Source organism: Rhea pennata, chromosome 10 (assembly GCF_028389875.1).
Source record: "Rhea pennata isolate bPtePen1 chromosome 10, bPtePen1.pri, whole genome shotgun sequence".
Lineage (NCBI taxonomy): Eukaryota > Metazoa > Chordata > Aves > Rheiformes > Rheidae > Rhea > Rhea pennata.
Window position 1 is genome coordinate 18,398,260 of NC_084672.1, and position 144,179 is coordinate 18,542,438.

Sequence of the window (144,179 nt, forward strand, 5' to 3'; positions counted from 1 at the left end):
TTCCCAACCCCTTTGCTTCTTCCCTTGAAACCCGCAGGAAACCAAATGTCCTATTTGTTACTTCACCAAGTCACTTATATAACTGGGAGTTTACTCAAAATAGATCATCATGCTATTTCAAGAATACTACTGCCACTAGACAGTTCGCGTATTTAGTCAGTTATTTTACTTCTTGACCAGCTAATACGAAGTTAAAAAAAAAAAAAAAAAAAGAAAGAAAAGAAAGGAGATAGAGGACTACTCAAATTCATTCAAAGAAAAGTACATAGAAGCACTGTAAAGACTTTTATGATATATTTTATCACTTATCTTCAGAGCTGAACTTTTCTAGTTTGATGCCCACTGTTGTTAGAGAAGCACCGTCTTGTTTCCAGGAACTGCTGAAAAAGCACAACAGCTAGAAATTTTCCAAACGGCAGCAGAATTTTTATCTGCTTAAGGACTCAAATAAGTAACACATCAAATTCAAAGCTAGTACCAAGAGGGAATGAAAAGGTTAATCATGGACAGTATTTCATCAGCTGGTTATATAAATTAATCAAAATTCAGGACGCCTAAATATAATTGTGACACTATATTTGTGGATTGCTTTTTGAGATTTAAAGTGTGATTGGCTAGATCCTGCTTTTTCCTTCCTTGTGTCTCTGTCTCATGTACATATAGGAGAAAAAAAAAACAAAAACAAAACAAAAAAACCCACACAACTCTACCAATCAGCTCTGCAATACTTAAAAGAGAAAGACTGTAATTTTGGTAGGTAGTAAAGACTGACGACTAGTACACTGTGAAACTCAGACTCATCCAACACAAGGATAGACCCACAGAAAAAGGCTTAAACTTCCTTGAAAATCTGACCACTAACACGTCACTGCACAATAAGTTCTACTAAAGCTAGGATCTGAGGTTACTAGGAAAACTTTAAATATGGCAAACAGGAAAAAATCACATTACTTAAGCCTCAGTTCAATGCCAGAACATACTTTGCAAACATTAAGACAAACGATAGAATTCTACATAAAGCCATTACAAGGACATCAGGAGTAGATGTAAGTATCAACCAAAACGAAGGCATGAAATGAAAACTATGCCAAGTTAAAAAACTGAGAGGGGAGGAGAGGGCATAACCATAAAATAGCCATAGGAACCATCTTTCTAATGTTGTACTGTGAAGAAAGAATATGAAAGGTCATATCAAAATGAACACAGGTAAATATATATTTAAAAAAATACTTTCTAGTTTCCCACAAATCACTCTTCAAAACTGAAGTTTGATTCTGCTATTCTAAAAATACGACTAGCCTGTTTCTGATCTGGAACAGAAATTTCTACGCATCATAACCAGAAAAGTTTCTTTTTGTGGTTGCTAAACACCCGGCAATGAGGGCAAAGTTGTTTGACTATCTAGTATCATAAGCCTTGAAACAACCATTTACCCTCTTCCAAGAGTATTTCCTTTATAAGGTATGTCTTTTAGAACTACATACACTAGGCTGTCAACCTGAAATTAAAAATATCATATAAAAACACCACAACTCTTGAGTAAAAAGGGCTTGGCTCAGCCCTCAGCTTTACATATCTAAAGTCCCTGGGTGGAATTTATCCCCAATCAACGTGCTGTTGGCCCAGTTTGTTTCTGTATCTTCTTTTATACTGTTTTACAAAGTTATGAACACCTCCATGTTCTCCTTCCTTCAAAATGTGAAGTACCGCATTTTATTTTCATTACACCTGTCAGCGATCGTAAAGTTCTTGTATTTTAACAAAACAAATGAAAGCGTAGATACCCACACAGAGTGGAACCTTTTCCACAAGTACAGAGCCAGCATTCTCTACACACAAATACTGTAATACCTGTAACTGATTTTTAAAAAGAGGTTATAAAAAGGATACAAACCATATGATCATTAATTTCAATTATATTGTAGTCCTTGCATGTGGATATTTTTCAAGTATCCTCCAGTTTATTATCACTAACAGAGATTAGCACTCATGACATTTTATCAAGAAAATTAAACATGCAAACAGCATCAGTCTAGCTACTAAAACAGAGCCATGCAGTAAATAAGTAACTGAATTACATGTTAGATTTCCAATAATAAAGTGCAAATAGCAAATTATTGTTATGGCTATAAACCATCTAATAACATTCAGCCAGAGAGTTGGCTTGTGAATAGTTTTTAGAATTACTTCAGAATGAAAAAAGCAGGACCCTGAAAGAAGTCATCTAACTAGAGAAAGCAAGTAAAGAATGCACACAAATTGAGACTCCTCCCTACTCCTCTCTTGGGGGCAACATTTCCTTCTCTTACAATTTTATCTTGAGTCTCACTATTTTTAGGCTTCTCTTAAAGTCTCTGCTGCTTGAATATTAGCATTCATTTAAAAAGAAAAGTTTTCCACTCCCCAGCAACCTGAGGGAAGCTTGAAAGTGTGAAACAAGGGCACCCTATAGGCTGAAAAAAAACTAGGAAGAACACAAGAAAATCAATTTTGTTCTTTTTTAAAAGCTCATGATTTCTGAATCAATTCCTTGAGTGGTATGAGCTAAACAATATATTTATTGCTCATGGCTGACTTTCCACTGGAATCTCTCCAAAACAGATGTAAAGCACACCAGCAGTTTTACACAGAAGAATATACAATGCCACTTTCACTGCTCTATCCAGTAGATACTCTCACTTTTCAGGAACACTAATCCAGCTTCTCTTAAAAAAAAAAAAAAAGTCATACTTTTAAGCAAGTATCTCATCATTTGAAATAAGAATGAATACTATTTTATGCATAAACTTTATTTTACAAAAAAAAATTCTTTCACTTCCCTAAAAAGCCAATATTTCTGTAAATAGGAAAGTGTCTTTTACGTGAAGATAAACAGTTATGTCATCTGCAATAGAGATGTAACAGCATTAAGAAGGAACATAACAGACTTCCTTAGGGAAAAGATGATGTTTTTGTGTTCCCCCTAACATAGCTACTTGCTTTCAATTATACAGGCAACTGAAATTTAAAACAAAGAGGTAATTGTACTGTATCTACCTATACATTATTATATTAGACAGGTTTTTTTTTAAACACACCACTAGATGGTGCAAACACATAAGTAATTTGCAAATGTGCAGTGTTCCATTCCCTGCCCACAAAAGAGCTGCTGCTGCCCCGGGCCTCCTATACACACACACACACTCCCGCTTGACAATAACAGCAGACAACACACAACTGGAGACCCAACAAGCAAACCTTATTTCGTATAATTTATATTTCTCAGAATAGGCTAGTTCATTTGTTCATGAGTGAACAGGAGAGTTCACTCCTCTTCTTGTGGGTCATATATATTACCCTACAGTTTAGGCTTCTTATTCATTAATTGTGCCAGTCCTGGTGACCAAGCATGGCTGGATTTTTATTGCAATAACTATAATTACTTGTCAAGACTTCCAGGAATCATTTATTACAAACTAACTTAAGTAAACAGCTAAATAAGACCAAATGATTTTGCCAGTGCTATAGGAACAGGCTAGGAAATTCTAAGGTTACCAAGCTCAAGTCCAGCAGCACTAGGAGCATGCAGCGTATGTTATTCCAAAATACATTTTCTATGATTATCAGTAAAAAGATTATAACCAAAGTCATGAGTAAAGTGCATTTAAGCCTACAAGTAGTAGTAAAATGTTGGGTAGCTAAAGTTACAAATAGGTCATGTGGACAAGATGAATTTCCTTTCAGCTAGTAAATGTCAAACTTTGATTATTTAATTAACAAGGTATGTGAGATAATGCACAGAAAGCATACACCTTCATTTCAGACAGAAGAAACCTCCACCCAGTCATAACTATCCTCCACAATAGAATAAAAGAAAAAATTGTGGAGTAACACATACACCTACAAAATAGACTAGGAACTGCTGCCATGAACTATGAGAAATTCCCTACAAAACACACAAACTAGGAAGAAAAATGCTAGTTTAGAAGCAGATTTAAAAAAGAAATGTGAGGGTGTCTAATACACTGGTATCTAAGACCTGAAAACCAAAGATACTGAAAAGGTTCTTTCCACTTAAGACACATCCTGGGATGGAATTCCTCCAGGAGACAACAGAGCCTCTCCTAAACTTAGCACAACTTCGGTGAAAATATTGTCAGGGTGCCAGTGTGGGATGCAGGAGAACCTGGCTTGTGTCTTTCCCTACAGGAAAGGGCATTTAGGACACACACAGTGTTAGGCAAATGCCTTTTATTACTCTGAATCAATTTACTGTTTTTAAAAAACAATTATTAGGTCTGTAACTCTGCCAGGTTATCAAAAGGAAACGGAACTGGCAACATCAGAACCACAGGTACCACAGGATTTATTAGCAATTAGGTATTTAAGTAGAAAATAATCTTTCTCATTTAAGGACGTTCAGAAAACAACACAAATATGAAAGGAGGGCACATCTACAATGAAAGGCCTTTGCCAGCATAGCAAGTAGCTTATGTCACTATTATTTTCATATATATATACATATATATATATATGCGTGTGCAGTACACACACAATATACAGACACACACATCTGTATAAATGTGTGTGTATATCACTAAGTCAGAAGAGCTATTAGCTATCACCTGCACTGAGAGGTAATATATCCTGAAATGAACTATTACGCTACCTTCTTTAGTAAGTAGAGCTGATGCAGTCACATACTTTCGTTGGGCAAAATTATGTTTACACTGGAAAATTTGCCAACCTGGGGATTTTGCCAGGCCAAGCCTAAACTTAAATCACCCTGCAGGAAAGGGGGGAAAAAAGTTATTTAAGGTCAACACAAATACAGTCACATTGCTGATGTCATCCACTCTCAGAGCACTGTAAAACACATATAACAAAACACCACCTTCAATATCCTGAAGTACTGCAAGGCTTGCCAAAAACCGCCTCCCCTACTTCAGAACAAGTCACTTCCTCCAAGATGGAGGTAAAGCCATGTCAGCAAAACCTGTCCCTGGCAAGATGTTAGGTACTTTAGATATATGAATAGTTATATGAAAACCCAGTTCTGATTAGGCTCCTTCCTTTCATAACAAAGCTGCTACTGCTTAGTTTCAGGTTGGTCTCCTTCCCTCTTTATTATAGAGTTACCCCACACAGAGGGGCAACCCATTCTTACAGCAGCCATGGCCACAGCGCTGAGAGCAGGAGACCAAGGAAGAGAGAAGGAGCAGGACACTCTAGACCATTCTGGATCCCAGGCTCAAGCTGACCTCTGCAATTTGTTGTGGAAGGTTATCTTTGTTGCACTGTGAGTGCAACTACTGGCAGTTCTTCTCAAAACCCCAATCTGCTGCTGTGAAAATCAGCATCCACTTTATAAAACTTTAGAAAGTGCCCCACAATAGACAGGGTGACACTTGTGGCCATTCCAGGCAGCAGCCCGGAACCATTGGCGACCTAGTCTTGCAACCTAACAGAAACTGTACCAAAGCCTTTTTCATGACCACCTCTATGCCAACTGACAGGAAGCTACTTCCAGCATATCAACTCAGAGGTTGGAGGCCAGAACATAGCACTTGTGCTTCTACCAGACATCCAACCCCGCTCCCTCCCAACACACTCCCCCAAAAATGTGCACATGCAGAGGGTAAGCAGGATAATAATTCTGCTGTCTTTGTTACATGCAGGCCACTGCTGAGAAGCATGGTCTCACAAAAAAACAACCAAGGAAACTTCAGATGAGAGGTAAGTTTCATAGAAATCTGTGCCTTGCAGAAGACAGAAGTGAAGGGAGGAGGAGGGTCACAACAGAGACTACAAGCGGTTCTGAAGGATGCACAGAATTTGAAAACTTGCATTTGTAATGTTCTGATCAAGTTCACAGGCCCCAGTCAGAGAAGTTATTACTGCATGTTTTTCAGGAGGTCTTTTATAGTTGCAGACCTGATGAATCCAGGTACCAGAGAATATTCCATAGCCAAAATGCTGATCAAAATGAGGAAGATTATCTTCATAGCTGAGGCTTAGGTACTCATATGGTATCTTGTACTGTGACATCAGAGAGTATACACCAAAAACGTTTAACTGCAGAAAGGCCCTATGAGATATGGAAGATCAGTTCAACAGAGAGAAGATTAATATAATTCAATTAAATGGCATAACTGTCTGCCATAGCAACGTCTGTGGCAGAATATGAAACTGAATCCTCTCCAAAGTCCCAAGCTAGCACTGTGAACACCCCTGTCTTCTGAGATTGAAAAGAGATTTTTTTTTTCTGATCACTTTATTGCCAGAGAGAGTAACAGTATTTCAGCAATATTAAAATAAATGCACATATTGTACCCATACTACACCTTCTGCCTCAAAATATTAGCCTCCAGATAAGTGTACCACAGATCCCACAGAATACTATACTGGAACTTGGCACGAACAAAATTTATGCCAACAGTTAATCAGACATCACTACAAAAAAGAAATGTGAAAAACATTCCCTATTAATTGAAAAATAGGCAACTTTTAGGCTAACTATTGTTATAAATCGAGACTTCAGCCCAGTGTTTCTGCACATTTATGTTTTGCTGATCATAAGTGTGGAATTTTAGCTGCTATCTAAACAGACATCAGATGAGGCAACTGAAAAGGTCCCTCTACCTCTCTCCCCCAAAATTTAATACAAAAATTGTTCATTTTTAAAATAAAAAAAATCAAAAAAAAAAGAAAAAAAAGAACAAACTGAAGGAGAACGTGATTTTTCTGAAAATAACCTCATTTTAGTTGCTTGGATAACTTTAAAGAGTAAATTTGTAAGCAGATTTAGGCATGAACTGATGAGCTCGCATGAGGAAAAGTATTCCTAGAGCATTCCTTTCTGGAATTCAGAAACACTCTTGTGCAAAACAGCATCTGGAAAGCAGAGAAGGTCCCATGCAAGTCTTTGACTTGCAGGTGACTAAAATAATCTGATGCAGGTAAGTGAATCCATGAAGAATTTAGTCCATAGCTGCTTATTTGTTTCTTTGCTAGGCTGAAATCTTGACTCATTTTCTGGTTGACCTGCCATCATTACAGTCGTTTTTCCACTGCTAGCTTAGTTAAGAGAACAGAGAACTAATAATATTACCAATTTCTTTAATAATCAAGTCAGTGGATTTATTTAATCCAGGTAAGTGCTATTCTAAGAGCCATAGTGTTCTTTAGAAAAACGGACATTAAAGTTGTTATAGCATTGTCTAACAGGCATTTGCCCCAAAACATTGTATTCACATATTTTAAAATGCAAAACTTGTTCTGAAATAATTTATGATTCTGCAAGTTACAAAAACTAATTAACTTTATCTACTCGTTTCATAGAATGAATCAGAAATTGGCAAAACAGAAAATACATTTGGCTTCACTTGAAAAGATTACATCAAAAAACAATGTATTTCCCAACTAGGGGATGCTGTTAAGAATAACAATCAAGTAGATTTATGGACACCAAAGAGCCATCTGTTTACAGATGCCTATTAACTTTTACTTAGAACAAACACAAATTATCTCCTTAATTTTAGGTTTTTTTCAAAAACAGTTCTGCACAAGACAAATTCATCCAGAACCTGCAGAGCTTGAGAAAGTTACTTCTGTCTAGCCAGCAGTACCAGTCTATGGTGATTATAATCAGGAATTATTTGATTTTTTTCCTCCTAAAGAACTAAGAGGGAGTGTGTACAGAAAGCAAAGTCCTGCCTAGCTGAGGAGGAAAATTCAAGGATATGCACAGAATACCAGAAGGCAGCAGACATTACACAGAAGGTCTAACTTCACTGGTATAGGCAGTGTCTAGTTTGTTCCAATATCCATTGACAGCCACAATAAAACTTGATGATTACAGATGAAAGTTGTCTCTTCTAATACTTTTTCACTCATGCTATCAATAGCATATTGAAAACCTTTTATGAACTACAATAGAATGTAGGGAAAAACAGATTACATTTATATTAACTAAACAGATACAGAACTTTTTCACCATGATCAAGTTCAATACTATTGTCTATTTTATCTGGCATTGCTTGAAAGAGGCATATTAGCTCTATATTAAATATATATAAAAAATGTAGGGATTATTTAATTGAAGTTCAAAATCAGCAATTAACAGAAAGCCTCATGCTTATTATTTGAATCATCTACTGGGAAACAATAAAAAAAAGTCTTCAACTACAATTGAACTCTTTACCTATAGAGGAAGAATAGGGCTAGTCTAGGGAAGGTAACCAGCTCCCTGAGCTGTAAATTAACTTCAGTTTAATTAAAAATGAGTTATCAGTGTGATTGACATTAAGAGTTAGATCCTGCAACATGGATTGGATTTGTCTGACTCCCTAACTCAGCTAGCAAACAGAAGTAGTTTGATGATAAAGCCAGTAAAGTGGAAACGCTACCTCTACTTCACAGGCACCTTTGTCCAAGCTCGGCCCAAAATTAAGCCCATTTACTGGGGGTAAGGGGTTGGTGAGATATTCACTGACACTGGAACTCTGCCGGTTCTTCCATGGCTCCTGAAGTTGAAAGAAAATGCAAACCCTTCAGCTTTATTCATCTTGCAATAAGAACACTAAAGAAACAGAAAACAGTTGTACGGTGGGACAAATATACTTTGCAGGTATTTATTTATACTTACATTTATTTATAACCTGGCTTTCCAACTAAAAGTAGTTTTGACCAAATCTGCAGCCTTAGACACAAGCAAAAATTAAGTAGCAAACAAAGCTAATGATGTACAATCCCAGATTAATCACAGTTCATGAATGGAACCTCAAAATATAACTGGAAGCTTGACATCTGGATAAGCAATTTACATTGCTCCCTTAAGGAAGGGGGGGGGGGGGGAAATAAAGGACTTCTCACTACAATCCTCAAGAATCCTTCATGCTCAAATCTTACCAGGAAAACTGTGGATTCCTAACTACTTAATATTTACAGTGCCTTGAGTGAACTCCTTCTCCTCCCCCCCCCCCCAAAGAAAAAAACAACCCTCATTCTTCTAATCTGATATGCAGCTCACCACACCTATAATGGAGATAATAGATGAATAATAGCTAGTCATCTTTCCACATGCAACTCTCTCTTTCCTGTTGCATTGTTTCTCTATAAATGCAATTTATAAATGCCGTATCTTAATTTCTGGATGTGCACAACAGAAGAACTTTGAAGCTTTTCTCATCAATACGAAAACAACTGACTATACCAAAAATAGTCAGATTACTGTTCAGCTCTAAAAATTTTAAGCTGAATTGGTGCATTTATGCAAAGTCCAACATGTTTACCCAGAAAAAATGAGCTTCTGGATACTAACAGAGAACATACAATTGCAGGACATTCAGCCGTATTCTACCTCACTCACATGCTGCTGTGCAAGAAAGCCTCATTGAATTTTTAGTGCAATTTCTTCTCTCCACTACGAAATCCAGGGCTTTCCTGTAATTGCATGATTCACCAGTAGCTAGGGGAAGAAAATATGTGGTAACCTCTACATTCCAGTGCTGCATGCCTGTATGCTATATTTCGCTGTTTCTTCAAAAGGCAAAAGTCACTGAAATCTGAAGAAAAATCTCACATCTGCAGTTGTTATTTACAAATCAGAAGTGAAAGAAGAGAATACGCAGGCCTATACATCTTTTCTCTTGCAGATAACAAACACTCACTCACTTGCTAAAATCATTATATTATTCTCTGTGAATTGACTATCAGTCTGACTGAATTATCAAAGTCGCTACTGTTCATCAGGATCCTTCAAGACACATTATCTTTGTTTGTATTTACAGCCAAAAATTGATTCTTTTGTTTTTCAGATAGATTTTGACACAATGGAACAATGACTACCCATGGCCATGAACAGCAATATAAATTGGCTTGTGCAGTCTTCCCTTAGGAAATGCATGACATAAGAAAAAACAGCATTTTGTGCCAGGAATAGCACAACTATAACAAATCTGATAAGGAACAGCAAGTGCTTGACACTTCCATTTCTTTTCTTGCACTCCATCAGCTTTTTCCAACACCCAGTTTCTCCAAGATAATCCAGCTAAAAGTAAGATTTAAAATAAAAAAAGTCACAGCTGACCACAGATGTCAAGAATATAACGTATTTCAGCGTCTGCTTTGGTAAAAGTTGAATTAATACAACATGCTCAATTTTTCACAGAAACATCATTTATCTGAGAAGCAGCCAAATGCATAATTTTTATTTTGTACTGCTTTCAATAGACATCATGGTGATTACCCTTCACTTCTTTAGCTGCAATCTTCTTGTACATCGAGTATACCTGAAAGCATATGCAGGCTACTTCAGGGTTTTCCACAGTTCATTCACTGAGGACACAAACTTTTTCAGTGAATACATATTTATTGCATGAAAAGAGGCACTTATCAAGTCCAGTGGTAGAATACTAGTGACGCAATTCATTTTAGGAGAAGGGGAGGCAGGGAAGCTTAATGCATATCAGCAAAAAATAGCTTTCTTGCTGTAAGGGGCCAGTAATGAGTTTTCCTTTAGAACTTCTTTCAGAGGCATTACGCTATTGGAATGTATCACAACCAGGAAGATTTAGCTTGGTGTTTAAACAAAAGAGCAGAATTTGCTTCCTCTTCTTCACAAGATTGTGCAATACAAGCAAACACTGATGAAATCACATTACCCACAGAAAAGGCATGAAGAGGGAACAGGGCAAGATCACAGAACTGTTAGAGTATTCCAAACTCATTGTGTGTCCAAGTAATATCCTCTTCTCAAAAGTCCAATTGCTGCATATTGCCCATATTCATCTGATGTTTTTCTGCAATCCCATTTGCAAGGTCTCCTGATAATTGCTTGCCTAGAGACTGATCACTGTCCCTTCCTAAGCAAGGGCAAAGGGTTCTGACATGTAACTAGCAGGTAACAAATTCAAAACTAAGAAAACAGTTTTCCATAACATGTTGCTCCGCTGTGAAACTCTGCCATGTACCAAATAAACGTTCAATGAAAAAAAAAAAGACAAAACCAAAACACACATAAAAACCCAGCTAACTGAATTACTTTAAGAAAAATCAAGCCTGTACTATTAAACACAGAATACCATCTCCATCTCCCAAAGTCCTAGAACTGAAGACTAGGAAAGAACACCACAAAAGAATCACTATATGCATATCTTACACACTTCCCTACACATTTCTTATTGCTGCAGAAAATAAATGGAGCTAGCTAGGCTTGTATTATGAGACCCTACTTCCACTGCCATGGAGGTTCTTTTTTCCTTATGCAAGGGCCATATGAAAGAATCACTGAATTTTAAACACTTTAGAGGAAGATTTTTCTAGTGCAAGTCCTACCTTCAGAGAATTTCCCTCACAGGAACAGGATCCATAATGCATATCTGGGACCAATTCTACCTTGTCATGAAAAACATTTGCTAGCTATTTCCTGGGAAAGGAGCTCTGTGATGGAGAAATCTTTCCAGAGCTGAAGAACTTTACGAAGGACAATTCCCTGAGACTTCTAATCAGACACCAATGTCTAGTTTGAGCAATTAATAGGGGTGGGTATGTGAGCATTAGCCCAAGTTCCTGCTTTTCCAAGATAGCAGCATACTACAATTCACAAAACAAGATAAGAATTGCCTTCCATTCCTCAATTTCCAAGCTTTGCCATGTCCTAAAGCTACATTTACTCACAAATGCTATCTACTGACATTTAAGAATATAAGAATGCTTTAACACATTGTTCTTAGCAATAGCAGATGCTATTCAGGGACAGCACACAACACTGGCTACCTTCCCTTACACTCCCAACATCCACAGTTCTTATAACAGTATAAATACAGCAATCACAAAGGAAAAAGTGCATCACAGTGACCTGCCAATTTGGAGTGAAAACACACAAATACCAAAAACCACATGTGACTCCTTAAAGCCTAGAAGCATCTGCCATAATTCATATTCTATCTAAAATCTGATCATTCAGGTACACAAAATCTTTGAGATTTCCAATCTCACAGTTTTCTGGTTTGAAATATCTTTATTCCAAGCATCTGCTTGTTACATTTGTTACAAATGTTACATTTGGTCACTTCATTTAGTCACAAAAAAGCCCTCCACACATTTAGTTAAATCTTTTAAAAAGTTCAGAAAAAAATAAAAAGAAAAGAAAGAAAAACTCATGCTCTGACAGTTTGGTAACAATTGTGTCATTTTAATTTCTGTTACAATTAAGTACATTTACAACATGCTCCAGGAAGAAAGAGATCATAAAATGGCAAAATTACCCAGATGCTAAGACTACACTTCATCTCCTCTTTTGTATGAAAAGAAGTTTTTTTTCCTTCACCTTTGATAGAGAGAGTAGTCTGCAATGTGTATCTTTATTCAAACCAACAGAAACATATTTACTGATCGAAGTTCCTACCATGTACTCAATATCTATACTAGTAAACAGAAATACGGCTGTCAAGTCTTCATGGTAATATTGCAAGTGTTTCACTAATCAGACTTAGGGCTTCAATTACACTAATACCCTTAAATACCATACAAAAAGGTGCATAAAAACAAAGAGCTGTTAACAGCAGATACCCTCCATCTCTCCCTGTCCACAGCACTACTTTTACAATGCTTCATACTGCGCGTCAGCAGCAGACGGACAGCACTACTAGTACTTTAGCAGCTCTGTCTTGAAGCAGCATGGCAAAAGGCATCACTTCACGGCATTAGTCAGCATTTATACAGTAGTGCTAGGATCCCACCATTTTAAATGCAGTACACAGTAGACATTTTTGCTGTATTATTTTCAAAATAGTTTCTAGAAGATCATGAACCATAACCTTCCTGGAATAAAGGAACATTCATACTCTTAAAGAACACATTGTTTCAATATGTAATCTATTGTTTACTAAAGCATACCCTTGCAAAGTGGAAGTTTTTTTTTTTTTTTTTTTTTAAGTAAATCCAACCACAGCAAAAAAAAAATCAGCATGACAAACTTAAGACCTTGGCTCAAGCCAGCCTTTATTGTCCAATAATTTCTCCATGACTGGTCAAACACACATTTCCCCAAATGTTCTTGTGTCTTAGGTGCTTACATATATTAAAGTTTAGAATAAAAAGGGAATAATTTTCAAATATATGCCTCAAATCTTCAATTACAATCTCTTAGGAAAAAGAAGGGAGATAGGTTCGGTTTAAGTGACTATTTCAGTAGCTCTTCTGAAATAGCCCATAAAGTGTCATTTTAATTATGACAAAGATGTTAATTAGGTAGCCAGCCAGTGTTAACTGGTATGAATTGATTTTTAATTGAAAACACATTTTATGATACCACCTCACTCTTTTGCAAGCTGTCTAGTAATCACAATTCCCAATACTTGTTGAAATTTGTATTTTTACTACATGGCCTCAAAGACTTTGGTACTTCAATCTGACTTGTCATGACACAGTCCAGAGATAAAGTGATTAGTTGCTACTCGCGACAACAGCACAATTGTTTGAACTATGGGTGAAGTGACCTGGAAATACTGTTCATTGCTGACATTAGAAATTATTTAAATGATCTAAAAACAGCAGAAATAACTAGTCATTCCTCTTTCATTTACATTTCAACTATTTCAACAAGAGGAGTTAGGACACTGTATATTGATAAGCTAATTTATGGCTGAGCAAGCTAGAACTTAAGAGATTCAGGCATAAGCCACTGAATTTTGCCCCACTTAAAGCAAAAAGCAAAACACCTCCTCTCCTGCAAGTCTTCAGTGAAAAAGAGCTCAGGTTCACATACCTTAGTAACTTAAAAGCTTCAATTCAGGACTGTAATGAAACCCCAAGCCTTTTCTACAGAGGCTCAGATTTATTGTCATTATTGCACACAGATCTCTTGGCAACAACACTGCTGCTGAACATGGAAGCACAGAAAAGGGCTGCCTTCAAGTTTAGGACAGAAAATAACACGAAGGTGAGGTATGCTAATATCATATTTTTTACAAAATAAACTCCTCTGCTCCTCCCCTTGAATCTGCAATTAAGATGTTTCTCCTAAGCCTACAGTTCACTACTTATATAGTGCTGCCATGCTACCTATTGACACAAATTAATTGCCAAAATCTATTACCATGAAGAAAAGCATTTTCTTATGAGTACAAATATGTCAGAAGTTTTTTTAAAAAAAATCTACTAAATAAAATATATGCTATTCTTTGAGTCTTGAAATACTGACGTCTAGCATGATCAAAAATTGTTTACATAAAGATATGATCAGTGTGCTCACCTGCAAGCACTGACAAACAGTCTTTAGCCATCTTTGAAAAACTGGAATATTAATAGCTGCCAAGTGCTTTCAAATAACTAATTTCACCTTGGGCTCCTTCTGAAGGAGTAAGACAGCACACAGAATACTGACAGATGGCAGAAGCGATATGGAATTGCTATCTGCCTGATTAACATTACTTGTACAGAGGAGTTCCACAATCCAGACCCAGTAGATTCAGGCACTTAACTTCCCATTATTTTAAAGGCAGGTGCTCAAATACCTTAGTAGATCTAGATCTCAGTTGCTTACCTACTATGCAGAAAATTTATCTTTGGATACCCTACCTTTCGTTAATTCACAGCAGTGTGGAGCAATATCCATGGATATAGAACTATTACTGAGAGACACTATGGATGTGGAGGGAATGAAATAATAACCAGTAGGAACCATAAGGATTTTTGCAGGCATGGAAATCCCTGCAGCTGACTTATCTTCTAGCTTTGCATGAGAAGAAGCAAGTGGGCAAAGTGTGTAAGATTTTTAAAAGAGGAATGACAGCTCTATAAGAAACAAGTGTATCAACTGTAATAAGGGGAAAAAATATCAGAATAACTGCCCTACCACCTCTTTTTTCTCCTACAGAGAAGCTTTATATTTGACGGCTGCTGCGTAGTAGTATGTACAGGGGAGGGGGCAAGGGTGACGTGAGGTACTTAGGGTTCTTCACAGAATAGCAGCCAAAACAAGAACAGCACACTGCAGGAACCTCAGATGCAGTTTAGTAGCCTATGACAACTGTTCTAGATTAACAATCACCTTCCCCCTGTGTCTATACTGCATTTTATGAGTGTGAATTTAAGAAGTGCTCTGCATAAATTTGACACACATTCAAAGAAAATTGAAATGACTCACTAAGCCTAGAAGAACACAATGTCATTCATCAATTAGACAAAGTCCCTGGCCAGAGTTTCCTACCCAGCTGTGGAACATTCAAAGGCAACCAGATTAACTGTAGCTCTAACCACATTCAGATTTATTTTTGGGCAGCCACTGAGATATGAAGGAAACAAATTATGCTACACAGAAACTTTGTGCACAATTGGTATATTAACCCTTGCTCTGTACTTCAGCATCATGATGGCAGACATCCATTAGTTACAGCTAAAACAAACTACATAGATCATCAATAAATTAATACAGTTCTACCAAAGACAAGAAACTTTAAAGTTCAAAATATTCTTTATAAAGCTACCAATAGGAACCAAAGAACAAGGCTAACATACTTTTATGGTTATTTTTTGTCCAGACACAAACTCTTTCTCAGGAAGACTATTTCAGGACTATTCTCCTTTATCCTTTAAGAAATAATCTCTGCTAGTTATCATTTGACTTCTTCATTGTAACAAATGGAAAAAGTTAATTTCATTCTTCTGGATGCTTTACTCCTATGGCCCTGAATGCCTTTTTCTGCCCAAAGTAGTTTTGTTTGCTGTTTTGTTTTTATTTCCCATGCTGTATGAAGCAATCCTTTTCTAGAAACAATGGGCCATGAGCTAACGTATTTATTATCCCCAGTATCACTGTGTTTCCTTTGTGTTACATCTTTCAAGAAAAATCAAGTTATTTATTCTCTGCAAGACACCATCAAGTTTCCAGTGTTGGACACTGCAGTAAGAAACAGTACCAGCTAAGAGTGGTTTAAAGGACTTTTACACCTTTATCAGCCCCTTCTCACAATTTGCCTCTCTCTTCAACAAGCTACATAAGGTAAGTAGTTACTTATCCCCCTATTTTTCTGTAATATACAACACCAATTTAGAAAACTAGTTATACCTTATCAGCAGAGTCCTTCCATATAACATTAAATAGTGAATAATACTTTGCTGCCCATATCTTACTACGATTGTTTGCTTAAACTTTCTTCAAAGCCATACCTGCTGTTATTCCTTGCAGTCCAGCTGTTTTGCTTTGGACTAACACTAGATTCCTTCCTTTTTAGCAGGATTTCCACAGAGGTCCGAAAATAGTGGAGCACTGAGCCTGTAATTGTAAGGTGATTAGCATCAGCAGTGCTCAGTTACAATAAACTGCTATACATGCTACAACTTTTTATTTATTTTTTTTTTATTTTTTTATATAAAGAAGACTTATGCTCCCCTTTCATGTTCTTTGTGCCTCATATTCATGGGGGACTCAAAGCTATTGCATATTTGCACTTTCATGCCATTTGCCACAGAACTGCAATAAAGCAAAACTTTAAAACTTTACATCCCATAATTTTCTCAAAGATTTACTTCATCTCTAGTTATTGAAACAACAGCAGGTAATGCTACAGAGGATTTAGTTTTAGTATCTAGTGAAGAGACAGGTGAACTGGTCATGGAATAGAGGACCAAGCCACATAATTCAGTTGAATTTAAATAGAATAAAACCCAAGGTAAGGTCTGTAATTAGTTTTCAGTTCCAAAAAAAATAAACTTGCATGAACCCATCTAGAGTTCATCATGTTAAAGTTTATTATATTTATTTTGAAACCTCAAAGCTTCTTTGTTCACTTTTTCCACTCACAAAAAAAAAAAAAAAAAAAAAAAAAAGGCAACATATGCCAAATGTTCTGTATAAAAAGAATACTGAACTTTTGCTCTCTGATGACAAGGTTATCACACTGTTTTCCAAGTATATGGCAGTAACTCTAAAACTGTAAAGCCATGGAGGTAAACCTGATTCTATGATTATGGAGATAAATATCACAATACCAACATAGTGAGTATTAAAAAAAAAAAAAAAAAAAAAAAAAAAAAAATGTCTGAACATCTGAGAGGATAGAAGTTTGGTTTCTTATCAACACAGCTCAAAGAAAGTATTGATTAAAAACAAAAATAACAGTTCTTTCAGAAAATATGGAAATGTCCATTTCTATTTCACAGAAAGTAAATAAGACAATTCCCTTACATGAAGGCACATGAAGAAAGGGGAATGCAATGCATTACAATACAATGACTACTACATTTTAACAGAAGGCATGTACTTAAGAATAGCAAATTATGCATAGAGTACATTTAGGAACAATTTTGCTTAACCAGCAGTCAGTGAGAGTATAATTATTTTTGTTTAATGATACATTAATGCTTAACCAAAAGTTGTAGCAAGACTAGAGACAATTAGGTATTTTTAGGTGGGCCTGCAAAATAAGTTGTGCAGGTGTTTCCATAAAACCAACTTTGGAGAGAATGAACAAGCCAGTTCTCCACTTTCTAAATTTACAGTTTATTTATGAGCCTAGATAGTTCATGTGTCAGAGACACACAGATGATTATACTGTAAGTTATAACTATATCATAACTTATATCAATAAAATATTCAGGTGCGCACCAATAAGACTAGAACCATCGGCTTCCCTATACAAATATGTAGCCGGTTGACGGTAAGCAGTGGAATAAGGGGAAGACAAAAGCAAAAAAGAAGAAATACACACACTTTTTTCCTTGCAACAGTCATATCCTTATCACTCATTTCCCTTCCCAAAAGCCACTAGCAAAAAAAAAGAATCAATTTATGAACAAAAGTTCTAAAGATCAAGGAGGAAACTAAATTAAGACTGCAAAAACCTTAGAGAGTATCATTCCAGGAACTATTTTAAAACAAAACTATATATTCAAGAATACTATTCCATATGCTTCAAGAATCTAGCGCTGGCTAAAATATATACAGGGAAAGACCTTGTATGAAATACACTATCCTCTCACTAGGGCTTTTGAGAGACATATGGCCGCTGAACTGCTACTCAGGTGCACAAAACAGAGTGATCTCCTGGTATCCCTTACCACACCTTCACTTGCAATAACAAATTGATATTTCTGTGCTCCAGGAAAACCATAAATGCTAACACTCCACTCCTATGCAGACTCCTACACAGACATCCGCAGAATGAAGGTCCTGATCATCTTCCACTGCCAATACAAAAATACATGTATACAAAGCAAAAAATTCAGAGGCTGGCATTTTCCTTTCCTTCAGTCATGTATCTGTTCTCTGGTCCAGTCCATTGCTAGTTTTATAAGAGCCCAAAATAACCACAAGCACTGAGCGCTCCTAAAAGAAGGGGCTGGGGGGAAAAGAGTGTCCAGTTTGTCAACACTGAATGAATTTGTAGACTTGTTTCACAGGAGGTACTGAATTTGCCTCAGCCATAGAGCATATTCAATGGACAAAACTAGTTCAGGAATCTTGGATTTCTCTAGCTTTGAGAACCTCAAGATTGTGAATAACTGCCAAAGGCATACATTCTGACCAAATAACTTCAAAATATCTTGATTAGTCTTAACAGGCTTTCTGTAAGTATCTAAGAGTAACTTTGAACCTCTCTGTTGCATGTTTCAGAGTTTGAAGAGCCTAGGTATCAGTAAGCAGGACTCCACCAGAAGTTTCTCAAGTAAAGGGAGGAAAAAGAGAGCCACACACCCAGAGAGAGAGAGAGAGAGAGAGAGAGAGAGAGAGAGAGAGAGAGAGAGAGAAGACAGCAAACAAGACTTCTCTTTGTCTCAGTGAGCTACACTCAAATAAGCTGCTCTATGAGACACAGTACAACGTAAAAGGAAGTGGAAACCAGCTATATGCCCACTCCTTTCAGGCTATAAGAGTCATACTGCAAAGGAATGGTACTTGAAGGACCATCTGTACAGCCACAACACACAAAACCAAACAGCTATCACCCGTAAGGGCTATATGACCATCTTTGCACTATGAATATCAAATTCCTCCTCTTGACACGAAACTCCCATAGAGCACAAAAGTTACCTGTAAGCTAGCAATGCCTAAAAGCAGTTATCTGTCCTACAGAAACCACACCACGATGCATATTATGCCTCTAGATAGTCATCAGGAAATTAGTTTCTCTTCTGAAAACAAAAAGAACGTAAAATATTAAAACAGTAGAATTAGAAAGACAACAATTCCCTGATAACTTAAAAGAGATGTTTTAGCTTAAGTTAGAGTCCTTCAAAACTCTCCATAGACTAATCAATAGCAGAATGCACATATTCTAGCTATTTTTTTAAAAATATATATATACACATATATATATACACACACATTATCCAGCCACTTATGACCAGAAAGCTAAAAACACAACTTTCAACCCACATAAGCAATAGAATATAACATGAAACAATTTTTCAGTGTTTACAAGCCTCAAATTACTGCTTGATTAAATTAACAAAATTCATTACTTCTACATCAATCATCCTAAACAGGCTGATACTGCATCTAAATATAAAATCCTTTCCTTACACATTTTATTAACTATTGCTTCATACTGACTCCTCCAAGCCACGCTTCCCCTCTTTATTGCTACTGCTTTCCCAGAGCAGTGGGGAACGCCATTCCTTCTACAAGTTAACTGTGTGCAGGTGAACCTGTAGAGATCATGAGGCTTGTTACCACAACCTAAATTTCTACCAGGTGTAGAAATTTCTACCTGCTTCACCAGGTGTGGGACCATCAGCAGTTATATACTTTTTTTTCTTTTCTTATTGTATTAACCATGAAGATTAAGAAGCCTTAAATCTGGCTACACATGTAATCTCTTGAAGCACTGCTCTTTTGCTAGTAAGCTAACAAAAAAGAGGGCAGAATGACGCTGCACAAAACAGAACAGAGGCAGGGCAGTTTTTCTTGTTATACAGAAGGGGTGGAGCACCATATAAAGTTACCTGAGTGACATTTGAGATCATTTACTTCCTGATGTATAAGCTGAGAAACATCCCAATAATTTTCCCCTGTTCAAAAAATTTTCATATACACGGACTTGTGACTAAATTCCCAGAATGTTGACAAAATAATCCAAAATCATTTTTTCCTTACTCACTATCAGGCTTTCCTTGAAAAAATATTTACTGATAGATAAAGTTATCAACAAAGATAACTTGTCCAAAGATAATTTTCCATATGTCTGATATTTGTCCATGGGTATAACAACATTTACAAGCAGTGTGTTACTCCTACAGCCTGTTCTGTATCAGTGCATTCATATGGCCTGTCATTGTCCAGTATGAAATGAAACACTGCAGCAATCAGTGGTTACTTCACAGACTTTTTAGCCCGTGGCACTGTTCAGACACCAAATACACTGTCAGCTTTAAGGGTATGTCTGAGAACACTGAAAATACATTTCAAGTCTCAGGTTAAACCTATTAATTCTTGACTCTAATATATATATATATATATATATATATGTTTGTTTTTTCATCTAAAAAATGTGATCAAAGAGTTAGTTAGTTTCTTTTCAGATTCATGAAAAATACCTCTGATGACTGTAAACTTCCTCAAGACAGGCCAAGCTGAATTATTTGCTGAGGGCTTTATCTTTAGGTTTTAATGGCACGCTGCTATTTTAACAATAGCTGGAGTAGTAATGCTAAATTCACTTTGGTTAAAATGAACTGTTGAGGAAAAACAATCTCTCAGCTACTAAGAGAGCCCTGAGTTACTCTCATGGTCATAAGGCACCTCATGAGGAAACTTACTTTGCTGCATATCAGCACTGAGAACCAGCAATTACTAAATGACTGGGCTGCCAAAAGATCTGACATTTCTTTCAAAAAGTAGATTCCAATGTCCTTGGGATGCAGGCAGGCCAAAAAAGTTTGCAACGGGCAAACTAGATCATTCACAGGGAACATTAGTGCTACCAAAGACTGACGAGGCTGACTCAGAGAGGAGGTAGTCTGCTGAGGGAAAAAGCTGGCATCAGAAAATGAATTACTCCCGTGTTCTTTGCAGGCTTCTTGTATGGAGTGCATAGACACAGATAGGAACTAGGTGCCAAGCAAGGCAAAACTACACACTCAGATGACAATCTATCCTGTCAAGTGTTAACTGACTGCAGTATTTTTAATATAGTAGCCTATCAGCTTACACACAGCAAAAGGAACTCTGTTTTCTAAGTTCCTGCATCCTTTTCTTAACTGATAAGTTCATTATGTGCTACAAATATTTCAGAGGGGATCCCATTCTGTTCCTATGTAACCTGATCAGCACTAATCTCATTTAAAGGAGAAGTTTGTTCAGACATTACTTTCTATAGCATTCATTCCTGAACTAGACCACCATAATTTTTGAAAAATCATATAAAAATGCACATAACAGAAATTAACTATGAAAGACCATTTAAGAGCTCTCATGTGGAGTCACCACTTTCTCAGCATTTCTTCTGAGATTAAGAATTTGAGGATTTCTTGCACCTACCACCCCGTTACAGGGCAAAACACACACAGTGCAACTAGACTCCTAAAGTAGAAAAGATCATTCACAGGGCTATATAGTACGTACAATATGTTCTTGTTTTCCTAGTCCACAAGCAATAGCTGTAAAAAAACCAGGAGAAGATATCTGCATACTGTAATCTGAGCAGAGGATCAGTCAAAGATACTTACTTCAGGAAACAAACAAACAAAAACCCCAGCTATATAAGAACTTGCAATCCCTCCATATAACTTGTCAAGAATACAGTGTAGCAGAGGTAATCTAGAGAAGAATCACTTGGAAGTGCAAAAACTGCATTCAGTGGAGTATTTTTGTCCTATCCCAAGATGTTCTTCAAGGTCATATAACGGGGCATATTTCTTCCTTGACACAAGAAAGCAACTTGAACATCTCAGGTCTAGGTTACATTTTCCAAATCTTATTCCCATGTTCCTCTCAAGCATGTTCACTTTGGTACTTAGCACAGGAAAAATTAGAGCAGCACATAAGGTAAACATTAGGTATATCACATCATTACTTTCCATAATGCCCATTAGAATTTTTGGACCTCAGATATACGAGACAATTATTTACTGAGCTGTGTAAAGCTAATAATTCAACCAAGAATATCAGATTTGAAATTAAGGAAAAATCACCGCTCATTTGGAGAACTCCTGCAGTGAAACTACAGTGCAGTGAACTGCACTGAAATCAATTGTTCTCAGTCTAGCTGCAAGTTCTGTGCGTTTGATTCCTTGATACAACTGCAGCCAAAGAAAATCAAAAAAATACACCTCTGTATGTATCTTAGAAAACCTGTGCCTTTCTCCTTTCTGTTACGAAGGTGAAAATTTAACTAGGTGCTTATTTGTTTAAGGAGCCTTACACAAAGTTTCCAATTCTTTCCTAGTTCTATCTTTGTTAAAATGAAGATATCGACTCACCATTGAAACTACGGACATCAGCACTGCTTTACAAATAAGGTACCAAACGCTGCTGTTTGTTAAATAAAGCTACCTACTTTGCTGTTCAAGATGACTGCAAAACCCAAGGAGTATTATTTTGTTCATCACAACACAAGGTGCATTTTAGCTATTGACAGGTATCCACTTTTTTCCAGTAATTGATAAATTGCTTTCACTTAACCAGGAGGGGCACATAGGCCTTCTAGGAGGTCCTGATACTCTCCAAGGAAATTCTCTCACTAATTCCTTTAAGTGGACATTTTGTGGCAAATTATTTATAAATTATGGCCTCTGCTTTCAACCTCTGCTCCCATTTTAGAAGCAAAAGTTTCACCCCAGTCAGTAATTCCAACACCCTTTTGCAATAGTCCTCAACTAAGGCTCCAAATGCTCCAGACCAGTACAGCTCAGGCTTCCAGACAACAGAGTTATTGCTGTCACTTCCTTGACCTGTAAGATGACATGTTCTGAGCACAGGAAAAAAAATACTAGATACTAAAATCAGCTAGTAAAATCTCTTTTAAAAGTTGTGTTTTAGAGGAATTTTCCTGCTCATTTCCACATTGGACGCGAGTAAGATGAAGTCTTTTTTTTCAACACACCAAGATATACAAGAACTTACAGTACTGATAAAAACCAAAGGCCATTACGCCAAGGGGAGGGAGGAGACTTCCTTTTATTAATCACCTGTGGTTAGGCTGAGATCGCCCTGCTGTGATTTTACTGCTTCCCAAGAACCACGTGTACTGACAGGTTACTCCTTACATAGCACCAGTTGAACAGTGCCTAGGTAAAAGTTCGCTCAGAAGGCACAGGCAGCCAGAGCCAGGACAGGCAGCGCAGGCAGCAGAGCGGCAGCTCCTTGCCGCAATCCACAGGGAGCACAGGCTGCACGTGTCAGGGCACCACAGGCTGCGGCCCTGGCCATGCAGCTGTGCAGCAGGAAGCCATCGCTGGCGGCGCGGCGCCGCTGCGTGCTGCTGCTGGGCTCCCTGCTGCTGGTCGCCGCCGTGGCGCTGCGTGGCACCACCGGGCCCTGCCACGACACCCATCCAGGCACCGACACCCACCCCCGCTGCCGCAACCACCTCTACCAGGCACTCACACTTTCCTCCGACAGCAAGATCAACTGCTCAGGGATCATCCACGGGGATGCAACAGCCATCCAGGAGGCTGCCCTCAGCAGGCTGGAGGTGGCCAACAAAAAGGTCCCTCTGATGCCTGAGGAGTATTTGAACCTGACGAAGGACTGCAGCCGCTTCAAGGCGACGCGGCAGTTCATTGAGATCCCGCTAAGCCAGGAGGAAGCAGAGTTTCCCATTGCCTACTCCATGGTCATCCACGACAAAATTGAGATGTTCGAGCGGCTCCTGCGGTCCATCTACACCCCCCAGAATCTCTACTGCATCCACATCGACAGGAAGTCACCAGCCACCTTCCAGGAGGCTGTGCGAGCCATCACCGCCTGCTTCCCCAATGTCTTTGTGGCCAGCCGCCTGGAGAACGTGGTCTATGCTTCCTGGTCCCGGCTGCAGGCTGACCTGAACTGCATGCAGGACCTGCTCCAGAACCCTGTGCCCTGGCGTTACTTTATCAACACCTGCGGCACTGACTTCCCCATCAAGACTAATGCTGAGATTGTTCGCACTCTGAAGGTCCTGCAGGGGCGGAACAGCATTGAGTCTGAGAGGCCCTCGGCCCTCAAGCAGGAGCGCTGGCGGTACCACCATGAAGTGACGCAGTTCATCTTCAGGACAGCTACAGAGAAACAGCCACCACCGCATGGCTTCCCCATGTTCACAGGCAACGCGTACATTGTGGCCGCACGGGCCTTCGTGGAGCACCTCTTCCAGAGCCCCACAGTGCAGCAGTTCCTCGAGTGGGCCAAGGACACCTACAGCCCCGACGAGCACGTCTGGGCCACCCTCAACCGCATGCCCGGCGTGCCAGGGTCTGTGCCACACAACGACAAGTTCGAGCTCTCAGACATGAACGCCATGGCCCGCCTGGTCAAGTGGCAGTACTTGGAGGGCGACACCAGCAAGGGCGCGCCTTACCCGCCCTGCACCGGCCGGCACCAGCGCGCTGTCTGTGTCTACGGCGCCGGGGACCTGCCCTGGATGCTCCAGCAGCACCATCTCTTGGCCAACAAGTTCGACCCGCTGGTGGACGAGGCCGCTATCCAGTGCCTCGAGGTGCACCTGCGCCACAGGGCCCTCTACGGACGGGGGCTCTGAGGGGCGGCGCGGCACCGCGCTGAGGACACCGAGCCCCGCGCCTGCCTCCTCCCGCCGGCAGCGCCTCGGGGGCGCCGGGAGGCGCCGGAGACCTTTTCCGTGAGGAGGGGCCGGGCGGCGCCAGCCGCGGGGCGCGCGGGAGGGGCGCAGCCCCGGCGGCGCCCTGAGGAGAGGCGGCTGGGCGGGGGCGCCGCGCGCGCCGGGGGGCAGGGCCGCGCGCGAGGGCAACGGCCGTAACGGCCGCCCGCGCGAGGGCAACGGCCGTAACGGCCGCGAGGCGCAGGGCGCTGATGGGCGTCGGCAGTGACAGAGCGCCGGCTCGGGCGGGCACCTGTGTGAAGAAGGTCGAACGGGTTTCCAGGGCGGGCTCGCAGGCAGGTTTCTAAGCAACTGCCTTTGTTTGTTAGAAACTGGGATTTTACTTTTTTCCCATCTTGCATCTACAATCTGTTCTCAGAAATGACCCCAAAGACTTTTTTCTGTTGTAGGCTGGCAAAGGTGGGTTATGGCCCAGGGTGACTCCACACTCTGGTACAAGCAGAGCTGAAACTTCATATAATTAATTTGCTTTCCGAAGAAAGCACCTGCCACATCACCCATGCCTGGCACCTGCTGCCCAGCTCAGCTTGACATTTGGCTGCCTCCTTTGGCCTAGTCACTTCGAAGTTCTTTGTTAATAATTTCCATCGAGTGCTATAAACCATGAAAAATCTCATGCCTCAATAAAAAACAAATATGTGAAATAGATGGTCCCTTGGTATTCTGTATCTTCTACAGCCCTTTGAGGAGAATTGGCCGTGCTCCCAGGCAGAGCAGTTAAGCCATTTAACTGCTCTGACTCCATTTCTCCATCTATAACACAGGGACGGTGGAGTTTACATATTTAATAGTGTGCAAACATAAGTTTTCTAAGATCTCCCTCTCTCTTTCCTTACCTCGGAAGAGATTACTATGAGAGGAATGCTCTCAGAAATATAATTTTCAGTATGTTATTTGGCCTTTTAGATGAAATGTTATTTAATATGTTCTTTTTCTCTACAGCTTTTAGATGAACTTACTTACTTTACCCACCTCCTCACATTAAAGCCAGCTACTTTCTATAGACCCAGCAACTCTTCACTCTCTATAATGCTGAGGGCTTAATTCAGTTGTCTTTGTACTGCCAAAAATTTTTCAAGTCTTCTGATCAGTAAGTACTCGTACTCTTATAGTTTCAAAGTCTCCTGCAGCTAACTAGCGTTATCCAAAGAACATCTGACACAATTCTATAGCACCAGTCTACATTTAGATCAAATTAATTTAAATTATGGCTGAAATCATACAGCTCTAAAACATTTATTTAAATTAGGATTAGGAGATTAAATAACTAAATTGAGAAGGTATTTGTTGCAATTTTGTTAGATATTTTAAAATAAATTTGGTAATAAAAGGCTGACTATTAAAGTGACACATTATTTCACAGCCATTGTTACAGGCAAAAAAAAAAATACCGACAAATAAAGCTCTCATCCTTAATCATAAATGCCCAATTATATTATTATTTGCTCAAAAAGGGCAATTAAAGTAGCATGACAGTGGAAAATTGTTTACAGGTTATGTGAACAAGAAAACCCCAACACTCAGTGAGCCCAAAATAGACTGAAAGGCTCTTGAAGGAAGGACCTCTATTATTTTCCAAATGTACCTGCAAAGAAAGATGTGTACTTACAGATTTGTTACACAATTTTTAACCCCTGTCACTCTGTAAATATCTATAACTTTTTCAGATATTCTTTCACTCAGATATATAAAGTATTCTTTCTATAGGCTATTCGAATAACAATAAGCATTTCATATATTATTGACAGACAGCCCTGACAAAAATGTTACAGATGGAGAGAGACAGAGACAAGTGTGTAGGTCTGAAAAAAAGTAAGAAAGCTACTTCAAATCTGTTCCAAGGTAAGGCAAAATAGTTTAAGCTTGTTGTCACTAAGAGGAATCCAGTTACCTAATTACATAACCTGTACAGCTTTCTCCATATAAAGTGATCACTGATTTCTATGAAAGTGAGCATTCTCATGTTATCATTTGGAGAAGTAAACAATCTGTAAATTCCCACAACCAATTTTCTTTGAGATTCAGAGAGAAAAGTTCAGTTTCTCTGGGTGTTTTTACTCACAATCTATCTAAAAGTATTTGGTTCCAAAATCAAGCCTATCTTGTGCAAACTTATTTTCAATTCACCTTCTCCTCTCAGAAGTGGCTTGATTTCTTCTGAAAGAACATGAGACAACTCCCAAATTCAGAAAGGGAACTGAGACAAAATGATTCTGGCACAGGAATGTTCTCAATGTTTCTACCTCAAAAGATATTATAAATACCACATTTATGAGTTCAGTCACATATGTCAAATCAGTGATTCAGCAATAAAAAAAAAGAGCTTATGTCTCCTTACCCTTACAAATTACAATAATACCACCCAACTCTCACAGATCTTTGTATTCCATAAATCACATGGAATCACAGAATGGTTCAGGTTGGAAGGAACCTTTACAGATCATCTAGTTCAACACCCCTGTTCAAGCAGGGTCACCTAGAGCACATTGTCCAGGATTGTGTCCAGACGGCTTTTTAATATCTTCAATGATGGAGACTCTGCAACCTCTCTGGGCAACCTGTTCCAGTGCTCAGTCACCCTCACAGTCAAAAAGTTTTTCCTCATGTTCAGATGGAACTTCCTGTACTTCAGTTTGTGCCCACTGCCTCTTGTCCTATTGCTGGGCACCACTGAAAAGCATCTGGCCTCATCCTCTTTATATCCCTCCTTCAGATATTTAAATGCATTGACAAGATCCCCCCCTCAGTCTTCTGTCTTCCAGGCAATCTCCTCAAAGCATCCATCTTGGGATAAAATCAATCATCTTAGAAAACTGGCAATAGGACACAAAGAAATGATGCAATTTGCTAAGGTTAGTTGCAGAACTGAAAAAAAAGAATCTTCAAATAGAGTAGAACAAACTTTATCCTAAAGATAGCATTGACATATTTAGATTATAGGATACCCTCCAAAAAATAGGTCTAACCTCATATGATCTTCATTAATAAAATCCTGAGCTATCTAAATTGGAAATGTAGCCAAATCAGAAGTCTTACTGTTAACCTTGTCTAGTCAGAGTATGAAAATTACTTCTGAGACTTTTGTCTACAATCAGTTGTAAACTGATAACCTGAGCTTTAAGTTAACCATCAGTTGTTTAGAAGAAAATATGTTGCAGATTTGCCATTTGTCTTTCAAAATATGCAGAAGAGGAAGGTAAAACTAATTCTGAAATCTGAAATAACAGATCTTTTTTCACTCATTTGTCCCTCAATTTATATTTTATTTCCAAGTGGTTCTCCTTTATTTCTACAAGAAACTAATGTGAGCTGAAACTGGCACAGTATATATTTAAACACAGGATCCATGAACAGCTCTCTAGTCGGTAAGGATTATTTTCTTTTTGTGTTTCATATGATCTTGCCTGAAATGTCCTATAATAAAGAGATGGATCAACTGAAATACAGGTAATAAATTCTGAACAAACTAGAAGCAAGCATGACGTGCAGGAACAAAGGACAGTAAAGTCTTTGAAGTCAGGGGTAGACTTGATTTGGGGGATAGTGTTAGAGTCTCCATTTTCTCCTGATCGCAACAGCATCAACAGCCCCATGACCATTGAACACAAACTGGATTCTTGGTGAACTATTTCTCACTTCCTTGTAGGGTGCAGGTTCTACTAGCACCAGTTGAAACCTCAAAAAGAATCTTGTCCTACTCAAAGCCTTGATACAAAGTTGAAGTTAAGTCCATCTACTTTTTCAGAATAAGCCTAACGGTTTAGTTAACTTCCACACAATTCCAAGTTTTCCTGTAGACCGTTGCATACCACATTTCTGAGGAGACAGTGGCCAACAAGCTTCAATCATGTCCTTGTGAAGAGCATTCACATATTGCCAGTCACTCACTGCAGTATACAGCTGTAAAAACAGGGAGGTTTCCCCCCCTCCCTGCTCTTGTCGGAGGACTCTTTGTATGGAACATTTGAATTCATTGTACTGACAGCAGAAATAGGTTAGGGATAGGCTTTCTTTCAGAAAATAATAAAAGGTATTTTTTTGTGAGCAATAGAATCAGACTCTGATTTCCTGTGGCTTAGGATCTCATGCTTGTGCGAGAAAAAAAAAAAGTTTTTTTTGTTTTTTTTTTTTTTTTGATTTGTAGGAAGGGATACATTTGCACACAACTCTTCTTGGGCATATGTATGTTTGCTTTCTTTCTTTCCTTGTAGTCTATTTCTGGAGAACTCAAGGAACTTTTTAAGATCTCAAAACATCTCAAGAAGTCCAGATCTCTCAATACAGTTTTGTAACCAAAATCATCTTTTTACCTTGCTCATACTTTTTTTTTTTTTCGTCCCAGTAACTTTTAGAATATGGAATAGCAAATCTATGTCACTAATACCTGAATTGAAATACTACTTCCCCTAAGCTATTGAGGATTGGCAAAGCTTTATCTCTGTGTTTACATGAACTCTTACCTACCTCATTTCACCATTTCATTGCGTCAAGCTACCTTTTAATATCCTGGTTAAACAATCTTAGTTCTCTTACTAACATCCCAGTCTTACTTCTGGGAACTCATCATAAATTCTTCCTGCTCTGCACTTACAGTTAAACTCTACTATCTCCTTAAATTTATCTCTCTTGGTAACACTGAAAATGAGATAATCATAACTTATACTGAGCAAACAGCTTGCTTTAGGTAACATCCTGTTTTGTGCACTTAATGAATGCACAAAATCCTTTTTTCTCAGAAGCCGTATTTGAACACAACAGTCACTCACAGCAAAAGTTGACCTTTTGTATCAGGGTTTATTCTCTTCTTCCCTTTCCATTTTTATCTAAGTTCTTTCTAAACACGCACATCCATTGCAGGTCAAGGTGCAAAAGTGTCTTTTACTTTCTCCCTACTACTGAGGTGCCACTATGGCCTTTCTAAGGTAAACCAACAACAACAAAAAAACATCAAATAAGTGAATGAGTCCACGACATTACAAGCAAGGAGAAACCAAATAGGCAGCAACAAGCATGCCGATGCTGTAGCAAGTGAGATAACTTGGCATGCTTGCATGGGGAATATCTTATCTTTACCTGGATGTTAAAATAGCTTTTCCTAACACCTACCATTCACAATTTTAGGTCTTCTCCCAAGATTACGAAGTACATGAATCTTATGAACAAGAAAAGATCAGCTGAAATTCAAATGCAAGAAACAGGAAATGGCAAGAAAGGCACAAGGGGGAGTAAAGCAGTAAAAAGCAGGAAGAATACTGGAACCAGATCCCCTTCCCTCTCCCTCTGGTGAACTTAAACAGCTTCCATAGATGAAGTGACCTGGACAAACAGTTACAGAAACATGGTTAGAGCTGAGAAGAACGTGTGTTGCCTGGCCAATGTCAGAGGAGTTAAGTCCAAACAGGAGTTTTTTTAGTGGTTCCAAACAGGATGGAAGGATGTACAGCATCACCACAGGTACAGTATCCCATCTCCTCTCCTTCCAGAAGACTCATCTACAGAGCTCCAGGACTTCTTTTTCCTTTCTTTTCTTTTTCCAACACGTCAGTAAAATTATCCTGAACTACAAACATTATCAATTCTGGTTTCTGCTCACAGTGATTTGAACTTAACTGAATTCTAAGTTGCAGTCACCTTTGTCACCAAGTGTATTTTTTTCTTCTTTGGTTTGTTATTTTTAAGAGTATATATATTCATTGCATGATTTGCTTTTTTTCCCCAGTTAAATATTTCCTTTCTATTCAATTAACAGCTAAAATAACAGTGAGCCTGGAGTGATAAAATAGTTGTACACAACTGTGGAAACAGAAGAGAAGTCTGATGGGAGACTATCAAGGAAAGGTGAACATAAATTCATCCCTCACAGAGACTATTAGCAAAATCCTGCTCCTCTACTAAATTTTTTCCACAAAGAAGGCTGCAGCAAATATGCTAATGCACACTCAACTAGCATTAGAGCAGATGTATAATTATCTGTATTAGGAGATGGCCAAACGCTACAGACAGCTGGCTACTGAGAAGTTTCTGTCCTGAGACCAGAAGAGACTGCAGACCTGGAGGTAGAAACAACCAAAGTTTACATTTGTAAGGGCTGAAATTCTCAGTTTACCATATGATTATTAGAGAACAAAATATTTAAACTTAGAAGATTGAGTTTGATGTGGGAAAAAGAGAAAAACAAGGGAGGGATATATATATGTATCCTTTGTGATAATGATTTCAACAGATGCATATTGTGCTGTTCAGATGAGAGCAGAAGTCTGTTCTTCTGGTTTTACAAAATTATTTGCCAATTTGCTATTTACAGGAAAATAGATTTAGCTTAGATACAAGATAAAAAAAGAATGGTAAGCAATATTTCAGTAATCTAAGTCTTGCAGGTTAGTGGAATGCTTTCTCAATAGAAAAATCTCTTACCAATGGAAAAGATTTCAGGTTTTTGTAATTAAAGGACTTGCCTGCCCTCACCAGCTAACATCTTTAATGCCTACTCACACTTCTGATTGAGAACACTATTTTTTACCTTTTTAAACACCTTCCAAATACCAGGTCCAGACTGCTACTGCAGCCCTGTGGGGTTGCCTACCATCTCAAAAACTAGCATAGATTATCCTGATTCTATCTCAAGAAAAAATGAATCAGATAAGGCAGTTTTCAGTCAAATGTTTGTTTCTAGTTTGTGTGAATATAAGGGAAAATAGGATAGAATTTAACATTTTCACTTAGCTTAAAAAGGCTATTAACAGGCCATTAGGTAGGCCATTAAGTGAAATTTTAATGGATTCAGAAGACATTAAAAGAAGAGGGATTCAGGAGTTCTCCCAAATATATGTCCTTTGATATCCTAAGGTAGGACTTAGAGATTCAGAACGTTGAGGTATTAAAGGAGGAGAAATTAAAGCTTTATTGGTTTGTTTAATAAAGAGACTGGGGCACTGACAAATACAGCAGGGCATCAGGGTGAGCATTATACTTAGTTTTGGCACAAACTAGAGTTTTAGGCTCATATGGAAAAGCACTTACTCTCTGTTTTTCTTTTGTACAATTTCCAGTTGCTAGTGGTCTGTAAGTAACCTAGTATCAAAGTAAATGAATTTGGCACTGCATCCATACAGGGACAGTCACTTCTGTCAAATCAGATATACAAACTGTAAGTATGTTACATTTATATTTCAATCAGTATCTTTAAAAGTTTCTTTATCAGAAAATATTCAGTAGAATGTTTAAGTCTAAAAATAACAAAGTTATCCATCTGGTATGTTCAAATTCAGTTCTTTTACTTCAATTCTGTTTGGTAGGTGTCCAGTCAAAGGTATTCCACATAAATAAAAAGCTGCTTAAAAACAGGTAAGAACAAGCTGTGCTAGTATTTGCTGAGAACATAGCATAATCTTACAATACTCAGTTTCATTATTTCGGTTTGATTATCTGTGCAATAACATTTTAAATACTCAGATTAGTGTATAATTAGGAGAGGGTACCAAATGGAAAAATAATAGAGAAAAACATGCATTAACAAACAAATATACTGGCAAGCATGAGCTCCTACGCTTTTGCTGATGTACTCTAACATCATTTTGGAACAACTGCCTCTTGTAGTAGTGTAGGTGCAACCATATTCAGATTACAAACTCCAAACTGAAAAGCCCTTCACATTTGCAACATTGCTCTAAACACAGTTCATACAAATCTGGGAGAATGTATTAATGATTGTTTTTAAACAAATCTTTTCAATGATCACTTACTCATTTACAAGTTTTTAAATAAAAGTTTATTAGAGAAATCAGTTTGAACAAAAAAAAGGCAACAGTATCTGCTGTAATTTAAAAAAGTAACATTGTTTTCTTCATGCCCTATAAAGTAAACTGAAGAAACGCTACAGGTATTTCTTCTGCTGTCATTTGGTGATGCTTTCTAGTATGGATTAACTCACATTTGCACCACGAGAATGAAGTATGAACACAGTCCCTTTCCATGCTTCTCTCCAGAAAGTGCTGCATATTAACAGAAAATATTGCAGACAAACCACAGTTTTACTCATTCTGCAGTATTGGACCCAGTGTCTAGGAAAGAAAGAAAAAAAGTATGAATAATACATACCCACGCTACAGAGTTATATATAAGTTAACAAAAAAAGCAGTACTATTCTCAAATATTTTCCCCAAGCTCATAACAGCATTTTGGAAGAGAACACGCCCTGAACCAGCCTAATTCTCTCCACTGTTACCAATGCAAGGCATGAACTGCTTGTGCTGCTTCACTGCATTTAGCAACAATGAAAAGAGCCAAAGCAAAACTTGAAGGTTGGGCACACACATCATTTACTATTAAGGTATTAGAAACATAAGAAGCTTTCCTCTAACTCAGAGTGACACACAAATACTTGACTGCAGCCAACCACACGCAAGTGCTGCTAAATGCTGTGATCTGAAAGAAAGGTTTTTCTCTGTACAGTAGCATAAGCTTCTCTGCAGTCTAGGCTATAGTATATATTTATTATACATTTTGAAATAGATATGAGATAGAGTACGATCTTCATAAAACAACAGAATAAGTCAACTACTTGCTTAAAAAAGGCTAAAATGTTAATAATAACTTTAGTCCATTCAGTTCTTTACATCTCATCTGCATAATTCATCAAAAGTGAAAATTATTAATATTTGGAAAGTAAGGTTTCCTCTGCTAGCTATTTGAGTTAGAACTACAGCTTTAAGCAACCCTGTAATCATGCCAGGAACAGGAAGCCTGGAAGAACCTGTATCACGGTCTAAGGTTTATTTAAATAAAAGCTTTTCCATTCTTCCTTCTTCCCTTTTTATCACCCCCTAAGAATACTAAACAACTGATGCCTTTTTATACATCATTAGTGATATTCTGATACAGTGTTTTTAAAAGCTCTAAGCTATCTTGCTAAAAAAGTCAATAAAAGATTTTTTTCAGTAAACATTTTAAAAGAACACTGAAAACAGTACTCCAGTCAGGTCAACAAAGAACATGAAGTCCTAAAACAAGGTATATACTGTGGACCTGTTAAGTAGCAGATAAATACACATACACACGTGTGTACTTATATAGTACACACACACAAATATATAAAAAACGATGGTTAACACAACTGCTTGCTCAGATGGATGGAAGAGACTTTGAATTTGATAAAACATGACGCTGTTTAACAAACAGGTTAATAAGATAGAAATCACCACAAAAGAATTCAATTAAGATTACTTCTGACTTTGTAATCACTCTACTGGTATGCACTTCAACAACAGGTGTCCAATAATCTCCCACATACTCCTATTTCAGTGCCTGTGATTTAGAAAAGCATTCAGCTTGCTTCTGTTTTGTTTCTTATCATAAAAGCATGTGCACAGTCCTGCTTGTCTGAATAATAGAATCCAGCTTTGATCAGACACATTTTAGTCAGAACATTTCTTACATGCTCAAATCTTGCATCTCTGTCAGCTTGTTTATATCATATTCCATACTTACTTTTTCCATCACACGCTACAATTTTCACTTTATCCACTTTCACAAGTTCAGTGACCTCCCTAAATTCAACATCATTCAGTACAAATGTCCATACGTTGTCACAGAACCTGTATGTATTCAGAGATCCCTTTGAAAAGACAAGAGACATTTTCTATTGGATGCATCCCAGAAGTATGAGAAAATAAGATGTTTAGTAAATTTTACTGAACTGTTTATCTTCTAGAACTATAAATCAGATTTGTCATAAAGCCAACTATGAATCTGAATACATAGATATAAACTTGGCAAACAAACAACTCTGAGGAAAACTGTAGTTTAAACGCCCTTCAGTGGCAGAAGTTTTCAAGCCCATGAAGGGATGTTGTAGTCTATGCAAGGGGGTTCCTTCACAGATAAAATAAAAAAGCTTATAACTTTTCTAATGTGCTTAAAGGACCAATACAACTTACTTCACAATCAGAAAGATTTCATAAAATGTAAGGCAGAATATAAATCAGATACAATAATGATACCAAAATAGGGAATTCTGTGCAAGAGAAAAGTAGTAGCATAAATAAAAAATCACGACAAAAACAACCCATATAATATAAAAGGAGTTATCCCCACACTCCATGTATTATTAAGGACGTTGACAAGTATATCTCTTGGCCTTCATCTTCACAAGTTTTAAATTGATATTCTTAGAAATTAAGCTCGAAGTAAGATTTTAATTCTCCACATGTTCTGAACAAAATTTTTTATATCACATTTGCTTTACACTTGCTTGTATATCTAAGAACAGCTACAAAATGATTTACTGAGTTGCTTGAAAGTAGATCTACAACTCCCCAGACTCTTTCCACATCATAGCTGCAGGTGAACACATAGCTTCATCCTGCTTCTGCAACGTACTACTGAGAGGAACAAAATTCTCCCCATAGTCAAGGTACTGAAGACAGCAATACTACACGTCAAATCATTTCGCACGTCCTCCTCCTTTGTCACGATCCTCCCCCTTCCCTACTGTACCCAGTCTGTTTTTGACTTTTGCACATCTGGAAAAATTCCCTGGCAGAAATACAAGATAACAAACTTCAATGTACACATGCAGAGTCATCAGTGCAGAGTCAAAACAGACCTTTATAAGTTCCTGCTTACATCATATTCTGCACCAGCACTTCCTTCCTGCAGTTCAAGGATAACTCTTATGCCTGGTTATCTTACCCTGAAATTAACTCTGTTCCTGACTCGTTGCGCCAGTGCCGAATTTATAGCTTTATCAAACTGAAGTAGCACCTGAAGGGCCAACTGAGGAGTGATTTGTTGGGACTGGTTAAAAGAAAAAAAAAACATTAGTGTTGTTTGAAAGTATGTTACTAACTCAAGAAAAGCACTAAAAATTAAAAACATCAAAACAAAGTTTACATGAAACAAACCTTTAGAAGAAAAACAGTTAACAGAAATACTGTATTCCTATATTTATTTCCTTTTTTTCATATTAACTCTAGGAGAAGCAGCAACCTGCTAATGTAATTTTTTGAGCTACAGAAAAGAGTCCTTCTGATAAATATTTGCTGGAAACAACTGGAAGAACAGGAAACTAACATGGGCATTCCAGATTTATCTAGCTATTCATTTACTGGGCCATACCACAAGAGGTTACATCACTGATAAAGTTCTTCTTTCATCTAGAACTCTGGAAAAAAAGAACGAGATCCTAACAACCGCAAGCCTCATGCATAAGCTCTCTAAATGCCGACCGGCAACACGCTGGCGGGCCGGCCACGGAGCAGCGCGGGTGCAGCCCCTCGCCGTTGCGCCCCGCGCAGACCCCAGGCCGCACGCACCTGTATGAGCTCGTCCAGGCTCTCCTGGAGGCTGTTGCCCAGCGTGGTGTTTCTGTAGAGCTGATAGGCCATGGCTCACCCCGAGCAGCGCCGGCGCCGCGGAGCACCCGCCGCCCCCGGCGCCGCGGCCTCCCCTCTCGCATTAACAGCGGGAGCAGCAGATCTAGAAAACGCAACGCGGCCGTTAACGGCGCCGCAGAGCCGAGGCAGGCAGGACGCCGACGAGCCAGCGCCGGCGCCGCCGGCCGCGGCGGGACCCGCGCGCACGGCACGGGCGGCGGCCGCGGGCGAGGAGGGGCGGCGCGGCGCCCCCGCCCTCGCGGCCCGGCCGCTACGCGAGCGCCCGCGGCCCGCCCGCGCCGCGCCTTCCCCCCGCGAAGCCGTCGAGGCCGCCGCAGTCGCCCGCGCCCCCGCGAGCCGCCGCCTCACCCGCTCCCGTCGCCCGGAAGAGGTGGGGCCCGGCCGCCCGCGGCCCGGAAGCGGAACCGCCCCCCCCCCCCCCCCCCCCCGCCGGGGGCAGCGGCGGCCCCGGAAGGCGGCTGCGCGCGGGGAGGGGGGTAATGGCGGCGGGAGCCGCGCGGCAGCGGGCGCGAGGCTGCGCCACGTCCCGCGGCCCCGGCCGGCGGCTGCGCGAAGGTGAGAGCTCGAGCAACGCCCTGCCCTCGGCCCGGGCCGCCCGCGGCGGGCAGAGCTTCGACGGCGCAGTGCTGCCCCGGCTTCCCGAACAGAGGGCGGGGGCGGTCTCGAGAGGGTGTCCAAGTTGCGTGCGGCGGTGAAAGACTTGCATCCCACAAAGAGAAACATTCAGACCTTCTCCAAAAGTATTTATTGCATTTAGCATGTATTTTTCCTAATTAAGAAGTTTCCAAGAAGTGTTAAGCATGTGTGTATCACATTACTCCATGACACCTTGAAAAATCAAAGAGAAAACATTAGTTCATTTAAAAGAAAGGGATCACAACCTATTTTTCAGAGGTAGGTGAAAAAGAATCTTTTATTTACAGAATTAAAGGGGCAAAGGAAAATACAGTTCTGTGTGTGAAGACTATGAGTAGTCAATGACCTACGATACATAAATTGCCTTTTCTGCATATGATCATATATCAGTAATGCCTTTTGCAGAATCTTTGTAGAGCCCAGAAACCCCTAAGACTACTGCAACTTCATTTTATTAACACTGCAAGTTTCCCGTATCAGCATTCACACTGACATATACTGATATTAATAGTATTTCAGCCCTTCTATCGAGCATTCAACTGGTACACAGCCCTACAACTTGGGCTTTTAAGTAAAAAGGCTTTGTTCAGATGCTTGAATAAAGAACACTGCAGCATTGCAAAGCCTCTCGAAAAGTATCTGTCTGCCATGAGTACTTTTTCTAAATATTAACCTGGAATTCCACATCAGAAGTATTAGCTAGCAGCTTGCTGAGCAAACTTAGAGTAGGGAGCATGGTAAGATCAGGCCGCCTGTTTTTGAAAACACTGCAGTAGTTTTGCGTCAGATCATTTTCAGTATGGGGGGAGGGAGATGAAAAAGATATTTCAGAGTAACCTGGGCAGCCTGAATCACAGAACTGAAAAGTGAGCTGAAATAGTTCAACAAAATTAAAGCCATTTTTTTGACCATCTCAGTTATACCTGAGGGAAACGAAGAAAACACTAAACACTACTGACTGGACCTTCTTCACTGTGCAGATGCACCACTTTTTCCTACGAGCTCAATATACAGAGCAAGGTATGACACGGGAAACAACATAGTTTAACTTACAATTACGAAGTCAGGACAGCTGCAAGATTTGTCTTTCAAAATATGGACATTTAAATATTCCTTGTATTTCAGAGTGCTACTCTGACTGAAAAGCACGCTTACTCCAAAGTTTCTAGAACCACTATCTGTGAAACAAATCCTTTAGAGAATGACCTGCATCCACCACAGGACTGAAGAAGAATTTTCACCAAAAACTTTATAAAACTTCTGCAGTTATAAAAAGCACAATTTAAAATAATCTCCAAAGACAACAGCTTTTGGTAACAGCTGCATTTAAGCCATCTTTCTACATAATAAATACCAAGTACATTGTCTCATACACAAATGATAATTTGACACTGAAAGAAATCACTCCTTTTACTAAGAATCTTTTCTCTGCAATAGATACTGTTTAGAAGTTTGGTACTTTTTTCTAGTCACTATAGATTTTTCAGTAGGCGACAGTGAATCTCTAACATACAACTAGGCACTGACGCCTTCTTCCCCCAACTTTAAGGTCATTTCGTAAAAGATTCCATTACCTCCAACACTTAATCTAGTTTTAAAATCTGACACAAATCAACTGTTGGGAGATCTTAAGCCGCCATTATAGCATTTATCAAGTGTGCAATGCAGTAAGTTTGCCGAAACACGTTAGCAAATACCAGGCTGTATACTACCTGTGTGCTATTTAGAATATAGCTACTGTATTTGAATACACAATTCCTCACTCCAAGAAGTGCTATTCTCACTTGTTCACTGAAAATAAATAGAAAAACACTTGGCATAGATGCCAAACTGCATTAAGTTATACACAGGGTTACCTATTATTTTAACAAGCTCCAAGCTTTTTGGAAACAAATACTCTCCATTTTAAAATCCCGTTACTTCAAATATTTCAATCTGCTTCAGCGCTGTCTTTTTACATCCTTCTCCAATGCCTTCCAACAGAACATGTCTTTGCCGTACTAGGTAGAAGATCAAGAACATTGAAGCAGTCTAGTCTACTCTCAGTTTTTAATGGCACTTTTGCTCCAAATTATCTTTGACACTTCGGAACATTCCTCCTATGGTAGAAATCAGTTTATAAAACCTCACATCCATACAAGCAGGCCACTGGCCCAAACATCTCCATTTCAGTTGCACAGTATAATAACAAAAAGCTACTAACTTACTACCACATTTTTCATGTAAGAATCATGAAACCTCCAAATCAAAGGTAAATTAGTGGCTTACGAATTCATCTTTTTTTGACAGGGCTTAAACTGTATTCTTGCACCATGAATTTCACTTTTAGCACAAAGTGCCATTCAAATGTGAATTTTCTACAATACTACATCTTACTATAAAGTGATCCAGGTTTTGAAATAATTTCAAGTATGGCATTCCAACTTTTTCTTGTTTTCAGATATTAAAATATATTGTCTTACAGATTTAAAAATATAAATTTGACAAAAAGTTACCTATGTGTGTTCAAGGCAACTTTGGGACCTCTTTGCTTTTTGTAAACATACATCTCACCATTAAATGATAGGCTGGAAAATGTCAGAGAGGAATCATCCATAGCAAACATGTTTCTCAAGCTGTGCATCTTTAGGGGACAGGAAAAGAACTGCTATGCTGTGTATTCATTCACAAAAACTTATACTAAACAATTAGGTAAGCATATATACATTTTCAAAGAAATAGCACTTCTGCAACATGACACTGTAGAACCAGTCAGCCACGAGGAAAGGCAAAGCTAACAATTCTATCATTCATGAATAAGGCCCATACAGCATGCTGGCTACTCTGTACTGCACAATATATATAGAAAGCAACAAGACAAAAAATATGCTTTTACTGAGAAGGGTGTTTAAGGAAAATTTTGAAATAAGATGATCAGAATACTTAATACCTATCTTAGGAGCCACATACAATCAGTAAAAATCAGGAAGATTTCCAGGCTTGCATGTTCATACACATTACACTATGGAAATAGTAGAGTTAAAATAAACAGGACATTAAAGTGTCCAGTTTGCAGACATTTCCATCAACGATACATGAGTATCTGCTCTTGTAGTGTCCATGTATCATTAAAGATAGCAGATTAAGTGTTCATTAGTAACGAATCCTGACCATGGAACTAGCTCTCGACTTCTATGTATCAGTGCCAAGTAGTAATCTAGTTGAATGCCACCTTATTTTTATAAAAGAACTATGTATTATACCAACATTTAAACTAATTAAGAACTTATACTTTTAGTAGTAAGACAAAGTTGTGAGCACAATAGAAAACAAAAAATATTTAATACATTTGCTTCTAATATTAAAACTGTTCAGCTCCTGAATGGATTCATTTGCATATACCACTTCTTACAGGGAAGAAAGAATGATTATCAAACAGATTTTACAAATTTTTATAAGCAGTGCATAATTCTGTTACCCTGATAAACCTATAAACACTGGTTGATGCATTCAAGAACACCTCTTATAGACACATTTACAGCTATTATCAGAACCCCTCCTTTAAATCGCCTTAAAAAAAAAAGTGAAGTTAGTGCCAGTAAAAGGTGCCAAACCAATAGCTTTAGAAATGGATGCTTCATCCACAAATATGATATATGCATTTAAAGATTCCCCTTACCTCTGCAAGATACCTAAATTTTACCTGTGCAGACAACTCATATTATGGTTAGAATTATATCTATGCAGCTTCTAAGCTCTACTGAAAACAACCAGAATTTCTGTTGGTGACAACTGATACTCATCCAGGAAGAACCAAACTTATTTCAATCTCATAACTGAACCAGAAGTAGCCTTGATTTACTGAGGCAGAATGTGCATTTGCAACTTAGAGAAAGATCTAGTATCCCATTAGTGATCTCAATAATTCAGTTCCCAGCAATAAACCCTTTGGCCAACAGACTGAAGTTCACAGAACTACAGTTATAGATGCTGAGAAATGGACAAAAGATATCCAGAGTTCAAGCTCACTCTAGCAAGGTGAGTGAATTCTGCTTGTATTAGGAACATGAACAAAACCAAGTATTGCCACACTTGTGAAGGACTACATTACGTGATCGTTAACATCCAAAAAGATAAGGTTTCTGCAACCACCAAGAAATGCATTTGACCATTTACAACAGAACAAATCACGCACTTTGTACAGTAACAACAACAGTCATTTATGGCCTTATCTACCTGCAAATTAATTCCTTTTGCAGGTACACATTATATTGCTAAGACTCATAAAAATATATATTATCTCTTTCCTTTAACATTTAGGTATATAAATACTTGACTGAAGAACATGCATCATTTAGATAAACAATTGCAAGAATGTTCTCTAAAAACATAGGGTTCTTTGACATTTAGCAGTATAAAATGATTACATATAAAGGTAGCTATTAAAGTCAAGACTTAAACCAATACAGCAGTGAACAGTCCATTGTGTGCTAGTTCAAAGAAATCAAGCACCTTTTGTAACAGGTTATATAATATATATATACACATACATACACACACATTAATGAATGCATTGTAAATGAAGAAAAAAATAGAATCATTCCATCTGCATATTCTTCTGTTCTGTTTGGATTCCAAACTTACTGTTCATTTTTCTGCTTGTTTCCCATTCAGCTCTTGGTCAATTCTGCTTAAGAAAGCAAGCAGTAAAATTAAAACTATGTTAACAAGAAATTGTTAGTTTCTTAACTCTATTTTAAGCCAAAATGATTAATCTTAACAGGAAGAAGCTGAAAGCTTTTTACACGGAAAGTGTTTTAGTAAATAAATATTAAATTATTTCAAATTATTTCAAATGCGGTCACAAGGTGTTTTAAAAAGACATCTATTTTCCTACCTCCCCATAGAAATGAGTTAAGTCTGTTAAGAAACCATTTAAATAAGCACAGCATTTGAAAGAAAGCATTTGAAAAGTGCAAGTGAAATTTGACTGCAAAATAAGAAAAGCGGGTTTTATGCTGTTACTAATGAATGCAAGCAGAAATACAAGTTTAAAGTAAGGTAAGATGACATCTACTGCTATCAAGCACTGCTGTGCTACTTCATACTCTACGATTACCCACGAAAAATTCACGATCATGCTGCTGAAATTTCTTTTTATAAAAAACAATCCACTTTTGAACTGGCAAACAAGATCTTACTTTGCAGAAACCACTGGATTATTAATAGTTCTGCATGAGATGTACTTTTCCATCTTTACACCAAGAGCCTATAGCCTTAATTATATCTTTTGGAAAATAAGTCGTGAATAGAGGTAAATTCATTTTAGAACCAATAGCAGTTCCAGAGCAGGAGAATAAGTTTGTGTTGTCACAACCCAGTTGTACCTCCTACCTCTTCAGTTTCTCAAACTATAACCAGCCAGTTTCTCCAAAACAGTAAAAACAATGACTGTTCTCTAGGCCATGAGCCCCCCCCCCAAAAAAGGGGAGGCAGGTATTCTATTTTCAGCAACACTATAATAGTTGTATGAACTGACTCCAGTACGTACTGTTCCAAATTTGTTGGATCTTCATCATCTACAAATCAGTCTTAGTAAAATAACTGTTTACTTGCAGGGTATGCAGCTGCAGCTGATCCCTATCCTCACTGCAGTATCATAGGAAAGCATGTTTTGACATGAATTAAAGGACATTTCAAAAAAAGTATTTAAGAAAATATGGGAAGCTAATGTGAAAAAACAAGCTACATGTAAGCATACAATTAACAATATAAATCCATAAAAGTATAAAATATTCTAGCTTCCGTAATGACTCAAATTACGCTTAGCCAAAGAATTCTCACTGCCATCCCTGACAAAGTTAAAAACTGAACTTAACACATCTTTCCCCCTGTTCTAACAAGCGCTTGTGATCTTTCCTCTTATTTAAGAATTTTAAATAGGAAGATAAAATATTTCACTTTTGTGAAATATAAGCGGTGATATTATTGACATGGACACTGAAGAGTTGTGTACTGAAATTTAAAAAGTTTTTACATTACTGTTTGAGTGTCTTAGGTCTGCAATGGATGTTGCAATAGAATTGGGCCAAATTATATATGCTGAAAAACCAAGCAGAACAGTTGCTCTTTAATATGTACTGAAAACAGTTTATTGAATTTGATGGTTTTAACTTCAGGCAAAAACACTGCAAAATTCTCTCTTAATTGGAGTAATTCCTAGAAGATGCCCAATACACTTCTCACCAGCCTTATCTACCCATCTTCAGAAAAAAAAAACCACACACACAAAAAAAAATACACACAAAAAAACCCCCTACACTCTTTATGTATTTTTTTCCTGCCTCTCATCCTACCTCTCTGCTAGCCACCTAATTTGCAGACAATAAGGCTCCCTCAGTAGTTGTGCACACATAGGAGGACTCATCAAAAAGTTAAAATTAGTATCAAAACCTTTCAGTACACTTGTTAGTGGCAAAGTGGAAAAAAAATGCATAAAATTAAAAAAAAAAAAAAAACTACTTCCACAATAGCTTGAATGGTTAACAGGCCATTGAAAATTAACAAAATGAAAACCCAATGTTTATTAGCAAGGAATTTAGGCACTGCAAATACAAACAGCACTAAAAATATTAACTAATTTAGATTGCATCTGTGCAAGTTAATAATTAGAAAAAGAGGTAGTGAATACCGAACTAAAGCAAAATACAAGATTCAAGACTAGAACTTCCCCCAATGCTGCATTTACTGAAGACAGCTTAGCACCTAAACCCAGTTCTTTCAGACATCATCATTTTTTTTGATACAATGAAACTTAGTTTAATCAATTCACCTAGAATCATGACTTTTGCCTGGTGAAGATATAGTTGAAAATCTGTACATCCCCTTAAAAATAAGCATCTCATGTGATACTAGAGACTATTTACAAATATCTGGTTAAACATACAGGGTGTTACACTGCATTTACAAACAGCTACTTCCATGCATAGAAACTCAGTCGCTAGTGCATGTTTATATTTACAAATGCTTATTCCTTTATGCAAGCCAATCAACTGGGAGTTAGTTGCAGAGCGAACAGTCTCATCTAGATGCAACCCTAATCAAAACATGAATATACCTTTTCTGTTTCTTTCTAAACTTTTCTTCTTCATACCTTGGTGAGGAAAAGTTTGATTTCAGTAAATCAAAGATATGAAGGCCAAACTCAACAGAAGTTGCAAACTGCTATTAGTTTCAATATATTTTGTGGAAACATACCAAGTTTAAAATTGATATAATTAAGAAAAATAGATATTGTACTTCCAACCTCTATGAGCCTTAAACAAGGATAATTAAGATTTGGTTACTATGTCATAAGATATGAATTCAATACAACCTCTTGTACAGTATCTTTCACTGAAATTTAAGGTCTGTATTCATAAGAATAGTCTAAAGCCAGAAATAATCCACCACAAGTCTGAACTAACTCCAGAAATCAACCAGTTCAGCCTTTACAGAAGGAGTATAGTTCATCAAAACAGATAGAAGGAGTCTTGCCAGACTGGGAATGAAAATCTGGATTTTGGTAATGCATCCTTCAAAAGCCCCATTAAAAAAATATTTTAAACGTAGCACAAGGCTGCTTCAACTTTGACAAGTCTTTTTCCACACAGAAAACCACATCCTCTTCATTTTATAAAAAGTTCAATTTTGCAGCTGATACCAGCTGTAATACAGTAGCATTTACTGCAGTAATTGCTCTCCTCCTCCACAAGGATGTGCCCTTCTGACCAGGGTGACATTATACCATCCTTCCTTATAGAGCTCCCAGTTTGCCACCACACTTGTAGCTCCTCTACTGTGATGCATAATCTACAGGCTCTTTGTTACAGCTCTTAATAGGTGGATCAGCCTCTTTTTTTTTAAATCAATATTGTTAGTATGTCCAATTGGTTCTTAAATTAACGATCTTTATTCTACTACTGCATCCACACATACTATTGAAAAGTCATCATCATGCCTGAGGGCATATAAAGAGTTGTGCTAACACTAGAATAGGTTATACTACATGGCCAAGATCTGGAGTGAAAGAGGAACAGTGGGGGACAGGCAGAAAAAACAAGCACATTATGCTGCCTTTCCCCCAAAGCAGTTTCAGAATATTACGGTTAAGGATTCAGCACTCTTCCATTGCAGATTTTCTTTTAAATGAAATCCTGACCCAAGTGATATTTCACTGCTTAAATTACTCTGCATTTTGGCATGAAAATGGAAGATATCTATAGTAACTTCAGTACTAACATGCCTAGAATTTCTAATAAGCCAGTTTAACATTCAAGTGGAGAAAACCTGCAGTGAGGCCTCATCTCCACAATTCACATGCCATAATTCAGTAATTACATAAGTCAGTTTTCTGTTCAAAACCAACCACTGAATACATTTACATACTGGTACTAAACCATGATCAACTTAGAACACAGTTGAATAATAAAACGTACTGTTTTATGCACTCTGGGATGCCAACGTATTCCATGGGGATGAGTTCAGCTAGTTCTGCCAACGTAAAAACATACCTAATTTTTTGGCTGAATTTTGAGCTGTGGAAGAACACACACAGGGTACAGTTACAACTTTTAAAATGTTCAGTAAAATTAAAATAGTTTTTGAAGTTTAAATACCTTCCAGAGTATTACCTAATAAAAGGTTTAGTGATGGCCAGAAGCGTTCTGATGAACCAAGAAGGATGAACTATTATTAATGATTTCAGATTTTTCCTTAACCTGAAGAATTCAAACAGCAGACAAATATTAGAACACAGACAATGTGACAAAGGCTTCTGAGCATACAAAAGAGAAGTACTTTCTTGCTAGCACAACTTTGTCGCATAAATCATTTAGACTTTACATTATTAGAAATTCCCATCAACCAGAAAAGTCATAGTACGTTTTATATTTTAACTATACAGTTGTAATGTCACCTTCTCAACAGTGAAAAGGGAATGACATTCTGAAGACAATGTTTCTTTGAACCTTTTTGTACAGTTGTAATGAAGTACTCAAAAAGGGATCAATCTTATTATCTTCTTCTAGTATTTATTTAGCATATTAACGCATGTTACCATTCTACATGGTAACAGTATACAGCATTCTAACAATCTACTATTTTCATTTAAAAATTACATATGCCTGTAGCATTGTTTCTACTTTGTCTCAGTTTAGGAAAAGATCTTCAATATACCAGACAATTCACTTAACAAGTAAGTCTTAGCAGACAGGTACCACATACACCACATTAAGTAGCAGTTTTCCCAAAATACATACCATTACGCAGATAAGTATTTTAAGAAAATACTGCAGCAGAACTTCTTACCTTCTGTCAATTTGCTGGTAACATTTCCTGAGCCAGCCTAAACTTGGCATTTTTCTCCGTGTTGTTGCACCATTCAAGTAAACTATCATATAGTTCTCTGCTACTAATAGCTCTAAAGTGCCAATTACATACCTGCAAAGATAAGCACAGAGAAAACCTCCAAGTGAAGACCTACAGATATTATTAACGTAATTACAACTACTGCTCAAATTACTAATTATTAACAAAAAAAAAGGAAAAAAAAAAGAGTTAAAAGTTGAGCAACTAGTCAGTCTTTCCCCCCCCCCCCCCACGAAAGTAAATGCAGTTGCTTTTCTATTTCTTACCTCTTCCTCACCTCAAATGTAAAAGACTTAATTTAAAGGAAAAAAAGAGGCATACTCTCCCTAACATTAAAATACTGTATCTCACAATGTGAAACTAAGATGGTATTTGGAGGCAGACGACAACTTACTTAAATAGATTGTCCATTAGATATCTGTAGTTAGGCTGGCTGCTTTCTGGCATAAAGCATACGGCAAAAACAACAATGGCATTTAACCCATCACCATAATAACCTAAAAACAAAGAAGAAAAAGCAGCAGTAAGTGACAAAGATGACTACATCTTGACTACATTTACACAAAGAAAGGTCAACCCTGCTTGGTAAGTACCTAAAGGCTTTACAAACGTTCATGGTAAGTTCACACAGTTACAAGAAACATTAAGATTTACCAAGTTTGTCCATTTGTCTACTCTTAAAGGCATCACTGGGATTACAGTAAATCAGCTGCTGCACTTACATTTAGAATCTCAGTATATTTAACAGCGTTCCGGATGGTCAGCTTTTCTCCCTACTTAAACTTCATATACACTGTTGAGAAGAGTCAGTAAACTGGATTCATGCCTCAGCTTTCAGCACTCTCATAAAACCAAAGAACTATACCAGTAGCAGAAAAAGTCACATCTTACTACATACATTCAGCTTCAAAAAAATGCTCATAATATTTGGGCAACCCCATCATGTTTTAATACTGCAGTTTTTTAGTGTTAGGCTTTGTCATTAGAAAGGCACATTAGTAGCACTACCAAAACACGCGTGCATTTTGGAACTTCAGTTTAACTAGAAAAAAGAAAGAAAAAACCTCACTGTATGCCTTAACAGTGCAACACATGATCATCATTCATGAACCTTTATGCCCAAAGTTCTTCCCATCCCACCCCAACTCAGCTCAAAATAGCAGTTTCTCAGCAGTTCCCTTCAGCACATCGCTAATTCTTACCACCATGACTGATAACTTTTTTATACGGTTCAATTGCCTTCATGTCCACCCTATGGTCCTGTTCTCCAATCCTAAACATACGCCAGCGTCGACCATCCTCTTTTTCTTCTGCAGCAGTGTACTCCGTAAGCGATCCTTTTCTAATTACATCAGTAGTTTTTGGTTTTGGAAGATCATCTACCAAAGATGAAATATGTTCAAGATCCGTTATGAATACTATGCGGCGTGACACTCAATTACAACACAAGTTAACCACTTTGTTATCTATTTCAACATTCCTCATCCCGTCAAACATATCAGCCAACTTAGTTCCTTCAGCCATTATGAAATAGGATCTCATGGGTGCCAAATACTTCATTTAATGAAAATATTCTATGTTAGCATTGATATGCATCAACTATAATGTTTTATTTCAAAGTGCCTGATAAATTTCTAATCACATAAGAAGCCTTTTAATTGTAAGCTTTTAGAACACAGACCTTAGTCTAGTTCAACAAAATAAACAAAGTGGTTAACTCCAATGATTATTATAAAGGTTGCTTGATCACAGATTTACACAAAAGCATAATTAAAACATTAATACTATCTTGCAAGCAGACATGCAGACATCTATTAGAAATTAAATCTAGTTCATGTGTACGCAATCAATATATATGAAATTTATGCTGGCAGCAATCTGTGAAAGAATTTGCTCCAATTACATTATGATTCTTGACTTTGTTGCATAGACCTTACCCAAAGCGAGAAAAACCTACTGCAAGTTAGTTGTCTGTTCCCAAGACAAAGCTGTTAATTGAAACTATCCTTCCAGGAAAATGAAGACAGCAGCATTAAAAGGAAGAAAAGACAGAAACCCTTTTCAGCCACTTTTAAAAACAACGCATAAATATCTGGAACATTTCCTTAGCATCATTCCAGAGTTAAACCCAAACACCAATTCTTCCCTAAAATAATAAAACAACAAAAATCCTTTTACACAGGCAAACCCACAGTCTCTGCTATGAAAACTTCACCTGCAACATCTCCTTAGCTATTAAAAAATATTTGTGTTTTTAAAAGCATTTTTCTCCAATCACAGACTATCTTGAAATGAAAAACAGGTCGTGCTTCACATGCAACAATGTAAAAGAAAACTTCTTGTTCACTTAGGAATTATTTAATTTTTCTTTTTACAACATAAAAAAAAGAATACTTGAGCTTGCAGGTTCAGTTATTTCTGATGCACATTTAGCGGCACAAATTAAAGGTTCCAACTGTTTGGCCCAGAAAACAGTTTTGACTTTTATAAAAGGGTCTTAAAACATAATTATAACTGCAGCTTTAAAACTCAGCTGGACTTAACTCATACGCAGAACTTGTTATCTCAAATAAAATTTGGTAGCCTCTCAAGTTTTCACCTCTAAAGATCAAGAAAGATGAAGCATTTATTTCTCAATTCTAAGATAGCTTGCATGTAGCACTTCTAGTGCAGGTATGGCTAAACTAGCTTCGTATCAAGTTACTTTCAAATTCCTTGACACACAATAGGGATTCTTCTGCTGCTTCCAATCAATTTAGAAGACAGGCAAACTTTAAAGTTAGTGGCCTTTGCCTTTTCTCGTTACAGCAATGCATCAGATCAGGATCAGTATTTTTTAAAAATAACATTCAATCTTCCTCAAAGATTTGCAATTTACAGATTTGTGAAAAGCTAAACTACAATGTACATACTCTCTGCATGGTTCACCTCCATTTAAAACTCATCTGTAATTCCCAGTTTATTTCTTAGAAACATACCGCAGTGGATGAGGATTTTCCATAACTTAGAGATTTACAAGTGTTCATAACATTCACTTAAGTTTATTTAGCATTACAGTTGTTATGTTTGTCTGTTTACTAATCAAACTTGCTTTTTACAAATTCATTATACCTATTCACAATTTCCAATTTAATCATTCCCTTTATATTTTTATTCTTACAATGTTGAGCCTTAATTACTCCCCACCTGAAAAACTGCGGACCTGTGCATAAGAGAATAGAAGTCTTTTATGGAATTAGACAAAAGCAACAAAACAGTTACCTTCCCATTCAAATTCATTACTGTTCTCTGAGGGAGTATCCAAGTCATCCAAATCAATCTCTCCACTCTCATCCAAGTCATCAGACAATACAGATTCCCCACTGTGATCCAAAGTTAAGCTAATATCTGGTGCCATTAGTTTCTTCCTCACTTTGTTTCCATTAACTTCTGCATTAAAAAAAAGCAAGTTATTAATTTTAAAAGTTAAAACAAGTTTAGACAAGTAAATCAACAATCCAAAATAGCGCAGTGCTTTGCCAAAGTGCATCATAAGACAATGCCCATCACTTAACCAACGTGTCTTTAGAATAGAAATTAAAAAAAACATAGGGTGAAAAGAACAGCACTGAGTTTTAAGTTCTCTAGTCTTTAAGTATTCCCGATTGTATACGCATTATGATTACAGTAGTAGACCACCATATTTCAGACAGCAAGAAAAATGTGAAGTGCTACCAGCTCCTAACTGACCAAAATCTATGCTAGCTATATCAAAGTGCACACAACCCATTCTAGATGTTATACTAAATGTTACAGACAGTGCAATAGATTAAGGTTTCTAGCCCTTGTTTTCATTAGATATTGGTAACATCATAACCACTTTTGGAAAAAAAAATACAAGCTATAACAAATAAAGGCTGACAGACAACAGTAAGGACAGAAAAACAAAGAAACTAGTAGGTAAATACACAGCATGCTTTGAAACACAAAGCAAATACTTGCGTGTTTTAGACAGCACTTGAAAGCAGGGAAGAAAATAAAATGCCTGATCCAGCACTGGAAATGCCAAAGCTAAAGCAGACGGACAAAATCCAAAAAAGTTTTAAAAATGAGGGAAAAAAAAGCATCTGGATTTCCTCCCTGACCTTTCAGACATGGAACATTCTTAAAAGCACTCTTAGTCCTGAAATTTGGGGTGACTAAATTAGGCCTTAACTGACACTCAGATACCAAACAATGAGCTGTTATTTTTCAGATAGGTCAGGAAGGGAGAGTGCAATAATTCATTTTATCCAGTATTAACTTCATAGCTCAGTTTAGAGGGAGGATGATGATTCTCAGATGTTTTATTCCAAAAACTTTTTTTTTCAAATAACATTTTTTAATACAAATACGTCATTTAGAATGCCTTTCCCTCAAGCCTAACTTAAAAAAGAAAAAAAAAAAGACAAAAATGGAGCTTTAAGACAGCTGCCTAAGCAGGAAGAAGTCTGCTTGACTAGAGTGAACTGTTCTTACCAATTTCACCTTCTCTTCCAGCCTCAGCCAATATATCTGATTCAGGGTCATCCTCTGGCAGGGGCCTGGTGTAAGAAGTAGAAAATATTAGTACAAAAGGGTCTCTCTTATAACCAGCTAAATGCAAAATATTTAGATTCATGCACTGCTAAAAAAAAACAAAAACAAAAACAAAACACTGTGGGACAGGATTTCACTAAATATACTTTAGTCTAAGGTCAAGCTGTCAGCAAACCAAGCACTGAGCTAACAGGGAACTCCTTTACAGCACTCAAATGACCATCTGCTGATGTGATCAATACCAAAATACTGGTTGCTATTGGTGCCTATCATCCTTCAGAAAATTTGTCATATTCTTGCCATGAGAAAGTCTGATATTAAATACATCTCAGAAGTATCTCTCACTTTCTTACCAAATGTCTCTGCATTCAGCTACTTTAGCACCTCTTCAGGCACAAATGTCACTAGCATTCTTAACTGTTAAAAATTTCGCCCAGAAACATTGCCTAATGAAGTATTTGGGCCTTCAGACATTGATAATAATATGCAAACAATGTAGCTGCAAAAGGTTACCATAGTGGAAAAACACAAAACCTAACTTTATTCAAAACTCCCTCTTCAGTAACACTGAAGGCTTGCACAGTGGCATTCCTGTATTACCTGAATTACACTTGGAGAGATCGCTCTCCAGTCCACAAAGAACCATACCACAAAACCCTTTTCATACTACTACATTAATATTGAAAATCACTGCAAGATTATTTAGTATTGATTCATCAGGAACAGAGAGTATTAGCTTTATCTGGATGTTATACATTTGATTTGAATGAATTATTCTTTTAAACCTTGGAAAATCTTCATCTTGCCATTCTTCCTTAAACTCCACACCTTCCATTCTTCTTAAATTACTAATAGGGACTCCTGATCAGCTGAACCTCTTGTCTTCAAGACAGCAGGTTAAAAAAGAGCTGCAAAAAACAGACAACAGAAGATGCTAGTTCAATATTGTCGGTATTCTAGTACATACAACGTGTCCTTTCACTTACCACTGCGTTATTATACAAGAAAAAAAAAAAAAGAAACCAACCCAGGGAATAGCTTTTTGCTTCTGCCCCCCACCTTAAAAGAAAGAAAAGAAAGAAAAAGCCAACCCCCCGCCTCCCCTCCACTTACAGAATACCTTCTAACCTCTCTGTCACACAGAGAGGTATCTCTGGAGTTCATCCAATGACCTGCTCAGGAAGGACCAATTTCTAAGTTTAAATCAAGTCCCTAAGCAACCTGATCTATTGTTTGGATTACAACAATTCCCTCTAAAAGAAAACTACAAGAAACCTGAGAATTCTCAAGTTTCTATGAGAGATACTTAAACAAACAAAAAAGTATACTCAGAAAAAAAAAAGCAAAAAAAACAGATGGTCAGGTATAAAATACAGTACAGTTCCTAAAAAAAGCAATTTAAAGTTAACTCCCTATTTTAGAGCTATTTGGAGAACTCACCCTGCGACATGCAAGTCAGGCTGTGTTTTCTCAGGCTCACCCATCACCATTAACACGGAATCCCCAATAATGGAACATAATAAACCATTCTGGTAACGCACAAGTTAACGTCTAATCCAGTTCAAACTCTCAGCTGTGCTGGCTCTAAAGATTAACAGGAACAAGTAAACTTATTACAATCAACACAAATCAGAACATGAAACTACACAGTATTTTTAAATGTAAATAAGCAACACAGAACACTAGTAAGTACAAGGCCTGAATACAATCACACAGCCAGTTAAGCCAGAGATAGTTTATTTTTCACATGGACAAAGCGACAGTTAAACTTATTGTTCTGTAGGATCATCCTTTAGAGCAAACAGCACCTCTCAATTTCCTTTTTCCTGATTACAATCACAGACTTTTTTTTCCCCCCCTCCTTTCTCTCAGATGAGTCCTGCAATGCCTAAGGTGACACTTCACAATCTGATTAATAAAAGCCTTTTTAAAAAAATGCTGATTTTCTGTAAAACCACAGAACCAGAGGTAAATTCAGTGGCAAAGATTTTCAGCATACTTTGCTGACATTTCCCTCCTTCTCCCACCCAGAAAACTGAAATATTTTCCCCTTTTTAATAATACCATGCTTGAAATAATTTCTTGCTGCATGAATAATATGACATTCCTCAGGAAACATACAATAACCCAATATACTAAGGCATAAAGTTTAAAAGTTCTTTTCATGAGGTAGTAACATTTTAGAATACTGTTACAAAATATTTCCCACATAAATTACAGAATTCTCATCAGCAACATCTCATAAAGGTGTATTAAAACCAATTATTTGCTAAATACTGCATTGCATAGTTACAAACAACTTACAAGGCAAGTTCCAAATCTTATGTAACGAAAGCATGAGTTCTAAGTTATTTCATTTCAGCATCCTACTAAACATTCAGATGACGCAGTAGTTTTGGATTTTTTGACTTAAGTCTAATGTGCAAGTACACTATCACTGTCAACTAGAAAAATGAGAAATTAAGAAATTGAAGATAACCTTTTCAAGAAAGTTCGAAAACTGCCAACTTTCAAGTCAGCTACTGAATAATTTTACATCATCAATAAAAATGCTTACAAAGCAGGAAAAAATAAATCCTACTATCTCTGCTTATAGAAGCTAAAGCAGATGTTAGAATACCGGTTTCCTACGGTTGCTGTGGTAGCACTGACTTCCTGTGTTTTTACTGTGCCAAACTCTCTCATTAATGCAGCAGTAAAAGAAATATCTAGAAGGCTAAACTTGAAAAATGTAACATCTTGTAATAATGCAAGTCTTCATTAGTCACGTAGAAAAAAAGCAAGCAATTTCTACCTGGTCCTATCACTCCTTGTGGCCAACTCAAAAAAAACTCTGCTTTCTCAGAACAACTCATTTGCTCATTAGTCTCAATTTTATTAACAGAAATAGTATTTGAAGATTTGGAGCTATAAAGGTCAGAAGCTTCCCTATGTTGGAAGACATCTGGATGTGGGACTGCCGTGCGGTTTGATCTCTTACAGGAGCCCCGGGAGGCTGGTGTTTAACCGTGCCTCTTGCACTTCTGTGCTGTATCTCCAGAGGCAAGTCACAACATTACAAACAAGGAAGAAAAATAACAAGTGAAGATGTTACTAAACTCCACTACTCTTCTGCTACAGCTAATATAAGCACATCCATTTCCAGAATATGTTTTCATTTGAAAAGGTTACTACTTATACCAGAAGTCAAACACCAGTGTTCTCATCCCTTTTTCTGGAAAATAAAGGCACACAGTTTTCACAATTGTCCCATTAATGCTGTTTGGGAAGATGCAGTAATACCAAATATGACAGTGTAGAGAAGCCTATTGTAAACTGCCGTTGCTTGGTTTGGTTTACAGTGGAACATAAGAAGTCAAAGATATCACTCTAATTTATCCCAGATAACTTGGAAAAACAGAAACAACAGAATGCATTCAAGTCTGTTTTATTTGTGAAGTTAAAAACCTCTTCCAAGAATGTTTTTTAACAGTTTTCACTGCTGAATTCTCAAAAGGGAAAGAATATACAAGTAAAGAGGAGTTAAGCATTTGGATGCAGTCACATCTGTCTATCCTAGACAAACACCCATTTTCAGCCCTTGATCAGGGCACCAGAGCGTTTTAAGTAAAATAACTATAGGGTTTACTTTTTGCAAGAGAAGTGCGATGATGAGTACATGACTAAACTAAAAACTAGCTGACCTGCACAAAGAACAGCATGTTATTCCAGTATCTTCATGTCAAGCTAGCTAACTTTTTTTCTATGTTTTACATCCACCATTTCAGAGAGATACTAAATTGAACTCCAGCTTTCAGGCATTAAAGAGGTGCCTCTAAGAGTATTTTTCAAGTCTGACTTACAGCAAGCCAAAAGTAAGGAATGTGCATCTGTTTTCTTGCACACAAACCACACTGCGTAGCTCACAGTAATTTTTAAGTGCTTCTGTAACTCTTTTTAAAAGCTCTGTAAAGCTTTTAAGATGTCACCACATTAGCCATAACTCTGCAAAACAACATTTCCCAGATCTGGAGACAGACACTGTACAATCAAAACCCCAAAACCCTACCACCTGCAGCTTTACAAAATGAGATGATGCAATGACGTTCACTACTAGTAAATCACTTCTTCATCTCTCCTTTTCCGACCCTTCCTCAATAGGAGCAAATCATAGAGAAATCATCAGGAGAAAAAAAAAGTATTTATAAAAATACTCTTGCTTTCATCTCCGAGGAAACTACTACGTTCCGCCTCGCAGGTGAAATGCAGGTGGGCAGGCAGGCAAATTATGGATTCGTGCTACAAGTACGCAGAGCGGTGAGAGACTCTCCGTTTCGGAGCCACCGGGCCTTCGGGGTACGCGCTGACGGCGCGAGGAGACGGCCGGAACGCGCCGGGCCGGGCCGGGCCGGGCCGCGACCCGCCCTGCCTCCGGGAGCCGCCCCGCCGCCGCGGGCGACGCCCGGCACCGGCGGCCGCGCAGGGCCTCGCACCGCCGCACCGGCCGCCCCGCCGCCTCCAGCCGCGCGTCTGCCAGCCCCCTCGCGAGGAGCTACCGGCCCACGCGAGAAAGCGGGGACTCGCCGCGCCGCCGCCGCCGCCGCCCGCCCGGCCCCAGCCCCAGCCCCGGCCCCGGCCCCCGCCCGGCTGGCGCGGCTCGGCTCGGCTCGGCTCGGCGCGGCTCGGCGCGGCGCGGGCCCTACCTGGGGGCAGCGGCCGCCGCGCAGAGGCCCGCGACGCGACGCGACGCGACGCGCTAACCCGGAAGCGGATAGGCCGCCGGGCTCACGTGACACCGCGCTGCGCCGCCGTTGGGGCCTCGCGCGCACGCGTGCAGTAATGCAGCTGCCACCTGCCCCTCCCACCTCGCGCAGGGGTGGCGCGTGCGCAGTAGCTCGGCCCTCGTGCGCGCGGGCGTCCGTTGGGGGCGCGCGGGCGTCCGTTGGGGGCGGTGGGAGGCGGCGGCGGCGGCGGGGCCGGGGCCGGCGGCGTGCGGGGTCCTGGGCCCAGGGGCCCGGCCCGGTCTGCGCCGCGGGGGTCGCAGCCCGCCCGGTTCGCGTGTGCTGCGAGCCCCTCGGGGCCGAGCAGTGTGAGCGAGAGAGGTGGGGAGGAGGAGAACGACTAATACCGGTCCCTACGTGCCGGGGAGCCGATGTAGCAGAATTACTGAGGAAAAATGCCCGACATCGCTAGGAATTACACCTTCAGCTATTTAAATGTATCAGGTGTGTATCCAAAATACTGTGCTTCAACATGAAATAATTCGATTATATTACAGACGCAGGATAGAAGCGTAGCAGGTTAGGTGAACTGGCCCATTTTCGTCGTTGTCACATGGCCAAGAAAGGCAATGATGGGGACCGTTTCGGTCAGGATTCCTGGGAGGAGGGGAAGGGTTGTGTCCGAGGTGAGGTCTGAGATGTGCGAGATCTGTGTGCTGTCCCACTGCCAGTGACTGCATGGTTTGGTACATGTCAGCAAGAAAACGATGCTTACCTCATGCGGATTTTATCTTGCTTTGGGTGAAATATCATTTGAGCTGGGGTGAACCCAAGCTAATTTGTGCAACTGTGCTATTGCTGGAAAATGAATGCACACATTTTTAGTGTATACATGAACACATTATACATGTGATACACAGAATTGGCCCCTTGACACTAACATATTGCTGTAGTGTTGAGACAGCTACTAACTTCCTTTTTGCTTCTCACTGCTGCTGTGTTGCCCAAAGTTGAAAGATGCAACAATAGCAATTATGAGTTTGTTTTATTCTAGGGTAGAGAAGAAACTGGGAATAAGTGTGACAGATGTGGAGAAAAAGAGTGGGAAACATTAGTAAGTGATTTGAGGGTGCAAGAAATGGATGTAGGAAAATGTGAGAAGAGGAAAATATTGCTAAAGAAGAAGAGAAATCTCAGCCCACAAATCCCTGAGCAAAGATAAAATGCAAGAATAACCAGGAAAAGAGCAATTATTAAGGTAATCAGAACAGTAAAAATGCGTTTATAAAGAATTAGTATCATGTCAACCAGACTGAGGCCTGTAGGCATTGTTGTAACATACGTTTATCAGATAATAGTTACAAATACAAAGTAAGAACTATCTTAAATACAAAAAATGGGTATGCAACTACTAGTAGGAGAAATACAGTAACAGCAAGAGGGAAACAATATTGCATTCTCTCATCTTTGTTTTGACACCATTTTTTATTTCTGGAAGTCGGAATGCCACAGAAGATGACCAAGCAGCATTATTCAGTGTTTAAGAACATTACATTTTTCCATCTACTCCCAGCTGCACACAAAATTACCATTAGTAGCGTACCTACTTAGGCATGTCCTTTGACCATAGCTTCCCAGTTTTTAAGGGTGGAGATCTGCTTATGTTACTTATGTGATCAGTTTGTAAAGCACTTGTCCATTTATTGAAGACTGAATGGTTAGAATTGGCAGTCTGTTGAATCAAGAGTACCCGTGAACAGTTGGAATTATTCAGACTTTGCTAGATCTAACTGAGCTCCATCGATCAAAGGTCTCTGCTTCCTGGGGAGGAACATTACATTGTATGACAGAGAAGTTCCCTTGTATGGGCTGTTCAGTTAACATTGAGCAAAACCTGCCTGTAGCTCTGAAGCCTGAAGAAACACTTAGGAGCAAACAGAAGTTTGAAAAGTGTCAGAGTATACATTTTTACTCAGTGCTGTTCTGTTTTCGATAATGTAGAAAGATTAAATTACGCTGTAGAGAATCATTTTCTGGCCCAAGAAATAATCTTCCTTGACTTGCAAGAGCAAGCAGTAACACATAAAGGGCCTTATTTCTTACTATTCCAACAGTTTGAAAGTTTTCCATCAAATTAATGTTTTAAGAAAAAAATAGGTTTTATATTAAATATGTTAGTGCTTTTCAAAATATGCTTCACTTTTTGATAAAATTCAAAATTGCCCTTAAAATACACAAATTATCATTTTCTGTAAGGTATACTACATCCAGACTCATTTGGTGAGGGTCAGCAATGTTGTGCAATTTCCCATCTCTTACACGGGGTGGCACAGTATAGCTGGAAATCTATCGATGTTCCTCTGTAACCTGGAAAACAAGCAAACAGGGGGTCAGAGCTAACTACTAGGGGATGTTGAATAAATCTATTTTTAAACATTAAACAATTGCAAATATAAGCAGATTCTTACATGAAAGCTCTGCCAAACAGAAGAGGCTTGTAAGAATAATGCTAATGTCATATGAATTTTGTCCTATGCACCGCAAAAAAAAAAAAAAAAAAAAAAAAAAAAAAAAAATCCAACTGTTACGTAACTTTGGGTCTAGTGTAATTCACAATTAACCTTTATACATAAAATAGTCATGAAAAGCAGTGAAACACCAAAACATTCTCATTTTCATGGTCTTTTCTCATGTAACTTATTATAAAAAAATTTAGCAATGTACCAATCCCCCCCCCAAAAAAACAGATTAAGAATGTTCCCCCCCCTACAAATGGTTCATGTAACAATTCAGAAATGTTGGAATTTAAAAACATTCATTTGAAAGTCTGTCTCTGCTTGAGGTTTGGATGTAGGGAGTACAGTGGTATGTCATCTCTCCTTGTCATGTTTCCTAGGCAGAAAGTAAGAATACTGGATTTTATCCAGTCATATCTTGCCCCTTTTCGATGATAATGTCTTTGGGTGGTAGTTTACTCCTACTTTTGTATTCCATGTATAAAATAATTTGTCTGTTGTCTTAGATGTTTTTGTGATTGAGAATAACGAGCAACATATTCTAAAGTAATAATTTTCATATTTGTGGGCATGGGCTAGATAGTGCATAATGTTTTGAATCACTTGTGATATTCCTGCAGGGTACATCATCATCCGTTTAAAGCCATATGAAAATTATTGTAAAGAGTTGTCAGGCTGATGTAACTAGCTAGAGGTGATAGTTGCATTCTCTTTGTGTATCATGTTGAGAGTGACTCTTAGTCACTCTCATGTCCTCTTGCGTCCAGTTTACTTTATCCCAAACCTGTCTGTACTTCAGCTAGAACCCACAAACCTGTAGTGGGTTCATTGCTCTTCATCAGACTTCACGGGTTTCCAAGCACCAGATCGCTTCCCTGTCATTTTGCCTTGTTCTGTCTTTGAGGAGATACCTTTTAGCTGATCAGAGGTCAAGGCAGAAAACAAGTTTTCACGAAGGTCTTATATTTGGAATTAAGCTGAGGAAGTAAAAGAATATAAAGAATGTGCACCTTTATTCACAATCAAATGAACCTCCCAACCTTTGCCATTTCAAGAGCATAGCTATTACAACATTCAAAAGAGGATCTATTAATTCCTCCTGTATAGGATTTTCAGTTGTTTAATGAATTTTTCTTATCAGTGAGCATCAGTTTGTTGGGTACAAACAGCAATACCAGTGTGAGAAAGAGCAAGAGCCAGCTTGTTAGCTATGTGTCTATATTTGTAGGAGGGGATAACGGTTATTCTATTTACAGAAGTTATTGATACTCTTCATTAGTGTTTAAATAAGCTTTCTGGAGGTGAAAGGTACTAAATACATTACTCTTAATATCATATTTGCAAACTACTGCATTCTCAAGAAAAATAGTTATTAATAACAATTCTCACTTGAGTCGAAAACTGAGAGGTAGCAAGTGCTCATAGACTCTATGGGAATAATGTTGGGAATAAAAGCAATAGGAATCTCTTGCTTCTGCCTTTTCCAGATAAAAGGCATTAAACAATTCCAGTGCACCACTGTTCTTGCAGGCAAACATTTGGCTCGTTACTGTTACCTTGCATTTTTAAATTTGTACTAGAATGTGTTCCTTTCTCAAAAAAAAAAATTGCAGATAACTTCTGTTCTCTGAGGTTATTTTCTGCACAATTGCTTTTGACATGGTATCATGCTTTGTAAAGGTGTCTGGTCTTTGCCACTTGCAATATTAGCTTAATGTTTATCATAATGGTCTGTTTGTAATATAATTCTGTATTGTGGTCAAACTCGAATATAAAATGTGGATGACCAGCACTGGGAAAATACTTATGTATAATCAAAAATCTGCAACTGCCCTCATATAAAAAAGAGTTCTCTATTTGCTTTCCTGTGTGTTCTCATGGTCAGGTTGCTACTCATATTCACATGCTATATGATTTCAGTGATACTTGGTTCGGATCACTTTTTACAGTTGCTGAAAAAAACATGAAATACCCTGTTACATGGACAGAAGATGTCTTTGCTGGTTGAGCTTGAGGGGAAAACTGGGTACAATTATATATTCTTTTAATTATTCATGATTTGGGTCTGAAGTGAATGTGTATACGTTTTTCACTTATTCACTTTATAAAATTCAAAACTAAGCCCAGGAGCAGTTTTATTCTTGGCAGCATGACAAGTTTCCTTTCCTCAACAAACCAGTCAAAGGAATTGTTCCTTAGAGAGTTTGTCATCTCCATGTATCCCAGAGAGTCGAGAGGGTAGCAGGCATTCATTACACCACCATCACACACATGCGTGTGCACTCCCTCCCTCTCTCCCTCTTTGCCTGTGACAAAACAAGCACATCTCCAAGGACTGGATTTATATCTAGCATGTAGTTTCACTTATGTAGCTGATTTGCAGTTCATTAATCTAGAAGATGCCCTGTTCGGGTGAGAATGATGTATGCATCTGTATTTTGCTTATTCCCCTCCCACCTCCAATGCAACATGCAGTTTTAAAAGAGGGAATTGGCTCTCTTTTGGGGAGCAACTAGAATGAAAGCAGCTCAGGAGCTAAAGCTGATATAAACATACATTAGGAAATTGTTTTGATCTGGCCTATCAGGCTGCTGGCAATTCACTGTGCTTCCTTGGGAGACATGCAAATTTATGGGCCACAACTTGACATGATTAAGGCAATGCATACATAGGAGGTGATTGCCCTTCGGCAAGAGAATGATGTCAAGAAGCAGTGATTCTTTGCGTTCTTGGCAGTGCAGGTAGGCTCATGAAATTAGGCTCCTCTTGCAGATTCAGTATAATTTAGGTTTCCAGGGTTTTCTTTTAACCCATGTTTTTTCCATCTTTTGTGACTGTATTATTATTAGTTGTATGTTTTGCAGGGGCACCTATGGACCCCAGTCAATTTGTATTCTTCAAAATCTAAATCTAAATCATGTCTGCCGAAACTAGGATAGCTTGTTGAGACTGAGACAAAACAAAAGGTTTTAAATAATGCCACAGGGAAGCACCAATTTCTGTTATTCAGTCACCACAGGGTGTGGGGGGGTCCTCACTTTAAAATTTAATTTTCGGAGACAGTGACCCTCCATGTTGACAGAAGTACGCTTAAAAATCATCCACCTGCCTGAGTGGAGTCAGATTCATTTTGTGCCAGGGTTAATGAGGAATTACTGATCGCTGCCTGGGAATTTGGGGGTGAGAATTACTGAACTTAAGGTGAAAGACTCCATATTATATTACTACTCCCTTGAGTCAGCCTAGCAAATAGCTAACTGTAATATCTTAATTAACCATGTGTTAACATCAACTTCATTTGCCTTTGCAAGCCTAACACATTGCTAATTATGTTAGGTTGGCACACAAAAGCGCACAAGGGAAGCAGGTATTAGTGCTGTGGTGGGGCAGTTAGTATTCCCACTATACTGTACAGCAAAGCAAGTCTCTGATAGCGCTAGGTTGAAGATGTTGTAGAGGCATGCTTTAATTTAATGAAAACATAAAGACAAGGAGATAAGGAGGAACAGCAGTATACCTTTCATCTAGTGGAGAACATTGCCCTTCCACTTCCCAGACAGAACAGTCACAACTCACAGCGAAAGCAATCTGCATTTGCTTTTCCCCTGTTCTGTTTGGGTAAGTGGAGAGACTAGTAGGAAGAGCACAAAGCTCTTAGCTTTAGAGGCTGTCATCTTTTATACGCCTACTGTGGACAACTATGCAGAAGTTCTCTAACACACACTTCCTGCTGCTTTGGATGCTCATGAGCCTGAGTGTCAATATAGCTTTTCTGTGCTGGGTGCATGGTAGGAGGGAAAAGGAAGTGTCGTTGGAATGTGCTGTATTCTGGCTGTGCACAGCTGGCATTTGCGTGTGATTCTTCAGGGACTTGTACCATCTGGTACAGAGGAGAGCCCATCATGTTACACAGTGCTTTTATCAGAAGTAGGGATCTAGAAGAACATCACAAAGCTATGATCAGTTTGCTGGTGCAAATTTTACTTCTGCATCACAAACCGCATATGGAGAGGTTGACCACTTCCTAAATTACATTTTTCAATTTGATCAATGCCTAGATACTCGATTTTCTAGCTCCTGCCACTTGGATCAACCTTGAAAACAGCATTTAATCTCTTCTGTTTTTAAATTTAGTCCCAAAGTGTCATTTAGAGCTAAAGAGCTCCAAAATTTCTGTTTTTTCCTGCTCCTCTCATCAGTACCTATTTGCTTGAAATTTCTTCCACTGCTGTTACATTCTTCTTTAAATTCATTTTTGATTCTCTGTTATTTTATGTATTAAATGCAGACTTTTTGAGGTAATTCCCATCTGCCAGATGGAAACTACTACTACTGTAGTAGTTTTTCTTTTGCATATTCTGTTGCCCAGTCAGTTTCAAGAAAGTTGCTGCTTTTAAAACTCACGTAGTACCATGTACTTATTTTTTCCATATGTTGCCATCTTCAGTTGAGACAGTCAGACATTCCAGGTTGTGTTGCAGGATGTGTGGGACTTCTCCCATTATCCAAACCCTGCCAAACTACAATCTTTTTTATTTGCTTTCATGAGTTTTTTTTTAAATCTTTCTCTGTCAGCCACAGCCCTTCATCTCTAAGCTTTTATCCAGTAAGAATTCATAGATTCTATCCTGGCCATTAATTTTAATTTTCAAATAGTAGTTTTTGAAGATTAGCAAAATTAAATCATTTTTGCAATTAGTGTCAAGTCATCTATAATGGAAAGTAGATAATGGCAGAGATAGAAGTGCTTAGATTTTGACAGATACCCTCATTGGGTTAATGTTTTTTATAGTATCTCTTTAAGTGAGCAAAAAGCTCACCTTCTTGCTGACACTCCCCCTCACAGTTGGGCCTCTGGCTGCATAGACAGAGTATCTTTGATTATGAAGAAAAGAGAATCTCTTTTTACATTTCTCCATTCTGTAAGATAGAAGTGTTACCTGTGGTCACATTAAAAACCATTTTCACTATCATCAAACCTTACCTCTGCTACTTTATAGCTGTTGACAAACCTCTATCAAACCTCTAACATACAAAAGCTATTATAAAAAAATGATTTTATAATCTTGATAATTTTGTACAGATAGGTGAAAAAAAAGCCAGGTGATCACTTAAAGCAGTAGAAATCAAGGTGGGGGGGAGGTGAGGGGCTGGGACTGCAAAACAAGACCAGTCATCTCAGGATCACTTACCTGGATCAATGAGTGCTGGGTCTCAGCATACCTCAACACCTTGAGACGTTGATCCGAAGGCCGCACTAGGCTATAAAGCAGTGCAGGTTGCTCAGACTGATTAAAATAAGGAGATAAACACAATTTAATTGCACTGTACCCATTTGTGCTTTTGGCCATGAATAAATCTGTGGCCAGAGAGCTTTAATTTAAGCTACCAGAGTCTGAGTAGATCTTTGACCTGTGTGGTTAAACTTGACTTGACTTTTTCTGATGGTTTAATACTTATTTTTGCCTGCACTGGGTCTTAAGACATCTTCATTTTCTAAGACATCTCTTTTTTCTTTTCTTTTCTTTAATAAGCATGGACATGGCTGTAATAGTTCATTTCTTAAATGAACTTAAACAAAATTAAATAGCTGATTTAATCCAAAATTCCTTTCTGTGCCCAACTGCAGCAACAGTTTTGCTTAAAATATTAGTGTGTATTACTCTGGTAACAGAATACACAAAGAACTTCTAAAAAGGATCTCTGAAGTCAGAGAAGACAAATGAGCAGTTCTATCATTTTGGGGGGAGTAAAATTATTTATTTATTGTTTGCTAATTTTGGATGAGATTTCCTCATGTACTCACATGAATGTACTCAAAAGAGGGAAGATTTTCAAAACCATGACATGGTAGATGCTTTGAACATGGTCACATGCTCTGAGCATGAGGATGTCTCCCTCCTACACAGTTGCCTTGTTACGTTTGCTCCTGTTTGTAGAAAACACCTAAATCCTTACAGAGACTCAAATGTCAATTGTAGGTATCAGTCTTGTTCTCTTGCTAACATACGATGGATCTCAAGTTCAACAGAAATGATTGATATCCTCACAGCATACCAGTAGAGCTGGTGAACTGCAAAAAAAGAGACACGCCACACACACACACACAAAAGCCCCCAAACTAATTCCAAACTTCAAAAACTAATTGCTGTCATCACAAGTAAACATACAGAATTCGAGATCCTAGGATTAAGCACAAAGGTTATGCATGGGTAAAATGTAAGGACTGACATCTTACTTCCAGCAAGGGTAGTGAGCTCCTCATCTGACAAGCAAACGGGATTTTGTCTTTCTGCATGTAACAGCCCTAATTAATGAGGTATTTTGGCTGTTGCTGCACTGTCTGTTGAGGTTACCATGCCTAGCTGCACCTTTCTGGCAAAAGATGCCGCACTATTACACAGACTGCAGAACAAATAGTTGCCTAGTTCTCTTTGCTGTAGTTTACAACTTGTCTCACCAGCACAAGTTGAAAGCTGTGGCAATTTAAACTAAAATATTATCAGGTTAATGAGCAAAACCTCTTTTTGCTGACTCTACTATGGAAGCAGTAACAGGACAAACAAGTGGGCTTGATTACCACTGCTGCTGCCTCAGCTAAATCAGTGATAATGAATCGGGGCCTTTGGATGTTTTTGAAGTTAAAACTGAAATAGAGAAAAATCTGTGTTAAGTTCAGTTCTGCTCTCTTTATGACCTTGACCAAGGAAGATCACAGTCTGTGACTCAGTTCCTTATTACCCCATTCATTCAGTAGACTATGTAGACTGTAAGTTCTGAGCAAGGACTATGTTAAGGTGTTAGTTTTGCACAGTGAGGCCTTGGCTTTATGTAGAGCTACTTAATGTTTACTATAATAGAAATGAACACCAAATTATTGTTTCAGATATTAATTTAAATTCAGTGTTAGTGATATTTGTGCAGCTATAGACCATGTATGAGCCTCACAAATAAGGAATACACCCAAGTCTTTGAAACACTTGCTAGGAATATGCTCTATAATGCTTAATCCTTTCAGTTTATTTAATGTAGAGCTCAATGTTTGAGCCCTGCAATAATTAATGCATGCCCTGAGCATAAGGATGTCTCCCTCCTACACTGTTGCCTTGTTATGTTTGCTCCTGTTTGTAGAGAACACCTAAATCCTTACAGAGACTCAAATGTCAATTGTGGATATCAATCTTGTTCTCTAACATACGATGGATCTCAAGTTCAGCAGAAATGTAGAAGAGATAAGGAATGGAGATAGATGTACAGTATTTTGCAGCCAAGTAGTCACATATTAAATTGAGTCAGCCCTGTTTGTTGGCTAGGAGAGTGAGAAGCAGGAGGTTTTCCAGAAAGCAGAACTGAAAATCTTTTGTACCACTGCAATTCATTCTAGGTAAGTGAAAGTCAGAACAGCTTCAGCTAGGTAAATTTTGTTAGATTCATGGTCAAATAAAATGTGAAAAGCACTATCAAGTATGACAGCGTTGTGATTTCCTGGGCCCTACAAGAAAATTAAAAAGCAGATAGAGATACGTTTGTTGTGTCCCACAGTCTTTAATTTATCCCCTAAACGTGCAAAAGGAATTGAACAAACCAGCCAAGAGCCTTCTACAAGGAAACAATCTAGATTACTGCTCTCAATTTTCAGTGCATTTACAAACTGGCAAACTAGCTATTACTGAATATGACGCATCAGGATTAAAAAAGAAAGATAATTTAGTCAGGGCTGTTGTCAAGTCACTGTTTAATGTTATTTTCTGTATTTGCTGTGATAAGCATTAAAATTTGCACACTCCTTGATAAATCATTGTTTAGCAATGTCTAGAGGGTCCAGTAAATGGTTTGAAATTGCCACAGTATAATAAATGGTTATTTGATAATGAATGAAATTGTTTGAAAATACTGTTAAAATGTCAAGTTTTAACACACAGAACATTACTCAAAAAGAGTGCAAACAGGGAAACCATAGTGACACCATAAATATACTGCAACAAATGCATTTATTTGTACAGAGCAAATAGTAAGTGCTCTATACAAACCAGTATAAATTGATATATGAAGTTAATTTCAATCTGTAAAAGTAATTGCATTGGTTTAACTTATTTAACTCTCCTTACAATAATATTTATAGCAGAGCAAGAAAGTAAAGAAATAAATGATGATAAATAGATAAAATACATAGGAAATGGGAATTGTTTTCCAGCTTAATTACACTGTCACATAAAATTATCACAGAAATACACTATGCCGACAGGAAGAATACATTAAAACTCCATTATGCTGTGTAGAGTTGGATAGCTTTTATTGCTGTTTATTCCATAAATAGCTTTTCATCTTTTCAACTATCATGAGAAGTTAAACTATGTAAAAAAATACAGTGTAGCAAAAGGACAATACAGGCTGTGCCAGTTGATGGTTAACCTGTAGCCTGAAGCTGGAAAGCAAAAATGATGCCGTTCTCTGCAAGGATAAACATGACCACACAGTAACATTTAAAGAGGAAGAAAATGCCCACTCAGGATACTTAGTTTGCATTCCTATTTTTTCTCAGATACAGTTCTAGCTGCAAAATTTCTGCATGGCTGTAGCTTCTGTACAAGATGCTCACATATTGTAGCGATGGGCAACTATTATAATTACACTAAGAACAGGACAGACAAATAGGCAAAATATTAAAATTCATTTTTTCCTAACCAGGTCTTTGTGGCTTCAAACTGAAGTTAATTTCATTATTTATTTTCAGGGTGAGCAGCATTAATGTGTGTGGTATTTGTTATTTTTCTGCTTTCTGTGTCTTGGGCTGAACATAAAATGACAGCTTCACTAGAGGCAGAAAGATGCACACTGATCTCTCCAGGGGACTTGATTTTTGTCCTTTTATATCTAGTTGTCTCCAAACAGCTGAAGCTCATTTTGCGTGGAAACAGGTATCTGCTCAAAACACAGGTAAAAAACATCGTAATGGTGCAATAAGTGTTAATAATATGGCTGCATTATTTAGATCTCTTGAGTTTATGATAAATCTTGCTATCTTTTTAAATTCAGATCTTCCAAAGCTGTGTGACTAAATGGGAGTTGATGCTTTAATTCATTCAAAAGAACTTAAATTTTATTATTTGGTATGCCAATAAAAACATGGAAAATATGACTCTTACAGTCTCCAAGTTCAGAGGCAAACTTTAAATCTAGACTCAATTTTTAAAATCTCAATACTTTTAACCCTATTTATAAATCTTTGGAGTCTGATTGATGAGATTTGATCACTGAGGAGCAATACTCTGAGTAAAAGGGAAATATGAAATACCTGTGAAGAGAATACTGGATGCAAACTGCAACCCAAAAGATATGGCAGCTTCCTGTGTAAGATCAGAGCTGGGTCATCAAAGATACTCCTAGTGGCTGTCATACTTGTCTAAGTTAAATGAATGGACTTGCTGCAGAACTTTATTTCAGCTCTTTAAAATTATGTGTATGCTGTAAGAATGATTTTTTAAAGCTGTCTGTTGCTATAAGAAGGGCTATAACTAAAGTGAACTATCATTAGACTTTGGAAGGGATTGTTTATTATATGCCAAATAGTCTTTTATTTACAGTTCTTATTAAAAAATAGAACGTGGAATGTATTCAAGTTTTTAACAAAGTAGTAAAATTGTTAACTTGACTTCTAACAAAGGAAACGATACTTTGGCTATAAGAATGATTTATAGCCTTTATACTGCCACCTGAACATTTCAAAAGGACAAAAATTGGAAATGTCAACCAAATGCCTAAGCAAATCAGAAGGAAGCCCCTTAATTCTCATTATTATTTTCTGATCTTAACCCATACTATTTTAGCTGACAAATGTGTGTCTGTGTGTGTGTATATATATATGTATGTATATTTTAAGGGCTACTGATTTTAGGAGTCCCAAGCTTGGATGTGTAACAGACACATATGGCCCATTTTTTTAGATAGCTTTTACATACCTTTTCAGGATGAAGTACTGCTCAAGCTAATAATTATGCAGACAAAGTTTTCTACAACTCAGAAAAGTGAAAGGCTAATACATTGTGAACACTAGTTTAACATCTGCATTATCACAGTAACAAGTAAGTAACAATGTTTATTACACATACACAAAAAACCTAATATCCTTTAGCTCGAGCTACTACTATCAGTATTTTGCTTCTAGTAGGACTATGTTTATCATCAAAATTGTGCAGAAATTCTCCACAGCAATATCTTAAATGCAGAGTCATCTTGTAAAGTCATTTGCACTTTGTTTCTGCTTAATTATTGCTTCTTGGGCTCCAGTCTTTTCTCAGTGAAGTCAGTAGAAACACTGACAAGAAGAACAGAATCAGACCCTTTGTTCATAGATGACAGAAATTCTGTAGCTTCTAGGAGTATATTAAATTGAGGTTTCACTTGAAATTCCAGCAGAGGCAGTTTTGTGCCTTTTCAGCTGAACAAGTTTCCTGGCAAAACAGAAATAATGCTTATCTTTAAAACCATTTTACCAGATCAGAATTCGTCCTCCTCATATGGTAAGGCATTAACTTGTTTCTGTTGTATTCTACACATTCATACCTCCAACAAGAGCACTCTTATCTCTAAACATACTCCTCAAACCCCAAAGAATTAAAAACAGAAATAGAAATCCAGCTATCTTGATACTTTTTGCCTTTTGTAGGAAATTAAACCATATTAAATGTATATCCAAGAACTAAAGAGGGGCCCTGTAACTTTTTTTTTTTTTTTTTTTTTTTTTTTAAGAAAATTCTTTAAGGACAAGTATCATTATAGCTAAAAAGAAATTGTATCTTGTTACATGCAGAAGCCAGAAATAGAATTGAGTTTGTAAAATTAAGGTACTCCTTGTTCCTAAAACAATCCCTGTGCACTCTGAAGCAGAATATGGAATTCTGATGTGGTTTTCCCAGCATGTACCAGCAGTTGCTCTCACATCTGTAGGGTTCTCTGTCCTCAACTTGAATTGCTTTTACCAAACATAGGAAAAAGCAAAAAAGCTGAGCAAATCAGAATGTCTACCAGTTATCATGCTGTAAGCTTGACCCTTTTTTGCAGCTGTCGCTCACTAGTGAACATTCATTCCGTAAATATGACCCCAAATAGTCTCATATAAAGGCCCCAATGGAGTGTAATGTTTAAGCAAGTAGTCCAGTCTGAAGCAGGCGGGCTATTCCTACGCTTCAGTCTCGCTGGCTGAGTAGCTTGTTGCATCAAGGCCAGTACAGTCATGTATATTTAGCTCTGATTTTGCTATAAATCAGGTTATGTCAGTTGTGCTATGACTGAGCATATCCAGTCTTGGTTTTCAGTGAAGTCTGTGGCTTTCCTTTGCCACAGGCTGGCAAGGCATATTGTGCCTGTAACATTGTCCTCTGTCAGCTGTGCGTTGATTAAGGCACAGATGAGCCATATGTTAGTGAACTAAGCTCTTCAGTGGCTTTTGGGGGAGGTTCAGCTGCAAGGAATTTTACAAATGCCAGCTCAGATTTTCCTTGGAACTGCATTAGCCATAAATATGGATCATTCCTGTAGGTCTTGCATATGGGGAATTCAACCTGCTTTAAAGGTTGAGCAGCAAAATATAAACATAATTATTTTCCAGGCAGATAAATGAGTCACTTTAGTGGAGCCATTTTGATCACCTGACTTAAAATGCAGAACTAGTTACATATTCCCATTCATGTCTGCATGAAACTTTCATCATTATATACACAAACATACATACTCATACAAAAGCTTGCAAATTTTATACAGCTTTACTGTATCATTTTGTCTGAGCAAATGGCTTCCTAAATGAAAAAAATAATTCAGAATTGGCTAAAATCAAGTCTACAGTTATTGTTTCCTGCTCTCTGTGAATAATTGCTCTCTAAAAATATTAATTTTATTGAGCAGGTGACCACTCAGTGTTTAATAGGAGATAGCAATTAGCGTATGTAAATCAGCTGAGACAGAAGTATCTCAATTCCTGTTCTGCATAGAGTAATAGTTAATTTGTAAGAATACTTGTCACTGGCCCATCTGATTTGAAAAAGTCACGTCTTCCACTGCTGAAATCTCAATACTTACAGTATTTGTTGTGCATTTTATGATTATTCTTAATGCCCTTGCAAACACATGTAATAAAATGCTAACAAACCATCATCCATTACTTAATTATATTTATCTAGACAGATAATGTTGGGGGGGGAGCCTGTGGTAAAAAATATTGTTTTCGTTTGGCAAACAAAGACTAAATTTACAGCTTAATTATTCCTTGTAGTGCTGTAGAGAGATTTTCCTGTTAATCATACTCAGGTCCAGAGTGGATATTAAAAAAAAAAAAAAAAAAAAAAAAAAAAATCTGTAGTGAGGATTAAAACATGTTGACTCCCAATTAAATCAACTTCCCTCCAGTAGGGGAGTTACTAAAGGGATTTAAATGCTTGTGAGGCTTCACTGGGACCCACACAGGGAGCTTTTCTGACAGTGATGAAACACCTTTTATACAGCAAGACAAATATCTCAGAAAATAATGCTAGGGCTGTCTTCAGAAACTTTGCCTATGGAAAATATCAGAATAATTCATCTTAATTAATAAAAATACCTCTATGTTTCATCAACCAAGTGCAAGAAAAATGGAGATCAGTTCCAGAAACCAGTACTCATGAGAGTATTCCACTAAATTCCACAAGATCACCTCTCTGCACAATGATGCCTGCATGATTAAAGACTGCAGCTTATCTCTAGATGTGTTTTTCAATGCACTAAGAGATCTTTTTAGTCTGAAAGCTTTAAATAATGTTTTCTTTAGTGCAAAATCTGTGACAATGGCCACAGGACCCTGAATTTGAGGGCACTACACATTAAAAGTAAAATCATAAATTCCATTTTGAAACACAGTGTATTCTAGTCCTTTGCCTTGCAAAGGTAGCTTAGGAAGTGCTTACTGAAAAGAATAAACTACCATTCTTCATACTGCATTATTCAGCAGTAACTGGCCAAGAATATTCATTGCACTGAATGCTTAATATTTAAAACCAGTCCCATTACACTTGTACTTACTAAAATATGTACTTCTAATGCTGAAGCTTACCATCTTCACACTTACAGGATAACTTTGTATACCATCTAGCTGCATTTGAAATGGACAGATTCGCAAAAATCTGCCCTGCCTCTAGTCAACTCTGATTTGATTATCGTCTATATTAACCAGCTAATAAAGTGTTTTCTGTTAAGTGTTTAGAAATATATACTATGAAGACTTTTACCAAGTTCCTTTCCTACTAGAGTACCTTCTAAGCTTGGGAGCAAGCCAGCCTTCATTGTGCCAATGCTAATAAATAAATAAATAAATAAATATTTTTTTAAAAAAATCAATGTTTAAAGGATGGCTGAATTCTGGATATGCATTAATGAACTGTCATCTATTTTTCCCTCATGTGAAAATAAGCAGGTAGAAAGCAGGTTGCTAAGCACTGTTAAGAAAAATCAGAAAAAAAGATACTTTGACTTGTGTCAAAAATATATTGAAAGATATGACCTAGGTAGAAAAGGCTTATTCCAAAACTCCATACATAGGTATTGCTGAGAACTCATTTATCAGCCTCAGTGAAATGCTGAATTTATCATTTTTGCCATAGGCTTGAACCTGTAGTACCAGCTCACTTAGGTAAACCTAGAAATTTACTACTTGCCTTGCATTTTCTGGAAAGCAGTGTATTTCTTGGCTGGCTTATTATGAAACATTAAACAATTACTTATATTAGTAGTTCTTGGTGACCTCTTTGCATTGGAATAGACCATATTGTAAGAAAAACAGCTGGAAAGGTATTTCTTTGCTTCTTTAAAATAATCTGGAAGATACAAAGCAAAATATTATTTCAGTGATTTTCTATATATCATGTTGTACAAAAGAACAATCAAAGAAGGAAATAAAAATCAATACTTAACAGTTGCACCAATTTAGAAACAGAAAGGTTGTGATTTGTTTTTTTCTGATGTTACTCTGCCAGCCAAAACTCCTGCATATATGCCGTGTATGGTAGTCTAAAATGTGCCCTATACAAGAACGGTGTTTCCTTTATGGGAATAAGTTGAATAAGTATAAAAAATTTCATATTGATCCATGCTCACATTAAAGAAGCATTTATTTGCTTTTCACTAAATCAATATAAACCAGCAAGAGCTTCCTTTTTTCTCTCTCTCTTTTAGAGACAACCCCTAAATGAGACCATTTTTTTGTCAGAATTGTTTTAATGAGTTTTTTTTAAATCAACAGAAACAAAAATAGGAAAGAAAATAAGAATTTTTAAAAAGCTGGAAAGTGAATTTTGAGGGGAGCTGTATATACTACTGCATAAAAACACATAGGTAATATAGAAGAGTTTAAAAAAATACAAAGATAAGAATACATGGATCTTAGGAATGCCTTGCATGGATTTAAAGATGTTAAATTGCAATACAAGTTACACTAGTGCAGAACACAGAAGCAATTTCACAATCTTAAAAGCCTTGCTAAACACAACCAACTTTCAGCAAGACAAAAAATATCAAAGTCATTACTGATCATATGTGCCCTTCAGACGAAAGTCTTTCCAGACACTGATCAAATATTAAATACAAGAACAGTCAAACTGGCTGAGTAAAATGTGTATGCTTGAAATAGCAAATTCAGAACCCTTTAACTTAATACTTTTTATACCTGACCAGGAGGGAAAGAGAAGGAAAACACACTAGTTTCTGACAAACTGCTCAAAAACAGTGTCTTGTTAGTAATGCTCCTCCTTACTTGAAGGTAACTTAGTATATCAAATGAGGAAAATATGAACCTCTAACATGGTAATTTGAAAAGCTGAATCTTTGTTCCCAAAGTTAAGTAGGCGTGCAGATATAATAGACCTTATTTAAATCATAAGAATAATAATTAGGGTCACTCTTCAGGAAAGCTCTTAATCATGTGCTTATTGAATTCAGTAGCTTGAAATACGTAAGTGCTTTCCTGAAATAGGTCTTACTAGGTGAAAGTTAATGTATAATGATGATATGGAAAGCACCTGAATAATTTCACACCTATTTATAGTCCAGAAAGACAGACTCTCAGTTCATACTCAGTTTTATATATAAAGGAGTTCATTTTACTATGGGTTTCCTGGTAACAGGTGGGGTTGTTTCATATGAGATGACAGTTGCATCAAAAAGCTTATCAGACATCATTCGTTATATGTGAAATCTTAAAAACTTCGCTTTAAAAGTGCTATACAAGCCCAGAGCATTAGAGCATCCTCTGAATAGAAATTCGTCATTAGAAAATGAAATTAAAAATCCTTTTGTAGTGAATATAGACTAGTTAATGCCATCTAAGCTAAAAAAGCTTCTTCAACATTTCAGAGACTCATAAAAATTCTTCTGGCAGATTTAAAAGGTAAAACCTGCTATGTTTATAATGATGATATAATCATTTTCTCTTAGGACTGGGATCAGCATTTAGTGAAAATAACAGCTGTACTATGAAAATTACAGTCTCTGCGCCCAACTCTAAATCTTAAAAATGAAAACGCTATAGAAGATAGATTAAATAGTCTCTGACATATTTTGTCAAAAACAAACTGATTTTAAACTTAAGAAAGTTTTTTGTCTGAATGTTTCTCGTGCTCTGAAATGCGAAGCAAATCCAGCCATCTTGGTTTTACAAATCGGTATCATCTAAATAGCCTAGTTCTTTAACTTTCAAGAGCCTCTTAATTATGTAATGGGTGGAAAAAAATATCCGATAGATGCATGTAGCACAGTTCTAAAAATTATTAAATACTGTCCAATTAATAATCTTGTTTAAAAACGTGTGCTTGTTGAACACTTGTATAAATGCTACCTGACAGTAAGTTTATCAGACTTGAGAGAATTTTGTTTCAGTATCCTGATATCTATGAGAAAACATTGGTTCCTCATATTGATTTCATAACACTACAGAAAATAGTAATGCCGTACAGAAATTCCATCAAGAAATTAATAATAGTAAAAAAAAATGTGGTCATGCATTTATAGACTCAAACCAATGTTTTATCAACATTAAATCAAAACCCTAGCAAATAAAGGCACATTACATTAAAGGGAATTGCCTGTAATAAAAATAGCAGAGCCTATAGTTATGCAATTAGGCTGGGATTTCCAAAACTGCTCGGTATTAGGCTGACTTTTCTTCTAATTAAGTCAATAACTGACTCAAGGGAGAGAATGGTGCTAGGCTATTGCAGCATTAGAGCTGCTGCCGTAAGTTTTCAGAAGTATTATTCCATTAGGAAACATTAATTTATTTTTATTGAAACCATAGTGTTACATGCAGGCCAGCTACAGCTCTCAGAGGGCAGCTACAACAGGCTATTTCAAGTGCTGGTGGTCCAGCCAGGAAGTGAGGATACCAGGTGACAGCTCATGAAAGAAAGAGTCACTAGTGAGTCCAAAGAATGTAAAAGTAAAAAGCACAGATGTTCTCCAGCAGTTCACTTTGTTTTCATTGCAGATTTAAATGAAGGACACCCTCCAGAAGTTGTACGTCTATAATCTCCCTGATACTGTCCACAGTCACCTGATACTCCCTTTTCTGGCCCCCGGGTCAAGACTGGTATCAAAGCCTCTATTCATACTGGGATATGCACAAGAATCCAAGCTACTAAAAAAGGTAAATGTTTGATGTTCTCGGTCTGATCCTAGGGTGCATGTTTTTATTAGGGTTTAGGATAAGACTATCTACAAACACCCAGAGGAGCATTAGGTGTTCTAGTCTGACCTGAGTAATCACCTCTGTTTCAAGTTTGTCTTCCTGGAAGAAATTTTGATGAGTTGGTATAAGCTGGCTTCACTGTTTGTATTGCGCACATTTCCTGCAGGAATTTATTGAGTGAGTGCTTTCACCTTGAAAATATGACTCAGCTCCTGAAGAAACACACTGTCAAGTCCTTGGCACTCAAAGATACAATTTTGCAATTTTTAGGGGGCTGTTTTGGAAGAGAGAACAGCCTGCTGGTGGAAAGAGGCAGGGAACAAGGACATCTTCCTTTACTCTTTGTCTTTTTTATGGGACATCTGGCTAAGGTGACAATGGTGGTGGTGGGGGGGGTCAATCCCAAAGCTGTATTGGGAATGGAAGCTGTTAGCAGCAGCAGCATGGGCCACTGCTTCTCCTTCTTTCTTCCTGTAGCAGTCATACAGGTAACAGATTCATGAAGTGTGTGAAACATATAAACAGGAGCACAGCCGGTCACAACCATCACTGGAAACAGGAAATAGAAAGATCATTTCCTTTAATGACCACTGTCATTACTGAAGTCCCTCCATGAAAAAGGCAGGCAGAAGTTTTCCCAGACCTGGGAACCATGGTGCAAGGATTCCTGGAATCAATTCCTGGAAACAATAACCTTCCTCCCCCTCTCCAGACTGGGCTGAGGTGGTGAATTACACAAATGTAGAGTGAAGGAGCAGAGGAAATATAGAGCAGTGTATGGGGGAGATTCCAAATTTTGTCCTTAGTAAGATGAATGGGAGACTGAGGTTCTAAGACTACTTTTGGCATACCTGAGTCTCCTGTTCCTAAAAAGGTAAGATACAAGATCCAGAAACTATAGTACATGTTTCCTGGGGTAGTCAGGCTAGTTGGAAGCTATTCAGTTCATTCAATTTGTATGCTACTATCAATTAGAATATCTATTTCAAAACCATATTGGCAGTTATCAAAAGAAGCAATTTAAAAATAAAGATGAAATCAAAACATTATATACCAACTTGAAACATAGTCTTAATAAAAAATTCATTAGGGAAGAAATATGTCTTTTCATACTTTTCAGAATAAATATTCTCCACCCTCCCATAAAGGTCAGAGTTTCCAACAGAAAAAAAATCCAAAATTGTTAAGTAGTACTAATAGGAATGCTTTTGAAAAAATGCCATTTCTTTACTAGTGGAGAAAACAGTGACAGTGCATTTATCAGAGCCTAATGTCCATTTTGTGTACTATATCTACAAATTACATCATAAATAAAAAATTATTTTTGTACATCCAATACAGAATATTATTTTCAAGCATCATTAATAAAATGGGAAACTTTCTTTACTATTAATAAGATGGGAAACTTTCTTCTGTAGAGGTAATAATCATTTTTTCATCTGTCAGTACTACTGTATATGACAAAGTACATGAAATATGTTTCATGAACTATTGAAAAACTATAATTTTGCCTGAGATGTAAATATATTTTCTTTAAAAGTTAATAAAAACATCTTAATGTGATTCAGAATCTGTTATTTGGTATTTGAAATTGATAATTAGATGTGTAAGGGAAACACGTCTTCAGAAAGCCAGTATGTTCACCATCTACATTTTAAAATATAGCTGACTAACGGTGATGGCTTCTATTTTAAAGGCCATTTTAAAAAAAGCAACAAGGGAGTAACAAGCTATTTAAGGAGCAGTAAATACACCAATAACTCACAAGTCACAGATGTTCATCAATACATGAATAGGTTAGTGTCTACTGCTATACCAAAGTGATAACTTCCTTAAATCTTTGATTCACTGTGTTTTTCCTTAGTGGAAATCAGATGGATGTGGGTCTTGCCGGCTTACATTAATGCCTCTTACCTTGCCTAGTTTATAATTGAAGAACAGGATATTTTCATTCAATTTAAATTAGGAGAAAGTAGTGGACATTGTCACTAGTCCTCCACTTTAAGTGCCTCTCGTATCAATTTACCTGACTGATCATGCAGCTAGATTTGTTAGTCCACTTTAAAACAGTCCAAAGCTAATAGAATACAACAATTTTAGTTCAACCTGTATGACATAAAAGGAAGACAACAAAGAAAAAGGCAGGTAATTATTCTTCATGAAATTCTGTGAACTGCTTTCATTTTACATAACCATTTCAGTGCAATTATAGTTATGCTTGAAGACACAAAGGCATGCACACATTAGTAATGCATCTCTCTATCAAGTCAGGACCATTTTTAGTCACTGGAGGACTTTGCAGGTACTGTTACCATCACTTCATCCTTGTTCAGTTGCAGAAAATTTGTAAGATCCAAGGACCTGGCCGTAGGAAACAGCCAAGGTTATTAGCAGAACTGTTTGAAGCAACTTCAAGGAATTCTGGCATGTATTTAAAAGACAAATAATCCAAGACATTTTTGTGCATGGAAAAACTGCAGTTTTTACTTAATGGAATTTTAGGCCAAATTCCAATGGACTCCCCCACTGGAAATACATGTATAAAGACATGGTAAAACTCAAAGAGCAGTAGCCTGTTTCCTCTGCCTACCAGTTTTTTTACTCATTCTGTACCCATCTTGCATATCTTCTACTGAGGACTTTAGGCAGGCAGCTTTCAGGTGTTAGAACAAAAGAGCCAGAAAGCTTAAGAAAAGGCAGCACTGTGAAAGCTGTCTTCCAGTGAAATCGACTGGAGCATGGACAGCAGGCCAGGGCTCTCAGAGAAGCAATCCAGAATTTAAGTCATAAAAATTAACAGGTTAACATTTGTTTATTTAATTAAACACTGTGGCTGGTATACGTATGATGATAATCACAGCATCCAGAAGTATAATGAAGACTAAATTCAGCATCACATTAAGTTAAATTCTCAGCAAATGACTTATACATACACTTTGTGAACTTTTATCAGTCCTAAAAACAGTGCTTGCACCATGCTTTCACTGTCAGTGAACTTGGTCTTACCTGGATCGCTTGAGGCTTTGTTTCTTATTATTGTCAAAGGACTGTTCATCAGGAACACTCTTCCAGTTATAAAGTCCAGGAGAGCGCCTTCCTGCATGGATTCTGGCCTGATGGACAGATAGTTGCTTTCAGGGCCTCTGCTCAGCCACAGTTTGTCCAACAGAAGGACCTTTGTTAACACTAAAAACAATAAATCAAGTGTTAGCTGATACCTTACACCAGTCTTCATAAATAGCCCGAGGAAGTGTATTAGGACAGACCAGCTTTCAGCAGCTGTGAACTGAGCAAGTTATTTCTCCAGTTTAAGTTCAAGGAGGTCTGCACTGGAAGCAGTTCATTAAGATACAGACCAACCTAGTTTGGTGCTGCTGTTTTCCTGGGAGCTGCATATTCATTCTTATAGGTGGCTCCTTCCTCACTAGGCTTAGATCCAGGCTTCTCCTCCCTGTATCTGTCCTGGGCTTGCTAGTATAATCCTGAGCTAAGGCTTTTTATAGATACTAGGTTGCATGTTTTATGCTTTCAGCACAGTTCAGCTGAAGGTAGTGTTTTTAAGAGTCTTTTGGGTTACTTTTGTTCAAATGAGCACTTATATATTTAGTAATAATCAGATCTTTTTGCCAAATTACCCAGTACATAGACTAAAGACTTACAAAGAAAAAAGTCACTCTGCCATACTATAGGCTATGATAATTTTTTGAAGAAACAAAACAAGCTTAACATTGAAGTATGATATACAATCTACTGTTCATGAACAATTTTCACCTGCAATCCTGGACAGCGCAAGACGTATTTCTATACTTTCTTACTCTGTGGAATGGTAACACTAGCTATTAGTAAGAGCAGAGACCTGCATAATGGGACCTTCTGCCCTTCTGTTTTTTGTAACGACCAAATGTATGTTATTAAAAAGAGCTGAATAGGGTAGTGCAGCTTAACTCTCAAATGTTGTTGAACGACTTAGTGGAATTTAATTACTAATGCCAATCTGTGGAAGGGAAGCTGCAATCTAGTATTTGGAAATAGATCAGAATTCCTTAGTAGTAAGCTTACGTGGAAATTTAAAATAATATTATGAAAAAATTGTGATAAAATAATACTTTGCTAAATCTACAATAAGAATTTCATTCATAGTGCTATAAATCTAGAGAGTCTATTTTGATATGGTCTTGCCTCAGTCCTTAACTCCTGATACAGAGTTCACACAATCACTCAAATGAGAAATGGATGACATTTAGGATTTCCCATGTTTGGAAGAATTTGGAATTCTAAGGTTTTCTCACCTTTGAATCTCACTCGTGCTCCTGTGAGCAGGGCAGGTGAACAAAATGCAGTGTATAGGCCTAGATTTTTTTTTTTTTTAAGTAAGAATTTGAATTTTGAGCTTGCTGTGGCTATGTTCTAAAGACTAGCTATAATTTTCTCTCTTCAGGTAGTAATAAATTTAGAAGCAAGGCAGAGGAAAAACCCTGCATTTGAGTGATTTGCACAACACCTAACAGAGAAAAAAAATGCCCTATCACTGTCAATAAAATGAATGTTCTATCAAAACTACACTCATATCCTCCTCTATTGAGATTAACTTTATCTGCTGAATGTTGAGAAATTTATTTCAGTGGCCTATGACCACTATATATCAGCATCCGACCCCTATCTGTATAAAACAGTAAGCATGAGCTTAAAGCTCTCTTAGAGGCTGTCTGAGAGATGTATATTTACTGACATATAACCTGACTAAAGCCAAACATCATTACCCCTGTGACTGATTGGAGGGCAGTCATAACTTAACAGTTTTATTTCCCTTCTACAGCTGAGCTCCTTGACCATGTTAGCTGAGCTGACATGGCATTTCAAGTCTTGTTATCAGCTCAATGTCTCTCTTATAAAAAATAAATAAATAAGAGGAAGAAAAAGAAAAGCACCTCCTCATTTAGCCTCTTCATCTTGATCATTACTGATGTGCTATCTATAATTTCAACGTGGTTGAGTAGCTGGCTGAAGGTTAAATAAATTCTACTTGGCTGTTTGCATGATCATGCCTGAATGCAAGAATTGCAGTTTGAAGCAGATTTCTTTTTGATTGTTCCTTGGAAAGTACTTACAGAGTGTAACTAACATAGGCTACAAAAGACGTTATTTTTATGGAGAAGCAACTATCCTTTGAACAACAAGAACAAAACTAAAACGTCCATGAGGCAAAACAACTGCACTTTGAATTTTGTGAAAGGAAACGTAAAAGGACAGGAAAGGCTTCATCCTTCCCTTAAAAACAAACAAACATACATACATACATACATATTTTTATGCATCTATACACACACACACACACAAACACACACACACACACACACATATATACATACAGCAATTTAGAAGAGAATGACAACAGGTCATCAGTAATCCTCCATTTAGAATAATTTTTCCTAAATGCTTTTTAATAGATTGCTAAAATCTAAGAACAGATACTCACTGATTCATGAATGAATCATGATTTTAAAAGAAAACAAAACAGGTCATACCATCTAGCCTGAAATATGCTGAATTATTTTGTGCTCTATCCTAAACTCAGAATTATTTAGTATGTATACAATTGCCTATGTGTCCCAACGAATATATGTACTAATACTCAGTTAATAATGTATTCTGTGAACTCAGCATTTATAGTTATTTCACTCTTTACTTCTTGTGATTATTTCTATTTTATTTCAGTACAAGAAGTCCAAGCTCAATATATATCAAATACACATGCTTTCATGTTTAGCTATAATGGATGATTTTGGAACAAACACACTCCTGGTTACTGAGACACATGGAAAATGCACACTGAAATCTGTCTTAAATAATCAGAACAGGTTGCAACTTAAATAGGAAATGGTGTCTTGTTAAAGTAGAGAATTATGTTTATATTTTTAAGATTCATATAGCTGTTTTGTCTCATATGGGTTTCAGTTTATGGTCCATTTTTCTACAGTAGTTTGCCACTAATAGGAAATGAACTTGCTTAGAGAGAGATAGACAGACAGGCAGAAAGCAAGACAGGGGGAAAAAAAAGATTCAAGTCACAGATCTTAAGTGCAACAGCATGCACAGGTACAGTTACCCCACACTGCAAGTGCCTGGGCCTGCTTCCTCCGGCTTTCATGGTTCAGCATAGATGATCCCTAATACACACAAATAAAACATCATAGGTTAGAGAAAAAATAAGCAATAATAGAAAAGCATCAAAGGGTGGGAAAAGAAGATTCAGGAAATTCCTTGGAAGTTTTCAAGACCCAACTGGGCAAAGCTCTGGGTAACCTGGTCTGATTCTAGTGGCTGACCCTACTTTGGTCAGGAGAGTACACTAGAGACCTCCAGGCAACCCTTCCAGCTTGCGTTATCCTATGATTCTATGACTCTATATCATTGTCAAGATAGAAACTCTAAGTATAATAAGGCAAACTGTAAGCATAGTGAATGCAGTGGACACGAGGGCCTGTCCATACTCTGAAGCACTGCTGTTCAACGCTCCAAGAAAATGAACAGTCTTTTGTGGAATATAAATTCGTGCCCAAACCTTTTTGTTCCGTACACCTTTGACATTTTGGCTGTCTTTTAACAATACTTTATTTCTTAATACAGATAACTGTATGTTTCAGTATAGTATAGTACACAATTTAATTACAAAGGACATACAATTCAGTCCATTGCATAGTATACTTGGGCAGGTTATTCACATTGTTCCATACTTTCAAATACCTTCACAGGAATTTAGGTTAATCCAGGTGAAAATACTTGCATGATCCTGAGCTGCCATTTCTAACTGTTCAAACTGCAGCATGCATGAGAGACTGGGTAGCTTTTTTGGAACTTGATTTTCCTAGCAACAAGAGACCAAAGATGAGATTCAGGCTTCTCTGTAAGCTTCTTCCTTTAGGGCTTTTCAAACCACAGCCTAGTTTGTTTATTAAAAAACAAAAAACAAAAAAAAAAAAAAAAAAAACCAACAACTCTGAAGGGCAACATTCATCCATCATACCAGAGGAGCTTGGAGTTCCTTCTTTCTGTAAGACATTCCTTGATCTTAAGGTGAGGGATTTGCCAACATAATGGCATGGCCTCCACACTGCTCCAGAAAGTTTTTTCCTCCTTACTGACATGTGCTGCATGACATTTCTCTATAGACACAGCATCTTACTTAAAAGCCTTGTTATCACAGAGACATGTTCATGCCTTTCCTCTCTGCCAGTTAGAGAAACTAGAAGGCACAGAGCTTGTCACCAGGCTGCAGGCAACTGCCCAAAGCCACCAGCGTTCAGATAGAAATTACCCCCGCAACAACATTTCGTAGCACAGTTATCCCCTCAATTCTCCCTCCCTTGTAGCTCAGCCAAATTTTGTAGACTCCCTCTTCCCTTCTCAAATCCCACTGTGAAAAAACCTCAGGAACTGGCAAGTGTGTAGCTCTCGCGTGTGTTTCAGCACAGTTAAGACAAGGACAGTCCTTTGGCTCTCTGCCTTTCCCTTACACTTTTGGGACCTTTCAGACAGGGAAAGGGGATAACGCCCATTCTAAATACACTGTGCCAGTTAGATGCATAGAAGGCCTCCAACTATCTAACTTATTCCCCCCTCCTTCACAAAAATTATGACACAGAGATCTTAATTAAAACTAATTATGGTGAATTCTTGAGCTAATAAACCTTTTATGGTGGAATGTAGTGGGAAAAGTGAATTTCACATAAGGAAAATAATTGCAAACTTCAGTCTAAAACTGCCAGTTTATTCATCTGCCAGTATCATCAATATATCTATCAATAGCTTAGAAATACCGTCCAAATAAAACAGTAGGCTGCAATCGGGTATTAATATAACTCAGTAACTTGACAAAGGCCATGCAAGTTGCTCATCAACTCATGTTTTTACAAGGTACAAACCTATGGCAGAAATTTCTGCACAACAAAAATATTAAGTGGAATAAATGATTATTTTATAAAACATGTTTTATGGAAGCAGTACCTAGAATTATGTTTTAGTAACAAACTCCTGACCCTCCAAATTTCAATGTCCACTCCACATTAAAATGCCACTACCAGTTAACCCAGGGCCAGCCTCATTCTAACCCCAGTGAGATTGTGCCAAGAATGAATGACTTAGGCTAACTTAGGAAAATTTATTCCTCCAGTTTCTTGCTCACTTTGAAAATAAGCCATTTAACATGAGTGTTCTCAAAATTCTTGAATTACTAGAGCTTACAGACATGAAACACGATTTTCATCTGAGCTTTCTTTTCTTATCCAAAGGAATTTATAAGTTGTTTAATGATACACTGTAATGACATATGATAGACAGATTCTCTTTTCCAATGGAACACTGCTCTCTGGTGCTGACATGAGATGAAAAGATATCTAGGTTATTATTAAAAAAAAAAAAAAAAAGGTACGGGAAAGATATGTCTTAAGAGATACCTTTTCTTTCTTGCCATGCACAGGTCTTCTGCCTGGGAAGATGCTTTAATTTCTGCATATATAAAAATCTGCTGTGCATCCTACAAAATTCAATACTCTAAATGTAAAGAAAACTGTTAAGCCAAGAGGCACAAATAAGATTTACTGGAAAAAAAGATAAAATTGTTATTTCTTTATCAAATGCCATTATTTCTTTATCACTCTCTCAGCTGTCAATTTGATAATGGTTGCTCAATTCTGCAGTCATGTAACTGGGGACAATTCCTATTCCAATCTACATTACGTACATATGTTAAGCTGAAAACATAACTGTGCTCCTCTGGGCAAAAAAGTTTGGGATTAGAATTTAGCCACTGGCTCATTCAACTGAATGATAAACTAAGTGGAGTTTTAATGTCTTGGTTTATTCAAGATATTAAAGGATATAGAAGGAGTTGGAAAGCAGATTTCATTTAAGAGAAAAGTAAGGCCATTATATAAACAGCAGCAGATCTCATCTAGAATGTGTCACATAAATATCATACTATCAAACAAGAAATGTAAATTATCATACACACTCTATAATTGAAAAGTGTATTATACATTAGTGAAGTCACCCATTTATTTAATCATAATCAGTTCCAATAAAATCTCATTTAGAAAAGTTGAGTGTAGTTCAGGGTGGATGGTTATGAGGATATTAGTCATGTGAGCAGTTCTGAAAGCCAGTTCTTGTATGTGAAAATTTAAAAGAAATACAATTATTTCATACCTCTTAGGAAGGAAACTTGCACTAAAATGGATGAAAACTGTGCGATTCAGAACTGGAAAAAAAGTGAAACATGCATACTGTTTTATATAACATTTTAAGGAAATTTTTACTCAAACAAGATTTTACATTTGCAAAAAGTCATTACAAGAATAGCACGGTTTTAAATGACAATAAGAGACGGTTCAAAAGGGGAAAGTCTACTAACATATAACAATTGAGGATTCAGATAAAACACAGCTTGAATCCAACCGCCTATGTTTGGTTTTATAAATACAAACTTGTAGTAGGAGAAATTCTAAAAGACCACACATATGCAAGTCTATCTTACAGAAAAGGAGGAAAAATGTGAACATTTTCTCTCACTACTGCCCTTCTGCTTTAGTATTTTAGGCAAACCAGCCTCCAGACACGAACTATGAAAGTTTTTGATTGAACTTGTTGACCTAAAAAGACACAGGAAAAGCCTAATTTTGCCTTTCACACATTACATTATTCCAGAAAAAAAAGTAGCAACGTTTGCTATCTTAATCTTAACAAAAACGCCAGTGACCTAATCTGATGGTAAGATAATACAGATAGAAAATATATGTCATGACTACAGTTAAGGAACCAATTCACAATGAATACTTAATTTGATACCACTAGCCTCTTTTAAAATGATCATTAATGACTTTTTCTTTTATTCTTTCATGTATTTTGCACAGCTGCTCACCTAATCATTTGCATGAGCTTGTTTTAACCTTTGGATTATTTATTATCGATGGCAGGCAATCATCCTTCAGACAGCGGTTACCTAAGCTATGCATGATTTTCTCTGCTTTCTTCATGTTCCAAAATTTAAACTTCCAATTGGCTACTACTCACTCTGGTGAGAATACTTACGTACCTACATCCTGATGAGAATACTTGCATGCAGATATATTCAGGTCACTTTTGGCTTCAGCAATATCATGGAGAATAACAGCTCAGCCATCTAAATATTCTTTATTAAGTGGGATACAAGAACTGAAAGAGTTAAGGTTAACAAGACTATCCACATATCGCTCTTTTTAATTTTTTTTGGTATTTACTGAGCTTCAATCATAATCCTCCATTAAATATTAAAATTCTACATTATTTTTTGTATTTTCATATGTATCTTTCTTCACAACATCCAGTGGATATTAAACAAAGGGGTTTCTTCAGAAACGTATGGGGAAAAATTTAACCATTTTGACTCTCCTGTTCTTGCACGTTTGTCTAGCACTGATGTGCTTTTGGTTTGCACATCCATATAAACATGCAGTTTATCCAATTTTAATAAAGTGTGAGTAGATTAGGACAACTGACAAGACAACCATGATGATCCACAGAAGTCCTCCGGACACCTTATTCCCGTTCTTGCAAGATACATATATATACTTTCAAAAACACATGCTAGAAGTGACTCTTGGCTAGATACACACCCTCCTCCCATTTCACTTGCTTCTAAGCCCTTCTGATCTCATATGCATCCTACAAGTGAAATATCATCCCCTTATCCTGGAAAACAAATCTTACAGGATACATGCAGAGAAGCCACCAATGCAGACCACAAAGGACGACCGAGAAGCCTACTGACTAGAGATCCGCTTTCAGGAAGTGGTGGGGGGCACAAAGAGGCAGCAGTCCGATCGCCTTACACCAGCACACGTGCCCTGACATTCCTTCTTCAAGAGTGTCCCACCTGGTGGAAAAACAGAACGGCTTTATTCAGCCATTTTCTCCATTTTGCTTTCCATGTAGTACTTTAAAAAATTATACTAGATTTAGACAGCTCTAAAGCTCCATATGCAGTTCTGTAAGCAGCTGCTGTGTGATCATTCATTTCCATTTCTAAGTAGACTTGTACAATATTGAATTGCCTTGGTCAAAATTATTAGCTGTTCTTACACCATAGCCTTGAGAATAGCTACATTGTTTGACAGTTCATATACCTCTGTGTATTTATAGATCCCTCTTCTACCTCTCTCATGATATGCTTGTTACTGCGTTTGCTATTTTCGTTTTGAAACTATAGGAAGACACACCTTGGTTGGAGGATTGGCATGCTTAGCATTCACTAATACTTTCTATAAAACGTCTGAGGTAATATAAATGAAAGGATGTAACTTTTCAAGCAAACATGTCATGGTGCTAGTTTTAGGTCAGTGAAATAAGATTCAGTCAAAAGACATGCATGAAGAAAACCAGTCTGCATCAGTTCCATGGCAGAGAAACAACTTATTTAAACACCTCCACCACAACCATATAATTCTAATTTCAAAACACATAGTACAAACAGGAGGTCTAATTGATCTCCTTAGAAGCAGGTACAGAAAGGCGAAATACCAAAAAGAGCTAGATAGGCTCACAGCAGAGAATTTAAGAGAAGATAAAGTACCAGCAGTACAAAGACATTCACTGCTGAAGAACTATATCTGTGGAATCCTGCACCTTATATTCTGTACCTAAAATTTAATTCCATTTTCTGACTGCCTCGATAGTTTTAAGAGATTTTCTTCATCATCTCAGCCTGTAAAAATTGCATGCTTAATATGTTGATGTGAGGAGCAACTCTTGTAGTAATATTCTAAAAACCCACTGTTTAATATTTTGATCTTTACTCTGGAAGATTCAGCCTGACAAAGAATATGAAAGACCTCACTTCATATCTGTAAATATCGTTCACCACGAGTGCTATAATAGCCTCGCACCCTAGAAAGTATGTCTCTGCAATCCCAGCAGAGTGTGTGAACTTGTTTCATTAAAAAAAAAAACAAAAAAACCCCAAAAAACACTACAGTAGAAAAAGCTTTCTGTGAAGTTATACAGAAAGCTAAAAGCTGCCTGCAGTTCCACTTCCCCAAATCATATCATCTAGCTTAAACTAGCAATGAACAATTTCCAGATACGCTGGGCTTTAGCCAGCTTTTTAAATGAGTATATGTGATTTAGTTCATATTTTCAGGCTTCTTTATTAAATACCTCCCAGTTCCATCTTGGCTAATATTTGATCCAGTAAGTTTAATGACCATTCCTTCATTAAACATTACAAGCTTTTTAAGACCTTGGCAGTGCTGCATTTCATTCAATAACCTAGCGCTGCTACAAAGTCAACACTGAGTGCCAAGTTAATCCCTCGTGTCCACTAATTATGTCCAATGCTGCAGCTTCTTGGATGAGCCTGAATCACTGGGGAAGTGCAGGATTTCCAGACCAATGGATTCAGCACTCCAGCCATATCTCATGTCTTGACACTAGATGTCAGCGAAGGGTAATTGTTGTCTCAATTTAGAGGCCAGCCCAGGTAGCTACTAGCAACCTCTGTTAATGTTTTATAGCAAAGGTGAAGTATAGCTCAATGCAAGCAGCAGACATATATTACAATAAAAAAAGAATATAGTTGTCTAGTGTTTTTAAAGTCACTCATAAAAGATGAATAATGATGCAGTTTAAAGCTAAAAGACAGCTGCCAAGCTGAATGGCCGTGATGGATGTCTAAACACCCAGTGTGGAGAAAACCTGTTCCCTAGAGACTACCATCCAAAAAATTAATTACTACGATTCAGCATCTTTAAATGTGCCACTTAATATACTGCCACCATAATTAAATTTCCAGCCCTGTGACCTTGAGACCATTTCCTGAGATAATAAATGAGATCAAGGTTTAATCGATGCAGATGCAAGTAGAAACTGTCCAAGGAAGCACAAAACCATCACGATACAGTCAAGGTCAGGAAAGAAAAATCAAGTGAATCTGCGAATCAACACTAATTACTTTCTTGTGATAAAAGATGTTTATTTTAATTTGCTTTATTTGCAAACAGTAGTTCTATTGTAGTACACTGACAGCAGCTTCTCAAACTGTAGCCACTGATGAAGTCAGCAGAAAGCATATTTATTTCTTTGTAGATAGCACATTTTGTGGCGAATGAAGCCATTTTTAGTAGAACATTGAAATCTAATAGCCAAGCTCATCATATATCAAGCAATACAAAGACAAGAAACAACTGACTGCTTCAGGTAGCGTGCATCCATCCTAACACAAGAAACCAAAATGTAAGAGAGATTTTGAGTTGAGATGTGAAGACCTGAGGACTGTTTTACCCCCTTTTAAGTTTGAGACTTCCAAATGGGATGGTCTGAGTTCCACTGCTGGACTTTACTAACTGCTAAATGAGACACTAAATTGGAAACAAGACTACAAAATGAATGAGCTCAGGGCTAATGAAAACAGATTTTTTTAGAAGACTGTATACTAACTAATACTCATCATATTTAACCTAACCTCTTCCAAGACACATTTTCTGAAGTTACGGTGAGGTAAAAGACCAACCTGAAATAAAGAGGGGTGACTAGAGAAGTAGCATTTTTGTTTTGTAACAGTGTCATGCTGCACTTAAGTTACATGCAGTTGGAGCAGACTTTATTAGTGCAGTAGCAATTATTCATCCAAGAAAAGATGCCAGTTTGCATATCACTCTCTTCTGATGTTGTATTTTAAAGCATTGCTTGTATTTATAACCACTGGCAAGTTCTGCCCACCTACATCGCCCACCTTCCATCCTTTCCTCCAACACTGTGCAGTGATCTCGGAGCAAGCTGGGTGATACCATTGCTGCATTTAAATAGAGGATGCCTGAATAAAATGTAATTTGCAGGTATCTGTAAAGAATGCTGTATCTGTAAGATTAACCTTCTTTTTTGATTGTGCTATAGATAAATAGTAATGTGCAACAGTGTCTTTTTGGACAACTCCTGACCATTTCACTTGTTTATATATACTTCATCCACATTTAATATACTCAACTAGTTTTCATTTTCTTTTGGTCTTCATATGCAGTAGGAAACAGAGGGAGAGACACAGGAGTTAGTAAGCCTAACTGAACAGGGAAAACTGTGTTGAAGGACCAGAGCAAAAAAATCTAACAAGAAGTCCATATTTGTAGGAGTGAATGTTTCTGCAGCTGTGTACCATGTTAGAAAAATTTATAAAAATGATAACGCCTAACAGAGGAATTGTTATTTTAACAGAAGTGAACATTATTGGGATTCTCATGCACTTAACGAGTTCAAGTGAAAGTGCCTCTGCAATTAATATCACTGTCCTTAATCCTATACTGCTGGAACTAGGTGGTAGTAGGGTGGAAGGTATGTTAAAAAATAATAAAGTTTTATAACTTTGAAGGACCAACCTTTTGTACAGATAATTTCCTTTCATTGCAAGTAGCCCAGATTAAAAAAAAAAGTATCTGAAAGAAAATTTTGCTTTGACATTCAGAGCTGTAAAAAGCACAAAAACAATCAGTAAGCGGACAGGGAGATAAAACTGAAGTCATATAGACAATAGATCTTTAAATAATAGTATATTTATATCTAATTTGTTGTAAAACTGGTATCTCTATCATCTCTATCAATCTAGTCAACATCTAGTAGATTAAATTATGAACTGCTGTGAATTCCAAGGTAAAAATGCTATCGGCAGACTTCTAGAAATAACATCTCAGGAGGGCTGAGGTGATACACAGAACCCCAAGGTTGACAGCAGCAAAGATGGTAGAGAGCTCTGGAATCACTCCAGATCAGGAAGACCATAAAAGAGGACAAAGCAGAACAGTATGGTAACCATCAAGGATTTGAATCTTCTGGATGCAAAAGAATTCAGAAGATATAAGAAAAAAGGAATAACAGATGGACTGCTGTGATGTAATGTTAACTTCACTGAGAATTTCCAGAGATATTACAATCAATTCAGGAGTGGAAAATAACTGTATTATCAGGGCATGTTTTCAGAGCATGTATGAGTCATAAGACTGAGCCACGTTTTATGCCTAGTTAACATTCACATTAATCCCAGGACCATGCATGAGCACATATGAAACATGACAAGGAGATAATGAACAATACAATTATTTCTTAGTCAAAAACTACCAGCTTTCCTTTGAGGAAAGAAAAATTTTAGTAAAACATCCATCACATTTGCAAAATGACAAAATCTCCTGGAGGACACAGTCCACCTATAGATCTGACAGAGGAAAGACATGCAGTGTGAACAGTGGAAAGTCATAAGGTTCAAAAAAGCAGAAGATAGTAATAATCTTGTTTGCTTTTTCTAGGTTATTATATTATCTGTCTTAAATTCTTCAGTCTTTAGGGGATGGAGATAAACAAGAGATTCTGTTTCTGTGTTCTTCTGGAGATGTTTGACTTCATTTAGGCCGAATCAAATTGATATTAGAAATTTAAACCAACTTGAAGCTTATAGGTGATCTGTCTTCACTGTAAAGTAATTAAAGCTGGATTTAAAATCTACTTTAAGTTAACACATTCAAAACTCCCACCGAGTTCTGAGCCTATTCTTGTGTTTGCAAGTAAGCTGAGAAATCCATTCTGCCTGAGCTGAAACTTTTACTCTTGTCAGTCTGTACTGACCAACAGAAGAGCAGAGAATGAAAATAGGTAGAAACTAATGTCTTTACTCTTAGCTGACAGGCTAGTGTTTCTAACCAGTGCACTGTTCTAACACCATTCTCAGTAAGAAGTCATTGCATGACAGATGCCATAGACTGCAGGTGCTGGTGGTTCCCATCTTTTCTCATTGAACGGTCAATTCAGATGCATCAAGATAACCTGAAGGCTACTACTGCCAAGTACAATGGGTAGTTTCAAAGGAGAACAGGCAACATTTCAATTACAAATTTTTATTTTACATTTTTAGCCTAATTTGGTCTCTTTGTGATAAACAAGATGTTTTACATATGCCCAGTAGGAATAATTGATAGTTCATGCTTCTGTGTGTTATACTTGTTAAAATATTTGCATTTAAAAGCAAAGTTGGACTTCTAGCTCGAGGCTACGTATATGTCTTTTCTAAGGAACATCAGCTAGTAAAACCATTTTGAATTATAATTGTCTTCCAAATCTCAAATTAAGAGAGACAGAATGCTGTTAACCCTTCACTTAAATCACTTATCTATGTGAAAATTAACTGTGATTTAGGAAAGTTGAGTAGAGACCTGCTTTAGCAGTAGGCTTTAGTCACATGACTCCTTCCATTCAGTCAGTAAGATCAGACGCTCGAGTAAAGATTGCTCATGCCCTGAAGGGTTCAAAGATCGGACCTCAGGTAATTACAGCATTAGAATACAACATATGTTTTATGGAGAGATCAATTCTATAGCTAAAAGCTTTATAGCTTGATTCAGAAAAGCAAATTACTTAAACTTTACAGAAAATAGTAATAGATCATTAAAGAAGAGCTCCTGTGTTCAAAACACTTACTGAATTCTTCACACAAGCATTTCTTACCTTAAAAATGACGTGTCATACAGGGCACTTCCTGTGTTGGACTTATGGAACTTTAAAACATATGCACTGCAGAGATATGGAATATGGAGATGCACATCAAATGTTTTCAGCCGAGCCAGCTGTAAGAAAGAATATTACGTTTGAAGGCCAAGATTTTTCAAAAGTGACCAGTTACTTTTACTCGTCTCTCTCTTTTGTGAACCTGAATATAGAAACATCATCAAGAATTCTTATTTACAAGAGATTTAAGAGACTAAAACAATCACAGGTTTCCCAATTTCAGACTCTTCGAAAATACTTTGAGCTTTGCACCACAAAATTATAGTGTAAAATTTTAGTTGCTTTTGAACACGTAACTGATTTTTTTTCATTTGAATTTAATTTCATTTTTACATCTTGGCAGCAATAAATGAATATGGAAAGTAACAGAATAAGCAGAAAGCTTAACTTGTAATTTGCATACCTTTTCAAATGTGAGTACTGTAATGGCTATGCTCATGTTATGTATGTAATGTCATGTAATGTCATGCATCATACTGTAGCAACCTGCATTTTTAGTGTGTGTGTATATGTGGGGATGCAGGACAGAAGAGCGTACAACAGTCTGAAGAGCTGAGCATGCTCTACAATGCCGAGCCCGACTCCCTGTCCCCAGCTCAGCGACAGCTGACCCTGCATTCCAGCACTGCAGTATTTTCTAACTCTGACAAAACTTAGCAGCAGCCCAGCTGGCTCTCCCTACTCCTTGTCACTCTTATATAGTCAACAGTAGCTCCAAAATATTTGCTGCCAAATCCCGAACTTTCATCCCTCTCATACGTTGCTCTAGAAATAAAAAGGGAGAAAGGCAGGGAAACTGCCTGGGCTTTTGCCTTCTTCCTAAGGTGCCTTTCACCTTCAGAGACAGAGTGGATGTAGGCAGTTGTCACATCTGTTGCAGTTCTAGGCTATTAGGTGTCTCAGGTGGTGAAGCACATTATGTTCTAGTCCACGATCATCTGCATATGAATTTTTATGTCAGTCTAAGAGTCTACAAGTTGCTTCACCATTAGAGAGAAAGCAAATGGAGCTCAGTAAAGGCAGAGGCTTTGTGTTCACGCACTGATGCCATTCTGTCCTGTCATTTACCCTGTAAATGCAGAGGGATGTGCCTTACTAATTCATACTTTCATTTTCACCTGAACTGAATTGTTTTAAACCTTGCTAAATGGCAGGTGACACCTGTGGCTAAAGAGTCCAGAGCAGAGTTCAGCACAGTTAGTAAATGTATCATCTACAGAAAGAATTCCGTGACAAATGGTTGACAGTAGAGCAGTGTCCTTTTTCAACTGGGTATCCTCCAATTCCTTACTTCTACCACCACAAAAAGACATACTATTCTGTAAGATTATTTTGGGATACGTTGGGAAATAATATAGAGTAAATGAAGTAGCTTAGGATGTTATTCTTTGGTCAAGTAAAACCATATTAATTTATTTCTCAGATACTATATCTACCTGATGGACTTGCCAGCAAAAAAAATCCATCCCAATTAAAAATGAAGCTTTAATTAGCCTTGCAATACTTACCTGCCCTTGGGAAATATGGGCACCAATATGTTTTGCTGGAATGACAGATTTTTATTAATAAGTTTCTGGTCCATGTATTACACTGAAGATAAGAGAGCCAAAAATGTTATTCTGAAAACCTTTCAGCAAAACATTGCTGCTTTGGCAGTAGTCCCTTCAGTTACTCCTTCATTGAAGGATCCCCTAAAGAGCAGGCCATCTACTTTGTAGTGTTCAGTTCCTAAAGAATGTACTCAAACATCTCTGCCAAATGGAATAGATTCTCCCAAAATCTCAAGTATTCTTAAGCCAGCAAGTGACAGCAAGATGCTGAGAAAAGTTTAAATCTCTTCAAGGTAATAGGAGAAAAACAAACAAACAAACAAAAAACCCACAGCACCAGCCCCTATTCTTATTGCAATGCACTAATAACAATTTCTAATGACCTCTTGAAATATCTATATATATTATATAATATATAACACATACTATATATATATATAGATACACACTATTCTAATATACAAAATATATATTATAAGCAAATATTATGACACATGTAGAGAAACTGTTGGGACACAAAACCCTTTCTTGTATAAGGTAGTGTGATTTCAAGGCTCAGAGCCAGCAGATGTGGGTGCTGTTCTGTGTTCTACCTCTGTCTGACAAGATGACTCCAAGTCACTTCCCAGCATTGTGTCCACTCTTACCTTTTATCTGTCTGGGTTATTTTTGCTGTAAAGAGTTCGGGGCAGACATTACCCCCTTGCAATATCTATGAAATGTTCAGCAATTTCATTCAGAGCCTCTAGTCACAGCTGTAATAAACAAGAACAAAATATTTACCTAGTTAGATCTGCAGTATTTTACCTTTATCACTGTAAAGTAAACACACAGCTTAATTCTTACGTAGTGTACCTATGTAACACTCAGAATGTAACAGTAAAGAAATTCAAAAATCAACAAACAGTTAATAGGGTAATAGAAGTGAAGAGGAGCCTATACAAACAAAGTAAGAGAATGAAGAGAGTTCAGCTTATATTTAGGACACTTTAGTCACCCCAGTTATTTCAATGTTGTTCATAAATGTGGCTACTTCTAGAATATTTGAAATCAGATTTTTCAGACATGCACATTTTTTTTTCTGCAGTGAAAAACAAAACAAATGAATACATAATGCTGTCATCTACTGACTCACCATGGTAATTGCTGATACAGTGGTTCAGTGGTAGTGCTGAGCATGTGCAGAAAAAATAAAAAGATGGCTCATGTTTGCACACCAAACAGTGTGAATCATAACATGATATCAATATTAATCTATCCTTTATAAAATCTTAAGACCTTCTCATTTAAAGAATAAGATACTGCACAACAGTATTATCTGTTCTCTTCGAAATTAGCCACAAACTATCTGGTTTCTCTCCAATTACTTGATTTTTTTTTCTATACCTCTAAATGTTACTGACCTAAAAAAGATTTGATCAAAGGCTGTTGAAATTCTAACCCCTCCAGCAACTATTAAATTGGTCCACTCTGTGTCCTGTGCTGACAAATCATTATACTCCAGAGCTTTACAATCCATGGTAGTATCTCAATTAGAGATAAAGATGAAGCAACAGTGTTCCAAATCCATCCATCCATCTAAATATGACTTTATTCTTAAATAAAACAGAAAATCCACACAGAGTGATTCATATTCAGAGTCATCGCTGAGTTCACTGGTAACAGAATACCATTTCTGCAGTAAGTTAATCAAGTTGTATCAAATCAACATTTTAAAGTTATGTAAAATGTCCTGCCTAAGCTAAATGGCATAAACCCCTGCATACTCCTCCCTCTTTCTCATGTTTTCTTCAAATTTGCATTGAAGTTGGATTTTTATAAAACTTTCAATTTAGAGTTTCTCTTGACATTACTTAATCAGTAAAGACTGGCTCACAGAGATAAAACATACTGAGATTCAAGGTGTCCAGAAAAGAATAATGAATTTGACTAGAAATAGATCTGCTGAATTTACTAATTTCTTCAATTTTATCAATTAATAGTTCTAAGTACAGAGACATATTCCAGCTGCAGCCCTCCCATCACTGTTGCCAATGCTAGTCACAAACACACCATAAGTACAACAGAACTGATCACCTTTGGTGCTAATACACCTGCACGTATAGCAATCCAAGAAGAGGTTTCAGTAAGCTTGGAAGAAACTACCAAGGTGCAGTGAGATGAGTTTTCTTGCAACAGACAGCATAGCACAGAATCACAGAATAGCTGGCATTGAAAGGCATCTCTGGAGATCAAGTCCAACCCCTCTCTGCTCAAGCCAGGTCAGATAGAACAGGGTGACCCAGACCATGTCCACTCTGGTATTGAACATCTCCAAGGACAGCAACTCCACAACAGGACAACCTGTTCTAGTGTTCTTTGCTCTTACAGTGAAGAAGTAATTTCTTCGGTTTAATTGGAACCTCCTATGTTTCAGCTTTTGCTCATTGCCTGTAAAGTTTTAAAAGTTTTAAAGGTGTAAAGCTTTATCGTAAACACACTTCTTTGTGAAGAAAACTTTCATTAACCTCAAAGGTCTCTGGAACAAGCCCTAGTTCTGACTACAAACTTCATTTGAATTACATCACTGGCTGTAAGGGACAGCATGCTACCTACTGTGAAATGAATATTCCTGGAGTATCAATCTTTTTGTAAATTTAGTATCTTAATATGATCCATGACTTAAGTCACCTTTTGTACTGCTTTCTGTTTGATTATAATTTTACCTATTAATCATGTTAATCCAATAGAATCTGCCTTAATCAAATGCAAGTCAATTACCCAGTTCGTCAAATTATATTTTTAATGAAAGACATTTTTTAAGATTGAATATCAATTAGGGACATGTGCAGGGAAGCATGGATAACTTCAGAGCACGTGAACACTTGCCTCTCCACTGGTAGGGTAGTTTTCACACCCACTTCCAGGTCAGGTAGACAGCTGCCACCCATGCATATAGTCACAGTCCCACCTAAAAACATCCGTGGGCCTGTTGTCTAACTACAGAGAGCGAAAGGGCTAGGTAAACCCTAAAGGATGAGTTATGACTTGCCACGCAAGAATCAGAATACACAAGAAGGCTTTGCTGGCCAGTCGTTGGAAACCCAGGGTATGACTGTATCAAATGTACCAACATCGGAGATGCAAGTCTTGACCCACAAGAGCTTACTCAGAAAGTTTCCCCTGACTCTTAAAAAAAAAAAAAAAAAAAAAAAAATCTGTTCTTTTAATTCCCCTGCAGCTAAATCTCAGAAGAACAACCTCTGTATTTCATGAGTTCAGTTTTGGTTCCCACTTAACCAAATTCCATTGAATCCTAAAGGATTTACCTCATCCTGTTTTACCTAATTCTATGGAGGATTGGGTAAAAATTAATCAAGCTCTCTTTTTGCGTCACCACATACTCACGTATGAAAATGAAGAGTGATTGATCTGACAGAGGAAGAATGTTGATTAACTGACCAACATAACAGATACCAACTTCCTAGATCTAATATCTAGAAAGACCATCCCTCCTTGCGTTCTATTCCCATCTCTTCAATTCAGGTCTGCGTGGGTGTCCTGCTGCCTCTGCCGTTCCACACTGGCTTCCCTGGCAGCTCCAGGCAGTCATTCTGAGGGCAACCGCTTAATCTGCAGGTAGCCCCATGTACTGGCCCTTTCAGTATTCCAGAATCTGGTCAGTCACCCCAGTATCACTTTCCTTGGTTATTTACAGAGTACAAAATAATTTATCTACTGAAAAGAAGACACCTCTGTTTTGAGTTATGTTCATATCACACTAAAGGCCTAACAGTATTGTTATACAAAAGTTCTACAGGGAAGGGGTGACTGATGTTAAGACATGCATGTAAGTGTAGCTGGCACATGCAAACATTTCACTGGCAGTAACATTACTGATTTGGTGGTTAATTAAAACAAAGACCAAGTAAGATATAGTTCCGTAGATATTTATACTTAAATGCAAAATACCCATGACATAAAACCAACCTGAATTTTTTCCCTCAGGAGGAAGGATGGCGGACTGTACTTAACATGTAGGTAGCTCATTCAGGGTTTCAAGAGTCTGCAAAAGGTGTGCATTTATCACCACAGCTAAGGAACTAGAAGGAATAAACATAAACAGACTTCCCTGAGGCTACAAGCAAACCAGCATCAGGGAACCAGGCAAAATGGTGAGAGTATCTAAAGACCTCGGTATTCTGAACAGACTGACTGACAGCTTGTGGCAATCACAGTCTCAGAGAAGTTTTTCATTCAGACTAACTGGCTGAATATTTTCCAGGGGCAGAGGTCATGAAAGGGTCCTGGTTTTCAACAGGCTCCACTGTCAATTCCTTTTTCCAGGTTCTGACACACTAGACATGATGCCCTGACACGGACTGTCACCACCCACTCTTGGTGACCTTCATTTCCCTCCAGGAATGTGAACATTGCAGTTCAGATATAGGACCATAGCTCATCTAAGCACACCTGAGTAAATGGAAGCTGGCTAGCTCAAGAAGCAGTCACCCTGCGTGGTAATATATAAGGCTCCAGTTTCCACTTGGCATGCTAGACAGGCACAAAACCCCCGTACTAAGCTCTGACTTGTGGAGGTTTGGTTTGCTTTTGGTACGCTAACTTGTCTAAAAAGCTGCACGCAAAGATAGCAGCTGAACATGCAGGACATCAAAAGGCGCCATGAAGCTTCAGGGTGCATCTATATAACATAAGCTCTTCGTAAGTATTTGGAGACATATTTACAGCTATCTCAAGTAGCTGTGCTCATATCTAGAGAACAGGATAGTAATCTATGACAGCCTATAACAGTATGCAATTTAGGGATTAAATATCCTGACTTAATTGAAGGCAAGGTATTTAGTTCCTCTTGCTATTATTATTTACTAATCCCTTACCATCTTTTTCTTGAAATATTACCTCTTGACAACTTTTTTTTTTTTTTTTTTTCCCAGGTTTATACACTTGGTCATCTTCACTAGACCTTAAATTAGCCAATAACCAGGATCAAAACTTTTAGGCTCTAAGGAAAACAGCACGTTTGATTACAGGGGAACCAAGACTTCCAGAACAGAAAGACTATTTTCACAGTTGTTCCTGTCCTGTAAGGCTCATCTTCCCTTCTTACATGGAAATGTTGACTTGAACCTGATCCTGTGTTAAAATATCCTGTTTCCTAGTGACACTTGATGTGATTATGTTATTGTCTAATGGAGGATGTCACTTAACTAAGACCTTTCAACATATTGAGCTTTTAAGGTACGTTTTGTAAGTCCCAGAATAATAGTACTTTCTGGCTAGGATGGATTTTAAATTCTTCAGCTTAAATATTCATGCTACAAAGCTGATCAGAGAGGAGTCTTACTGGAGAGTGGGGCTGACTGCATCCCTTTAATTATACAGATGACTTGGTAGGCAACATAGCCTCTCAATCTTTGAATTTACATAGGAAAGCAAACTCTGAGAATGTGAAAGACACGCTTCAATACTGAAGAATGCTGAATAAGATAAAACACAAAATACATTTTGCTGGAAGTATATTACAAACACAAAGAAAAGTATTTAATCAAAGACACTGTTACAAATTTGTTTCATCTGCAGCATTATCACTGCAAAATCCCTTCCTAAAGAAATTGTCTTTAATTAATGTTAATAATCTCCAATTTGAGATAAATTCATAATGCTAAACACATTCATTGGTTATGGCTTTCCTGCACCAACACTTTTCTATACATTCCTATATTTAATCATCGTGTCATTTTAATTACTATAATTAGAATTAAAACAATGTGAGTTTTAAAATTTTTAATGTTCTACTAAATTATTTCATATTAAAAAAATCTAATAGTTCTAATTTACCGTTAATTTCATTTGAATTATATTTAAACTATTAAGCAGGAGAGACATTCAGGGCTTTTAAGAGAAATTACAGCAGACAGCCAGAGTTAGTTTACTCAATATACTGACTGATGGCATGTAACACAATAAACAATCTATTTTCTAACTCCTAACAGCTACATAATGTCCTTGTTTTTCACTGTAACTGGATTGTCAATACAATATTGGCAAAGTGTCACTAGGCTGGAGCCAAGCTTACCTCATATTACCATTTTTCTTTCTGTAAAGTCAACCTTACAGGCTTCAAAAAGCCACTGCATTATTCTGAATAACAGCATACCCAATTGTGCAGTTTTCACAAAAGTGAAGTTCTCAAAGAATGCCTTAGCAGACAAGGCTTGTACATCAATCAACTGGATTAGTAAAAGAAGAATCACTTTAAAACGAGACTGTTTTTGAGAGTTACAGCACTAGTCTTTTAAAATGTTTTAAGAATTTTAAAACTCATTTTTTACATTAGTTATGGAACTTCTCAACATGGAAATGTTCTCTTGCAGATCAGGACTGCACAGGATTACAAGTGGCTCTGGCTTGATATCATTGTTTTTGTACTGAGGCTGATGATCTTGGCTGAAGTTGAGGGCTCTTAGCAGCTAGCAGGAAATAGTAAACATGCTGAAGGCCTCTGCCATCCTCGTGGAAATGCAGAAGTAAGGAAACATCTTCACAGAATTAGCCCTCACTGTACTGGTAAGAAAGTATGTGGTTGTATAGGTCAGGCCCTAGCTCTAATGGTTTCTGAATGGCAGCATGTGTCACACAGACTACCAAGCACTAGCACTGCAGTTTGTAACTGCTTCTGTATTGGCTGCACGATTCTGCATCTAAGTGGCATTTGCTCTAGCAGCTTCTGCCTCACCCCATTCCCACCCAGCTTGCACAGTCTGTCAGGGAGCATCTTCCAAATCCGCTCAGCTCCAAAAGGAGGTCACAACATGCAGCACTCTATGGAAGAGGGTTTAGAGTCTAACAACACAACTCTAGCTCAGTTGATAGTGCAATTTTCTAAATACTTTATAGTATTAAAAACTCAAGTTCATCCTACCTTTTTCACTTAGCCCAGTAGTGGCTTGAGTTTTGCAGAAGTGCCTGCAATTTGTTTTAACTCCCCCCCCCCCCAATATATGGGGAGATTCTTCCCAATATGCCAAGTTGAAAAGGACTTACTTGAGAAGTCACCTACAACCTGTCAGGGTCCTAATTGCACCAACCAGCTCTGCAACCTCTTCCTCCTCCCTTCCGGAGTCAGCTCACATATGGCACAGCTGTAGCCTGGGCTCACTGCTGGGAAAAAGCTGGGTGAAGCTTCATCAGGTGCCTCCCTCAACTCATTTGGGAGCTGCATTTCAGCTCAGGCCCTTGCCCTTCACTCTTGCCTGCACTAAGTTGCAGGCACAGCAGTGCTCAGCCGGGTTCCCCGCTGACTTGGCTTCCTGGCATGGCCTTGCACCCGCCTCCTTGATACAGACCTGCTGCAGGCACTGGAGCGCGGCGGCCCCTGCTTACTGACGCTGGACTGGCTCTGCTCACCTTGCCTGGGCACTGTGGGACCTTGTCCCTTGTAGGCGAGGACTCAGCCCCTGCCCGCCTCACTGCCATCTGGCTCACTTCCCCACGCGGAGCAGCCTGCTCTCACTGCTCCCTGGCACAAGCTAAATTCCAATCCACAGCTAAATCCTACCACACTTATTTTTTTCTGAGTTGTGCTGGAATGGCCGTATCAGTGCTCAAACTGTGTAGCTGGGAGCAGGATTTTAGGGTATTTCTTTTGCACCCTCTTGCCAAGCCTACTGGATGTTTTCCAAAGGCCATCAACTCCTTAACATTGCAGCAGTCCTGCATGGTTCAAGTGCCAGAAAAACTGCCATAGCCAGATATTTTGGTGGTATCTTCATATGCTTTTGTGGATTTGGACTAGAGCTGCACAAGATGTTGGTTACCAAACCACTCTCCTGGGCACTATGTGCCATCTGCTAGGTGTTGTGGGAGAAGCTGCAAAATTCTGCGATCTCAGCAGATTTTTTTTCCCCACATAATTTTGCATTCTCAAGGTTCCAAAGGATCAAAAACGATTCTTATGGCTCACATAATCCAGAACTGAATGCAATATCCAGGTTAGCACAAAGCAGGATAAAATCAAGCTATCTTAAATAACTGCAGCCAGCTCCAGTATTCTGTAGAATCTAAATATTCTGAATGTCTTTTGCTGAGTTCTCACGGACTCATCCTCTGAACATCTGCAGCTAAAAAGAAATGAAGTATAAAATGCTATATATACACACACTATCTCACTGAAGTATATTATTCTGGAGAAAGAGGGTCTCCATACGGCTGTATGTCTCCATACGGCTTCTCTTCAGAGGAAGCCTAATCCGTAAATACTCTTCAGCTCGGTATCACAGCAATTTTTGATTATTTTTAAAGTGTACATTAAATTGCAGCAATTTAGTTCTTTATCAGAACTACTGACTGTTCAACCAGAATAATATGCTTTTTGAAGCAGTAACCACTAATTTAACTGAAGATCAGTTTGCATGTATATCTTTACATCACAGAAGATACAGAACAGATTTGTATAGAAAATAAAGGGTACTACAGTATATAATTAACACAAAAATATTCCCCAGGCCTAACTGTCAAATATAGTAACAAAACAATGCATTTATGTTTTAATTAGCAATGTTAGTGCTGGTAGAATTAGGCACAGAATGTTGTAGGATTATCACATACCAAACCCACATTGAATTCCAATTTTCTTTATCAGGTTTTAATTTTCTGACCAACATTCTACCCTCCAAGCTCTTAATTATATTCCTTTTCCAGAAAGCTTTTTTCTCAGTCAGTTACTGTGATTGGAAAGTATTAGAGTCTGTCTATGCAACTTACTGGAAGGTTTAGGTTAAATCAACAACAATAATAAACTTTGTTGCAAAGTGCTGTAAAACTTGTAGCCAGTTCTGAGGTTTTTTTTACAGGTTCCAGTGCTAACTTTGTTCTAGTCCACAGGTCTCCAGGATTTTTCCCACCACCTGCCCTTTCTGGCATCCCTTTATTTTTTGGAATGTGCAATGGGCTGGTATTTCACAAGTGATTGGTACACATGAAATAAGAGTCTACTTAAATCTTACCTATTAGTACTGCAAGATTCGAAGTCTCTCCAAACAATTGCTACTGTCATTCACATAACTTACTTAATTTTCTCTGGAGCATCTGCAAACAGAAAGACCTCTCTAAATTTGAATGAACAGTCTTAAAGTCATCCTGGGCCGCTTATGCTGGCTCTCCAAGTAACACCAGTGTGACAAAACCTCACTGATGTTGGTTGAGTCCCTTGAGTTGGTTGTTCCTGCTATTGCGAATGATGTGGACGAATTTCTCTTGGCACAAAAGCATATTTCTATCCCTCTTTAACCCTTGCTGAACATAATTCAGCTGTATGATTCTCCTGAGCCTACGGTGACTTGTCAGAAGAGTTTTGCATTTCCACTGGGCCCAATCGAGGTAGCCAAGTGCATGACTAATTTTGAGCGTGTGAGTACATGAGTGTGTGAGCAGTTTAATTCACATCAGTCATACTACTTACATGCTCAGGATTAATTATACATTTAAGGCAGATTTGCCAGTAATTATCATGAATTGCAACAGCAGTGATTTAGTCCTTCCATCAGAGTTAACATAAGTGCATGTCTCATTATTACTTCTTTCCTTAAAAAAAAAAAAAAAAAAAAAAGAGAGAGAGACCTCCTTGTAATCATAGTTTCAAATAAAAGCTAACATGAACCCTAGTGTCTCAAGACACTTGAACCTCATGAATTGTAGAGATCTATTTATGCACTGTTCAGATTAGCAAGACTGGTGATACTTTGTAGGCTCTGGCACCTGATCATTAAAATAAGCACATTTTATAAATTTCAAAACTACATTGAAGGTGTACTGTAGTGCTTAAGTGCCTTCTACTTAGAGCAGCTAGAAAAGCAGTATGAACTGATTACACAGGTGCATCAATATACAGTATTTTGTGTCTGAGAAATACTTACCAAGCAGGGTTATTTCAGCCCATACAAAGCAGTCATGGTGTGCAGCGGCTGTTTTAGGGAACACTAATAGCTTGGTTGCGGAGCCCATTACTGTAGAGACAGCTACAAGCCAGGGATCAGCTGTGTTGTAAGCGTATTTATTCTCACTTTACCCTCCCCCAAAGATCAGAGAAAGGGAGCAAAAAATACTGCAGAGAGGAAAGCCCATGATACTCTGACAGGCTGTACTGGCACTTAAGAGCTGCTGCTGTTAGCTCTAGATTATCAGTATTTTAAGGAAAAATGTTAGCTGTACATTAGCAGTTGACTGACTTTTCCTACTCCATTTCTTATTTGATACATCATCATGATAATGCCTGAGAAGCGTTAAGTTTACAATAGTTTCTGAAAGATGGTTAACTCCAAACATAACAGAAATTAACAAATTAAAGATAATTCTATATTTTATAACATATTTTCTATACAGTTTATGACTTAGCTAAAGGAATATACTTCTAATTTCGGCAAAGAGCCATCTTTATAATATTATGCAATTTTAATGTAAAACCAACAAGTGTGTGAGGAGAAGGAGTTAGATGGAGAGACAAGGAAGATAATGGTGGGCTAATAATGTTACAAAATGATTTAGACCTTATGGAGTCCAATCAATTTCCACCACGATTGACCTTAACCAAATACAATATTTGCCAGCTAAAACACAACTCCAAGAGGACTCAATGCTGCAAGCCAACATCAGAAATGCTCGACTCTAGCCACTTTTCCAACTGATGCTAATAGACTACTGCTGCAAGGAAGGCTTTGCACTAAGTAGCCCTAAACCATGGCCAAACAAATATGGAAACCAAATGATTCCATCTCAACAACGCTGGGTACTAGAGCCTGGTACTAGAGCCTGCCACTTTTCTGAGAATTCCGATACTGAGGGCACCACATGCTCTGAGACGTAATGAGGAAAAATACTGAGGCTTATTTTTTGTAGCCCTTATTAAAAGGTGCTAATATTTATTGACTCTTCAGTGAGGCTCCTCATATTGTGTCAAAAGTGACAACTTTTTTTTTGGCTAAATATTGCTTATATCATTCCCACAATGTTTATACTGGCATTCAAAAATGATCAAAAAAGTAGCTCAAGGAAAGAAGGAGAAAGTTGCACCTACTTCATCTAGATTCTTTCCTCTTCCTTTCTTTGTCGGTAATAAAAAAGTTGGAAATTCAGAACATTTCAGACCTTCACTTCAAATAGCCTGACATAATTTTTGTGCAAGTTTTGTGTAATCATCAGCTAAATTATAGTTATTGATTGCTGCCATTAAATAGTCAACTTTTAGTCACTGATCTAGGCCAAAATGGCTTTGAGCTGGCAAAGGTTCATTAGGAAAGAGAAATCCTTCTGGAGTGCCTTATCCAAGCATAACAAGTAGAAACTTTTATAAACAGCAACGAAAATAATCAGCTCAGCATGCACAGTCCCTGAAGGCGAAGACATATGTATTTAAATTATGATACTGTTACAGCTTCTGGGTGTTGTCTAAATATGAAACTTATATACTATACAGAGGATAAAAGAATAACGATAAATGTCATAACTGAAGTGTCTGGTATTTAGTGATGATGTAACTCACTTGTGTCTTAAGAATCGCAACTGATAAAAGAAATTCCTATTAATACTTACTACTAGTTAGTAGTAACTAGTTACTACTAATTTTTATTTGCCTAATTTACATTCATTTTGCCATATTATCTATTTGAATGCTTTTTGAAAGTATATTTTCATATTTCAACAATAGCATGCATTTTCAGTGAATATATGAAAATGCAAAAATGCTTAATGTTCATACAACCATCTATAAATACCTATCTAAGTATCTATAACTGTGTATAGCTACAAGATGTAACAAATGAGAAATGTATAGTTTATCTATACACATAATGAAGGCAAAATAAATATCAGGGTAGTCATTTTACATTATCCTTTTGATCTACAGGCTACCAGTGGAAGATATAATCTTTTATTTATATTATGTGAGGTAAAATTTCGAAACAGGATTTTCTGTGTCTATCTTCCTGCTCAGTTCATAATTAAGCCTGTAGGGCTGCATGGTTTATTTTTTAATGCTGTACTTGTCAATTTCTGTTATCACTAGTTTAAAGTTCACAGCTCCATATATCAGAAAATACGACAGCAAAACAATTTATATTAGAAGCGTTTTGAGTTGAAGGGGTGGCTAAGCTTTTCTGTGTGTGCTGTGTGTGAAGGTTTCATTTCAAATAGCAGCACTAATTTACAAAGCTAGAAAGAGAATCCAAACCTCTAGTGACATGTACTTTCCTTCACACCCCCGTATCTTTTGCCCCTCCATATCCTCTCTCTTTTTTTAAATATATATATCTGGGATAAATTTTTGCCTTCATTAGCATGTTGGCCTTTTAAATTCAGCTCCAAACTAACACAACCTGTCCTACCCAGATCAACTGTGACACCAACTATGAAGAAAAAGTATCTCATATTTTGCACAAAACATTACAAGGTCAGATCAGCGTCTTTCATCTCTTCGCACCTTCACCAGACTGAACAATAGGCAGCAATAATCCTGCGACATCCACAACTAATTTATCCAGCAAGAAGTCAGGTAGCACTCTGAACCGCACTGCTGCCTGAATAGGTGCAGTAAATAAGCAGCTTAATGGTAGCCTTTCAGGCAGGAGGGCAACATATCACAGCGTGGCATTTTTATAATCTTCCTGGCATGCCGACAGCCGAGAGCACATAGCTGAGCGTATGTTCCCTCTTCTGTCGGGCTTAGAACGCATGTAATCGTCAGATTGTGACACATTGTGCCTTTCAGCAAGTTTAACTGTTTTATATCCCCTCTGATCTACGGCTTTGTACATCTGTTAAGTTGCCTCTTAAACTTCAGTCAGCACATCTGTGGATCCAATCTTTCTGAAGTTCATTGCGGGGCTTGGGTTTTGCACAGCATTGCTTTGTACCTGGGCAGTGTTTATTTGTGAGGAATACCTATTGATAGGGGCACTGGGAACTTATCCCAATAGCTTGAATGATAAATTGGTGAGTGAATAGGTCCCCTTCCTTTATTTCCTTCAGCAGCAGCAGTGTCTTCTCCCCACCCAAATGACATTTTGCTCTAGGGGCATAATGGAGCCAGTTACTGAGCTTCTCCCAAAGGGTGCCCTAGGAAGGCTGATGAAACAGGTGGGTGCGCTGATTTGCTGATGCACTGAATATTCTCTCAGCCTCCCACTGACACTGGCCAGATTTCAGATACTTGGTACACACCGACTAGTCTCTCAGTGTTTTGTCCTCCGGCACAAAGCAGCCTGTGCCAGCCAGAGCTCTCCAAAACTGTTGCACTGAACACGATTCAAAGTAGTGCTGGCTGGGGAATTGAGCCATCAATGCAGAAACCCGTTTGGCTGCCAGAGCTACTGGACCTGGAAATAAAATACTGGATTCCTAAAAGTAACTCCAGGGAAAGCCAATGCATAACTTTTGACTTTCCCAGAAATCTAGCAAAAAAGATTCTTCCAGTCTTTATTAAATGAGATGAGTTTCTTCAACTGACCCTACCTATACAGCAAGATAAGTTAAATAAGAACAAGTCAGACAATAACCCATCTGCTCTACTGCAGAACAGTTTCTTCTGAGATACTGCTCACATGTGGGCACAGTTTCAAGTTACCTGTTCTGCCAAGAAATCAGTAGATATCACATAACTATTCAGTTAAAAGAGAAATTAAAAAAATCCAGAAAATTACATTAAGTTTCAGAAAATGCTTTTTGATCATTCTTAGAGTTGGAATGTTCATCTGTGCCTATGGGCACAACCCAACCACTTCAAACTCAGAGGCCTGAAAACCAGAGAGAGAGAAGCCTTCAAACTAGACAAGATCAAATGAGACCAAAAGCAAATCTACAAGTAGCTATGCATTTCCTGGCATTCTCTAACACGATTCACATGGGTGTGCTGCTGCACAGAGTGATAAAGGATGAGAGGTTGCTGCCCAGGTTTCCTCACTAGAATCCCTTCCTCCACTTTGGCATGCTGGAGAACATGAACGTTTGATTCATTGGTGTTGCTGGATTACTGTCAGATGTGAAAACTGCCTTTTCCATTTAGATATACAGCTGCCAAATTTGTCCCTTTAAACTTACAGAGTTGTAATACTTTCATGTGCAGATAAGCTTCCTCTCTTTCTTCACCTATGGCACTTTTCCCACTCTCCCCCAAATTATACCCTATGTTTATATATGATGAATTTTCCAGAACAGTAAGAACAGACTTCTTAGTGCAGCATCATTACCCCCTTGCTTGGCAATGAAGGAGCAAAAAGCTCCTCTGAGCTGGCAACCATCAAGCTTTACAGTCTAACAAGTTCCACTACTATAATGAAAATTCAAAGACCTGGAAACAATATACAGACCTTCCCTGACTAATTTTATTATGCAGACACACTTAATAGCTCCTGTTACAATCACATTTGTAGCAGGAAAACAGTATTGGATTGTGACTATCACACTAAATCGACATGGATTATCAGTCATTAAAAAGGAACAAAATTAGCAGCAAGCAGTAATATTTTACACTTATCGAATCTACAGCTGGTCAAGGTTCATTACAATACTGTGCAATAAAGTCAGAAAGCATTGGCTCATTCTACAGAACATTTAAATCTCTATTGTATTTGTGTAGGATATAATTTCTGATAGCAATAAAGCCTAATAAAAGTTACACCCCGATGAATAAAGTGTTAATAAATTGACCCAAGACATTTAAATGGCTAATTATATTTGAGATAAAGGAGGATTCACTTGTTTCTGTGGATTGTTTGAAGCTGTACTCTAACCAGCTAACTAACCAACTACAAAATGATTCTATATAAATATATCTCTGTGGTATAAAATATTAATATTTCTAGTTCCTTTTTCAATAGATTAATAATTGATGAGAATTTCCTAGCACATTTCCTATTCATCAAAAGAATCGTACCTCTCTTTAAAATGTCCAAGCTTTGCACAACTTAACTTTAGCTATTCCCTAGATTTTATCTTATTTAAAAATATTTACACCAACTATGTTTAGTTTTTCCATAGGCCCTTTCAATGACAGAAGTTACTTTACTGTACTATAAAATCAATGTAAAAAGACAGACCAAACAAGAACATCAGCCTGGTCATAGCATTCATACAGAATTATCATCATTAGGGGTCTCCCAAGATCCTGCACCCAAGTCTACAAAGCTCTCATCATCATGCCTGAATGGAGAGGTACATCAGCCAATACATACTTCCTTCAACTTATTACCTACATAACATACACATACCATATAAATTCAGGGGAATCTCCCTCCTCTCCAACCCATCATACAGGCAAATGCTCACATATATCTTGATCCCACTCTGAGAGGGTTCAGTTCCCTACAGAAACTCAATACATGACACCTGCTTGCACTGGCATCCAGAGGCACTTGGATCCAGAAGCAAACTGCAGCATTGAGTTCCACCATCCACAAATACAGCATCCAAAAATCCACAAGAATGCATGAGAAGCTTAATTTAACACACAGCAATAATCCCTGTTTGCCTCCACAGAAACACTTACTAACTAAAGCTAACGAGAAGTCAGAACCTGCTGATTCTAGATCTGCTTTACTGCACAGCTGCACAGACAGACATGGGAGTGAGGGACAGAAGCAATCGGAAGCAGCAGGTTCACAGACTACAGTTGGCAGTTCGAATCATAACAGGTACCTGACGTGAATGCAACTGTCTGACAGCAACACTCTTCTTCAGGGGGCTGGAAACAATTCTGGTTGCTGGAGAAATTGTAAGTTTTTTGCGTATAGAGATGGTACAAAGGGGAGACAGAAGGGCGAAGTTTCAGCCTCTTAAAAGAGACACGAATTATTGAAACTGTTGTTTAAACTTTTTGTATAGGTCAAGGGGAATTTTATACAGGTAAATGAAACAAAAGCATCTCAAACCAGAAAATGTGGTTTCCATGTTGTAAACTGAAGTGTTCCAGTCCTCATTCAGTAACCTACTTATCGCTTATGTGTACTTAGTCTTTCTGCTCTGGCTGGGGAACAGGTGTGCAAGTATCAGAAGCTATGAGATGGGCATTTCCACTTTTGAGTAGCATAGTTTTATTTTGCCTTAACTAGAGATCTGAACTTTACTACTGATAATCAGATCACCTAGAGAGAAGTGGATGCATCCCTCCCAAAAGCTATTTAATTTCTTCTCTAGGATCACCAAAGGGTCATTTTACTTAGTTGTCCAAAACTTTTCACAGATTATTTTGTGTAGCTAAAATTCCTGCTTGCCTAGATAATCTTTGGATGACTAGATGACTACTGTAATTAGGGTCATACTGGAGACACTAACTAAGCAGCTTCAGTTCAAAACTTTGGTCTCTTAATATTATTTAACTTAAACTCATGCAAGATGCTTGGGAAAAATATGTTCTTTGGGAAAAATCAAACTTTGTCATCTCTTCTAGAAACTTCAAGTCAAAGCCTTGCTGATGGCAACCACTTTATCTCCACTTGCCTTCACAGAATTACATAATCACCAAGTGAGAGAAACAAGACCAGACTGCATCTTCACTTCACTACTTTTTTTTTTTTTTTTTTTTTTTAACATATATTGGAAAGAATTTTAGAATGCATTATTTTCCTTTATATCTAGTCCCTATATTTTAAGGCTTCACCTTGTACAAAAAGTTTGAAGCTTTCTAGGAAAGAAAATGTGACCTAGAACAAGAGTTTTCAGAGAAAATTCATGTGACTAAAATACAAGTCAGCTCTTAACACCTCAGTTCTGTACTCAGTTAGCTCAGTTCTTCTGCTACTTATTCATTTGCTGAGAAAGAACCATTTTCCTTACCAAATTGTAAATTTTAATGACTATAAGCCTACTCTCCTCTGAAAAAACTTTGGAAAATTGTAGTTCTGGTCTATGGAATGACAACAGGCTTTCCCAAGTTCCTTTTCCATTGCTACTACCTTCTGCAATAGCATTATCACATAATAGCTTTCACAGAATGGTAAATGGTGTAACAAATCAGAGAATTTATTTTGGTTTACTTGCATAGCTGTGTCTGAGCTATGATGAAGATGCTGTAAGCATAACACCCTGCAAATCTAAGTTCTATCTGTATGAATTTAGCCTACATTGAAACTGAAGTACAAAACTGTGTTGATTCCTGATGCTACTCAGCAAAGTCAAGACACAGGTAAGAAGAAAACCACAGATGGTGACTTCTTACTTTACTTTGCCCAGAATATCTTTGTTCCTATTTACTATCATTCTTATCTTCTAACATAAGCTATAGAATAATAATAATAATAAAAAATCTGGCTTCTGGAACTTTATCAATATTGAATAATTTCTTAACACAGGTCCCAAGTCAATGAAACACTTAAAAGCAGGCCCATATGCCTTTACCTTCAAGGGACTTCCAGATACCGCTGAAATCCTCTCTGATTCAGAGAATATTCTCATTTGTTGCACTCTTATTTTTCTAGCAAGATATCCAATACCGACAAGGAGAAACTTCTGGTTCTGAAGGGTGTACTTTGTCTCTCTTCTAGACTGACCACGTTTTTGGAGCTTTTGTGTGTTTTCATCACACATCATGTATCTTTGCATTAAGGTAACTGTTAATGGATGTGTATAACTTTTATAGACATGGCTTTAGCATTCCACAGACACCGCGGCCATGTCTATTCCCTATGTCATTTGATCTGGCTTGATAAGTAGTTGTTCAAATCAGAGCTGTTTCGTGAAGTGCTCATAAAACTCCCCTGCAGTGAGCCCTGGTCTCTCAGGAACCGCAGCAGCTGTGCGGAGCAGGCGGGCGCTGCTTCCTCTTCCTCTTCTCCCTGCTGCTCAGCCTGACACTAACAGTGCTCAGCCCGGGGGATGGAGAAGCGGCAGTCCCTGCCGGATTCCAGCTCCTCTCCCCCTTCTCCCTTCTATTCCCTGGCCCCTAGGATTGAACCAGCTGACAGTGAAAGGCAGCACAAGGCACCTTGGAGAATACAGCAGAAAAAGATATAAATCACGTATTCTGAAATTTTATGCAAAAGCATTTATATTTTGTATGGCATCACTGCTATTGCAGAAATACTTCATGCCTCACAGGAAAGCATCTCATTGAAATTTTTTGTCCAACATTAAATAAAACCATAATATTTGCATCAAGCCTTAAAAAAATAACATGATGTGGATTCCTTCGTGAGCTGGTACACTCTCTAGATCTATTGCAGCAGTATGAAAACTCCTCTTCACAATTCTGTCATATTAATGTTCTACACACAGAATTGACAGAATACCATCTGTATATTGCATTTTCTAATGCACAGAACATCAGCCTGTGTCCTTTAGAGGAATCGAGGAATCATGCATATATTAAGGAGAACAGGTAAACTCACTAAAACACAATTATGGCTCTTATGTAGGGAAAATCTTTTCTTCATTGCAAAGCTGTCAAAAATCCTAAATTATTAACCCTGTCAAATTCTGTTACTGGAAGCATAAATCTTTTATTAGTGATCAGAAAGCAAAATAGTCAGTAGTATTTACCATAACAAAAAAATTATAAGTATTTTTAAAAGGTAAACACATAAATCGTAGGTGGTCGAAAGTTTCATTTGCTACACTGCACTTACACAGACAAGCATAGAAGCAAGCATAAAAACGTCAGGAAAAAACGAGGCACTCTCAGCCTAAGTCAGTTTATCAGCTAACAATTATAATATCTTGAGTTCCTAGCTCATACAATTTTTGTATAACTGAAGGATTAAGATCAGGCACACTAAAGGCAAATACTGGAACTATCATTATTGCTACTGACATGACACCAAATTGCCTACATTTTATGCAATTCATGCAAAAAGTCTGATTCTGTATTAGAGCAAAAAGTCTAAGTCAAAGATTGCAAAGGCAATAACAGTATGTGAAACATCCAATGGAACTGATATTGCTGTTGTTAAATGAAATTTGAAGTGTCAATAGCTGCAAAACCAGTATTTACTTTTTCACCCTTTGATTTTTCTTTTCAAAATTCTGTACTAAAATCTCCAAAGCCTGAGGGTGTTTGTTCTTATTCAGTATAGCTTCAGTCTCATCAAGGTACCACCTTAATTCTTTGCAGGCTCAATTTCCTTCTTAAAAGATACCTGCATTGTGTGTGTTTTTAAACGAATTACAAAGCAGGTGTTAGATACGGAATGCAGCTACTAAGTAGAGACCAGCAAGCGAGCTCCCTTGGTAACACCCTAGTCTGCTGGGAATGTCTTTGCAGCTGAAGATGGCAGGCTCCCTGCTGAAACCAGCTGGGACGGTGCCAAACCATCCTCGGTGCCAAACACTAATGGCAGGTTTCAACGTAGCTGCCATTCCTCTGCTTCCCCTTGTCCTTGTGAGCGTACCTCTGAACCTCAGCTACCCCATCTGTATTACGGGTATTAAAACCTTTAAGAAAAGGAATTTGAAGAGGTGCAATTAATGCCACTAAGAGAGTTGCAGGCTTTGAGTTGCACATAATTGTGAATATCTTTTACAGTGACACTGGAAAAAATGTTTCCATTCTCCCAAAGTGGCATGTACACATGAAAACTGTACTACGTAGAGCACCCTGAAGTATCCAGCTCTTATGGGAAGCCTGGAGGCTTGGACATCTTTCTTCTGTACTTTTAGGAAGTATTGCTAGATTCTCCAGTAGTTTTGAACTGTTTGGTTTACAAACTGCATTACAGCCATCCAAAATTGTCCAGCTTCAGCCCTGCCCACATATTCAGAATCTCCATCATCTCATAGGAGCCTCTGTAAATAAGCAGCATGAAATAATACCAAAACTTATTTCAAATACATCGTGTTTTTCTCTATGCTCTCCTAAATCAGTGGAGGAGTTCTACTTCCCTAGTTAGTCAAGAAAAGTATGTTAGAAGGGGTTAATTTTTCCTGTCATACTGATCTAACTCAAGATAATATAATTCTATGACTACAGACAGTTAAAATTTAGGGTTTGCTTTTACAGCTCTTAAACAAACACCTTACTGAAAGTCATTGTAACTGTTCACAGGGCTTGCAAAAAAAAACCAATTACACAAACTGACCTTCCTTTAAAATGTGATTGGTACCCATCACATATTACAGAGTCAGAGTTAAAAAAAAAAAAAAAAAAAGAAAAAAAAAAAAAGTATGAGTCCCAACCACTAACGAAGTGAGAGGTGGAGGAATAATCTCTGGGGAGACAGATCAGTTCATTCCCTGAAAGGCAAAATGCAGCAAAATTTATTCAAACAGGCCCTTGACCTTTTGGGTTGAAGTGTTGTCAAATTCTCATTTTTTTTCATGAATATAAAAATATTTTCATTAGAGACTGGTTTCTGAGAACTCCAACTTACAAAGAACTCCAAGTACTGGAATACAAAACATCCCACCTCACCTGAATTACTCTCTGGCAAAATCTAGGAGCTTCACATCCTCAACTGACCCTTACCTTTTTTATTACAATTTTATATTTTAATTGTAGCAAGCTGTTTTTTTTTCAGCTAAGTATACTGCATATCCAGACTTAAAAGATAAATTAATGATGAATATTTATGGCCTGAATTAATTATGTAGGGTTTTTCTTAAGTAACTATAGGGGAAAAAAAAACAAAAAAGGAAAAAACCCACACATCTTCAAAAGTAGATCAGCAGCACTATATGAAATGCAGAGGGAAGTATAATTAGGAATGAGGAAACTGCTCAAAATTGAAAAGAAGAGTCAACTTAAACCTTGAACCTCTTTTGAACTTAACCTGCTCACAAGTGTCTGACTAATCTTCACGTGCCACAGTCTTCTGTTGCCATCTTGGCAGAAAGCAGAAATATTTCATATATCACAGCAAAGCACCTCACGGAAGTTTTTTGACCAATTTTATATCTGTAACTGGACTTGTGCAGCTTTTCTTGCTTCCTCCTAGCCCACTCTTGTGGATATGTACACATGACCATACAAAGGGAATTACACGCAAATGTCTAAGGGAAGAAACTGGCTAACTGCTAGCGTAAAACACATAATAAAATATGTAAGGTTTTCCATAAAAGCTGAAAGAGAAAATATGAACAGCTCTCAAAAACAGCAAAAAGAAATAGAGTATTTCTTTATGTGGGAAGGTTGGTCCACAGCAGAACACTTAGCAGGAAGGTGGACCATATTTTTCCTGAGAGTTACATGCATTGTATAATATTGTGATATAGTTTGTTGCATGAACAGCAGTAAAGCTGTAAGATATCTACAATTACATATAGGCCCTCAAACTACACGATATTATGGGGCCTGTCATTAAGAATAATTTGAGGCTAATTGGGACTGAAGAATATACCTTATTTCTAACTTGCTTCAACTTTGAGGAATCATAAATTGTAGATGGAAAATACAGGATAGAAAACAATAAAAAAATAGCAGCAACAAGCAGATTAGTGAAAAACAAGAGTACCAGGAACCGAAAAAACAATGTAACAAACAGGCAAATACTGCCACCCTGGTGGAGAAATAAGATGAAGGTAAACAAAAGAAAGATCATTTACCAAACATATACCCAGCTACAGAAAATTTTGCTTCAGGTTATAATGGGAGCTGGACAGGAAAATGGGTTGAGGGCAAAAGTAAAACTTAAATAACAAAAGGTTCATGTGCACAAACTGTTTTGCAAGGCCCAGTTTCCATCACTTCCACCAGTCTCACCTCTCCCCCTTTCCATCACATCATTTTTGGATTCAAACACTAGTTTTCAGGAGTCTGTCATAGATACAATACAGGTACATACTGTGGCCTGTAATGAGAATATATTCAAATCTAGTGATTATTTTGGGAGCTGTTATGCCTTCAGATCACTTCCGTAAGACACAAAAAGTTTGGTAATGATTAAAATAGCTCCAGAATATTTGGAATAGCAGAATTTCAGCTGAGAATGGGTTATAACGCATGGAAGAGTTTGCATTTCTAACATAGCCCTCCAATAAGGAAGTAAGAATTGTAGTTTTCTACAGCACAGGACATACGGATGTTTGCCCTCATGCAGTCTGACCTCTGGGTATAACTGTAACAAAACAAAAATACCTAAAAGCACACAGAAGAAGAGAAAATCTTATTAACATTCCTTACCATACTTCTTTTCAAATATTGAAACAACGAGCCTGAAACACATACAGTATTTCATCAGCAAATCTCCAAGTAATTGTTCAAATGCTTCCTTTCCTAATTAATCTAAACCTCAATAAAAAGATGACTGTTGCTCACTGTCTCTGCAGCATCCTTATTTGCACTTTTCCATAGGCCTCTGAGAAGGAATCAGACTGTGCAGAGAGATGGAGTTTACTGAATTCTCAAGGACAGACCATTCTCCCAGATCAAACAATATTCACTCTCTGTCAAAAGCTCAGCCTCAAAACTGCTAAAGCATGAGGAGACTGAGATGCTACTTAGACCTTTCTGTGCATGACAGGATGAAACACAAGACTTTTCTGCCTAAAGGAATCTAGATAATGAAATAATCTTTAATCTTTGTCCCTTCAAGGCACTCTCAACACCTGTTATCCTTGATACTGTCACGGACCAAAAGAAAAAAAAAAGTGTGAATTCCTCTCAAGGCTGGTAATTATTTCAGCTAATTACTCATTTGGATGTGAGGCGATTACCAGTGTTCCTTCAGCTGCAACGCTGGCCACTTTTATTCTAGCTGATGCTTCACAAACAAAGCAGAAGAGTTGCTGTTCCCCCTCTTCTCCATCTTGACAGAGATGAATTCCCAAGCTATTTAAAATCTGCACTGCAGGGAAACGGGGTTGAGGGGGAAGCTTTAACAACCGTTTCTACAGTCAAACACCACTGACTTTGTTCAGCCTTATTAAATGCAGCAGAATCTCAGTACTAAGTATTCACCCTAACCAATATTTTTCAACATATCCCATCCCCAACAACCCTTTTCTCAAGGCAGATTCACTTTTACCTCTAACATTATGAACCAGCTATCTAATTAATTTAATTTGACTTTTTTCTTCCTAAATCGCTTCTGGTTAAAAACACAAATGCTTATTTGCAATAAACAGACAGCAAATATGCAATGGAATTGGGCTTTTTTGGTGTTCTGCTAAGGTACAGGAATGTGTTTCAGTTTTACGAGCAATGCCAAGACAGTGTACCTGCTCATGGCTTCAAATCTCTTTCAGACAAAACTTGCTTTCCAGGCTCTTTTTGAAACTACTTGCTAAAAACTGGCCCAGGTTACATTTTCAGTCTAATGAAGAGTCAGACTCTGCTTCTCCCCTGCTACAAACTGGATCTTCCAAAAGCCCTTTAAGTCTATCCATCCGGACCTACCTATACTGAGTAAATAATTCTCAGTTTTTAGAAAGGGTGAAAACACAGAGATATGTTTTAATGTGGAGATTACCTGTTTGTCTCATCTACTAACTTCATATTCGCAGCAATCAGATGAGTTAGCGGCTGTTATACCCACTCTCCAAGAGTTCAGTGCAGCCATAAAAGTGTTTATGGACACTACTGCTTGCATTTCTGGAAAGTGACACATGGTATTGATCTTTAGGGAAGATTTTCTGAATTGTTAATTCTGGTGGACACTACATTGAATCCAGTCCAAAATGAGTGTTATATAAAAGGAAGGGTACAATGTTTTCCCCACAATTATCATGCTTTCTGATATCATTAGCAAAATCACAGATGCAGCCAACAGCCACAGTGGAAGAGGATCCTCTTCCCTCCCATCAGTGCTGAAGAACAACGCAACCTCTTTCTTGCCCCTCTCTCAGTGCCAGAGAAGCTGAGGAGCCTCCCACCTTGGAGATACTCAAACATTGGCTGGACAAGGCTCCCAGCAACCTTGAAATCAACCTTGCTTTGAGCAGGGGGTTGGACCATACAGTCTCAACCTGCATCATTCTGCTATTACTTGCTTTCAGAGGTACACAAGCTTTCTCTTCAGGAACAAATGCAAATGAGTTGGTGAGCAGCTACCCACTGTTAGAAGGAGCTGAAGGTCATGAGCCCCCTTCCTTTGCCAGAACACAACTGCAGGAAGGACTAGGAAGAAGCCTTCTGGCAGGAATACCCGGGGCCCAGGGTGACCATTCAGCACACAACTAACATTCAGCTGAGGAGAAGCAGCAGTGGTAGTGGTCTGCTCAGCTTGAACTTCCATCCATATGTCTGTGCCAAGAGCAGCACAGGTCCTTCAGCACTGCTTTTTCTCCACAGTAGGCCAAAATTTTTAAAATTTATAGGGCTTATAAAGAGAAATAAATGAATAGTACATTCTATGTCTCCGAGAGAAATCTCCTTAAAGATTTCTTCAAAATAATAATCAAAGTATATCCATTTGGGAAATAAAACCTTGGAAATTAGGGAAAAAAAATAATATTTTTACCTTTAGTTTTTTAAGTGTTAAATTACATAAAAACATAAGTACCATAAAACAATCATTTTAATGCACAATACAGCACATTGCTTTGATTTTCTTTTTAGTAATCACTACCCAGAGACTGCTTCAGGTTCTTAAATAATTGGGAAGACAACTCTAGCCCCTCAGAATCCAGTGGTCATTAGCAGCTAAAGATCCTAAAGAGCTGCAGTGCTCCAAGCAGCAGACTGGTTTTATATTCTTAAAGAGGCAATTAATACTTCTGTATTGTTTTGTTCTCATCAGTTTGACAATTTTCTGTGCTTTGGTAGAGGGCATTATTTATGGTCTAGTTTGCTATCAAGCAGGCTTCTTTACTGCTTGATTGATGTCTTCTGACATGTCTGATATGGAAGGGATAGTCAGAGAAAGCAACAGTAGCAAATACTCTGTAGACTGTAATTCTGATCCCCCTCCAAAACAAGAGTCCTTTGAGAATCACCAATCACTAACACATTCCCTGGTTATTAGCATCAATATTACGTAACCCTACAGCACTTCATTTTACCTGGGAGATAAGCATGTGACGGTGGGTATTCGTTATGCTGTATTTAGGCAATTAATACAATACATATACTACCATAGATTTCTAGTAAAATAAATGATGTCTTACTCAACTAAAACAGAACAGCAGTTTCAGATCAGGAAGATCTCACCTTTCCTGGAAAACAGCCCTGGGGTACTGGGTATCACTACCAGGGCCACCTACTGCAACCTTCTGCTCCTCACAGCTCTCCGCAGAACACAATCTAAAAATGAGCTCTGCTCTCCCCACACTTCAAGCTCAGGTCTCACAATACTAAGTATACTGCAAGAATTCCTCTTGCTTTTCTGCTTAACCTACGCTGTACAGATTCAGTGTCATTTGTTGCTCCACTCATTCTTTCCATAGTATTAAACACATTCACCTCTAGCATCTTCTAACAGCTCCAATTTTGTTTTTCACTTGTTGTATGGCCAAACCAGAAAGAACTGTGGCTACTGCCATTAATCTTTTCTGCAGGATTTCTCTTTAACCCAACTAGAGTTGTACTAGCCCAGAGTATTTCTAGGGATCCTACAACCCTTCTTTATTTCTTATCTTTATTCTGCTCATCTGTCCCCCTAGAGATGTATATCTGTGGTGCTCAAGCTCGCCTCTTGAGATGTGTACAGGGAAAGCCCTATTTGTTCCTTCCCAAGAAACCTGCTTTTTCTTCCCTGATTACCACACTCCAAACATCACAGGCTTTCAGTTCCAGGCCCCTACTCCCTGTTCCCTGCTCTTGATTTTTTACTCCAGTCAGTAGGATCGTCTAGAATTCAATTTCTTTGTAAAATAACGGGGTTTTCTCTGTACCTCATCTCAGAAATTATCCCTTTCATCTTCTTCATCTATCAAAGATTTGGTTGGTGTCATCAGGATTCTTTGACTCAGTCTTTCTTGAATGATACCTCGGTCTTATTTACTCATAGTATTATGAGTAAATGTACTCAGAGTGCACATTTATCAAAAAAGCTTTGTTTAAAAATGAGTAACGTACCATGCTATATTTAACAGATCAAAAGAAAGGAAGACAGAACTGCTAACATATGTTTATGGAAGATTAGGTAATACCTTCCTTATGTAACATGAAGATAAGGCTAAAGCAAGTCCTGTGGGACTCCACGCATAAAAGAAACAAGCGGACAGTGCTATATCTGTGGCTCAGTCAGCTCTCTGTAATCAATAGATGGTCCTAAATGCTTTCTGCTACAGCACTTCAGTATTTTCGTTCAACTGGAAATATCCCAGTTTTTAACTTAATGTTCATCATTGGTTCTGCAATTGTGGTCACTATTTCTTATACATCACGCAGAAAGGTATCAAATAAAGTATCAGTAGATGGTGGGCCAGATCAGACCCTGCCAGAAGCAGGGTCACCTAGAGCATGTTAGACAGGGTTGCATCCAGGCAGGTTTTGAATATCTCAAGAGGAGACTCCACAACCTCTCTGGGCAACCTGTGCCAGTGCTCTGTCGCTCTCACAGCAAAGAAGTTCTTCCTGTGGAACTTCCTGTGTTTCAGTTTGTGCCCATTGCCTCTTGTCCTGCCTCTGGGCACCACTGAAAAGAGTTTGTCCCTGTCCCCTTGACAACCTCCGTTCAGGTACTTGTACACATTGATCAGATCCCCCCTCAGTCTTCTCTTCCCCAGGCTGAAGAGGCCCAGCTCTCGCAGCCGTTCCTCACGGGGCAGATGCTCCAGCCCTCTGATCATCCTTGCAGCCCTTTGCTGGACTCTCTCCAGTAGCTCCATGTCTCTCTTGTACTGGGGAGCCCAGAACTGGACACAGCACTCGAGATGCGGCCTCCCCAGGGCTGAGTAGAGGGGGAGGACCATCTCCTTTGAGCTGCTGGCAACAGACTTCCTAATGTAGCCCAGGATACCATTGGCCTTTCTTGCCACAATTAATTTTGCTACATAACTGGCAGTTTCATTGGAAAGCCTAGAATTAGAGAGGCTGGGGAATCAACTAGCCTCTCAGCCCCAGCAATAGCCTTGTAAGACTCTGTACTGTGACACAAATCTGCACAGAGCACATTTACTTGTCCTGGAAGTTGGTAAAACTTAAAGAACTGAAGAGATACTCAAACAAATGCCCAACAGCTTCCATAAAGACTCTTTTCTATCCCTTGCAGAAGTCCTTTCACCTCTCAAGGACACACAGTTATCCCTCCATGAAGGGCTGAAGCTGCAGGTGGTATGGCAAAGCATGAACTGTTGTTAACCACACTATTCTGCAGCTGAACAGTGACTTATCTCCCTCAAAATTAAGATTATTTTTTAACAGTTTCATGAATTGTTTTCCCTCCAGTAAATAAAAACCCAGGAGTACAAAGTAAGTGAAAGTAAAAGATTTCAGGGTCCTTTTAAAACACACAGCTATTACAAATGTCAGGTGTGTCTACACCAGTTCTCCGAACACAGCAAAAGGCATTCTTGGAATTAGATGAACTTTCAAATGAGTGGAAACGAGATTTTTGACCCATATTTTGGCTCATAAAAAGCTTTCAAACTCTTGCCCATAATCAGAATATATTTCATTATTACTATATTACAGTTAAACTGGCAGATCAGCTATGAGGTAATTCATAATGTCTTATTAGCAGTGCTAACAGCAGTAGGACTTCAGGTCCAATGGTTTGCCAGGCAATAAAACTCCAAGAGATTTTCTTTCAGTAACTTATCATCAGTTCATAGGTTCTGTGCACCAATGGACTTTCTGCCACTTCTTTTGTTAGATTATGAAAGAACGACTTTATTGTTTTATCCTTGCAAAGGTGTTACTCTTACTAGAGTTAAATTTGAGGACAAAAAGGCTTTGGATAAAAAGAATGTTCACCTGTCCAAACTTACTGTGCGCTTCTTTGTACCTACCGTCTCTATTTCCGGCCCAAGTACTCATTGTCATGTATAGTGACAAGAGAGAGTTAAATGAGAGAAGATAGTTATGTGACACACTCATCCTGTGTTGAACTGGAAAAGGAAGACCAGGGTGATGACAACCCTTGTCTCCCTTTTTCTCCAAGGCATCAGGCATTCTTATTGCCATTGTTCCTCCTATGTACAGTGAAGTTTAAGAAGCCACTTCTTGATCCTCCTTTCCCTTTCTAAAAGGTTATGCCTAGCAGTCAGTGATACAGTGGTTCCAGCAATATTGCCCTGTATGAATAAGAGATGATAAGTTAGACCAGAAAACAGTGCGAAAGCCCAAGACTCAAAAAACACAATGTAACTCATTCCAAATAGGCCTTTCCTTTGGAAGCTGATCCCAGCAACCTACTATTGCAGGCAGCTGTAAGCCACAGAGCCACTTTGAGCAAAAGATCATAAAGCATAATCATGAAGCAAAATCATAATCATGTGCTCACAATAACCAAACAAATGACCTGAAGAGACAACATTCAGCTTCCCTGTTTACAGTCGTTTTTACAGATATGTTGTGATGGGGTTAATATTTCAAAACTGTTTGCAGTAACTAGCATAGTAAGCAAATATTTTCACAGATCCAAGTCTGAAACTCTCAAACTTTCTTAAATAAGCTTTTATGTTGCTAAACGCAGGCATCTTTTTGCTTTTCCTATTTCAGTGTGGCCCCTCCATCCTTGAATACATCCATTTGTTTTCCTCAGCATCTCTCATTTACCCCCTTTTTCTTTATCCAGTCAGCATGTAAATAAAGATATTGAGCTGTTGATTAACAAGGAGACTACATAAAATGACTTTGCCATATTTTGTGGAATTAAATGAACATGTAGACAGCTCTGTAAGATCATACTTACATAACGAGCAACCGTAAAAAGGCTGCCTGTACCTGATTTGACTGTATTAAAACAGACAAATGATGTTATTTAATTTATTAATATTTTGAAGCCAGTGTTTGCTGTTAGTGACTGGCAAACTCAATCTAGAAGCAAACATTTAAACAGATTTTTCCAAGTCTTATACTCAATGCAAGCTGTAGTACTGAAAAACTCATGCATTACAACTTGTTAACATAATACATTGGTATTACACATTGAAAATACTTTGACAGCTTTTATGTATCCTTTTCCAGTGTAATGAGTTGGTGCATAAAAATGAATGTTTCCCTCCAGCATGATCCCTCAGCTCCTCACTGAAGATTTCATCTCATTTTACAATACACAATGAAGCATTTTCCCTGTTATAATGTGACAATGGCACTACTGAGCACAACAATTTGAGTCTGAATGTGCCACTGCCAGAGAGAAAATATCTGAAGAGGCAATTCCACCTAGAACTATGCAGCAAATGCATAAGAAAGAGGAAGAAGAATGATTAAAGATGCATTACCACAGTCTGAAAAACAATGCTCTCAACAAAAGAACCCTAAGTACATCTTGAAAAGGGGGAACAGCATAGAGATTAGCTGAATGAGAGCTGGACGAAGAATCTGAGTAATTCCAACACAGTCACTTTGAAATACTTGAAATGCAAATGTCTCTGTGAAGACAAAAGTCAATTTTAAAACAATCCATCTATAAAATAAATCACTTCTGAAGAGGTTTTGCAAGCCCAGAGAAAAACTCTTTGTCTAATTAACTAGCTCAAGTATTAAGTCTGGCATGTGGAATAACCAAAAATGTATTAATTATACCCAAGATTTTTTATATCAAGTATATTAATGTACAACATATTGAAAGTCCCCCCTCCTCAATTCCCCTTTTCCACAATGTGGTTGACTTAAAGCTTGGAGTTCAGTTTTGAAACTTGTACTGAAATTATTCATGACTTCATGTGATCTCACAGCATCACCACTTCTCCTGCAGCTTGTATGTTTGGTCCCAGCTCCAGCTCAGAAATTCTACCAAAATCAGCAGCTAGAGATATTTTGATTTGATCTAGATCACTTCCCTAATGCTTAGTGTACCTTCAGAGAGAAGTAGCTGGTTTTGGTATGGACCAACTGTTGCTTGCAAAATACTTTTATAGGCTGCCTTGAGGAAAACCTAACTAGAACCACATCTCTATTTGATACAATAAACCTCATAAATTAACTTTTTCCCCCCGTTCGCACGTCCATTTCCCCCCCCTAAAACAAGCAAACATACTGAACCCTTTCTGCTAAACAGACTAAACTATTTGCTAAACTGAACCATTTGCCTTCAAGAGAACCTGGCTACAGCTACATAAAAGGATCAAGTTAGTATCTTTATACGTTTGGCAAGAGCTAATCACAACAACTGGTTGTACACTGGTTCCTAACGCACTTGGTAACAGTCTTTTTACTGTTTGACATCCTTCATAAATACCTCCAGACATTCAGAAAGTAGTGCCCTACTGACTGTCAAAACAAGTTAACTATTTCTTCATATTCTCAAAATTAAATTAAGAAATTTTGGAGGTTCAAATTGTGAAAGATAACTGCTTTAATAATATGTTACACTGAGTTTCTATAAAGATCTAAAATATAAAATAATATAAACTATAAATATAAAATTTTCATGAAAAGTAAACATGTTAAATTCAACTTGAGGTTTTGGAAATTGCCCAGATTACGGCATCATTAAAGCATCATTTACCTTTACAAGGTATAAGAACTCTTTAGAATGGTACAAAACACTCATACACACAACAAAAAAGTTATAATTCAATGTCAAAGAGAACTTAATATTCTTTCTGTTTTTGGAAAACTGAAAATCGTATTGCCGCCCAGAATCTGTACTGTAGCTTGCACACAGGCACAAGGACAACTGCCCCCAGGACAGGGAAGCAGAACTGCGCAGATGCCCAGCCTGGTGCATGAGCAAGTTCTGCATCGCTTACTTGTGTCTTCTACAGAATTAGCTTGCAAAAAGTGTGGGACATTTCAAAAGCACCAGAACACCACAGCTGCCCTCAGCGTGCTGCCGTATGCGAGTGCCTACCACCCCGGTGTGGCTCACTGCAGTGCACAGCCCAGGAAAGGCAATCTGAACACATCAAGATATTCCTGAGGGAACTCTTCATTAAATCCTAGCCATTTATAACACTAACTCATTACAAGAAATAATTACCATAGCAACCACTGCACACCATGCACTTGCTAATAGGAACAAGAGTGTGTCTTCTTGGGAAGGAAAGGAGAAAGAAAGAAGTTAAAAGAAAAACTTCCTTTAGAGACATTTAGCATAGTCAGTCACAATTAGATTATGTTTTCCTGCTTTTTCTTCTGTTTACATCAAAATAATACCTTTCTTATATTGAATATACAGTTTCAAATAAGCAGTGAACATTTCTGAATTTATAAGCTCAAAAGAATTGTGCCAACATTTCACAAGGCTTTGTACCAAAGACCTTTGGTGCTTTTACTTAAAATGGCAGTTCACCTACTCCACATCCAAAGACTCCACTTCTGATTTCACTTAGGAAACCAAGGCAAGCTAGGCTGCTAGCTGAAGACTTGAGAAACCTGGCTTTCATTTTATACTTGTTTTACTCTTTGTGTCCAATCTCCTATGTAACTCCCATTTTGACTCAGATGCTCAAAAGACATTCAGATACCTGAATCCCAGTGCCTTAGAGGAACCCAATCACAGACAGCGTAACTCAATTTCTCATCTATGAAACGGCAGCAGCCCTGGCCTATCTAACTGCTTTGCTGCAGACATAGACTGTGGCATGCTCAGATGCTACAGTACCAGAATCACACAACACCATGATAAATATTGATGGAGAACAAGCGTTAATATTGATACAGAAGAAAAATCAGAGCAAGTTTAGATTCAGGTATGACTTCTTCACTAAAAAAAGCAGTACAGATAAGCTGATACAGTAGCTTGGTTGCCTTCAGCTACCTTAACCCTCATCACAGAGGACAAAGATCCCTTCTTGTTCCTATGGAACTTGCTGGGAATTTTGTGATCACCTTCAAGCAGGTCCAAATCTGTTTCCAGTGGCCATGATTTCAAAGGCTGCAGGACCAGGTGTGAAAGGTTAAACTCTTATACGCATTTAAAAACCTTGTGAGATACTAAAAACTGTCCAACGAGTCCTAGACAATTCTAGAAAGCCAGTTGGGCATCCATATGCTGCTTTTAATGCCTAGTTATCTCAGAATTGCTAGCTGTAAAGAGACCAGTAACCAGATGCAGGACACAGGAGGACAGTGTTTATCATCCACACAAGGAGAGGAGCTGCTCAAGCAAAGTTGCTGAGCCAGTTCTAGCCATTCTTGCGTTTTTGCTGATCATGGTCTTGCAGACACAATTGTAAGGTTTACCTCGGAAGACATGTTGGCAAAATAACTTTGGAGGTTCTGGCTTTTATTAGTAAGACCTGAAAGAAGAAGAGCTCATTATTTTTTTTCCGGAAGTTTTATAATATCGATTACAAGTGTTTAAAGATTACACACTTTAAACAGATTCTGCCCCTTTCTGAGCTCTTCCCCCTTGTCAAGCTTTCTCATTCTTTCTTCAAGGGAAATTTTACTTCAGAGGATTAAAAAAAGCAAGAAAGTCAAACCCCAGTGGCTGGGAAACTTAGATTTTAAAGGGCTTCTGTAATGAACTATTTCATTGTAGTAACCACTTTAATCGTTCTTCCCTCTCCTCACTAAAAGTCTCCCTTTCTGTATTCTCCAATTGCTCTCCATTCCCTCTCTAATACAGTGTCCAAAGGGTTATACTGTATTCCAGCACTGCAACACAGAGCTGGGAAAAGGGCAAAAATCCTACTCCTGTAGCTGTTTTTCTTCTGAATGCATTCCAGGATTACCACTGCATTTCAACTGCAGCACCACGTGGGGCATGCTTTTGCTAACAATCACAAGATCTTTCTCATCATACAGCTTTTCACTCATTAGCCTTTCATCTTGCATCCAGATCTTTAAATTTAATAAATGTAGTAATATCTGCACTTACCTTTGATAACTTTGGATGAAATCCTGGGCTTGTTTCATGACTGTAACTCTCATTATTTTATTTAAGTAAGCTTGAGATAAAAAGACAGTAATATAGGTTCAAGACCTGCTTCAACAATTTGGACAAAGGGGAGGCAAAAAAGCCTTTTGACCCTTCTACCTCACTGAAAAAGCACACGTGATTATAGTAGATGCTATATGCACCAATCTGAACTTCATCATCAGTGCGTTCATGTAACGGAAGAAAGGAAGAATTCTGAATAGTGGAGGCTTACTGGCCTGCTCTGGCATGTTTACAACCTCTCCTTCTGAAGTTCTTCATTTGTGCAAAATTATAAGCAGGAATAATTTTCAAGCATTTATTAACATTAACAAAATATTAACACCGTGTCTATTTATAAATTAGAGCTAATATGAAGATGTGGTCTTTCTAATATGAGTTCCACTTAAACCATGCTTGACTCCAATACTATTTTGGAATCTACTTTTAGTTTATTATCCCATTGGAATGATTGCATTAGTCCATGGTACGGAAAAGAAGATATTCCCCTCCAAATTCTGTAAAATAACTGTTTGCATAGAAATAAATGGTGAAACTCACAGCAATGTCCTACGGCTCCTTCATATCCCCTACCCTTCGTCTCCCTCCACCTCCACTTTTTGCTTCTTACCAATTGCTTATAAGAAATGTAAAAGTAATCCTAGTTTTTATCTGAAGCTATCTCGGCTTTAGAAGAGCCTTCAAAAAATGATTGATGCTATGAATTAAACCCATAGGTAACCCCTGAAATCTGCTCTGAATAGCAACAAATGTCTAACAATACCTTGGGCGCTTGTAGCAAAGAAACCTAATCTCTGAACTCCTAAAGGTCAAGATTTACTGTCTGGTAACATGGCTCAAGTGTAAATGCTCTGTAATGCTATACTAGATGATTGCTTTGCTCTCTAGACAATGTCAATTTTGTCCAAGTAGCTGCAGATGTGTCTAGCATTAAGTCAGAACAGTGTCAAGGGCCCTTCTTGAACAGTGCTGGCTTCTCAGAGAAACTGGTCCTAAAGCCCCAGTCTATTAAGGTCATGCCCAAAAGACAGACATTTAAAACTTAAAGGAGGATGGAGAATCAAGGTGCATTAGAGCTCTAGTGTTTCAGAGTCAGGAAACCCCGGAGAAAAAATTCTTTTCTGATACAAATGCACACTCCCAAATTGCGTAAATCTTCCTGGCTTTCTCACAACACGTGCAGCTGACATGGCTGGCATAGAGAAAAACTGGCCCTGGACACTCTCCTCGCTGATCTCCTTCCTCCTGCAGTTCCTCAGTAAGGTGCTGCCATTGTGTCGTGGGCAAAATAACATATCACTGCTGGTCAGGTTGCTTTCAGATACTTTATAAGGAGAAATCTAGCAGCATTTTCAGAAAATTTTGCTTTTCCAGTCAAAAATAGCAAGTTCTGAAAAAATGAGTTTTGCTCTCCGGCTCTGTCCTTACAGTGCATCCCCGGCACCTCCTGCTCATAAAGAGCATCCAAATCTATGCAATAGTTGTATCAAAACACATCAAAATAGTCCTTTCATTCTGTTTCCTGTGTTTTCTAATGAATAGTCAGGAACTGGAAATTCATAGATTCTGTGGGTAGGTAAGTACAAGCAAAACCTTCCTGTTAGAGAGACCAGAAGTACAGAAGGACTGGTACACTAGCATAGGGCCTTCTTCTGACAAGCAAACTGTGTCATCCAAGTGGCACTGAAATATAGTACAGCTGCCTTGAAAGCATAAAATCAAGGTCCTTTTAGATTTAAACACTCAATCATAGATTGGAGAAGGGGGAATTAACTTTGAAAGCCATAATTAAACCCAACATTTGATGAAACTCCCACATGTTTACAGATATATGACCATATATCTGAGCAACAAAGGAAGCTTTAGCTACAGTCATTCTCTTCTCCTATCTGCTCTGGGCATTGATATTCTTCAGAATTTGGAGAGTTTGCCCCTCACACATTGGGAAAAATGCTCCAAGCACTAACAACACCTGCCCTAAGCAACATTAGCCGTGAGGTGCCTGCTGGAGAAACTCGCTACTCTCAGCTAGACTGCTACTCTCTCAGGCTTCAGCCCAAATAGCAATAGCACTGCTTACTGCAGAAGAAAGCTATGTTTTATCTTTCCATGAAGCGAATGACTGTGGTAAGAGTCTTTTTTCACCTTATCCAGGACTACTTTACACAGCTGCTTCTAGACTGCGGTTAAGGTCACAAGCATATATGATGTTGTTTATTCATTATCTGAGAGGAACAACATATTGACCTCAAAGTCAAAACAAACATAGTTGTAGCTGAATAAAAACGACAAAGTAGTATAATCATAACTGAAATGCAAAGAAGGGCTGAATAATTCAGCTATTCTCTTTTGCAGGCTGATAAATGTCAGAGTGCTATCTCCTTTGCAGAGTTTCTGTCCATGAGGAGCTCTCAAGAAACTCTTTTCTCAGTTCATCTACTGCCAGCGGTGCTGGCGCTTGTCCATTTTCTCCAGGGCATCAGGTTCATATGGGCAGCAGAGTACCTGCATGTGGATAGGCCTTACCAAAGAAATGCTTGAAAAATGCAACACTTGTTTTTTCATGCGTCACAGCAGTATTCTCTGGAAATACGACACAGATTTGTCACATCAGGTGCTATTTGGCCTCACTTGGCTGCCCACATCTTACAGCCTGTGTACAACAATACACTTTTCTCTCTGTCTCCAAGACCCCTGTATTTCAACCACACTCTTCACAACCCAGCACACAGAATATGCCAACACTTTGAGACTCATGGAGTCTCAATTTACATGGCAGAACTGTAATGGCAAAAGAAAAAAAAAGTATCTTGAAACTGCAAAGACTAAAAATTCATACATTGTATAAGAAAGTAAAATGGAATAGGTTTTTAAATCTCACAGGTTTTTGGAGCGACTCGTTTTTTCAGGCTCTAGGGTTTGGCAACGCTTAATTGCAGTTCCATTATCCATATCTGTGAAAAGCCACAGATAACCTGAAGATTTTCTCTGTCGGGCCAAGCCTCCAGATCCAAATGATCCCATTTCTCCAGGGATGGGTAACTTTTAGCTACTAGAACAAATATCAGCAAATTTGGTCTTCTCTGCATTTCAAAACAGGTTAGTGTAGATGCAGGTATGATTCTCGGATGCTGGTGAGGACAAATTTTCCTTCCATGCTGTGATCTGGACAGGTGATTATACTTGCAGAAGAGATGATACTGAATGCCTACACCTGAGTTTAACTACACGGAAACAAATTGGTTCCCAAAATAGAACTTAACCTGTTGAGCAGGAATTTGAGTAGAATATTCTCGGCTTGTTACAAAGATTAACTTGCTCTGGATAACTTGAATTTTGCATTTTTTTCTTCAAGAATATTTACAGAAGCTTTTCAAAGGATTCATACATGATTAATAGCTATTTTGATGGCTGAATAATTGTGAGATATATAGTCCAGTGAATCATTTAACTCACGTCTAATTTCATTCAGCTGAGAATACTTTGGAGCTCACCACAGTACGCAACTTCCCGGATGGGGCTGCTTTGTGCCTCCATTCCTGTTTGGAGTGCTTTGTGCTGACTTAGCATACCACACTTCACATCTGCAACATATTTAACACATCCATTAGGCTTTTAGACACCAGATATATATGAAAAGCCAGTATTAAAGTGACTGAAGTTTTTACGGAAACACTGTATCTGCACAGAGGATGCTTGTATTTCCAGCTTTCCTGGAGTAGAAAACAATCCTCTCTCTCTCAAAGTAAACTTTTAATGGAGGGCAGTAAGGAGCCCTTTGAAAAATCTTGGATAGAATTAGACTTCATTTACATGCCGAAGTCATATTGGGGCAACTAAAAATCAATGCAAGATACTAGTGCAAACAACAGAGTTTAAAATGAATTACACTGGCTGAGTTTCTGGCTTTAAATCATTCAAGTAATTTCACCACTGCTACTAGACCAGGCATTCCTGCCAGACCTCACTGTGAGCTTACTCACCTATATCATTTGAAGTAATCCTTCTGAAACCTTATTTATGGGCGTGTGAGAAGCACAATGCCATACAGTCTCATGCTGGGCATGGCGCCATTAAGCTCTGAATGGCAGCAAATGTAATTTAACTTCTCCGAGCAGCATCATTTGGAATAGGCCCAGGAAAACCCAGTATAAAACTAACCTCCAGCAGCACCAAATATGCAAGTATTTACAGAGCTCTTTGTAAACACACTGCAATTAAAAACATTTAATGGAGAGCAAACCCACTTTACCATATGGTAAATCATCCTCAGTTAAGGTGAGAGAGCTTTAGTGTCTGACAAAGAGGGCAAGGGAGACTGACTGTAAATCCCAAATACCTGACAGAGAAGGGGCCCCCAAAATAACATATCTATCCTAGAATTACAATAACATAGAAAAAACAGCCCCAGGCCTCTAATTTTTGCCACGGGATACAAAGACACTTGTAAAAATCCCTGTGTAGGACCAACATATCTTATATGAAAAATAATTGCTTCAAGCAGCAGGAAACATGAGTTGCAGCATTATCCCAGAACATCACAGCCTGTTAGAGCTGTCAGGAACTGTATCAGGAGATTAATCTCCATCCATGTAAGGCTTTCTCTTGAGTCACAACTTCACATGCAAAGTCAGGACAGAGGGGAAAGGCTACCAGAAGAATGAAAAATATAATTGATCCCTGAAGCAAAACTCCTGTTATCTTCCTTCAAGATTCATTTGGTACAAGGTGAAGAAAAATGGGCACAGCAGATTTAACAGAACTCTAGAAATTCCTCAGAAATATAGTTTTTTTTTAAACAAAGCATTTTTTTAGAGACAGAAATACTATACACCGATTTTAAAAATGAAATATTCCCGCTTCTTTGCTATCAAGTTTGTTGCTGCAGTTCTGCCTGCACAACCTCTTGGAGACCCTAGCTTTTCAAATCACACCCCATAGAAGTTAAATCAGAAGCAGTTTTGAGAGGAGAAGATAGATACCTATCATTCCCCTCTTGCTATAACGAACAGAAACATCTAGAGTGACGGCAGTTTTACGTTTCTTTCCCACAATATGATGCAGCTCATCTACCAACACGGTTATTTCAAGCTGCACAGTGGAGGAATAATTCTCCCTCTGCGGAGTGGAAAGCAAGCATCTGCTCAACAGGAAGACAAAACCATGAGTAACACACTACACTGTTAACTGCTGGAGCTCCCTGCAGCAGAAATTCAGATGATGACTTCAATAAGAGATTCAAGTATGGACTAATAACGTAGAAGGGAAAAGAAATGTATGTTCAACAGCAAGGACAACAATAAGAATTAGTCTCCTTGATGCAGGTTGGGCACAAGACACTGAAGGAAGAAACTGCCCCACTTACTGTAACTGCTGGCCAGCTCTAAGGGAATTCCTGTATCCACACAGAAGCAGGCCTGCATACACTCTGAGGGAGGCTTGGCACAGCAAATACCTCAGAAAGCCCGCTTCAGAAACTGCAACAATTCTTGTGATCAAAGGGATCTGCACAGATTTTTTCAGCTAAATTTTTCAGGGAGCCAGATACTCGAGTTGTTAAATGGCTCAGGAACACCTGGGTAGCCTTCAGTGGGTTAAATGCTTTCATAACAGGTCAAAGTTGAGTGACATTTTTAAGCTTCAATTTGTCTTACGTGAACCAATATGCAGAACTAATGAGATCATAAATTTGTCCTCCAGTTAATGTGCTAGGTGGAGGATGGAGTTGGGGAGGCAGGAAGATGAGAGGCTGCCCAAACTCATGAACTTGATTAAACTAATTTAATCTGCAACAAAGGATAAGATCCGTAACAGCAGACACATTACTCACTGGGATGCAATATTCATACAGAGGATGACTTCAGCTGCTCTGTCTGTGCTTAACAGGAAAGCCACAGGATAGTACATATTAAAGAGAAATAGTCATACTTTTTTTTTTTTTTTAAAAAAAAGGTTCAATAAAGTAACATGCTCCCATCACAGTCCAAGAACTATAATTCTCTCTATGTATCATCTTTTTAAAATTATAGAGATCTATCTATAGCCATCTAGCAATGGCTGCAACTGCATGGAGTCTGACAAGTTACACATGTACACTGACTGAATTGCTATCCCTACCAGCTACTGCAAACATGAAACAGAAAATATCATCCTGCATTAAAGCAACATAATCTCAGACTTTGTCTCTAACAGCAGCTACCATGCAGCAGCAGATACAGCAGAAGACAGAATTAGCAGTAGATAGATATGCAAAAAACTATCCATAGAGTTTTAACTTACTGTATTAGTCATCACATATACTGAAGCATCAGTCTGTCTTTCCCCAAATACTTTTTTTTTTAAAAAAGAGAGTTTTTACAACTCTCTTTTGAGATTAATCTAATTAGCATTTTCCAACCAGAAACTATTTTTTTGATGATAAATTCTCCACTTACCAATCAAACCTATGCACAGGAAAGGCTTTGCTTCAGTAAATTTCTTATTCTGAAAATGTTTCCAGAAAACGTACCTTATCCTGTGAAAAACTAAACACTTAAGCTTGCTCTTCATTTCAAAATTAGATTTTGTATTACCAAAGAGTTGTGAAAATCAAAGTGATACATAATTAGTCTCTTCTATTTTTTTTTTTAAATGAATTCCTACTTTCTTCTGCTCAAGTCTGAGAGTTAGTAATAATCTTGCAAAACGTATCTGAATCTAAAGTGGGACAGGAGCAGTACTATTGCCTCTAGACTGGTAGGTGTTGTTACACCTAAATCCTGTCAGGTTTGCGACACGGCTGTGTTCCTCCAGCGTAGCCCCAAAATGTTGCCTGGCGTTCAGGCCTGAGACGCCCACGCGCGAGCAGGAGGCTCGGCGCGCGCCAGCCGAGGGCAAAGGCTGACTCTGAGTGAGGCACGCTGCAGCTGCATGCCGTTGCACCGGCACGCCCACACGTCTAGTGATTTGCCTCGCACATAGCGGGGAAACCTGACAACCCCCTGAAATCCAGTGTCCAGGCTGGGCCTTAGCTTACCTCTTTGGGGATTTCTCCAGTTCGACCAGTCATAGGATAGAATAAATACCAAGCACGGTGTAATCATAACGTTTTTCTTACGGGAAGTGGGGAGGATGATTAGTTTGTGAATTCATCAGGTCTTCAAACACGTGCAGGATAAATATATGATGAACAAACTCAGTGCTCCAGTTTGAAAGTTAGTCCAGTTTCCTTACATACTCCAGTATGAGTTCTTAGCTTGGGATTATGCTGTCCCTGAATGGGGAGACAGGCATGTGTACTTGCCACAATATCTTCCTTTAACAGTTTTTCCTTAGAGATGGCCAATGAAACATGTCACAAGGGAAGCTGGAACTCACAGCTAGCCTGAATTGGAGACTTAGGTCTGCAAGTCCCATCATGAGAACTGCCTTCCTGAATCTGCTTTAGCAGATTCATAAAACCATGCATTATATTTCTTATATCTCCTTACTGATTTCTTATTTACTTTCACGGTTGGGACCTAAAGAGCATTATGCAGTATTCTCTCTATCTGCTTTCCCTATTAATTAAAACTGGTTTGGGTTTCTTTCTATGACGAGGTTTGTCTACCCTGAAGTAAAGCACAATAAGGACAGAGGAAGGACAGTCCACTAGCCAGCGTGCAACCTCAAGGCATGGGAAACCTAGATCAATCCCAGATTTGTGACAGATTCTTTCATGACTTCTGGTCAGTTGGATAGGGCAAGACTCTAAAAGACTAAGCTCTAGTCTCTGTGCCTCAGCTCCCCATTTTTCTTTTTAAAGACACGAATAACAAGATTTTCCATTTCTCATAGTGGGAGTGATTTTCTGAGGATTAATACATTGAAGACTGTAAAGTGCTCAGCCTTCAGTAATGGGAGCAAAGTACTTAAGAGATGAAGCTAATGCAGTAAGAAAGACCTTCTGGGGGTAAAGTTAGAATACATATACTGATAACTGATGAATGGTATTTGTTAGCTTTCATTTCCTCTGTCACCCAACATACATGGTTTCATGTTCCCCACATTGACTTGAATCTTAAATATACCTTTTCTCTGAGAATGCCCAAAATCTTACCTTGCACACCTGCAAATCATTTATTAGCTTTGTGCTGTGCACCGCTGGCTATTAAGGATAGAAAGGAGATGAACCTATTTCTCTTATATCCTTGGATTTGAATCACAGAAGTGTTGTAACTCCCAGCATGCTACCTCAACTGAAATGAGTTAGTCCTTAATTAAACAGAGGCTGAAGCTCATTCCTTAATTAAACAGATGCAAGCACTTAATCATTCAACTGTTCCAAGCATACACTGTGTATCATTTAATCTTACCACCCACACAATGAAGGCACAGTTCCTAAGATTTTCCTGCAATCAAACTGTTTTAACAAGTCAACTCAAGCTTTTAACAGAAGAATTTTTCCTATGATTAGCTAAATAGGTAAAAATGAAAGAGAATTTACTGAGATGCTTCCAATGAAGTGTGTATGAAATGAGAATATGTGCATGAAGTGACAAATGGCCTTGCAGTACACCCAGACATCTTGTTTTCTCAGACACAAAAAGACAGTTCAAGAGTTAACTCTACACAAGGTTTTATGACACCACGTACGCCCCTTTCAGATAACATTCCTGCAACATACAGAACACTTGTGCAGACCCTTGTTTGGGCAAGGAGGGTAATTTTACTCCAAATGATTTAATAAAATCTCAATTCTATGTTCATACTTCTGTATGAGTAGCCACAAATAAATGTGTGAGGATGTGGCTCTATTTCCTTATAAGGTTATGGGACATGGATGTATGGAGGAGAGAAGCAAGTATTTTTCCATCTAACTTTAAATATCCAAGTTAGCAGAATCAGGAGCCTGGATTTTCCATAGAGTCAGTACAGACTCTAGTGGGTAATTCAAAAAATCAGAACCCACTGCCAATGCTAGACAGATTCTTAGCTGTCCAAAGTGAGATGAGATATTAGGAGCAGAAATACTTCTTTATAAATCCTATTCATGCAGCAGTCAGATGATGGTTGCTATCTGGAAGAAAGGAGATGATTGAAAGGATTTTGCTCCTTCAAGGGAAAAGGAGGACTAATAGGTTATGCAGTCTGTTCTTTCCCCCATACCCATCAGATCTATTCGGTTGGAAAGGCAGAAGGAAAAAAAAAAGAAAAAAAAAAAGCAGATTTCTCCATATTCCTCAAACCATCTCACAAAAATATGATGGAGCTCAACTTGTAGCAATAAACTTCAACAGAGAATCTGAATTATAAACTTTAGTCATGAAAGGAGCTTAAGAAATGGACAGAGAAGCTTGGGGTGCTCTTCCACATTTGACAGTTAAGTCACCGTAAAAGGACTCTGTTGCTCTTCTGCCTCAAACCGTTTGTCTCCATCCCTCGTGTCAACGGCCACTGCCTTCTGTGGCATACGTTTAAGGTGGCAGCGTGGCCAGAAAAAGCAGACCCTTGTCTCCCTCACGCAGTGATTTCAGTGTTAAACCTGTTTTGCCAGCTTTGTTGTTCCAACATAAGAGTCTGTCAGCTAGATCAGAAGAAGGCTTGGCTGAACAAAGCTACTGCCTCCCTCCACCACCACCACTAAAAAAAAAAGTTTGTATCTCTGTTTGCAGAAATTCGCATGCCAGGAAAGCACAGGGAAGAGGGGGAGGTGAGGAAGGCATTGAGGATTGTTTTGCTGGTTTCTTGGTTTTGTAAGATGCATCTATGCAGACTTAGCTTTGCCCATTTGACTGCTTGTAAGATGCAGCTTTATTTTTTTATTTTATTAAAGTAGCACTTATTTTTTGCTGGTATAAAAGAAAAACCGTCTAGATCATTTCTTCTATGTGGTTCAGAGGGCAAAGGAGCCAACAGTTGCTTCACCATAACAAGAGGTAAGAGTAGGAGAGCAAGAACCTCTCATGTCAGCTTTGCCAAAAGGTTCATAATGCAAAATTGCCTGTGCCTAGCAGACTAATACCTTGACCTGAAGACTCGGGTACACTGGGGAACAGAAACTCATTTAAGCTCCTAAAATGAGATAAACATGTGGAATGTTTCCTGCTTTAAATGTATTTTCTTCTTTCCTACAGCAAAAGTTGAACTACATCTTTTCAATGAGTCTGTTTCTGATAACAGTACTCACCATTGCTCACAAGCTCACAGCTAAAAGACCTACAGCAGCCTTCCTGAGCTGCCTAGCTGGCCTTCCTAAGCACAGAGGATCCACAGGATCCCATCACTTGGGACCTGCTACTTGAGCTAGAGAACATGCAGCTTGATTTGAAACTCGGCAGAGCTCTAACCTATCAATTATGGGCAAACAACAAGAACAAAAATTTAGAAGGATAGAACTGGAAAAGTGTGTGGTATGGTCTCTTACATCAGAAGTGGAATTTAGAGAAAGAGGCCAAATCTTGCTGCTCTGAAGCTAGAAATCAGACTACAACATTTGATCTGGGAAGCAGTAGGAGCAGCTCATGCCTCTTGTTTCTCTTGCTCTTTGCACAAGAAAGCCTTCTTCCAGTCCTACTTCTTGAGTTAGTCTCACCTAGTAGCGAAGGGTGACAGCGTAAGAGGAGACAGACAGTAAAAGAAGAAAAAATGTTATTGAAGCAAATACATACAAAGATAGCTCTGTTCTCGCAGTATTCAGTTCAAGTTCGTGTACTCATGCTTCTCAAAGTCACTGCACTGTTGGCATTCTGGTCTGAATTTCATGCTAGAACCTACCAAATCAACTACCAGCTCCAAAAAGCAGCAGCCAGTAACCAGAGACATTACTGATGAAGATTTGGCCAGCCCAGGACTTGAAGTAGAGTCCCTCAAGTCCCAGCTAGTGTTACCGTCTCCTGAAACCTTGTCTATGCTGGCATTTTGTTCTGTGGTCAGATCCTGTGCATGCTGCTTCCATGGCAATGGCTCTTTTTCTAGATGCCTGTTGACCTTTACTGACCAGTGTCTGTGAAAGCAGCTGCTGAAGATGTGCAAAAAAGAGAGTCACGTGCCCAACAGCTCCAGTGCAAGTCTAGCATTTGAACCAATTGCAAATGCAAAACACAGATCTGAGCACAGAGGCTCTAAGTCAGCACTGAAATCAGCATCTCTGAAATCACTGGCTTAAAAGCAGCTAAACACCACCACGTCCTTATTTGTATCTCCCAATTTTAGCGGATAAAAATACCTTACTTGCAGATACCAAATCCGTAGCCCACTGTACAGCTCAATGGTACTTAGACAGTGAAGTAATGAGCATTGCATGGAATCCTACATAGGAGAGAACGTGCAAGGAGAAATCACACCAGAAGTGACCGGGTCCTTTATGTGCTCATCGCCCAGCTATGCCAAGAACTATCAAGCATAATCCCACCATCTTTACTGGCACAGGGAACATACGGTCACAGACTCTGAGATACGAAGCAAAAAAACCAGCAGGGTTTAAGTGTTCGTTGTGAGTCTCAGTACTTGTGTCTTTCTTACTGCTGAGTCGTCATTAAAACAGCCCAACAGGAGCCAGTCAGCTTACACTGACCACTTGCTCCTTTGCATCTCTGAGTGGTTCATGCTCTAGCCCCTGTAAACCTACTGTCTAAACTTTCACGGACAGCCAGCAAGAAAGACAATTACTGAATAAGACCAGAGTGCACACTTGCAGCAATGAGTTTTCTGAAGTCACACATCAGGTGAGAAAGCAAAACATGGGACCTGTTACAAAAGGGGAAAAACAAAGATTTTGGGAATTGAATTTTCTAGCTCAGCATTTTTATACCTCATTACAGCAAAGTTACATTTGCTGGTATGAGTCTCTCTGCAGCAGTCCAAATGATTTTGAAGAGGTTTCAAAGTTGCCAGTGAACACCGCCAGCCAATTATATTGCCTTTTCCCCTCACACATATAGCCTTCAAAGGGAAAAATGCTCCAATTAAGAATTCTTCCACAACAGTAAATTTACAGCATTTGTGGTTCTATTTGCAAACTGTAAAGAAAAAACAAAAACAAAACTTCAAACTTCATGTCAACCACTGTTAACAAATTACCTTGTGCTGGTGGTAATACCAGTGTTAGAACAAGATAGGATTCCTGTTGTTAAACCTGATGATCAGTGACATTGCAAAGGAAGACACAGTAACCAATGAACTTTCCACAAAGACACTTTGCTTCCCATAGATCTCCATACATAACCTTTACTGGTCTCAGTAGGATCATTATATCTATTAGACTGTGGACTCAGCACTGCTTTAGCTCTTATGTTAATACAACTGAGACTTCTTTTTTTTTAAAAAAAAATTCCTATTGGGAAGTAGTATGTGCAATTTTAGTGATTTCTTAGATCATTCCATAAGTAAATCAAACATTCTTTCAAGTTTAGTTATCAAAATTGTGTCCTTTGATACTACATCCTCCATCAAACTGCAGTAATCCAGATCAACACATTTCAAATCTCCACTATCTTTCCTAATATCATTCTAGCAGATAGAGTAATTAAATTTGTACTTTTTTTTTTTTTTTTTTTACAAGTCGTACTCAATAAATCTGAATAAATTAACAACGCATTACTAAGGCTGCTACATTAAATTTGCATAGTGCATTTAATGAATATGCAACTGCAAGTGAAAAGGTCTGCTACTGTGAACCTTCCACATTAGCATAACTACTTCCAGCATGTTTCTTAAATAATGCACTCATTTGCACATCACTGACTTGGCTAATTCTGACTTCAGTCAGGGTAGCCTTGTAATTAAGACTCTTGCTTTAATTTTTAATGAAGTTTATGTTACATCAATCCTGACAGTAATGAGGGGACATGGAAACAAAAAGGCTGCTAATAATTAAATTCACAAACCAGTTTGAGGGATAATAATTCCTGAGGAGAAATTACATGACTAATTATTAATTAAATATTCATACTATTGCAGGGCCATCTCCCTTAACTGCTCTTCTTGTTGGTAATAATGCTGAGATGTAGATGCCTTCCTGCAACCACTCTGATTTTAAGATCTTTGGTTAATTTTAGTGCACCATTAATCAATATGACATCCAAAAAAATTGTTTTAATTTGTATCATTTTATTGTTTCTAAATATTACTACAGTTGGTTTAGTTGTGTAGAATTAATCTGGTTAGTCAGTGCCCATTTTATGGAAACATAAATCCAGTTTATATCCATAAACATCTAATGGCAGGACAACTTGACCTTTTTTGCAACATTACTGTTTACAGATAATTACACCAACTCTTTAAAAGGTTGTTTAATAGCTTTGCATTCATCATAGTAAAATGAAAAACATGCAATATTATTTAACTCTAGACTATTCTAAGAAGGTCTCTAAGACCCTAATTTACCCCTGCTGAAAAGTAAGCAATATTAATTTGTGTGTTTTTAGGAAATCTATAAGAGGTTTTCCTCAAATGCACACAGATTGAAAGTGTTTGTGTATAGACCTCTATTTGTCTTTTACAAAATTTAGATTACACATAAATAACAGCATTGCAGTAACAACTTTCACAAACAGGAATATGGCTTTCTGTATGATGCAGGTCTTTGAAATGGTAGTTTTTCAGTATCTCATACACAAATACTACAAATTCACAGAGGAATTAGCCTGATTAATCCTAATTTATGTAGACACTCATATCAGCTAAAATTCTGCCTATTGAAAGCGTCATACTAAACCTTTAGGATTACAATGTTTATTGGAGGAAGCTCAGTGTTTGCAAGAAAGTTTAGCAAAAGGAGAGCAATTATTTAAACGAAGCCTATTAATCACAAAACTCAGTTGCACCATAAATTTGTTTTAAAATTCATGTTAGTGCTTTAAAGAGAGAACATTTTGCAGAGCAGAAAATTGATTCTCAAATTATTAAAAAGACATAATGCAGGTCCTTTTATCCTGAAGGGGCATTTGGAAATTCTGAACCAGGGCAAATATTTCATTTTTCTAATAATTCAAACCAGTTGATTCATCAAAGTGAAACAAGTCCGTCACCATACACAGGGCAATGATTCCCTTTAGCTAGCACTTGTCACATTACTACAAACTGACAGGTTTGTAGGGCATTATTACTAGATCTGATTTGTAGCACTCTATCCCTTTTACTAAATCTTAAAAATCTTTTCAACTTTTCTTTCTTCTCTACTCTCTTAAACTAACACCTGAAGGCAATTTAAATATACTACTCCATAATGAAATACCACTTTGGTTCTCTCTAGAATTAAGATGTCGTTATCAGCCATCTGTTCCTGGTCCTGCTCACGATTTCTTCCATCAAAGTAGTAATTCCAGGCATGAAACACCTCATCGGAGCAACAATCACCTGCAACCGCCAGGGTGGTGCAATACAAGGGTGGGCCTGGCTTGCAGAAAGAACAGCAACTGAAGAAATTTTTCCAGACAACTTGATGTCACTGTCACTCAGCAGGTACGACCTCCTCATTCCAGTTTCCTCCCACCTCCCTGTTTCCAGAAGCAGTATCTTTTCATTGTTCTGCCTTTGCTGCCTGAAGTGTAATACTTGGTATACAGGACAGAAAGCAACCCAAGTGCTTTCAACTTAAGAGCCAAAGCTAGAGGTCTCATTCTGAAGCATCTTGCTGAAGATCAGAGGATGCTGAACTCCTCATGTGATGCTAGCAGTCAGACAAGTGCATCTCCAGCTGTGCTACTTTGAACATCACCAAAACAGAACGTAGCTGTAGCAATAGCACATGAGTCTTTGATTTCTCATCACATTTTACAAGCAGAGCTTCTTCTCATCAAGATCTCAAAGCAGGGTGGAAAAAGAGATGGGAAATACAGGATGTTATTACCAGGGGCATAGATGACTACCCAAGCGGGACTCTTCCCTCAGAGCTTACGATTAGGTATAGGGCAGCGTGGGACTGGAAATGTTACTTCTCCGGTATTTTGACCGGGAACAGATGATGGCACATCCTGTGAGAGTATGCACAGCAAAATCAGACGCACTTGACTTATCAAATGCATCAGATTTGATTGTTTGCATAGACAATGTGTACCTAGACAGTAAGATCTGGTATGTCGCTCACCACAGCAGATATACAACACATGCTTGTGTGGTGGATCTGCTGCAATGGGCATGCTAGACCTATATATACTAGACAGAGGTCAGGTTCAGACTAGGCCCTGCAATGTCCTGGATTATGCTGTTGTCCTAGATGGACAGAAAGATGTCCAGAAATCCTAAAGTGAAAAGGTCCAAATTCCTTAAATTCCACCAACACAAGATTTTGAGAAAGGAAAACAGGATTTGCCTGGGAAAATCGGACTGTATGCCAGCATTATTAAGTAACACCCACTGGACAATACCCACTAAGACTAAAAGCAAACTTACTAGATGGTTAAATTACCTTCTTGTTTTTTCTTAGGCACACTGGCATTTTATGCATATTTTCCACTTCCCTTGGTCTGAAAATAAACACTGCCCCACGACATCATTAGTTTCCACGCACAAGCCTCTGTATATAGCCAGATGTTGCCTAACTAAGGTTCAGGGTTAGTTTTGGTAATTCCCTTACAAACTTCTTGGCTATATCCATTTTATGAACCCAGGTCACCATCCTCTCTCAAGTTACTGATGATGGCTAGCATTACTGCTCAATTTTATTTGTAAGTGCTCATCTTCAACTGCAGAGATAAGAAAAAAAAAAAGAATGTTAAAAATTACCCGAGTTAAAGCCTAAAGCTCTTATAAATGAGAAAGGGTAAGCACATACAGCATTTGTATTAAAAAGTAAGAATTTGGGGATTATAGACTAGTGAGCTTAAATTTAATGCTCAATAAATATTGCAACAGACAAGCACCAGATGATAATGAAGAGTAATGGCTGATACTGGTTTGACAAGATTTGTTTTTCGCAAGTCCTCTAGCATCAGGATAATTAGTCTTGTAGAAAGGCAATGGATGTCTTGACTTTGGTAAACCTTTTTTTATCATCTCTTATAGGCATTCTTGTCAGTGACCTAGAAAACTATCCACTAGAACGGAAACTCAGAAATGGATAGAAAACCACTCTAGAGAATAATTACTAATGTTGCATTATCAGACCAGGGAGATGGGTCAAATTGGCTCCTGCATGACTCTGGCCCGCATGGCTTCAGCACTTTCTCTGATGACCTAAAGGGCAGAAGAGAGTATGCTTATTGCATCTATTGCCCAGTGGGGAGAACTAGGAATACTTTCAAGGACAGGAGTAGAATTCAAAGGGATCTTGCCAGATAAGGAAAGACATGGACCAGATAGAGCAAAGTCCAGAGAAAGGTAGTAAGAAAGAAACAGAGCACTAGCAAGCAAGGTCCACGATGGAAAACTGAAGAACCTGGGGTTGTTTGTCCTGTAGAAGAGATTACTGATAGAAGATAAATAAAGGCTGCCACAAAAAATAAATTATTTTTCTCCATATCTACAATAAGGGCAAGAACAGTAAGAAGAAACGTACTTCACCAGGAAGGACTATGGTTAAATACTAGCACTACCACTACAATAGGTTGTAGTATCATCAACACCAAGGCCTAAGAACAGTGCAGACCAGCATCAGTCAGGGATGACGTCTGTATAGCTGATCTTCATTTGGACTGACTGGAAGTGGATCATCACCTCTTGCAGTTATTCCAGTCCTGATTCTAGAATTAATTCAGTGTTATTTAAAGCTGCTGTTGTATATATGCACATGTATCACCAATGTGACTAAATAACTACAACAGAACTAAACTACTTTAAAGTAGTTTAGTAGACTAAATAACTTAGTAGAAATTCAAGTTCATTTTTTTGGAATTCAGAGGAACTACAATAATTGATTGATACACTTGATTCTTTTAAGAGAGTAAAATCAAAGTCACTGAGTAGAAGAATGTAGTCAGCCCCATTCATTCGGAATTAAAAAGGATATGAAGCAAATAGGAATTGGAATTGAAGGAAAGGACTGAGATGGCTCAAAAATTAAAGCTTCCCTGTGAACAGGATGCAGAGAGCGCTAAGGATTGCCTGGTTTTGTAACCCTGTATCACACGTGCTTTCTTCCTTCCTCCTCCTTTGTGTTGCATTTCCCTCATAACGCGCACCTTTCATTGAGACAAAGAGAAAGGAGCAAAATGCAAAGAGACTCTGCTCTGGCACTCCTGAAGTTCAGACCTAAGCTCCAGTGGCTCAGTTCTCCCTTCACTAGGGAGCATCACTATCCAGGTACAGAGATACATCTTTAAAGTCGGTCTTGAAGTCTGTCCTGCAGCTCAAGTTTCCAAATTCTCTGAGTCCAAGCCAAACTGAGTTCCTCTTTGCTGGAAAAGATTTGAGGCACACTGGAAAAGTCCTGAACCAATTAATCTACCCTACATCTCCCGATACGCTTATTTGACTTACTTTGGTCTATGATGGAAAAAAGCAGTCAGAGGGGAACTAAATTCAATTGCTTGGCACTGGTATGCAAAGTACGCCAACAAATACAGCAGAGTCCACACGAGGATTTGAATCTACAGTTTAAGTTTTACATTGCAATGATTCAATCTCTAATAAGAAGAAAATAAATCTGCCATTTCTATTTTGGGACTATTGTACAAATTTCAAAGTATTTTCTTGTTCCCAACAGGAACAAAATATATACATATTTTTCCCAAATGTTCTAATGATTTGTTTTAAAACTGTCTGAGATCAAAACATTTTGCTAAAGTAACTAATAAATTTTTTTTAAACTGACACTTCACTCTACAGCTTATATTTTGCTTACATGAGAGTAAATATTTCAAGATGAAAAAAATTTGAATATTCAATTTTGACAAGGTCAGTTTTTATTAGAGCTCTTCTCCCTAAGCACAACTTCATTAAAGAGAGCACACTTCTTGAGAAAACATAAATTTCCACATAAATATTTTCCAGCAGATTGAACATTTACCAGAAAGTTTTTAGCTCCCCATATTGAGTTTATTAATACTTTACTGTGCACAAAAAATACTGTAACTGAAATTTGTTCTTAACTGTAAAATCAACACATTCTTAAGCGTGGTGTCTTGGCAGATGCTCCCAGAGTGGAAGATACTGGCTTGATCCTATGAGAAAGCAACAAGAATCAAGATAGCAAGTGTGATCTAAAAAATTCTTTGGCAAGTGAATTACATTTGTTTTTAAAAAAATGATTCAATACAAAATTATAGACTGAGAACATTTTAGGAATAGGGTTTTTTAAACTGGAAAGAGTCTTTAACTCATTGTTTTTATGCACAAAACTACATAGCTTGCATAGGAGGCAGAAAATATAGACGCCTACTAGTACTGAGGTGAACAATTTACTAAGTGCTAATGGTAGGCAGAGAACCGAGCATTACTGTACAACTGATGAAAGAAATGGCACAGAAAACCAGCATCCAAACCATACCACTCATCCATGATCGCTTCAGCAGTCAGATCCTCCAAAGGCCACACTTCCACAAAATTATTCTACGTAAAAGATTTTTGTACGTTCATTTTTCAAGACCTGCCATATTAGTTAAGCTATCATAATAATGTTCAAACCTGCAAGCTGTTGATACTTCCTAGAATA

The 144,179-nt window shown here is 38.1% G+C and overlaps 3 protein-coding genes and 1 long non-coding RNA gene across 9 annotated transcripts; 2 read left to right on the forward strand and 2 right to left on the reverse strand.

Annotated features, from left to right (window-relative positions):
* The first annotated feature begins 23,351 nt into the window (after nucleotides 1–23,351).
* Nucleotides 23,352–24,662, forward strand: GCNT3 (glucosaminyl (N-acetyl) transferase 3, mucin type). The gene has a single exon (XM_062583845.1). It carries the CDS (start codon nucleotides 23,352–23,354, stop codon nucleotides 24,660–24,662), a length of 1,311 nt encoding a protein of 436 aa, XP_062439829.1.
* Nucleotides 24,663–32,506: 7,844 nt separating this feature from the next.
* Nucleotides 32,507–36,542, reverse strand: GTF2A2 (general transcription factor IIA subunit 2). The gene is made up of 5 exons (XM_062583665.1): nucleotides 36,503–36,542; nucleotides 36,074–36,236; nucleotides 35,451–35,555; nucleotides 34,248–34,374; nucleotides 32,507–32,821 (listed from the first exon to the last, which is right to left on the reverse strand). The coding sequence occupies exons 2-5, from the start codon at nucleotides 36,143–36,145 to the stop codon at nucleotides 32,796–32,798; spliced, it is 330 nt and encodes a 109-aa protein (XP_062439649.1). The 5' UTR covers nucleotides 36,146–36,236; nucleotides 36,503–36,542; the 3' UTR covers nucleotides 32,507–32,795.
* Nucleotides 36,543–36,872: 330 nt separating this feature from the next.
* On the reverse strand, nucleotides 36,873–55,490 carry BNIP2 (BCL2 interacting protein 2). 4 transcript variants are annotated; one of them, XM_062583584.1, is made up of 12 exons: nucleotides 55,417–55,490; nucleotides 52,175–52,318; nucleotides 51,520–51,642; nucleotides 50,675–50,739; nucleotides 49,439–49,606; nucleotides 47,380–47,556; nucleotides 46,572–46,674; nucleotides 46,118–46,249; nucleotides 45,442–45,528; nucleotides 45,247–45,345; nucleotides 43,887–43,922; nucleotides 36,873–41,456 (listed from the first exon to the last, which is right to left on the reverse strand). In XM_062583584.1, the coding sequence occupies exons 3-12, from the start codon at nucleotides 51,567–51,569 to the stop codon at nucleotides 41,417–41,419; spliced, it is 957 nt and encodes a 318-aa protein (XP_062439568.1). In that variant the 5' UTR covers nucleotides 51,570–51,642; nucleotides 52,175–52,318; nucleotides 55,417–55,490; the 3' UTR covers nucleotides 36,873–41,416. The 4 variants fall into 4 exon arrangements, with proteins under 4 accessions (XP_062439568.1, XP_062439567.1, XP_062439569.1 ...); XM_062583583.1 differs by having other exon boundaries at nucleotides 36,873–41,459; XM_062583585.1 differs by lacking the exon at nucleotides 43,887–43,922.
* Nucleotides 55,491–55,704: 214 nt separating this feature from the next.
* Nucleotides 55,705–110,067, forward strand: LOC134144594 (uncharacterized). 3 transcript variants are annotated; one of them, XR_009959429.1, is made up of 7 exons: nucleotides 55,705–55,938; nucleotides 56,489–56,692; nucleotides 74,455–74,613; nucleotides 97,712–98,015; nucleotides 99,152–99,344; nucleotides 108,371–108,457; nucleotides 109,213–110,067. It is a non-coding gene; the product is annotated as an uncharacterized LOC134144594 (long non-coding RNA). The 3 variants fall into 3 exon arrangements; XR_009959427.1 differs by lacking the exon at nucleotides 56,489–56,692; XR_009959428.1 differs by lacking the exons at nucleotides 56,489–56,692; nucleotides 108,371–108,457.
* Nucleotides 110,068–144,179: the final 34,112 nt, after the last annotated feature.

Bases quoted from the DNA above. Each gene is read 5' to 3' on its own strand.
- GCNT3 (XM_062583845.1), top strand. From the start codon at position 23,352: ATGCAGCTGTGCAGCAGGAAGCCATCGCTGGCGGCGCGGCGCCGCTGC.
- GTF2A2 (XM_062583665.1), bottom strand. From the start codon at position 36,145: ATGGCCTATCAGCTCTACAGAAACACCACGCTGGGCAACAGCCTCCAG. The intron at 34,375-35,450 runs GTAAGATAACCA...GTCTTTTCAAAG, and splicing joins GGAACAGAGTTAATTTCAGG to GGATCTCTGAATACATACAG. The intron at 32,822-34,247 runs GTAAGTATGGAA...TTTCTTTCCTAG, and splicing joins TGTAGCGTGTGATGGAAAAA to ACACTGGGTCCAATACTGCA.
- BNIP2 (XM_062583583.1), bottom strand. From the start codon at position 51,569: ATGGAAGGTGTGGAGTTTAAGGAAGAATGGCAAGATGAAGATTTTCCA. The intron at 50,740-51,519 runs GTTTAAAAGAAT...TTCTTACACCAG, and splicing joins CAAGATGAAGATTTTCCAAG to GCCCCTGCCAGAGGATGACC. The intron at 45,529-46,117 runs GTAAGAAGTTCT...TGAATTCTTCAG, and splicing joins TACCAGCAAATTGACAGAAG to GTTAAGGAAAAATCTGAAAT.